The sequence below is a fragment of the Panthera onca genome, chromosome B1 (assembly GCF_046562875.1).
Source record: "Panthera onca isolate mPanOnc1 chromosome B1, mPanOnc1 haplotype 2, whole genome shotgun sequence".
Lineage (NCBI taxonomy): Eukaryota > Metazoa > Chordata > Mammalia > Carnivora > Felidae > Panthera > Panthera onca.
This window is the reverse complement of record NC_138342.1, coordinates 117,687,164-117,831,342: the sequence shown is the minus strand read 5'-3', so window position 1 is coordinate 117,831,342 and position 144,179 is coordinate 117,687,164.

The window sequence follows — 144,179 nt, the reverse complement described above, 5'->3', positions numbered from 1 at the left end:
GGATAACTGATATTTGTTGTATTAGCTGCCCAGCTGGTATTAATATTGGGATGCCCATTTCCATGAGCATCAGCAGGGCTTTTGAGAGGGAGGGAACTCCTGTTTGTTGCTGCATTAAGTGGGACTGATGAAGTCCTGGGCTCCCCAGGGCTGGCCTGGCTTGGTTCAGTCATTGGAGCTCAGGGATGTTGATTCTGATGATGAGTCTGGCTTGTTAGATTCCCTTTTTGCACTTCTTTCTCAGTTGGGGACATTTATTCAAGAATCATTGCTATGGCAGGCTGAGTGAATGGGGTCACCTTGGCGTATATGAAACAGCAGCACACATCTATCAATCCCAGATCTGGGCATGTTTAAGCCTGCTGCTTGAGAAGGGACAGACTCATTCCCTTGGTTGAGATTTATCTGATGCCTGATATCAATTGCACTTAAATCTCACTCCCCCACCTGGAGTTCCTGCTGATATCTAAGTCCTCTTTTGCACACTTCAAGTATGGTGGTTGCAGTTCCAGAAGGAGAAAAGGTTGAGTGGAGGTCAGGTCTATAAAAATATCAGAGGAAAGGTTGGGTAGGTCTAAGAATCACTGTAAATTTTTACCAGCTTCTCTATGTCCTGCAGGCTTACCAAAAAAATCACATTTCTCTAAACTAACTCCAAATTCAAATAAAAAAAGAAAATAAAGCCATCTCTTTTGTTTTGAGTTACATTCTCCATAACACCCTAACTACATATTTGATTGTACCCGTCTTAAACATTGATAAAAAGACAGAATTACTTTTTCTTTTTTTGAGTTGTGTTTTCTCCAGTGTTGTCACTTACAACAAAGAACTTTTTTTTTTTAAAGTTTATTTATTTACTTTGAGAGGGAGGGAGTGCTCAAGTGGGGAATGGGTAGAGAAACAGAGGGAGAAAGAGAATCCCAAGCAGGCTCCGCACTACCAGTGCAGAGCCCGATGCGGGGCTGGAACTCAGGAACCGCGAGTTCGTGACCAGAGTTGAAGTCCGATGCTTAACAACCTGAGCCACCCAGGCACCCCTATAACGAAGCACTTTTAACAGTCAGGGCATAAGAATATAAAAAGGGAAGAAAATCCCAGTCTCTGAGCTTCTCATTTGCAGCCCTGTATTTCTTAGACTACTAGATGCTTGAAGTCATGAAAGTCAGTTTGTTTGAAGAGTTGGCTGCTGTTTCCATTTCACAATATTCCAGAACCAAATGCTTTATGACCTCATTCGATATTTCTCTTGTTCACTTTGTTGATGAACATTTCTCTGTCGGCCACAGTGAAGCAGTGACGTGGTGTCTTTCCTCTTTCAGTGCTGGCAGACACTATTGTTAAGAATGGCTCATAGGCTTATCGGTGAGGACATGGTTTGATAACAATCAACTACAAACGTCTTACTGTCTTAAAAAGGGGAGGTCTATTCTTGCTCATGCTAAGTGTCCACTATAGGGTGCTGAGGGACTTTGTTCCGTGTCCTTTTTGCTCCTCCTTAAGCTACACATTCATTTGGCACATTGTGGCCTTCTGAGTTTTCACAGGTGAATATTTTACTAAATATTGTATCACTGTGTGATAGGGATGGGCTTCCTCAGAGCTTCTGGTAGCCATTTCCTCTCTGTCCACTCCCTGACCTCATGTTTTAGCTTTCTTCTGCTAGAGCAGATTGCCACTTGTTAGTACCAATTTCGGAGTCAGGATTGGATAGATTATGCTGCAGGAAAAGACAACTTCAAAAAGTGTGGTGGCTTACATGACAAAGTCTTATCTCTTACTCCTATTATTCATTTTAAGGAACTCTGATCTGTTCTCCTCACCCAGAATTCATGCTGAAAGAAAGAAGCTCAGTATCTGCTTCTACAGTCGCCCAGGGTGGTATCTTAATTACCTGTTGCTGGATAACAAACAACTCTCAAACTTAGTGCTTTAAAACAGCTAATTCTTGGGGCATCTGGGTGGCTCAGTTGGTTAAGAGTCTGACTTCAGCTCAGGTCATCATCTCCCTGTTTGTGAGTTCGAGTCCTGCGTCGGGCTCTGTGCCGACAGCTCAGAGCCTGGAGCCTGTTTCGGATTCTGTGTCTCCCTCCCTCTCTGCCCCTCCCCCGCTCACACTCTGTCTCTCTCTGTCTCTCAAAAATGAATAAATGTTAAAAAAAATTAAAACAATTTGTTCTCTGTTTTGCGCCTTGGGTTGGGCTTAGCTGGGCAGTTCTGCTGTTTTTGCCTGGGATCACTTATGCAGCTAGTTGGTGGGTTGGCTGGGGACTGGCTGGTGCTGAGTGGCCTCAATCATAGGTGTGGGCTCAACCGATATTGCTGGAACAGCTGGGATGGCTGGATTTCTCTAACCACTTGGATTTTCATCTTCAAGGAGCCTAGCCCGGGCTTGTTTACGTGGCGGCATCGTTCTAAGAAAGAATGAGAGGCAAAATTTTCAGGCTTTTTGAGGACAGTGATCACATTGTTACTTTCACCATATTCTGTTGGTCAAAGCAAGTCATAGAGGCAGCTCAGATTCAAAAGGAGGGAAAGACCCCACCTTTTGATTGAAGAAGCCACAGAGAATTTATGGCCATTTTAATCCACCAGAGCAGAAAAATGGGATTGTGGCAAATCAGGTACTTGTTCTGAAGTCTTTTGCCTGAACATGACAATTGTCATTTCTACTCACATTTCATAAACTAAAGCAACTCATATGGTCATGCCTAACTTCAAGAGGATGGAGAAATGGACTCCTACCCTTTATTAGGAAGGTAAAAAAGCTGAAAGTATTTGGTAGATGGAAATAATGAGGCTAATAGAAGTTTTCCAGTTGTGGAACATAAAGTCTTCTATTGTGAGGGATGATAAGTTTCTTGAAATGATTTTCAATAGTGTGCTGCTCAAGTAGAAGAATTAACCAATCAGATTCAAGACTCTTACATTATATATGGGTTGTTTCTAAGACTTTTATGGTGCTATTTTGTATATGGCCCAAGCCTTTCCTAATGTTTAATTCTTGTGTAACCCTGCATTGATCTTTGCTCTGTTTGTCATCAGTTTCTTTTTCAAGTGTAGCATCAACATACCAGACTTTGGATATTATTCTTAATGTCCTCTCCTAATGTTTATCACTTATTGATAAGATGGCTCATCAATGTGTCTTTTTATTTTTTTTTATTTAAAAAACAATAATCCAATGATATGGGTATGAAGATGATTATACAGAAATCCTACACATAATTGCAATCTCATATGTCACAAGTTTAAATTTAATGGTAGTAACATTTTGACATGGACTTTGAAGAGACAGCAATAATTTTGAATTCTTGTGGAAGTTGTACCATTCCAGTCAGAGGTGGTTTTTGTTTCTGGAAAGGCTGGTAAGAGATTAAGGTATACAAATAAAAGTCATAGAATGTTCTTGCTGTGTTTTTGATGAGATTAAATAAACCATCTCAGGTAAATGGTTATATACAACTAGATATATATAAAACTTAAAAAAACCTTTGTTTTTTAAGTATGAGTTTAGATTGAGTGAGTTAGCCTTACAATCTGTTGAGAAGTCAGCTGGCAGAGTGAGGCAGGGACATCTAAAAGGCTACTGCAGGGGCGCCTGGGTGGCTCAGTCGGTTAAACGTCCGACTTCAGCTCAGGTCATGATCTCACGGTCCGTGAGTTCGAGCCCTGCGTCGGGATCTGTGCTGACAGCTCAGAGCCTGGAGCCTGTTTCAGATTCTGTGTCTCCCTCTCTCTCTGACCCTCCCCCATTCATGCTCTGTCTCTCTCTGTCTCAAAAATAAATAAACATTAAAAAAAAAAAATAAAAGGCTACTGCCGATATGACTATAGTAGTGGGCAAGAGTAAGGGCTTTGGAGCCCAGGGGGTCTGGCTCAGGACCTAGTGTGTGAGGTTGAGCACACAGGTCGGCCACATTTCTAAGCCTTCTTTGCAGTTCAGTTGTGGCCATGTGACTAAATTCTGGCTACTAGAATGAGAGCAGGAGGGGCGGGGCATTGCCGCTTTTAGGCATGGGCCAAGGCGTGCACCCTTCCATATGTGCCCCACTCCCATTCCCCCTCAGTCAGCTGAGTGGAGAAGGTGGGGGTGGGAGGGATGGGCTGGTAGAGAACTGAGGTGACAGAAGTTGTCTGGGTCTTTGAATGACTTTGTGGCACAGCCCACTGGCCCTCCCACCCCTCCCACGCCTGCTGCATCAGACTGAGACATGAGCAACAAGGCTGTGCTTTGGCAAGCCACTGAGATTTGGGGGTTGGTTTGTTCTGACAGTGAGGGTTACTCTATTACATGTGTGGCTTTAGGTGAGGTAGACAGTCTTTATCAACTTCACTTTCCTTACCTATTAACTGGGGCAACTAATACCAACTTCATGGGATTTTTGCTAAGAATTGAAAGAGGTAAAGTTCATAAAGCGCTTGACATACTGCCTAGCCTACAGTAAATAATCAATAAATAGTAGATATGAATAATAATACTAGTAATAACAAATTGGAAAGTTCGAGTGTTTCCTTTTGGAAGTTGGAACAAACTATATTTTTTCTCTCCAGTTTGTTCTAATGAACTATGAGATTAGTTACGGTAAATCGCTTTGGAAAGACTGAGGCAGAATTAACAGTTTCTTAAACACTTAGTTGGATACCTGAGGCAAAGTGGAAAAGAAAAACAGAAGAATGCCCTACTTGATTTATTTCTTTGGTGATGAGTAGTAAATCCAACAGAACGGACCAGATAAGGAATATGAAACCAGGAGCTCCTAGTTCACCGTATTATTGGACATCAGCATTTGTTTGGTAAGACACAAGAGCTGATACCGGTTTATGCAAAGCACTGCCAAGGTCTTCACATGTATTAACTCCTTCATCTTTACAGGATCCATGTGCAGTAAGCACTACCATTATCCCCATTTTACAGAGAACGAGGTTGAGGCACAGATTGGTCAAGTATTAACTTGTCTAAGGCCACCCTGGCTAGCAAATGGCAGGGCCAGGATTTGAATCAGTCAGCGAGGCTCCGGGGTCCACCCTTTTTAAAACTATACTACACACTCTCAGAGACATCCTCAGGGTAGGTGCTCCGTAAATATTTGTTCAATAAATGAATGATGCCACTTGACATCTTTTCAGAGGCCCAAATCACCCATGTGGGAATTGGAACCTTATGGATAGCAATTAGATCCCCGATCCTTTCAAGCATTAAAATATGGTGAAGGGAGGCGGAAGGAGACGTCAGAGTGCCACGCTGGATGGGTCAGATGTTAACGTTAGCCTGACATTCAAGTCAAGTTCATGAGATGGACACAGCCTTGGCTGGTAAGGTGCGTGCTATCTGGTTTATAGATACTTGGACTCCACTCATATTGTAGGTTAGCCCATTGAGGCTTGAATTGGCAAACAAGCATAAATGCCCACCTCCAGCCCTTTGAGAAGCTTCAGACTTGGGCTACGTGTGCTCTGCACTGCGCCTTCTCCAGCACTGTTCTGTGATTGTGAGGCAAAAGAAATGTCACTTGAAAATGAAAGCACAATTTACACTTAACATTCCTCAAATCACTCTTCAAAGCTTATCTGCTTTTGCAGCAATTTTGTGATAGATATCATTGCTTATTTTGTGTTACAAGCTACCCACAATCAGCGTTTTTTTTTTCATAAGCGATCATAAGGTGAACGACAGTATAGTTGCCACTATCTGTCTCCAAAGGTGTTTGCACACATCTATCTATATATAGATCTATACGAGGAGAGGAAATAGACCAAGTTGACCTATGATTCCTTTCTTCCTAAAGTTTCCCTGTGTCTGTGTCATAGCTCTGATCTTAAATCTTATTTGGCAAGTCACAGAATGTGCTACTTTATCAAAGAGATAAAACATGGCCTATTTTTTGCCTTCTGAATTTCAATGAAAGAAGAGTATTTGTCTTCGCTATTGATCTATTCCATTGAGTAGTTCTTGTGATGATTACCACTTTTCTATATTTATAGAGAATCAGCACTTCATAAATGTCAAAAGGCACTTTGCTTTACATAAGTGTCAGTGTTCTAACATTTCACAAAGTTAGCAATTATCATGAGAACCACGTGTGGAAATGGGAAAATAAATAATTACTAAGGGAAGTAATTTTTTTCTGTGGGAGAACTGGATAAGGAGGAAAAGTCCTTTATAATCTGCCTTATTTTGATTGCCTGTCCTTGACCATGGAGTCACAGTGGTATGGGGACTTTCTCATCTCCCGTTTCCACTTGGTTCTGTGCATCAAAGGTCCTTCTCATGGGGCTTGAATATCAAGTGGGCTATAAAAATCTCCTGCAATGTGAGATGCTTGTACTGGGACAGAGAAAATTGCATTTCGATCAGAGGAATCAGAAAGGGCAACCTTTTGGGGTCCTGTGTAATTACTGTATTAAGGTTTATAAAGAAACTTCTATATACTTTCATGGCAATATAAGTGAAGATTTTTAAAATTGGGGGCGGAGGGTTTCTAAATAATGCTGAAGAGCTGTCCTGACCATTTACCCTTGACTGAATTGACCAGCTCTTTCATGTCCAGTAGGCATAATCTGTGCTTGGAGGGTTTTTTTTTTTTTTTTTTTCTGGTCCTCAATAAGGCTACTTTGAAAAGTTGTCATAGCAACACTGGTCACTGGTCACAGATAATATAACAGGGTGAGGAGGTGGCCTCCACTGGACTCCAGGTTTTGTTAGTTCATGCTGTTGTGTGCTGCAATGGCTTGTTCAGAGACAACATTTTGCTGCGGCAAAAGCGCTCTGTGCCAGAGACCCCTAGAAAAGCCGTGTCTTGTTCTCAGAATGGATACACCACCCAAACCTCCCCTGCTGCCCTCTGTAACTGCACTGCCTCTCCTGGTTAGCGGGCCTATGTCTAATCTATTGGCAGATGGATTGCCATTCTCCACCAGGGCATTTCCGATCACATGCTTATCAAATGATGCTAAGTTGGAGCTTGTCGTGTTTTCTCAGTAGCTTTAGATAAAACAGGCAGCTTCTCAGCATCATGGGGAAACCCCTTACAGTGTTTTGTTGTTGTCGTTCAGTCTGTCAGCAAAGTTCGAGATGTCCTGGGTATTTTTCAGTAGAATTATGTCACCAATACATGGTTGTTATACACGTTATGGCTCTTGCATTTAATGACTGTGCTAAATGATTTTAGTCTCATAGTTCAGGGGGATAGTTTGCAAAGCTCTGCGTATTTTAGGAAACTGAAAGGGGTGACGAATTCCATCTGTCTTCCTGGCACAGATTTTTGCTTCAGGTTTTCTGTGTTAAGGGTCCTGGACTGTCACATTTATGCGGATTGACTTTTCATGTTTGTTTGTTTTCCAATGGATGAAAAAATCTCTGCTCTCATATTTTGTGCTTGTCTGCTTTCTGGTATTTTGAGAAATCTTCAGGATTTCTTTCCGAGTTGTATCTTTTATAGTCCAGCTCTCTGAGGTCCTATCTGCCTCTGTCTCTTCTGTTTTCGTTTTGCCAGCTTTCCACCTTGACCCTATAGGAACATGATGAGCACCTAATACATTTTGATTGTGTTGAATTTCAGGAGGGACGGAGAGAAAGCACAATTTGGACGAACCTATTTTAGCAGAACATCTTTATGCTGATGTCTTTCAAAGGGTTATGGCCTTATGTCAGGAAGTAGAATGGAGTTGAGTTTCTCCTGCTGGTAACTGGCCATTCCCTGCTTGAAATCAAGCACAGATGTGTTAGCTGCAGGCAGAGTGTGTGAACTGACATGACTTTACAGGCTGATCTGATAATTGAGAATATTCATATACTGCAAAGATGTCTGTAAGTGCTGTGGAAAGCTAGCAGAAGAAAGAAGACAGTAATTCCTGCTCTGGAATAAGCCATTTCTACATTTGAGTATTTCCATCAGATTTATTGCCGTGATTATTTTAAATACTCTTATGTAGATTGAACAAAGAATGTATTTCGCCTTTCATCCCAATGACTCTGGTGATATGTGGTCCCTGATTTTGATCAGCTGAGGTAGTGCCATGTGAGAGAGCAATGCAATCATAAATGAGAAGGCAGCGAAGATAAACTGCCCTGTCCTGCCCACTCACCTCCATCCTTTAAACACACATTGACTCTGGAACATGAAAGGACTACCAAGTAGTTAACCCGCACAAACAGCAGTAGACTGCAAGGGATGAACTGCCCTTTGATGAGAGCATCTCAGTGCCTCCTTAATTACGTCCCCAAGGATCTGCATACCTTTAACAACCAGAATGGCCCCCTCGCAGTGGCCATGTGGAAAAGAAGGAAGGAGGAAAACAGTGGACTAACCCACTCAGGGTCTATGGTTCTCAGAATTCCCACAGAAGGTAGAGAGAGGGGACCTGAGCAGGGAAGAGAGCAAATCACAAAGCATCTTGCTATTGTTTCAGATTTCCCCCTTTCCTCTAAACCTGCAACGCCTCACACAACTCACGAATTGAATTCTCATAACTGAAAATGTTCTAGGACAAAATGTTCACATTTCCACTTTCTCAATGGGGGAAAAATGTCACATAGAAAGACTTCTTGGACTTGTCTATAGCACTGGCTTATAGCTCTAAATGGCAAAATTTAAAGATACCGAATGCCGTCATGTGTCCCGTTATAGGAGACCGTTATGATAGTATAACCAATGGGGTCTCATTTCTTATTTAAAAGATGTTGTAGAAAACCTAAATGCCACGAATGGTACTATGAAATATAATGTCATCTGACACACAGTTGGTGCTCAATAATTATTTCAATCAAAGATGACGTGCACTGTGCTGCCTTATCCTATAATTTCAGACACTATCCTTAGTATATTTCAGGTCAATTCAGCAACCATTTACTACCAATTATTTGCCAGGCGCTGTGTTAGGGGCTGTGGAGAATAGTAAGATAAATTGGTGTTGGTGGGCGTGGTGGAGGTAATCGACAACTGAAGACAAATGTAATATCTATAAAACAAGCAACATTAGCTTCACACGAGAGCTACCTAAAAAGCACCCCCAAAGGGCAGGGTGCAGAGGTATGAATATTACTTCTAGAGTACAGGTAGCAGATTCAGCCAAGTGGCTGTCACTGGAAGCCCTCATTCATTCAGTTAGGTACAATGAAGACGATACAAGATTGAATGCATATTTGTAGCCTGGAATGAGTATAGGATGGTTTTACTGAACTTTAACTTTACTGAGCTTTCGTGGGGGTGAGTTGGGTGAACACAGATATTTGTAGCCCAACTGACCCGTGTTCGTACCCTACTTTCACTAACGGTTAGCATTGCGAGGACTCTGTAAACCTCTGTAATTCTTAAGTCTTTTATCTGCCAAAATAGAAATAATATTCCCATTAATACTAATTTTCAGGGTTGTTGTAAGGATTAAAAGAGATAATACATATAATAGACTTAATACAGCATCTGGCACATGGAATAAATATCTCTTCTCCATCTTTTCCCCTTTTACCACAGAGTAAGTTTACCCAAGTCCGGCTATCAGTCTGATGTTTTTGCCTGTTCTGAACTGTTTAGTTTTCAGCAGCACTAAGGAAACTTAAGAAAACTAGGAATCTCCAACTAATGTGATGGCCATTTCCCACGATGGAGGGGACTCCGCATACTGAAGAGGATGTTGTCTGTGTTTGCAAAACCTAGCATTGATATTCAGGGGATTATCTCAAACCTCTTTCACACATGTGATCTAAAGTTCACCTCATTCACTGTTGAATTATATTCGAAAAGTAGCCAGCTTCTGATTATGAATTTGCTCGACTCATAAATATTTTATTCACAATATGGCATAGGCCTATTTTCATTCCCTTCAATATTTGGATTTTTTTTCTTTTTCTTTTTTGCTAAAATTGGATAGCAGGGTACCTATGACTGAAGATGGAGGCAGATTATGGTCTTTTTGTTCCTGAATTGAGGTTCTGTCAGATGTAAAGTTGCATTATGTTATGTAGTTTCCCCTTCTGGCATATCTTAGAAGGTTCCAGTTTTTCTTTCTTTCTTGAAGGTTTTCTTGAAACAGATTCCTTTTCATTTCCCTATTTTCCTTTCCTTTTCTTTTTTCACTTCCAAGATTCATATAGAAGGCAACCAGATTGCAAGCTCCCTGAAGGAAGTCTTCACATCTTAAATCTCTTTGCTCAAGAAATACTTACTCGTATGCTCAAAGCCCAGGAGAGTCTCTAGTAAATCATATTCTCCATTTGCAACACTCAGGGTTTTAGTCTAGTCACCAGAGCATTATCTTCATGGAGCATTGTTTCTAATTCTGCTGATGAGTCAGAAAACCACAAAGCACTGTCCCTGGAAAAGTCATGGTGAATGGATATTTTTATTCATTTTATATAGCAGATAGACATATTAATTTGTAGAAGATCTTTTTTTTTTTTAAGTTTATTCATTTATTTGAGAGAGATAAAGAGAGAGCAGGGGAGGGGTAGAGAGAGAGGGAGAGAGAAAGAATGCCAAGCAGGCTCTGCCCTGTCAGGGCCTGAGCCGAGATCAAGAGTCAGATGCTTAACCAGATGAACCACCCAGGTGCCTCCCCCAGTTTTTCCTCCATATTGTCTTCCATCGTATAGCTGTATCTCCTATTTAAATGGAGTCACAAACAAGTACAAAACATATGACAATTCACCTCACCTTTAAGCCATTCTCTCTCTTAAGAGGCATAATGTAAACTGATACTCTTCCCTTTATTACATAACAGATATTTATTGAGCATTCATTATATTCCAGGCCCCCGGCGAGTTGCTGGAAATACACAGTGAGCAGGAGACCTGGGAATGGGAGTTCATAGTTATAAAGCAAACATTCCCAGGCTCAGTGCAGTTCATGTTCAGTCAGGGTGTTTGAAGAAGTACATTCAGCTTCTTAGTCAGAAGGGTACAGATCAGGAATTCCGCTGGTTAAATACATCCTTGTTCATATTTTGCTCAACTATCAACGTTGAGGAGAACATTTTCTTTCCTGAAGTTCCAGCACGGATTGGCAACATTGTTTTAATCTTTTAAACTTAAGATTTTATCTTAATCATTTAAACTATCTTTTATTCAGACTGGCTTTCCTCATTTGTTAGAAAAACTGACCACACTGACTGTCCTTTGCTCAACACAACTTGGAGAGGTGCCTTAGGAGCTACATTAGAATCTGCAGACTCCCCTTGCTGAGAAGTTGGTGCGAATAGTTTGCGAACAGGCAGTCTTAATAAATGGTAAAAATAACCTTTTAGATACTTAAATCATTTTGCTGCCAAGGGCATATAATCAGGCCCATTGCCAAATGCTAATTAATGATACAAGTGGAGGATTTTATTTAAATTTGTTATACTAATATATTGAAATATAAATAGAAACTGCCAATTGAGAGAAACTTGTCAAAGGGTGGAATGTGTGAGGTGAAGGAATAAACACCAAACTTGAAAATAATAGCCCTGCTGTGCTGCAGAAGGTAATTGAAATAAAAACCTTGCAAAGAAGATAGCTTATTTGTAAAAAGCTGTGTGTGGTTTAAAGCACTCAAATTACTGAAAAATATATAGCATAATGAGGATTATTTTAGGCTCACACTTGTGAAATAAGATGAATTCAACCAAGTGGTGAGGGAGGTTGTGGCTAGCTGTATGGTATGAAGGCTATCTCTTTCAGGGAACATACTTGCTTATCCTAGTGTTTATGGTTGGTGTTAGTCCTGAGTTTGTTTCCAGCCCAGTCTATTTCATTTTGTAGGTCTTTAAAATTTGCAAGGAAAGTTCATGGTAGGGATATGGTATCATTGGTGGCTACTGGTTAACAACATTTCTTCCATGCTCAGCAGAACAATGACCTACTGCTCAATCCGGATATGTCAACCTGTGTTCCACTGGGAAGCCCCATGGCTTGGCTTATTTACCACTCGTGCTCCTGACATGCCCCAGTGGCTTCACTGTGGACTAAAACTATTAGGTTGGCTAAAGGCGGATGTTCTACCTAAAGCCAAGAGGGCATTGGAGGCCGCACGCTGTTCTGTTCTTACTGGATGTGAGCAAAAACGAGATCTGGTTTTTTTGTTGTTGTTGTTTTGTTTTGTTTTTTTTTTTCTTGGGTTAGTAGAAAGATTGGATCTGCAGATCTCTAGACTGTAGTCTGCCTAACCACTTAAATTAATAAATGAGTAAATCTGGTTAAAGAAACAAGCACTTGGTGCCAAGGACCTGTTTATAATAATTGATTTGATGGGATCCTTTTTGTGAGGCATAGAAATGGTGAGCAGGGACCTGTAGGTGCTTCCCACGTTGAACAACAGGGTAGGACTTACGTGCTTTGTTCTGGTGGCTTTGAGATTTCCCAGCTCAGTGCCTTTGTTTATGCTAATTTCCCTTGCTAGAGTGGCTTCCTCCAATTCATTCGTCTCTTTACATTCATCCTTTACATCCAGCTCAAATTCCACTTTCACTGGAAAAACCTTAGAGCATTCCATCTGGAATGGATGCCTCATTCGGCTGAAAAAAGACATCGAATAAATTTAAAATCCACTGGATAAATGGTACTCACTGCCTAGAATCATGAGACGCTTATGATACACTGTCTTGTTTTAGAATTGCTTGGATACCTCTTTCTTCCAACTAGATTTCACATTCAGGAAAGGCAAGAATAATACCTTTGCATTTCCCACATCTTTGCACAGTGCCTAGCTTAGGAAAGTCACATGGTCAATATTTGTTGACGAACTAATGAATGAACACAGAGGATTGAACTCAAATGGCCGGTGTCATCAATGAGCAGTGTCAGTGCCTACTGTGTGTCATTCTCACTGTGAGGATACACTGCTCCGTTCCTCCACGGTTTACTGTGGCTCTAATGCCAGAAAGGGGCCTGGATGCATCTCATTAAGTGAAACATTAACTTTTTAACACACATCCAAATGGTATAAACATCTGGGTATGCTCAAGATAGACACATTCAAATCTGCATTACCAAACGACTACAAAATGCTTGACGAGGCTTTTCAGTGTTTCTTTTTGCTTACAGAGTATCTCAGTCAACATTTGGATTCTTGTAAGTGTGGGGTGATGTAACTCCCTTGGCATCACAAGGAGATTGTATTTTTAGTTGCTCTTCTCCGGACCTGACATCTTCTACCTTGAACCCTGGGGACAAAATAGACCTTACAGACCACTTCCCTTTACAGAGAAAGGAAGTGAGGTTCACAGAGTTTAAAGGCGTTGTTCAAGGTCACTCAGCTTGTTATTGGCAGAGCAAACCCACAGAGTTTCCGTATTCTTTCTACTACCCATCTGAATCCAGTATAATTCACAGATGGCTGTGCTGTTTGACCATCAGGTATAGACCAAACCCTTACTTTCTGACTCTTTTATATGCTTTCTATATATCATCGTGAGTTATTTTTATCTTCGTATATTAAGCCTTGAGCATCTCCGTCAAGTAGACTGATTCACCGATGGGGAGATTGTACCATCTACATAGGTCACAATAGTTTGTTTGAGGCCAGTGACAACCAAGCCCATGCAGAGCTTAGTTGAGACTTACCACCATTTGAGCTTTGATTTTGACATTTAGTTCTGGCAAAGCAAAAACATTTGTTTCTCTCTGCTCTTGCTTGACTGGTCCCCCTTGGGACCAATAACAGGCATTTATGAAGAAAGCTGTTACTGTGACTATTCGCCCATCTGCGGTTGCAAAGCAAGGCAGGTGCTCTGGGCTCCTGCTCTAGGCCCTGATCTGCTCCCCCAGGGCATTGGGTTTCCCTGCAAAGACCTCTCCAGGTGTGTGAGGTTCCCAAGTGAGGTCGGGCGTGTACTGACAATTGAATTTTCAGCCAGAAATTAAGCAGTATTATTGAAGTTTTTCTTGCTTCCTGTGGCAACCCCCCAACCCACGGCCCTCGAAGCCATCCGAGGGGGGCCTCTCCATTGCCATCTGTAACGGCAGCAGCTGCGAGGCCACCGATTCTAGCGCCGAGTGCTGTGTTTTGGTTCTTCTCATGATACCTATCTTTAGGCTTTAGACTGTCAGTGGATTCTACCCAGAAGCGGAGAATGGCTCTCCCCCATTTCTTTGCCCTAAAACATCACCACTGGGGTATACAGTCACAAAAATCTCTTTGGAAAACAACTCTGTCAGACCATGTCCTCCCTGACGTGGGTACAATATGGAGTGGCAGGATAGGGACAGGTCCCTTCTTCCCTTCTCTGTGTTCTTCAGTTCTCCCTCCTCTTTCCCAGAGCCTCTCAAATGCTCTTAAAGCCAAGAATAATTCCTTATTCTCCTTGAGCAAAACACCAAAAGAGTCTTGTGTATCAACTCATGCAAATAATTGTTAGAAGGGTGACAAGCCCTGTTCCTTAGATGACTGGGCAACACACAGATGTGAAACCACTTGTTTCTACTGTTTTCAGATTTTTACTCTGTGTCAGAAATTTTGACATACATCATCATACTTAATTCTCACAACAATTTGGAAAGTAACATTTTATCCCAAATTTGCAGGGAGGTAACTAAAGCTCACAGAGATCAAAGCAAGGTGAAGGAACTTGCCCAAGAGAGGCAGTTAGAAGTAAATATCTCTGGGGGCGCCTGGGTGGCTCAGTTGGTTAGGCGTCTGACTTCGGCTCAGGTCATGATCTGCCAGTTCGTGAGTTCGAGCCCTGCGTCGGGGTCTGTGCTTGACAGCTCAGAGCCCAAAGCCTGCTTCGGATTCTGTGTCTCCCTCTCTCTCTGCTCCTGCCCTGTTCATACTCTGTCTCTGTCTCTCAAAAAGTGAATAAACATTAAAAAAAAATATAAAAAAAAAAAGAAGTAAATATCTTCGGGGCATCTGGGTGGTTCGGTCGGTGGAGCGTCCGACTTCAGCTCAGGTTGTGATCTCACGGTTCATTGTATTTTTGTATTTTTAGTTGCTCCTCTCAGGACCTGACATCTTCTACCTTGAACCCTAGGGACAAAATAGACCATACAGACCACTTCCCTTTACAGAGAAGGGAAGTGAGACTCACAGAGTTTAAAGGAGTTGTTCAAGGTCACTCTGCTTTTTATTGGCAGAGCAATAACAAACCCACTGAGTCCACATCATACTCACTGCTGTCAGCCTGTCAGCACGGAGCCCTCTTCGGATCCTCTGTCTCCCTCTCTCTGCCCCTCCCCTGCTTGCGTCCTCCCCAAAATACATAAATATTAAAAAATATGAAGTAAATGCGAAGTAATTGACGTGAAATATGTTGGATTTCAACCCAAGTCTGGCTGACTCCTCAGCCAATGCTCTTTTCCTGGGCATGCTTGCTTGGGTGTTATGTAGCATCTCAGCAAACTTTAGGGTGCGTAACATTTGCCTGGGATGCTTGTGAAAAAAAGCAAATCGCTGGACTCCATCCGAGGTCCCAGGGATTATCATGATCATCCCCGGTGATTCAAACCACAGGACACTATGGGATACTCTGGTGTGAAGGGTGTCTGTGGGGCCAGGAGCAGAACAGGGCCCATTAAAGTGAATGGAATGGGACCTTTATACCGTACTTGACCCATGGCACCATTTTTGCTTCCGCTCTCTCAACCGGGGCAAAGGTCACACCGATTGTTAACATCCGTGTTCAGGAGTGCCTGTGGATGAACACAGCATTTCCCGAGGTCCCCGGGATCATCTGCTTCAGAATGGGGCATTTATTTAAAGATTGCAGACACTCTGGTACGTCCACAGATCCACTGGTCTGTGTGCTTTGAAGCCCAGGAACCTGCATTTTTACTATGGTCTTAGCTGGATATTATGCACAATCAACACTAGATATAAAAACAAACAGACAAACATACCCAGAGACAGATTCAGTAATAGCTCTTTCTGGGCAGCTTCTGAAATTAGTCTGTGTTTCTGTGTTTCAATGTTAAGTAAATGGAAAAAATAATATGACCAAAGGCATCTCCAGGTTTGGTTTCAATTAAATTTGTCATCTGGGCTGTGCCTACCTGTTCAAATCAATACAACAGAGAGGACAGCAATGAGAACATTATGAGAAATGGACGAAATCAGAGCATATCAGATCAATCCTTTTCTTCCCCCGGGTCCTTGAAGTGTACATTTCCTACTTGCTTTTCCCCATGGGCTTTCAAAGGAGATGCTGGGACCGAAGTCCTGTGAGAAGGCAATTGATTGAAACTGCAGGAATATTGGAGCATAAGGGCTAGAATTAATTAGCATCCTTAAAACAGCAGCACTAGGCCCTTGAATTTTTGGAACATATGAATGGTAACTGTTGATTTCTCAACCCAAAGCAGAACATCTGTTCTTTTGCAGAGAGTCTAGCAAAGATTGCAATGCGGAGTCAGGTGGGGGTAGTGTTGTTAGGAAATGCAGTTCGTATCATAGCTGTCCATTTGGATTTATTATTAGACAGCACTCAGTATAATTGCTTTCTCAAGAATTTTTAGATGTCTGAAACATACACTGTACATCTTGTGGGGTTTTATGGGACCTTAATCCACTGTAAAGTTATTCTGATCACAAATGCACATGAGAAGTATCCATAAAATGTAACAATCTGTATTCAGAATTAATTTCTCATTAAACACAATTCATCAATTCCCATCAAGTCATACTCTTGTCATGTTGCCTGGATCTTTGGGAGATATAAACAAGTCAAAGAAGATGGGAGAGGATGAAGGGGAAGGAAGGGAAAGGAGTGGGTGCAGACGAACTTCTTGTTTCTTAAGAAGTAAGTGACCGTACCTAAGAATCAGATAACAGTAAGGTAAAGGCAGAGCAAAGTTAAAACTAAAAATAAGAAGAATTATTAAAAATATTAAGTACAGGCTCTCATTTAGCGTATAATTGTACATAAGGTGTCATAGTTTTTGTCATTCATTTATTTCCATCTTAAGTCAAGGTGCCAGAGAGACCTGGGATACCACCATCCCAGCGTTACCAAACACTTGTTCTGTGATCTTTGGGAAATTATTTAAATTTTCTATGTAAGGAGAGTTTATGTAAAATGGCAATAATAATTCCTTCCTCTCAGTGTTCTTGTGAGGATGAAAATAAAGCAATACAAGGGGCGCCTGGGTGGCTCGGTCGGTTAAGTGTCCGACTTCGGCTCAGGTCATGATCTCACGGGTCCGTGAGTTCGAGCCCCGCGTCGGGCTCTGTGCTGACAGCTCAGAGCCTGGAGCCTGTTTCGGATTCTGTGTGTCCCTCTCTCTCTGCTCCTCCCCTGTTCATGCTCTGTCTCTGTCTCAAAAATAAAAAATAAAAACGTTAAAAAAAATAAAAAAAAAATAAAGCAATACGTGCAAGGGCCTCACAAAGTGCCTGATGTAGAAGGTAGTTAAAAATGCTAGTTACTTGTCTTCCTTTTTCTGTTTCTACTAAGTGCGGTGTGGCTGATGTTTTTATGTTCAGACTTAAGAGAATTGGATTATTTGGTTGCTGCTTCACTAAATTAATTGGAAAGTGAACAGCCGACGACATTAATTTTCTGTCTCATGCTCCACAAACAAATACAGGTTCTTGTTAGAAGCTCAAGTGGGTGGAGATCCGTTCGGTTAGGACTGAGGAACGAGGTGACGTTTGGAAAGCAGATTCATTTTCAGTTTTATGAAATAGGTTAATTATGTTTTTTATTCCATTGTAATAGAAATGAAAAGTCAAAATATTGTGGCATTGGCTTTTGTTGCACTTTCTACCCTACTTTTGGACCCTCGAAGCATCCTTAGAGTCTGCGTAGGGGAGAGGGTTCAACAATGGGACGTGTCACCTGCAGGCAGGTGTTCATGCAGTCTTAGGTTCTGCCTCTTTGTTCTGGGACTCCTCCGTTCCCTTTTAATGGGTGACATTTTGGTAGGCTTTAAAAACATTAAAAATGTCTCTCCATTAGTATTTTCAAATTTTATAAACAACAGAGCTTATTATAAGGTATAAAGGGGCCTATTGAGTGGAAAATGAAAGGAGATCCATAACCAGATTTAGATCATTTGAGTCATTACAAACTTGGCTTTTTCCAATTTATACCTTAATGGCTTGATTTCTAGTTACCTTAAGTTGGCTCGATGATGAGTGATTAACACTGTTGTGGGTATAGCTAACACTTCTGGCTTGTCTAACAGGCTTCCAAATGATGCCATTTGTTAACTAAATTAATTCAGCCTGGCGATTTTATTTCTATAGCTTCCTTCAGTGGTGAGTGTTGTCTCTATGACAGGTAATGCCTGTAAGATTTCAGATTCCACCTGGTTGTTAGCTGCATTGTTCTTAGCTGCTTTGTCATGATTACTTTGTCACTAGGAATCGGAATTCCTATATACCAGAAAGAGAGATGAAATTAAAAAATAAAAGTTAAATAACATTGTACATGTTCAGCTTTCACAGAAGATTCCCAAAACTCTTTTCAAGGATTCCTCGTGCCTTAATCTCAGGCAAGAGAGGGCTATCTTTTTATAAGACAAAATAATACTCTATGTTAGCTGTGGACTTCGAACAGTAACTTTTTGCTTTAGTTCCCTTCCACAAGGGTGAATTAGAGGCATAAGGATGCTATAAACCGTGGTGCTTCCGGATTAAGTAATAGAAATGAAATTAGCACTGGGATTAGGAATTGACACTCTGGTCTGCCAGGGAAAATAGACCAGCGAGGTATGGAATGGTCAAGCCTGGGTTTTCCCTGTATCAGTACCTATCATCTGTCTAGCTGTCTATTTATCAACTATCTATCAGAGAGCCAAGATTTTGGTAAAGTCCATGCTGGTTGCTAGTGAAACTGTAATGGATATAGCATGGACTTAGAAGATATTGAAAAACAATCTAAATTTTAAAAAGAAATATAGGGGCACCTGGGTAGCTCAGTCAGTTAAGTGTCAGACTCTTGGTTTTGGATCAGGTCATGATCTCACAGTGGTGAGATCGAACCCCAATTTAGGCTCTGCACTGGGAGTGAAGACTGCTTAAGATTCTCTGTCTCCTTCTCTCTCTGTCCCTCTGCTCTCTCCATGCATGCACGCTCTCTCTCTCTCTCAAAAAAAAATATATATATATAGAGAGAGAGAGAGTGGCCGTATTGGTTCAGATAACCTGGCAACAAAAGCAAGTCCATACCCGTGATTCCTTTTCCTGTGCCCCTTTTGCACAAGGCATATCGTTCTCTTGACAGGTTTTTTTTTTTTTTCTTTTTTTGAGTCAGTGCCAGAAGGAAGACACACAGGTGTCACAAGTGTATTTTTTTCCGGAGCCTCAAAAGAAAATTTCAGGTAGATTTCGTTAGGAAATGGTATTCATTGCTGAACTGCAAATTAGATTGCTAGTGCTTTGGGCATTCTTAGTAAATTATATAGCTAAAACCTGGAGCTATACTAAACCCTTTGAATTTAATTTGACTGCTGGCAGCCATCAATGGTTAAAAGATTTTAGAAAACCTGAATGCTAATGCTTGAATGTGCTGGTAGGGGATGTTGTAGAAAAGACAGGTGGCTCAGGGAGCCAAATAAAACACTGGCCTTTTACAGACTATTCAAAAACTAATACAATAAAAAATGAATATACTGCATAATATCACAAGTAGCGCTAATGTAATCAAGGCCCACACAGCCTTACGAGGAACAAGTTCATTTTCCACCTTCTGAGTTATTACTAGTACAATTTACCTCTCCACTCTGCCGTCTCCATTCTGGGAAGGCTTGTCTCTCCCTGTATTGCTGGTATGTGTCCTTTTGCATGCAAATGCAATATCCTGTTCTAACCTGACCTTAACAGATGAACAAGTATCTCCCTTTCTTGCCTGGTGCGATTCCAGCTGAGCAGGGAACCTGACGTTTGTCTTAAACAGTCCTAAGCATTTTTCATATGAAATTCAATTAAACTATTTCCTAGTCTAAGTGTCTGTTCAGTTTTTTTTTCTTTTTTCTTTTTTTTTTTTTTACCTTTCAGCAAAATGAAGTTTTCCTTCCTGTGAAAATACTTAAAAGCAAGCAATTGGAGGAAGGAGGGAGAGGAGTGGGTGGGGGCGGGAGAGGGGGGCGAACCATGCTGTTTGGCGCAGTCAGCTAATTGTTTCAGCCTTTGTTTTTCTGTTCCCCTTGAAGATGAGCTGTATTTTAATTACCGCATAAAAGATTTGTCTTGATTAGATGGCTAGGAGGTGTCAGTGCTTCTGAAAGAGATGAAAATAGAGAAGGAGAAGAAGGCAGGAATGGTGGATTTATTTTGGAAACTTTCTAGGCTTCTGCTGTTCTCCCTCTCCCTAGCCACCATGCACTTCATTTCCGTTCAGGCTCCATTTCAGGTGCAAAAAGGAGTCGCGAGATGTTCAATGACACAGTGGTCTGAAATAGGATCCCGTTTGCTTGGGATGAGGAACGGGGGGATGGGACCTGTGCCTCGAAAGAGATTAGGCAAAACCTCTCTGTCTTAATGCCACGAGAGGTAACTACCACACAGTATCCAGGACTTGCCGCTCTACTTCCTGAGTGTGAGCACAGTTTGCCGGCCACTCTTTAGACACGGGGTAGGTGATGTGGTATGAAGACAAATAAGGCCAAAACCTTCTGCACTGGCATTGCTCATAATTGGTGGGGAGACAAACAAATGGGTACCTTGCTGCACAGATCCTCTAAGAACATACAAATGCACTCCAGGACCACAGATGATGGAAAGCCCCAAGGTCGCCGCTGGGGCACGGGTTGGGCAAGTCTTGGAGAAGGTCATACTTGTGCAGCCTCGTGGGACAAGTGCTGAGGGAAAGGCACAGCCCGTAAGGTGGTCAAAAATTTAGCAATCGGTTGGTGACTGGTGACATTAGGGAGAGCAGCTGAAGGGAGTGGTGGGGGCAGAAGCAGGTTGCCCGGCATGTAGGAGAGAAAGGGCAGCAAAGGAAATCCTTTGGATTTCTTTGTTTTTTGACAAGTTTACTTGTAGAGCAAAGGAGCAAGATGGATTCCTAAATAGAGTGTTCTCAGTGTAGGCTTGCATGGAAAGCAAAGCAAAAAGCTGATATCTAGGTATCTCAGGCCCCAAAGTATTGCTATTAAAGAAGAACCAGACTCCACTTAGTGTGCCTTTTTCAAATAGCTAACACAATTAATGACCGTTGCTCAATTCTCAGTTTTTCTTTCCCTCTGTGACACAGCCTTGCCAGGGGAATGTTCCTCACAGGGAATCTATGGAATCATCTTCTCTTTCCTCTGACTCTATTTTACTATGACTTCTACTTTGTTCTTTATTTTTTGGCTTTTTTGAATTAGCAGAGATAAAGATTGTACCTTAGTTTAATACATTGGTTTAAAATAAGTGTGTGTGATATAAATGAGTTTAGTTTCACATAATAGCTAAAGAAGCAGTAGACATTTAACCTCAGGTAACATTTAGTTGTATAAAGAGCATTTTTCTTAAACCTGCAAAACACATTTGATTCATTAATTTTTAAAAAATATTTATTTTTTGGGAGAGCGCCTGTGCGGGGAGAGGCAGAGAGAAGGGGACAGAGGATCTGAAGCAGGCTCTGTGCTGACCGGCTGACAGCAGTGAGCCTGTTGTGGGGCTTGAACTCAGGCACCGCGAGATCGTGACCTGAGCTGAAGTCAGACGCTCAACCGACTGAGACACCTTGGTGCCCCTGATTAATTTTTTAAAATGATAATTTCCGACTTCTTTATAAAAGTCAGTATGAGACCCACAAATACCATATTTTCCACTTGTTTTCTTTTTGTAACTAAACTGCATAACATTTTCAGTGCTCTTGATGAAAGGACTTTTCAAACACTTGTTGTGTTAGGGGAATAAACATGGCTGTCAGTTCTGCACCAAGTTAATTTTACGAGGTAAGGAAGGAATGTAAGGACTTGGGGACTTGGGCATCTTTACGTATGAGAGAGAATCAGCCCTTGGCCTGACACTGAGTTCAGGTTGATTCTGGGCTAAATTACATGTTCCCTTTGGAGTTTAAGCTTTCAATTTACAGGACCACTGCCAGCAAGTTGAAATGAGGTGAAAGAGTAAGGAAAGTGTTAAAAACAAAAAAAGAACGTTGCCAATTCTGGAAAAATTTGCGTCATAAAATGGCATCATATTTTTTTTATCATGGAATGCATAATTTTCCCTATCCTTGCCACTAGAATTTGTTTTACTAAAAGTAAGCAATTATTGAATGCCTGATGAATATGTGATCTATATATATTTAGGTGGAGGCTATTTTTTTTTTTCCCAATCCTACTTCTTCAAGTTTTTAGTTTTAGAAACTAACAGGGACATTTTGAGGTCCAGAAAGGTCTATCAGTGTTGACATTGAAGCTGAATTTTATGGGATGTTAAAATACTGCAATAAGTTTGATTGGATTGTTTCTAACTAGAAAATATATGTTTATCCTTTTAAAACATTTCATCAGATTTGGGAACAAATTACCCACAGAACAGGAAGTGAATGTTAGAAATCATTGTGCAATGTTTTAATGTGTTAGGTTCCCTTTCTTGGGCCTCATGTGGGAGATACTGTGCTAGTGACCATGAGGCTTGATTTAAAGTAGTCACAGACACAGAAGAAAGCCACTCTACCTCTGGAGTCTAGTGGGAAAGCCGAAGTATTTAAAGAAAGGAAGCCCGAGTCAGAAAGTAAATATATGGGACAAGAAAGATTTAAGTTAGGAATTTTTTTCTGAAATTTTATGCTAATAAATTAATTTTTACGAAGCTAGGAATCTTCTTGAACTTACAACAAACAGAGGAGGATTGCTGCTCAGGTTTGTCTTTTGGTGACAATGACTCACAGTATTCATCACAGAGGGAGTATAATTTGTTGAAAATCAGCAAATCATAAATCAGTTTCTCCTCAGAATGCCCAGTATTTTCTTAGGTTGTGGTGAAAATGGAATGTTTTCCTGGGAGGGGGACACAAATGAAGTATACACTAGGAGAAGAAAATCCCATCACTTTGCAAAAGGAAAGGCCAGAAAGTTCTTATTGAAAAGTCTAGAAGAAGCAATTTGAATCTCCTACTAAGGGGACAGATTTTAACCTGTTATCCAGTGCAATAGAAGATATTTAAAGCTATGCCATGCATCTGATATTAGAATCTGCTCTCTGAGCCTGCCTTATTACTGGCTGTTATTCAATAAAGCATAAAAGAGTTTTAGTTCAATTTATCTTACTCGTATTTGTTGTGGGGAAAAAAAAAGCCACGTGAACCACCAATCTAAATTTATAGTCATTTCACAAAAGACAGAGGCTTGAAAGAATCTTAAAAAGTTAATGCAGTTAACATCCCTGTCAGTCAATTTATGATACTCCTGCAAAGAAAAGCAGTTTTAGAGAAATGATATTTCTCATAAGGTCTGAAAAGGCCTGTCTTAACTTTCTTAATTTCAAATTTAAAATGAGATATGTGGACATATGGAGTGTCAGAGGCATCTGTTAAATCAAATCATGGACATTGCTAGGGTTTATGTATGTGTGTAAATATGCAGGAGTGTAGAATTTCTGTGGATTATACTGACTAAAGGAAGGTCACAGAAGGACACATTTCCCTTCCAAGCTTTAGAAAGCTAGTCATTTTGGGCTATTGAATTTTATGTTAATTGCATATCGCCTAAATAGATTGATCTGGTAAATGGAATTGTAATTACTACAAAATACATAGTTAGAAAATTTAATTTGATAGTTTAGTAGGACAGTATGACAAAGAGAGATGAGTTCATTGTTTATTCTGTGTGTGTAGGGTTCAGGTAGGGCCGACATGGGATATTACACAGATTGAGTTTTGTAAGTGAAATCAACTCTGGGAGACATGTTGTCAAATAAATGGAATTTTGTAGACGATGAATATTTAAAGAATATTTAGGATCCTTATCAGGAGATAGCTGCATACCCGTGCTCCAGTTTAGCCAGATCTTGATTAATCAGAAACCAATTCTCCAGACTAGGAATTACTCAGGGCTGCCTCTGCTGCTGGTCATTTCACTTCTTATTAGCATAATCCTCAAGCATATGGAAGGGAGTTGGGAGATAAAACTCAAATCAGCTTTGTTCCTTGCTAACAACTCTGGCAAACTGTTGACACTTCTGGCTGAAATGAAGTTTGGGTATTCTCTGTGGATTTTTATTATTTGTACTGTCCTTGTCTCCACAGATAATCAACAGCTCACTGCATAATATAGAGCAGATGCAACCTGGCTCATTCTTTTGAATGAGTAATCAGAGGTAATGCAAATTAACACCTTCACCTCAGGAAAAAAAAAAAATTAACTTTAGAATTCACCCAGTAAATAGAAGTAATCTTTTTTTTTTTAATTTTATTTTAACGTTTATTTATTTTTGGGACAGAGAGAGACAGAGCATGAATGGGGGAGGGGCAGAGAGAGAGGGAGACACAGAACTGGAAGCAGACTCCAGGCTCTGAGCCATCAGCCCAGAGCCCGACGCAGGGCTCGAACTCACGGACCGCGAGATCGTGAGCTGAGCTGAAGTCGGAGGCTTAACCGACTGTGCCACCCAGGCGCCCCAATAGAAGTAATCTTAATCATAGGGTTGTAATGATAATCGATTGAGAGAAAAAGCAAGGCATTTTCCTCCTGCTTTTTCAGTGTAAATATACATTCTAATTATATTCACGATAGCCACCAAAAGGGGGCAATGCAAGTTAGGTTGACCCTACATTTCGATGAAATTAAATAAGAAATAATACATGTAAAAACAGCTCATGTTAGTTCTCTCCTCCCTTCTTTCTTCTTTCCCAATAGCTGTGTTGATAATTAATATTGAGGAATACTTGTTTGAAATTTAGAAGTAGTGATTAAAAAACTTTATTTTGTGTTTTATTGTAAATAGTCCATTTTCGTTGTATAAACCTCATAAAGCACACCAAAATATAAACACGTTGGTGAGACCTTGGATTTTCTTAATTCTGTTTACTTACCTTTTTTATATGTTTCCCAAATGGAATCATATGGTTCATACTGTTTTATAATCTTTTTTTCAGTGAACGTATTATGTTATTAAATATCCTTCCACAATACTACTTTTAAATGGTGTTAGCATTTCGTACCAATATACTAGAGTTTATTTAGTCCCCTAATGCTAGCTAGACATTTGATTGTTTCCAATTTTTTACCATTTTAACAAATATAGGTTAAATATCTTTTATAGCTAGATCTTCGCATAAAGTGTGTGTGTGTGTGTGTGTGTGTGTGTGTATTACCATTTTTTTTTTTTTTCAGGATAAATTCCTAGATGGGAAATTGCCCAGTCCCAGAGAACATACACATATTAAAGGCTTTTGCCAAATTGTCCTACTATTGAGGACAGTTATACCTGTTGATATTTATGTTTGTGGTAATTTCAACATAAGCCTAAGTCATGGGGCCAAGTTTCTATCTGGGTTGTCATTTGAACTCAACAAATAAAACATAAACTTCTCCGTGTGTAGACACAACCCTGATGGCTGTGGTACTGAGTGACACTAGCCTCTTCCCTTAGATCTTTCCTCTAAGGGAAAGGTGTTTTGACACCTTGAGAATACACCCGTTTTCTTTTGGGGTTTGGCAGAATCTGTTTGGTATTTGGGGGAGGTACAAGGTCCCTGTGGAAATGGGTTACTCTAGGTCTGATACCTGTTCTCTACCTCCTCACTCCCCCAAGGTAGGAGTTTCTTGTCATTTCCTTGAAATAATAGGATTATTGGTGTAAGACCACACCCAACACTGATCTAGAGTTCCAGAGGTCTGTTAGGGCTGTGAGGGGGAAACCTGTCACTGCAGATGGGGTCAGATGGAGAGAGACACACGTTAGAGGTCATGCAGGTGTGGTTTTAACTACCACAAAGCCTGTCTAGTGGTTCAGGAATCCCCCACTTTGGTGCGCAGAGGTGGGAGTCTTTTCTACATCACGATAGCCCTTTGAGCAGAGAAAAATTTCCACTGCATACGGGGAAGCTGAAAGGTATAGAAAATCTTGATTGAAAAGAAAAATGATAAACATAAACTACATTCTGGGCATATAGAAGCATTGTGGCTTTAATCAATAACATTAATAGATACCAGAAACGTAGCCTCATTTTCACAGAGACAGCTTCTGGAAAGTCTTATTTAGAGCTCTGTGTCTTGTGTCACCACCACCCCCATCAACTGTAATAGCTTTTAGGCGTGCATTCTAAGGATAAAACAGACCGCCACCAAGGCCACAAGATGATAGAATTGCTACTTTAGGGTGCTTTGTTCATGAGGGCTTCCTATACTCAACCACCCATATTCCTTCCTATCACAAGGTAAGAAAAATTTACACTCTGTACACTTCCCACAACTCCTAACAGGGTCACTATTCAATACTCAGTTTAGGCTGCTAGTCCAAAGAGTATTGGAAAGCTGTGTTATGGCCCCCCAATTTTTCTTCTGACCGAGAACCTTATTTACAAAAACAGATGATGATTTGCTAATGTAATTAGTAACATAAGTATACGTTCTGATACCCACCTCCTCCCCTTCTTGGTTCTAAATTTAATAATTTAGGATTTAAAAAGTCTTTTTTATTAAGAGTTAAAAGATAAAGTCTGTTCTCTGACTCTATAGCTGTAGTAACCAAGGTCTTAGGGTTTTCAGTGTTAACTTCAAAAATGCTTTTCTCTCGGTCTCCATTGTATTAGTATAAAAATGTTTTTAGACCATAAATCATACTTTTTTTGTTTCAGAAAATTTGATCACCATATTCATGGTTAAAATACTGCTCATATCCCTTCTGTCTTCGCCCTGAGAGTATACTTACTGCTCCCTGTCTCTTTGGAATAGATAGACTTGGGCAAGCACCCCAAAAAGAGCAACATTGGATTCATAGGATGAGTACTTTAATATAGAACTTATTCTCAGCTTTCAAGTTTTGTTTTTTGGTGGCACATTGTAGACCCAGGTGAACAGTAAGAAAAGAAGACAACTCATGTGTGCCCTAACTGTTAGATGCCATCAGTAACGGGGTGAGTTAGTTTTCTACTTGTGTCCATCGGCCTCTGGACTCAGAGGGAAGTCATGTGTGAAGGATGCTCTCCAGCCCCATAGCTGCCCATGGGAATCATCGTAAAGCAGTCTGCCAGAAGGAATGTGTGAGCAAATGACAAACGGTACCTGACTCCAGGGGAAAATAGACTTTGGGAAGCTTTTAATGCCAAGCTTTATAATGTTTAGGATGAAATACTGCATCAGATTTCTCATGAGGATGGAAACGACCTCAGATCAGTTTAACAAAGCATTTTCCAGCAGAAGAGAACATGCTTGAATAGAAACAGAAAATAAGCTAGTACTTAGAGCGTACAGAGGGCCTCTCTCTCTACCTGTTGCTGGCTCTTCCTGATCTTTCTTCCTGACTCCCATTCTATAACTCCCAGCCATGCTCACTTAAAAATCAAACCAAACCTGTCTGCATGGATTTTCTGAGTTAGTTCTGAGAGCAAATATTCTGCCCCATTGAACTCAAAAGTACCCTCATGATGGGCCATGTGTCCCATTTTTATTTTGGTTCAGAAGACACGGACGTCACCTTTACATCTAACCAGTCATCAGGCTTTTTGTTTACTTTCTTTTAAAGTATATCTCATCTCTCCCCTGTTCTCTGTTGCCATCTTAGACTGGACCCTCATTTTCTGTCTGGATTAATGCTGTTCTTTCCCCCCCTATTTCCATCCAGATTGATCAGAATCAAAAAGGTGGAATGGATGCAAGAAATCTTTTCAAGGTAAAATTCACATGACTTGGAATTTGATATGGGGATGAAGGCATCAGTGATAATTCTTAAAGGATTCCAACCTCATCTGGGTGACCATCTGTCAGGGATATAAAGAAGAATCCTGCTTTTGATGGCTAAAGGCACTACACTACCATTTTAATTGCTTAATTTAATTTAATATCTTAATTTAATCTAAGACTCTGATTTTGAGGATCTTCCCACCAATGTGGTCTGCTCTGATGTCTGTCTGCAATGATCTTTTCTGGCATTCTTTTTTGTTTTGACACAAAAACACTTACAAAATGAGGAAATAGGACTAGTTGTATTTAAAGCATTTTCTAATTCCTAAATTCTACAGATTTCTGACGTGCATTGTTAGGAAATAGTTGCCTATCTATCCATTCATCTATCTTTTCTCTACTTCCTAATTATATTACCATTTCAGAATTGCCATCTCTTTATGTCTTTTGTTTTTTCCTGTGTCTCATGAATGCAATAGGATAAGATCAACAGAGCTATAATTAACTTTTTTTTTTTTTTTATCAGGATTCAATAATGAGGAAGGGGAAACACTGAGGATTCATGATTGATTGATTGATTTTTAAAGTTATCTCTGTGAATGAGTTGACTTAATGTTACTTTTCCCTGTTTGGGATTTTCTATTGGTGTGTAGATAAGAAGCTGTTGGATGTATTCAGTGAAAAAATGTGACTAGAGAAGGAAGAAATGTCCTGTCTTAAGGCTTCATTACGAGCAGTCCAGAATCTATCTTCTCCTGGTTATTTATGTGGCTGGGGTTGATGACCCTGAAATTAGAGCAGATTAGGTTTCATTGGCTTCAATCAATTTTTATATGATGAGAATGTCTTCAAAATAGCCCAATCTGAAGAAAACATGACAGAGAAGCCAGTTTATTTTAAGGTCTAAACCATACTGAGCTGCACTTTTAGAAAAGTTAATCATTTTTTATGGAGTTTACTTTTTTCATTGTAAAAGTAATACATGCCATTACAAAAAATGTAGAAAATATAAAATAGAAGGAGTGAAAAGTTTCGCCTGTATTCCAGCTACCCAAAGGTAATCAGAGCCAGCCTTTCAGTTGGGAGTTGGTATCTATCCAGCCCCCTTGAATATATATATTGTAATGATACTTTTAGTATGATTTTTGTACCTATTCTCTCTTTTTTTAATGTTTATTTATTTTGAGAGAGAAAGAGCAGGGGAGGGGCAGAAAGAGAGGAAGAGAGAATCCCAAGCAGGCTCTGCACTGTCAGTGTGGAGCCCAGTGTGGGGCTTGAACCCACGAACCGTGAGATCGTGACCTGAGCCAAAATCAAGGGTCAGACGCTTAACCAACTGTGTCACTCAGGAGCCCCTGTACCTATTATTTCTTAGGCAACTTTTGCTTGGCTTCATAATACTGTATTTAATGGCCACAAATAACCTCTACAACATATTTACTTTGGGGCATATAGGTGATATTCAATTTTTCATTATCATAGATAATGCTGTAATGAGTATCTTTGAGCTTTTCCAGTAATTAGGATTAATTTCTTAGGATAGATTATGCAAAGTGAATGTTCTTAAAGCTCATAATAAATTTTGCCAGATTAGTTTTAGAAGTTCTTCCATCAGTGTGTGTGTCTTTTTCATCTTACCCTTATCAGTATAGAATCTTCTTACTTAAAAAGATTTTATAGGCAAAAATTGTCTTTAACTTACTTCTCTTTGATTTCTACTGATGCTTACAATTTTCTAGTGCTCATTATTATTTGCTTTTGAGTGTTTTGTGAACTGTTTGCACATATATTTTGGCTACTTATCAATTATAAGCTCAGTGGTTTTCATTTTTTACAGAATTGATTTGGTAGACATCTCCTATGTTGAACATTAATTTTGTTATATGTTATTTTGAATTTTTATGTATGTTTTTCCTTTTTATTTGGGTTATTTTTTTCTTAACATGCAGTATTTTAAACTTTTATATGGTAAAATAGTAATTCCTCAGCTTTCTTGGCAACTAAAAAAAAAATCCAGGTTTAGCTTAGAAATTTATTTTCCTCCCCCAACACTGGCCCCTGCCAATCAGCTGAAGATTTAAAGAAGAGTGTCATTAATATTTTTAATAGGAAACAAAGCTTTTGGGAAATTTGAGGGGAAAAATATTTATGAATAGTTTGTTTCATGGTTAGAGTAAAATAATCCATAAAAAAGATTTATGATTTAACTTTTTATTTCCCCAACTGGGGTTAGGTTTCATGATGTTTTACATATTGGAATTATGCCCTAAAACAGTGGTTCTTAACCTGGGGCAGTTCTATCCCCAAGGGACATTTGGTAATGTCTTGAGACATTTTTGATTGTCACAACCTGGAGGGGGTCATGCTATTGGCATCTAGTAGGTAGAGCCCAGGGATGTTGCTAAGCATCCTACAGTGCACACAACAAATAATTATCCAGCTCAAAATGTCAGTAGTGTTGCTGTGGAGAAATCTTGCCACAGAGTCAGTGTTAGTTGAAATGATTATTTCTACTATGTGAGTGGGAGAGAAATTTAATGTCAAATAAGTTAAAATTCACCATTTCTTTTCCTCTTTTTTTATGAGTAGAGAGTCCATTATTTTCCACTTTGTTTTCCTCAAGTATTTAAAAAAAGGTTTTTTAATGTTTATTTATTTTTGAAGGAGACAGAGACAGAGTGTGAGCAGGGGAGGGGCAGAAGAGACGACACAGAATCTGAAGCAGGCTCCAGGCTCTGAGCTGTCAGCACAGAGACCGATGGGGGGCTCAAACCCAGGAGCTGTGAGATCATGACCTGAGTTGAAGTCTGATGCTTAACTGACTGAGCCACCTAGGCGTCCCATGTTTTCCTCAAGTATTTTAAGGACTTCCTTTACTCCCCTTCAGGAAGTTGTTCTGCGTAGGGAAGGGTGTGCATATGTGGGGATGGTTGTTGAGCCTCCTTTCTGTGTTAATTTTCCTGCAATGGGACCTTCTTGTGGACCAGCTCTGGGGCATACATGATCTCTACTTTCCCTTTTTCCATCGCTTTCTTGTTTGGAGTGGATAACCTGGAAAGCATGCTATTACTGTGGATATGATCTGTTTGCATGAGACTTGGGGACATGCCATCCCATCTCGGCAGTGCTGGTACTTCCAGGCTGCCTCAAGTCAGGTTGAGTGAAGGGAAAGGGGTAAGAAAGGAACCCTAGAGGCTCCTACAATCAAGTTTGGGAGAGTCAGTGCCAGTACAAAATCCAGAAATAGGAATGAACTAAATAGGAAATAGGAAATAGAGGTAGAAATGTGGAATTAAATAAAAGCAGAATTGTGATATAGAAGTTGTTACAAACTGTATGTAGGCAGGCTCTTCACTCAGAAAACAGGGTAACAGCCTTTATTTAAGTATATTTCTACTATACACGAGGCTCATTCATATTATGTAAAAACCAACTATCTAGCCACCAAACAAACAAGCAAACAAAACAAGTTCTTTTTGCAATTAAATCTGAGAAAAATTTAAATACATTTAAATAAAATTAAGTTGGATTCTTTGTTGTAGCACTTCCAGAGTCTTCGAGGTGACAGTTTGCACTGGGAATCTAGGAGAAGGGCTTCTAGACTACTGCCTTCTACACTTATCTTCCTTTAGAGCCCTCGTGTTTCATGGAGCATCTCACAGAGCTGGTGTCCCACGAGTGCTTTTCCTCCATGGCTGCAGATGTGAATAAAAATGGTTGTGTGGGTGGGACTTAAAATTCCCAGGCTCCACACCTTGCACGTTCGGACTGAATTGGTCTGGGTAGGGGCTGGTGTGTGCAGTCAGGGATGAAAACCCCTACATTAATGGAACAGGCTTTGAGAAGAGCCAATGGAGACTATGTAGAACAGTGTCTCCAAACCTGTCAATGCCTAAGGATCATCTGAATGCTCATTTAAAATTTATTCCCATGTCTCCCTTTTGGAGATTCTGATTCAGTCAGTGGGGTAGGTTCCAGAAATATGTATGTTCGGCAAACTTTTTGGGTGGTGCTGATGCTCAGGCAAGTCTAAGGAACAACCTGCTGTTCTACAGTCTTCAGTGGTGATGCCTTTAAGGCAAAAAGGGGTGAGTGTGGCTGGTGGCTGGGGAGCTGTCCAACAATGTACTATAGAGTCTCACCTTTTGTGCCTCTAAGGTCTATTTTTGGTTCCTTGCATGGCAGATATCTATATCTATATCTATATCTATATCTATATCTATATCTGTATCTGTATCTATATCTATATCTATATATCTATCTATATCATCTATATCTATATCATCTATATATCTATATCTATATCATCTATATATCTATATTTATCTATCTATCTATCTATATAATTTTTTTTTACAAATGAATGGATTCTTTCATAAAGGATTTTTGAGTGTTCAGCAGTCCTTCCTTCCTTTTAGTAACCCTAGGAGATTACTGGTTTCAGAGAAATCATGGAAATAAAATGGATGGCTCGTCTTGAGTATTGAAAGGCAAATGAGTGAGGAGGGGGAAGGGAAAGAGAAAAAATAGGGAAAGAGAAAAAATTGAGAGAGAGCAAAAAAGATCTCAAAGTGCAATAAAGGGTGAAATCCTGGATTGTGCAGCAAAGACCCAACTTAAGGGAGAGCCTCTCATATTTGCCAAAGTCAGAAGCCACACTCGGTGGCTTGTAAATCTGCAGAGTCTAGAGGTGAACTTCAAATTGGGCAGATCTGGAGGTGGTTGTTATTATACCAGTGCTAAAATATTGCAGTAATCCTGTTTATACTTTTTATCTGATTTCCTTCTAGTCTTCTAAAGCCCATGTTGGCAATTATTTTAAGAAGAGGTCAAACAAGCAGGCCAAAGCTACAAAAGAGTATTGCTGTTTTGGTTAAAGCTGCTAGCAGCAGTTATCAGCTAAGTGGTAGGTTGAACTTTAAGTGAAGTTAAGAGTCAGAAAACATTTATTATCTGGGCAATTCCCTTTAAGGAACAAAAGCTATCTTCTTGTTATATGGGGATCAAGAACTTGCTTCCCCTGCCCGGTTTGCCTGAAAAAGGATCTCCAAATGGGTCTTCTAGATACGGAGTTCTGATAAGTGTTCATCAGGCCATTACTCAGCAAACCCTTGTGTCTGACTCCCTGCTGGGCAGAGCTCAACAATGAAAGTTTGGCTACCTTCCAGGACATACAGTGCAACAGGGGTGGCCCAGACTTGTCTATTATTTAAGACTGTACCTCTAGGTAAATGCAGCCGCATTCTGTACCATGACACCCCACTGTCCTTGGGTAAGCTGATTAGACCTGAATCAAGGGCACTAACCCACCCAGATACATGTGGCACAGACCCACAAGACAAAAGGGACCAATCGTATTCTTCCTTTAGGAGCTTGGAATCAGAAAGCTGAGATCAGAAACCAGAAGATGAAAGGTGATGTTGAGAGCTAGGTAATGTAGCACAGGCTGGGGTGGGCTGGTGGGTTGAGCTGAGGTAGGGGAAGCTGGCTGGGAGAGAGAGAGGATGTGGAGTGATGAGCAGACAAACAATGATGTTGTGACCTTAGGATCTTTGAGCGGGAGATAGAAAGAAAAGCTGCAATTTCTAATGGCTTTTATGTTCCGGTTCCTATGAAGCTCATGTTCTCAGATGACTGTGAGGCCCCCTGCATCCTTGCAATAATCCCACTCAGCTTGGTCTAGCTTGAGGGCATCTCTACTCTTTGCGGAGAAAATGCAATGACAAGCAGAAAAACAGGCAGTTGCCAAATTGTGATAAGTGCTGAGATGGGGGAATGTATTGAGTGCTATGGGAGCATCTGGGGGACACTGTCAGGATTGGAGGAGGCAGGGAAAGATTCCTGGAGGAAATGATATCTAAGATGAGAACTGAGGGGTGCCTGGGTGGCTCATTCAGCTGAGCGTCTGACTCTTGATTTCGGCTCAGATCATGATCTCACAGTTGGTAGGTAGGTTGTAGGATCGAGCCCTGCGTCAGCTCGGTGCTGAACGTGGAGCCTGCTTAAGATTCCCTCTCTCCCTCTGCCCCTCTCCCCTTGCTCAAGCTTGCTCCTTAAAAACTAAAAAAAAAAAAAAAAAAAAAAAAAAAAGAGAGAGAGAGAGAACTGAATGACAAGGAAGAAAAAGCTGGACAAACGGGGCTGGAAAGAATTAAGGAACAGCAAAGGCCTGGTGATGAGAGGAAACACGACACACTCGAGGAGTCTGAAAAAAAAAATCTAGAATGACAACAGAGACAATGAGAGTTAAAATTGATGAGATTGGAGAGAGAGAGAGAGAGAGAGAGAGAAAGAGAGAGAGAGACAATGAAAGCCCTAGTAAATCATGTGAAGAAGTTGGGAATTATCCTAGGGAAAAGAGAGGAATATATAAGGATGTTAAAAAGAGGGCTTCGATAATATGATTTGCTTTTAAGAAGGATCACTGTGGCCACAGTGGGGAGAGACTAGGTTGGCAGCAGGAAGGGCAGGTGGGAAGGTGTTGTAGCTATACTGAGGCTACCAAAGCAGAGCTGTTAGAGCCCAGTCCTGAGAGTTGGAGACAGGGGTGGTATGGGTGTTAAGAATGAGTGCCAGGTTTCCAACTTGGGATATTTTCACCGAGATAGGTCTATAGCAAGGTGATTTAGCGAGGTGATATTAGATAAAGTAGTCCTATTGGAGAGATGTGCTCCACAAACCAGAATACAGCGGGGTGAGATATGAAGGGAGGTGAGGACGGACGAGGAAAGTGACCTGGAAGGGAGATTTGGCTAAGAAGGGAGAGGGAGGGAGTAGGATGAGGGAGGGATGGGCAAGGGGATGGCTGGGCTTCCAGAGAGGATCTACAATGTGCTAGGAAAACTTGCAGGAGTCCAGTCCTCAGGGTACCCAGAGGCTTGGGTCTGTGAAACTGGGGGACAAAGATGTAAGTTTCACGCAAGTACATAGGAAAAGCTAGGAACTCGGTTTCCTGGAGCGGGGCATTGCGTTGGGGCTAAGAATTAGTGAAACTTTGTGAATGGGGAAGGGGTAAGAAAGGGGAAGAAGATGTATCACACACGCAGAGAAAATGGAATTTGAAAGGATTTTGAGGAGGGAAAATTGTGGGCCTTGCGACAGCGACTTGGCGTACCTGGAGTGTGGGACCCCAGGAAACCAGGGCGGACGAGTCTTCCTAAACATCTATTTTCACTGTCCTGTCTGCAAGGATTTTAGCAAATGTGAAAACAGCCAATTCACTGAAAAATGACCTAAGAGGACTTGCGACAATGCACGCTTTTATGAATACGAAAGTGGTTTTCCTTAATATTTGATGTCCTGGGTGTCAAGGAAAGTTAGGCGTATAGACAACATACTTTTTTCCTCACTCACCCGCCTCTACCAGTTTTCTCCGCTTACAGCCTGTGGGTGGAAACCCAGTGCCCAAGCTTGTATATATCTTCTTGGTCTCGATGCTACCCTGATTTATTATTTAGGTTAGGTACCTAATGCTTTGCATAGAACCTTGCCCTCTCACTGGTTGTCGTTGAGTGGAATTTTTTTTTTTTTTTTGAGGCTGCAGCCAATTTACAGTAATTAATGTGCTAAGGACAGCAGCTGTAGCAGTCATTAATTCCTTAATCTTGGAGTAGAGAGAAATGGATTAGTTAGAGATAAATATAGCTTATGGCATTTTCTCCTGAGAACAAACCCTTTAAAAACAGTGTGTTTCTGCAGCAGTGTGTGTGGGGAGGGGGGGTGGTAGGAAAATGAGAGCCCTTTCTCTTTCCTTGGGGAATCATTTCTTGTGAGAAGGAAGAAATGGGGGTGAGGTGAGATGGAGGTTCATTTAAAATGAGACAAAAAGGCTGACCCTGGACACCACGGAGGTTTTTGTCTTCACTCCCAGGACCCCGAGACCTCTGGGTGAAGATTCGCTACTTGAGCTCGTACGTGCGTGCATCAGATCTCTGCTTAGGAAGCCAAGCTGGGGGAGGAGAGAGAGAAAAAACCAACCAGATTCTCTTCTGTGGAGTGAGCCATTTGTTTTAAAATGAGATGAGAGGTTGCTCAAAGATGTTAATGGAAATCTTTGCAAACACAAACTTAAAGTTTCTTCAATCCAAAGAGTCACTCAGCCATAAATATGTGTGGGTTATTTAGATGCTTCCAAAGGTTACCTGAAAATTGCCTATTTTTCCACAAAGAAGTGAGCTGTTTATTGCTTCGGAAACGTGCCTCAGAGTGAATGCTTTTCTTCTCCCGAGAAGGAAAAAAAATGCTGCAAATACATGCAAGGCTGGGAAAGGTTGATTGGAGAGCAGAGAGGTGTCTGGGGCTGTGGGTTTAGCATGGCTGCAGAAAGGGGAGGAAAAAGCAGGCGACTTTATCCCCTTGTGACATTAGCAAGTGCTGGTCTCTTTGCAGGTCAGATAAAAGGTCATGGTGAGGCAGGCTGTGGGGGCAGAGAAGGGGCTTTTGTAGGAGAGGTAGTTTCTGGAACAGAGACTGCTGGGGGCTGAAGAATAATGCCTCCGTGAGTGCCTCATGACCGATACTTGCCAGCAGAAGAGAGCTTTGCAAAGCTCTTGATCAAATCTTATTACTTCGTGGCTAGCTCTGTTGCACGGTCACAGAATAACAGGGCACCGTTTTTATTCTTCGGGAGACCCTATAGTAGAGGGTCTGATCACTTAGGTAGATTTACACTAGATCCCAATAAAGTGAAGGCTGATGTTCAGATACATCTCATTGTGGACTGCTGGTATGACCTGACCTAGGGACTGCATTGAAAATCAGGGTTGAGCTCCTATTAAGTGTGACTGTAATTCCTGAAGTGGTGGTAAGGGGAGTGTGAAGGGCCACCTTTTTTTTTTTTTTTTTTTTTTTTAATTTTTTTTTTTCAACGTTTTTTATTTATTTTTGGGACAGAGAGAGACAGAGCATGAACGGGGGAGGGGCAGAGAGAGAGGGAGACACAGAATCGGAAACAGGCTCCAGGCTCCGAGCCATCAGCCCAGAGCCTGACGCGGGGCTCGAACTCACAGACTGCGAGATCGTGACCTGGCTGAAGTCGGACGCTTAACCGACTGCGCCACCCAGGCGCCCCTGAAGGGCCACCTTTTCATGAGATTCTTTTCATGGGGAAATTTAAAGGAGGTTGAGAGATGACATTGGTTGAGGATCTACTGTAAGTAGCGCTACGAATTTTTCATGTAGTATTTTAATTTAACCTCAAAATATCCCTGCAGGGTATTTCCTCATTTTCACATATAAGAGAAGTAATTTGTGCAAGGTTGCAAGAGCGAGGGAGATTCACACACACACACACACACACACACAGTGTTGAACCTCCTCTTAGAGACCTTCAGATAAACATTGGCTAAGTCTCTCGGTTCCCTGCAATAGCCTTGATTTGGGAAAGTCAGTTGGAGTCATCTGGCTAAATGCCACCTGCTGCTTTGCTAATGTACCTAAGGCTTTACAACTGTGCACACGGCCCTTCCTCTACCCTCTTCCAGGGCTTCCCAGCAGGCTGTAGAAAGCACGGTCCAGGGGCGCCTGGGTGGCTCAGTCGGTTGGGCGGCCGACTTCGGCTCAGGTCATGATCTCGCGGTCCGTGGGTTCGAGCCCCGCGTCGGGCTCTGTGCTGACAGCTCGGAGCCTGGGTCCTGTTTCGGATTCTGTGTCTCCCTCTCTCTGACCCTCCCCCCGTTCATGTTCTGTCTCTCTCTGTCTCAAAAATAAATAAACGTTAAAAAAAAAATTAAAAAAAAAAAAAAAAAAGAAAGCACGGTCCACACTGTTGATCAAGACGATGGGGTTTTCCTTTTCCTCTCCTGAAGCCCTGAGGACTGAGACCAAATGGAATCACGTAGTGCTATTATTTGTACACTAACTGAAAAATTTATGACTCTTGTAAAAATATAGACGAATATGTTGTCTGCTGAGAACTGAAGATAAGAAATAAACCAAGTTATTGGCAACATTTCCCACGGGTTCCACTTGAGTGAGAATGAATCATTCATTGGATGTTCATGGCAACAACCACCACCAACCTCGCTGCTTTTAAAGACTAAAAAACAAAAAAGTCAGTTGTTTGTTGTACTGCCATTGCAGGAAATAATAAAGCAAATTAGCATTGAATTCACGCAATTCTCCTTTGCTATGGCTTAGAATCTTGAGTCTGTTTGAGGACAGAGCTTACTAACTTGTTGACTCTGATGCTTTGAACCTTTTGGAGGAAACTTCTGCCTGGCCAAGCTGATTTCAGGTTCTGTGTTTTATAATTTTTTTTTTTTTTTTTTTGCCCCCAAAGCCTGACTCCACTTGCAGGGCTTTATGCAGAGTAGTTTGTTACAACCCCATCTAATAAAGCTGGCTATAAATTTGGTCAATTTTCACCTTGTCAACAGCCAGTATAAGGGTTCCATTGGAATTCGGGTTTGATCGTTAAAATGGATAGAAGATAAACTGCTTAGCAGCTCCTCACAACCACATAAATTGGATGTCTAACACTGCAAAACTCCAAATTGCATCTTTGAAAAACCAGGGAAAAGAAGCACTAGAGGCAGAATTTAGAATTTGTTTCAATTGAGTTGACAGTAATCCCAGACACAAGGGAGTGTCCTAGGTGCTATTCATTTCTTTGAAAATTGATATGTTATGGCTAAAACCAGCCAATAGCTCTGAAAGAAAAGCTAACACACTCATGAATTATTCTTGAGTTTTTGTGCTTTAATTTAAAACTGTTAAAGTCATACTTGAGTCCACCGTGAGTGTTTTGACTACTTTGGCTACCTGTAAAAATTCAATGAAGTAAAATGTAAGTTACAAGCAGTTTTATACATTAATGCTAATTAATGATATTGATATGTATGGTTAAAAAAACAATTTCTTCCTTACTATGTAAATATATTTTATAAATTTGTAATTGTTGCTTCTTTGTTAGAGGTTGAAGTTCCCTTTGTGGTAAGAGTCAAACTTCCAGGCAATTTCCTGCTCAACGATCTACAGTAGTTAACTATACTCAAACTATGGGAAAATACCCAAATTCCCGGTCTAGCTCAAGGACATACCTTGCCAACCTCATCAGCAGGACTCCTTTGAGCTGATATTTTCTATGTGGACCCAGACTCTTCCAGTCTAGAATGTTATTGCTTTTCATCTCTAATTTTGTACCCATCTTCCAAACTTCCATCTCAGTTTGATCTCTTCCATGATGTTATTTTTTTCTCTCTCTGCTGGATGAATTCCTATTAGCAGATGTTTCTATCACTTCTGTGTCATACAGGATAAACTTCTATAGGGTGATATCAAATTAGTAAAGAACATAAAGAAACATTAAGCAGGACTCTCAAACTTCCCCTATGGCTGTGTCCAAATTAAACATAAGTACCCACTTGGTGGGTATTTGGGTAGGGAAGTTGAATAGACTCTCTATTTCTCTATACTGAAGGGTTTTCAGAGCCTGTCGTGAGATAAAGTTGCATTCATTCCCCCACATTCTCCTTTCCTGGCTGATAAGTGGGGTTGTTTCTGGGAGGGGAGGCAGGTACTCCAGTTCTGAAAATCCTCCTGAATGTCCTTCCCTCAGAGGTTTGGCTTTAAAGGAAAAATCCTGAAAGGAGTTTTAAAGGTGTCCTGGGTTCCTTCCACTGCAGTCTAAAGTACTGCTTCTTCTGTCTGCATCTAGAAGCTGGGTCATCTCTCCTGAAGTCTTGGCTGGCTGACATCCCCCTTGATCTGGTTATTTGGCCCGAGTGGCACGTAGTTACTTTAGAACTGCCTCTGTCTTCTTCCACCTACCATGCTGAGCTCAGCTAAGTTTCCAGAGATTTCCTGTGGACCCTGCAAACTCTTTGGTGCCTGTTGCTGCTGCCTATTTTGTTGTCACATCACTTTGGCCTAGATGGGACACTTAACCTTCCTAGTTGAGAGAGTTACCTAATAACCTGATAGGACTTGTGACTCTTCTTTACTTTGGTTGTAGGCTTGCAGGGGTGAGAGTTGGGAGGGGAAGGACTAGCCCCCAAGAACTATTTTCTTTTTCTTTGTTTTTAATTTTTAAAAATGTTTTTATTAGAGAGAGAGAGAGAGAGAGAGAGAGAGCACACAAGTTGGGGAGGGGCAGAGAGAGGGAGACCCAGAATCCGAAGCAGGCTCCAGGCTCTGAGCTGTCAGCACAGACACGATGCAGGGCTCGAACCCACAAACTGTGAGATCATGACCTGAGCTGAAGTCGGTCGCTTAACCACCTGAGCCACCCAGGAGCGCCTGCAAGAGCTGTTTTCTTATTGAGCAGATGGAATCCAGCAGCATCTCTGCCTTTTCCAACTTCTCTTCTCTTTTTGTGGGGATCCCAGCAGGGATCTGTCATACCTTAGGCTTCTGTGAATGCCCTCCAAATTGCCCAGTTGTGTGTATCCATGTAGACTCATGAGTGTGTGCACTGGAGTAATCTCATCTAGGTGCTTCAACTGGATTTGTTCCATAGTTCCAGCCACTCAGGTGCTCATATAACAATAACCCTAGGAGAGGTGCCTGGGTGGCTCAGTCAGTTAAGCATTCGACTTTTGATTTTGGCTCAGGTCACGATCTCATGGTTGTGAGAGCGAGCCCTACGTTGGGCTTTGCACTGACAGTGTGGAGCCTTCTTTGAATTCGCTCTCTCCCTCTTTCTCTGCCCCTCCCTACCCCCCGCTTGTGCTCTCTTTCTCTCAAAATAAGTAAAAATAAACTTTTATAAAAAAAAATCCCAGGACATTAGTGTGGTCTTTGGAAGCAAACCCAACTTGGGGTAGAATCCAATTCAATTACCTGCTAGTTATGTGTTCTTGGGCAAGTTCTTTAACCTTTTTTCTCTTCAGTACCTCATCTCTAAAAGAGGATTATGATTGTAGCCACCTCAGAAGTTTGTTATGGGATTAGATGGGAGAAGGCAGATTATAGCTCATTGCAGTTTCTAGGATATATTATTTATTTATTTATTTATTTATTTATTGACTCAGGTGTGTGTGTATGTGTTAATTCCTACAGATATTTGTCATGAGAGAGAGTCATCACACACTGGCCTGGTTTAGTCATTCAACAAATATTCATCAAATGCTTATCATATGATTTCTGTTCTAGGCCCTGGGACAATATTAAGCAAAATCAAATATGGTCTCTGTCTTCATGGAGCTTATAGTCTAGTAGGAGGCACAGACATTAATCAACTAATCACAAACATATGGTGTAACTAAAACTGTGATATATTCTAAGAAATAAAAGTATATGATACTGAGGGTATTTAACAGGAGCACTTGGCCTAGCTTGAAGGATGGTTAATAGCAAATGAAGTGAAGGCAGAGGGATCTATATGTGCAAAGGTCATGTGGCAGAGATAACTATAGCTTATTCAAGGAATAATAAGAGTATCAGTGGAGCTGGGACCCATAGGAAAGTAGGGGATAATTCTATGAAATAAGACTGGTAAGGTAGAAGTAGTAGGTAAAATAATTGCTCCCAGAGCTATCCATCTCTTAATACCTGTGAATAAGTCCCTTTGCGTGGCAAAGGGACTTTATGGAAGTAATTAGGGTTATGAATCTTGAGATGGGGAGATTATCTTGAATTGTCTGGGTGGACCCAGTGTGATCATAAGGGTCCTTGTAAGTGAAAGAGGGAGTCAGGAGTATCAGAATAAGGGAGAGAAAGGTAGAAAGAGAGAGAGGGAGAGAGGGAGAGGGAGAGAGAGAGAGAGAAAGAGAGAGAGAGATTGGAAGATGCTACACTGCTGGTTTTGAAGATGGAGGAAGGAAGCTGCAAGCCAAGAACTTCTAGAGCTGGAAAAGGCAAGGAAACAGATTATCTTCTAGAACCTCTAAAAGGGGTGCAGTTTTGCTGAAGCCTTCATTTTAGCCCCATGAGACCATATCAGACTTCTGACCTTTCTATATATTTGTGTCGTTTGAAGCTACTAAGTTTGTGCTAATTTGTTCTACAGCAATAGGAAACTAATGTAGTAGGTAAGGCCCAGACTTGTAGGTCAAAAGTACTTCCACTTAGAGTACCCTCGGGACAACCTAGAGGTAAAAGGATAGCTGGGTGAGTGTGGCAATCCTGAGATGTGGCTAGGGGTGGGTGACCCTGGGAACTGAGGAGAAGAGATGAATTTGAAAGGTTGTGAAGCATGGCAGGATCTAAAGCCCACCTGGTTGTGAAAGGCAGAGAAGCAGCTCCATCAGTAAAGATCTTCAGGGTTTTGAGGCTGGATGGTGAAAGGATAGTGATTCAATTCAACCAGAAAAGAAGATGAAAGGGAGCTAGAATGGACAACAGGTTGCACGAGAACAGGAAGGAGTGGTTGGGCTGGAATTAATGGTAAGCCTATTTTTATTGATGTTGAACTTAACGCATAGAAAAATCAAGCCCTGGGATTTGGGGAAACATGGAATGATAATAGAGGAACAGGTAATATAATTAGGTTAAGAGGATGGATAGTAGATGAAGAGTTGAGGTTGAAGATGTGCTTCTGGAAGATGACACTGAGATATGAGCTGAAGCAATGAATATAAGAGACTTCTCTGAAATAGTCTAAGGACAGCAGGCAAGAGGGAGGGTTGGTTAGCATTTACTGAGCACCTACTTGACCAGGCATTAGAGGACCTTTTATTTTTAAAATATATGTTAACTAGTTTAACCCTCATAACACCCCTCCATTTTGTCCCTCTATTATGACATCATGTTAGCACCATTTTTATAGATGATAAATATAGAATTAGAGAAGTTAAGCTTGCCCATAATCCATCAGCCAGTAATGGTCTTTCACATCATGTGCACAGCTAGGGGAAGGGTAGCTGCTCCTGAAGGCAAAAGACAGAGCAGAGAGAGAGAGAGAGAGAGAGAGAGAGAGAGAGTTTGTGTTATGTGGTATCATTGAAGCCAAGAAGCAGGAAAGATCTACAGTGTCAAATAGTCCTTGTAAAAGACTGGCCAATCAGAATTCAGAATTCAGAATCCTGATTGATGCTTTGTTGAAACCCAGCCTCTGGATGGCTGGGTATTAGGTAGCATTTTTGTTTGTTTGTTTGTTTTTTGTTTTGTTTTTTTTGTTTTTTTGAAGTACGTTTCCTTGTTGACTATCTCTTTAGTTATATAAAGGCTTTTAATGATGTGTCTGTTTGATATTCATCAATGATCAACCTGTGTTTGTGTGTGTGTGTGTGAGTGAGAGAGAGAGAGAGGGAGAGAGAGAGACAGGGAAAGAGAGACAGGGACAGAGAGAGCGAGCCCGAGTGAGCAGACAGAGGGAGGTATGGTCAGAGAAATCATGGATCGCTAATCTTACAGGCACAATTTGGTCTTCCCAACTAGAAAGTGTAAGGTTATAGAAGAAGCTTCTGGTTAAGATACCAGACCTTCCTAGAAGTATTGGTTATAATTTTAGTGACAACTATTGTGGGAAGTGTTTGACTTTTGGCTCGAAAGTTTCATGGTCCAGATGAATCAATAATATATGACACATCTTTTAAATTCCTCCCAATCATGTCTATAAAAGGCACTCTTTAAAATGGCCCACCCACATTCAGGCAGAATCAGATGGTCTATTAATTCAGATTTGAATTAAAAACTCTCACCTCTCTTGCCTTAGCTGTTCAGGATGCACTCTGTGTATAGTTATTAAAATGAACACTTACAGTGACCAGAGCCTTGAATCTAATACTCCATATGGCACCAGAGTGAGGACTCTCGACATGTGCACTTTTGTCTTTGGTCATTTCAGACTGAAAATACAATTAGACTTGGCTGTCAGACAGATGAAATCTGTCATATTTCCCCTATAGGACCTGCACTTGGTCCAGATCAATAAATACAAAGCCACTTGCACATAAATTGCAAACTAAGCTTGCAGCCTCAATACATGTGGGCTTAAATTCACTTGTATCTGGCATACACTGCTTCCTGGCCAAACAGTCTGTTTCTGTGATTAGTGCAATTTCATAGCTGGACCAGAAAAACAAGGCTGAAAACCATCACTATAAAGCAGCAGATGGCTTTGCCACACCTTCCCTGTAAGGGCAGTTCCCCCAGAAAATGGGGTTTTAGCTGCTTGCTGTATAGAATGGAACTTTAAAATTGGGATGAGTTCAAGTCATTTCCTGAGTATAACTCCATAAACCTGTTGTTATTTTTCTCCTATTCCTTCTCGAGATTTTAAACTGAATTTGTAATAAGCTTTGCCTGGACACGACTTGTCACGCGGAAGAGATGTGATTTATATACGCAGATACAAGATTCTCTGTATATGCTTTACAGAGCCAGCTTTTGCTTGATGATACATGCATGTTGGATTGGCTTCATGAAGAGTGAGATGTACTTAATGTTTTCTCCAGAGATTGTTAACCAAGATAACATTTATTTGGGGAACAGGTAAACTCTACCACATTACCTCCCCTCCATCCCTGGTTTGACGTTGGGGTCCAATTTCACACAAAGGGAATTTTTTTTTTTCTAGTGTAGCATTGAATTAGGCTGCAGAATATGCTGCTGTAGGATATTAAGAGAGACAATTAACCTCGGCTATTTAGAGGCAAGAATTAGACATTTGCTGTATCTGAATAAGAAGAACATCTCTATTTTCAGGAGCTGCTGTGGCACAGAAACCTCCAAACTTCCAAATATGGTGCTTGCTAAGCAAAGTGATTATAAAATCAGGTCAAGAAAAAAAATCCCCTGCAACACACAATATAAAATGACATGTCAAGCAAGGGAATGTAACTTCCTTGAAGGCCAGTGCTGTTGGAGTTAGAATGTAGTCCAAGCTTGGTGATATCCACCTGGCGGTGTGCCCTTCCCTTGCTCAGTCTGGCCATTCCTCTTTTGGGAATTCATGGAGGTTCAGTAACCTTGTCGGATGGTGCCTACTTAGAGGTGCTTACATTGTAACAGAAGCTTCCTGGGAAGGGTGAACAGACGGCTACTCTTTGAGGGCGCTTTAAAATCAGTAATTCAAAATGGGTGGAGTGAACAATACATATGATATCTTCAGGGCGTGTATTTGGGGGGAATTATATAATTTGGGTAAATTATTCCAAGTTCACGTTAGACTTTAGATGTGTTTTTAATTCTAGTAAGTGAAATTTGATCGAGGTTTGGATTGGTATAGACCAAGGCTCACAATCTTTCAGAGGTTGTAGGAGGGTGAAGGGTACCAGGCTGGTCCACGAATAGGCCAGAGACCAAGAATGAACTTTGATCTTAAAAAACCAACACAAAACTTTGCGCCACTTTTACTAACTAGAGATTAATTTACCTAAACAAGCTGGTTTTAAAACATTCCTTCCCCCTCCCTGCTCCTCCAAACCCAGCCATACCAGTCTATACATATCCGGGTCTTAACGGGAAACAGATGAAACACTCAAATTAGGGTAGTTCAAGAAAAAAAAATCTAAGGAGATTTATTAGCAAAGAGATAGGTCTGTGGAAACCAGAAAGGATAGGTTAGGAAACTAGAGTTACAAGAATTGAGCTCTTACCACCCCTGGGACTGAAAGGAGGTGAGGGAGGAGAGGTTACCCACCAGTTACCAAACCCTGTAAGAGGACACAGTTTTGGGGCGCCTGGGTGGCTCAGTCTGTCGAGTGTCTGACTCTTCATTTTGCCTCAGTTCATGATCCCAGGGTCACGCACACTCTCCCCCTCTCTCTCAAATAAAATTAAAAAATAAAATAAAATAAAATAAAATAAAATAAAATAAAATAAAATAAAAAAGAAGGGTTTCCTTAAGTGTGACCTTCAGTTATCAGGCATCTCCAGGAAACCTTTTAGAGAAGCAGCCAGAGAGATAGTACCCTGACCTACCCTGAAGGTAGATAGCTCTTCTTTCTACCTTCCCCCGATTTCCTATTAGGACTTCTCATTGGCCAGAAGGCACAGGAGCTCTGCTGATGTGGTCCCCAAAGGTAAGGATAGAGGGTAGAGAGTACATTTCCACCAAATGGGAGGCAGGCTGAACACTAACCTAATTTCCTGAGTGAGAAGAGAGTCAATCAAATAGACTTTCACTTTCCTCGTAACATTTAGCTGAGACCAGCTGCTCTGCAGGAAAAGGAGTTTGGAGCAGGTGGGCATTTCTGGAAGGAGAGGCTTATGTGTGAAGATTAGGTGCAATCGGAAGACAGCGTAAGGGGTCCAGGAAGACTTAGCACCCAGGAAAAATTCTTTGCCTGAATGGGTACAGGATAAAACTTGAGGTGGGAGAGCAGAAAGGATGCTGTCCTCAACATTTGTAGTTGGAAAAAGCACCACAGAGTTCACTCCCCTAATTGTACTATGGTAGACGGTTAGCTCAAGGTCAGAGGTGAGCCATTGCAGGGTCAGAGTGCAAATTTTAGTCCCTTAACTTGCCGTCCACTCAACTTTTCTCTGTTCCATGTTGTCTCCTGGGCAAATATCACCAACTTAACATTTTGCCAAGGCTCCTATGTACAGTGGCTACTCTTTGTGTAAGCCACATTTTGATTGCAATTTCCTGTGTTTCAGGCAGAAAAATATATGAAAGTGTACTTGGAGACTACTTAATGTTCGTTATATATAGTAGCTATTATCTATCTACCTATCTATTATCTATCTATCTATCTATCTATCTATCTATCCACCATCTATCGAACACCACTAGGTGTTAGGATAGTTATAAGGGAAATAATAGTCATGGGGTTTGCCCTCAAGTGATTTACCGACTAAACTGTTTGACACATGATCTTCATCATTACCCTCATTTTTTTTTTCTGTCGTGTTTCTCTTAGTTTTAGTGAGGACCTATTCCTTATTCTTTTCCTGGTCCTCTGTCATGTCTTGCTCATGGAACCCTGTCCTCCTTGGTTCTTTCCTTGGCTTCTGTGATGCCATTTCCTTATTTCTCCAGCTTTGCTTTTACTCTTGCTCACTGATCCTTTTCATTCCCTTTGTGGCTTTGAATGTTGGTGTTTCCTGACTCCTGTTCCCAGACCTTTTCTCTATGGGCTCATTGCACGAGAAGTGATTTTCCAGTAAGGAACGGAGCACGAAACCTCCAGTATGCTCAACTTACCACTGACTGATCTGTGATAGAAGAGATTGCCCATAGAAGAGTCAAGGATGCAGAGGAGTTAGACGTATATAAGTGATGTGTGCGCTTCTGCGATAACAACAGAAATCACAATAACATCAGGAGGCAAGAATATGTTGGGTGTTTTCCTCTAACTACCTGACAATTATTGCTGGAATGCACTGAAATCTCCCGTTGGATCAGAAATGCTCTCTTAAAAATATCATTATGGCCACAAAACCTTGGAACTCATGAAAGTTTGTACAGGAAATAGAGATATTGAAGAAATGAGCCAAGGTAAAGAAAACAGCTTAGACAAAGTTATAAATGAGGCATTACTGTAAGTTAAATATGAAATTGAAGTTCCACTGTATTCCACCCTGAGCTGTGGGCATATACCGATAAGCTCAATAATACATGAGGATGTGTTTTTGCTACACCGTTTCTGTCATAGAGGCACATGTTTCCTCCTTTTTGGCGTGTCAGAGTCCACACAGTGATCTGAATTCCAAGATATCTGATACAAGAAGGTTGGTGGTGAGATTCACACAAAGAATCAAGCTCTGCAAAACTGCAATCTCACAATAAACCCACATCATCATTAATAACGTCACTGGGATCTTTAATAAGCGTGCAACTGTATGTTCAGGGTGGGAAGATCCATGCAGACAACACCTCCCCCCAAGCCAGCTCCTTATGTTCATCTAGCTGGAACTGCACTTTTGTATCAGCCTCTTTGGGACCACAATTTTCCTGGATTTTACTTCTAAGAAAGGAGGCTGTCTCTGCCAAGCCATGAGACTTTAAAGAAGATTACAAAGCTTAGCTGCCATTTTAGGACTCAGACATTCATTCCATGCTCTATTACCTAGAGAGAGGGAAAAAGTGAGACAGACTTTTCATGTCCATAATGTACAACAGGCATTAAAGCTAATGGACAGAAGGGGAGATCTTGGCGGTGTACTCGCCTCCCGCAGGACGGACGCCACACCTTTTGGTTGTGTCTTTGCTAATGGAGAGGCAGGGACTAGCTAAATGCTCCCAGGGGAGGGGGCATGATTACCATCCACTGGCCTCATCTGGGGGTCAAGATATAAAAGTGGGTGCTTAGAAGAGTCAGCAGGTCTGATTAATATCCTCTAGGCAGTACTTATGAGGCATTTTTGGCCCATCAAATGGCTAATAATAAAGTACAGTGGTGCAATTTGTATTTTTACTGCAGGCCAATTAAGAAGGGGGAGAGAGAGTGGTAAGTAAAATGACATGTCCTTGCAAAGCAGAAACAACAGTCATAGCGGCAGGGGGGTGGGGTAGGGGAAGAAAGATACAAGGAAAGGAAATAGCCAGCCACTTAAAGCAGTTAAAAGGGTCAGGCATCTCATGTCTTGTTGCCCACCTCCTGCCAGAAAATTCCCTTTTCCTGCTGGTTTGTAGGACAGTGGAGATTTTCAAAGGGGAATAATTGTGCGGTAACATATGTTCATCCAGACAGGGATTGGCGAGTTTAAAATCAAAGAGCATTAAAAAAAAAAAGAGCACGTAAGGCTTGCATTCATGGGTTTAGACTTCTCTCCTGTCTCTGTTTCTATTTTGCCTTTATAAAGCCAGGGAAAAAGCTTTTGGAAAACTTTTATCATTTGATTATTATTTTTTCCAGTCTTCTTTGACGGCATGTTTTAGAGTGTGGGTTTATAAACCTCACTCTTTCTGTAATGTTGAGGTGTACTAATCACTCCATGAAATTCTCTTGGGGCATCTCCTCACCAGGATGCTTCTTAACTTACTATTATTTTCCTTGGGCCCCTGGGACTGCTTGAGAAGAGGAGTAAGCAGACAGAGATGGAGGAGGGGAGGAGAAAGTAAGAGCGAGGGAAGGAAAGAGGGTGCCTGGGGAAATAAATCAGGGATTACTTTATGAAGTGAAAGGAAGAGAGAGAGAGAGAGGAAGGAAGAAAGGCAGAAGCGGGAATCAATGGAAAATGTTAGTAATTTCAACAACCAAGAATAACATCTTGCCACTTAAAACAGATGATAGGAAATAAATCCATAAATACCGCTGACTGTCTGTGGGGGAGGAGAGGAGAGCTGTATGGGCTGAACACGAGGAGCTCAATGCCTATCCAGATGCATTTGGTCAGTAGGACATGACGATAGATCCTGAGAGAGGGAAAAGCAAGCAGAACACATTTTGTAGGTACGTCAGGCCCTAAATGCTACTATTGAAAGACGTAGGGGTGTAGTGTAGGCAGGAGTGGGGGTGAAGCGTCAATTCCCAGTTGACTCTAAGTTGATGGGCTTCCCTGGATATTTCTCACCCATCTCCTCTGCTTTGTATGTTCTATTTTGACTTCAGTTTTTACAAGATAATTTGAGCTTTGTGTTTTTGCTTAATTTGCAACCCAGTGTCAGTCTTTCCGATCCCAGTCCTGTGCTACCTGGGGAAGATGGTGTTTGTCTCACATCCCTTCCTGGGTCATCCCTCTGGGGGGACATGCACAACTCTGGGTGAAAAAGAGTAGCCCCGTGAAAAGTGAGATGGGTGAGTGTTGGCTGTTCCTCAAGATCTTGCTCTCAGGTTATCCATGAGAGTAAATCTCAGCTAGCTCTCCCGCATATGCAGACCTTCAACGAATAAACAATCATTAGCAGGCAAGAGCAAAATGACACAGTACATCTACCCTATTCCAGAAATTCACTGAAATTCTGTAATTTCTCCTCATAGGGGCTCCAAGCATAACTTCATGGAAAGGTTCACTTGAAACCTCTAGACAACTTTCTCTTATCCTTAGTGTCAGCAAAAGGCAACCAGAAATCTTTAAACTAGTGCATGGGTGCAGGACTGTTTAAGGATCCAGGCTCAGGGAACATCGCTGAAAATACAGCCCTCAGGCTTCTCTAGATTTTTTTTTTTTTTTTTTTTTTTTCCTCTCCTCATGCAAGGGGAGGGGTGTCTCTAAAACATTTTAGCCAACTCACATTTCTTGAATTCCACAAATTTCACCATTGATTGCCCATTTCTAATATCCATTATGCTCATTAACAATCCATTAATTTCCCCTATGAAAACCCATTTCTGAAATTCACTATGCTAATTAGCTAAAGGTTTCTTGTTGATTGAAGATGTGGATTACAGGAGGGCTTTTAGTAATGGCCTCTGGAGTGGCCTTTCTGATAAAAGGCTAGCTGACCATGCCGGGGTGTGGATTCCTGATTAGAACAATTGTCTCCTAGGGTGTAGCCTACACTATAAAGAAGGAAAAAAGCAAACCCATGCACATCTCTATTATACTATATTTCCTAGAGTCTTTAGTAAACTATGGATACCGTAGCACATGTGAATACACATCTTCATACTGTAAATTTAAATGGCCATAGAGTACTAATTGTGTGTGTGCCATAAAAACTAATTCCCTTCTGTAGGACACCTAGGTTGTTTCTAGCTTTTAAAATAGTAATTAATAACATGAGCATCCTTATTTTTACTCACCTGCCTGGTTCCTTCTTTAAAACAAATTCCTAGAAATGGAATTGCTGAGTCAGAGGTATACATGTTTAAATCTTGGTACATCTTGGTTAAATCTTGTCACTCACAGAGTTTATCCTGGTTTAGGGCATATGAGAATGTGCCTTTTCTTAGGCACCTGTCAATATTTGGTGTTGTCGATATTCTTTTTTTTTTAATGTTTATTTGTTTTTGAGAGAGAAAAAGAGAGAGTGAAAACAAGTGGGGGAGGGCAGAGAGAGAAGGAGACACAGAATCCAAAGCAGGCTGCAGGCTCTCAGCACAGAGCCCGACACGGGGCTGGAACTCATGGACCGTGAGACCATGACCTGAGCTCAAGTCGGACGCTTAACCGACTGAGCCACCCAGGCGTCCATGTGTTGTCATATTCTTAACCTTTGCCAGTCCCTTGGCGGTCTCATTCAGTCACATGGCCTTAAATTCCATGTATATGCTGATGGGTTCCAAGTATACGTCTTCAGATGGAAGAGGCCTGTGGAACTATTTGACGTCTCCATTTAGATTCTTAGTTGGTATCTTGAAACTAAATCCCTTAATCCCCACCTCCTAATTTGTTTCACTGGTGGCCTTTCCTTCACTGTTAATTGCTACTCCATCCTTCCAGTTGCTCAGGCCAAAGCCTCGGTGCCGTTTTGACTAGTCTTTCAGATATCAGTTGCATCCAATCCCTTGCTACCACATGGCCAGAGTCACTGTCATCCCTCACCTGGATTATTGGAATTGCCCATTAACACATCGTCTGTTTCCGGGGGAGTCTAGTCTCAACACGGAAGCCAGAGTGCTTTGGATAATTTGTAAGATAATTTAGAATTCTGAATTTGTGGTCCTATTACCCTCCTCCAACCTATTTCCACTGTTAACCGCGATTTCCTCTTCCTCTGGTCACATGGGTTTCCTTGCTGTTCCTGGAGGACATCACGAAGCTCCTGCTTGAGGACTTCACACTGGCTCACAGCTCTGCCTGGGTCACTAGCAGACCTTCCCTGATGACAATGTGTAATTTTTAAAAGGTTTGTTTATTATGAGAGAGAGAGAGAGAGTAAGCAGAGGAGGGGCAGAGAGAGAGAGGGAGACAGAGAATTCCAAGCAGGCTTTGCACTGTCAGTCCAGAGCCTGATGCAGGGCTTTAATTCAGACTGTGAGATAATGACTTGAGCGGAAACCAAGAGTCAGACGTTTAACCGAATGAACCGCCCAGGTGCCCCAGATGATGATCCTATTTAAAATGACTCCTGTCTCAAACGACAGTTGCTGGGGAGGATGTGGAGACAAGGGAACCCTCTTGCATTGTTGGTGGGAATGCAAACTGGTGCAGCCGTTCTGGAAAACAGTTTGGAGATTCTTCAAAAAATTAAAAATAGAACTACCCTAAGACCCAGCAATAGCACTACCAGGAATTTATCCAAAGGATATAGGAGTGCTGACTCATAGAGGCACACGTACCCCAATGTTTATAGCAGCACTTTCAACAATAGCCAAATTATGGAAAGAGCCCAAATGTCCATCAACAGTTGAATGGATGGAAGATTTGGTTTATATATACAATGCAATACTACTTGGCAACGAGAAAGAATGAAATCCTGCCATTTGCAACAACGGGGATAGAACTGGAGGGTATTATGCTGAGTGAAATAAGTCTGTCAGGAAAGGACAGATATCATATGTTTTTACTCATATGTGAAACTTGAGAAACTTAACAGAAAACTGTGGGGGAAGGGTTGGGGAAAAAATAGTTACAAACAGAGAGGCAGGCAAACCATAAGAGGCTCTTAAATAAATAGGGTTGATGGGGGGTGGCAGGGAGATGGGAAAATGGGTGATGGGCATCAAGGAGGGCACTTGCTGGGATGAGCTCTGGGTGTTGTATGTAAGCGATGAATCATGGGAATCTACCCCCAAAACCAAGAGCACACTTTACACACTGTATGTTAGCCAACTTGACAATAAATTATATTAAAAAAAAATTCTTCCTGTCCCACCTTCCGGCATCCCTTATCCCCTTTTCCAGCTTTATTTTATTTCATAGCACTTCTCTAGTATATTATGTAGTTTACTTATTTATCCTGCTTGTTGCTTTTCTGGACCCAAATGAATGTAAATGTCACAAGGAAAGAACTTTCCCCCCCCACCTTGCCCCCCGTTTTCTTTATTTCTGGATCTCCAGCTCTTAGTACAATGTTTGTCACATAACGGACATTTGACAAACATATGTTGAGGAAGTGAATGAATCTGATAGGTAAAAACTTAATCACCTTTTACTTGCATTTTTTTGATTTTCAGCAGGTGGAAATTTTAATGATCTTGGCGTAGAGAGGCCTTTCTGAGCTTAAAAATAAATTCACAAAGCATGAAGGAAAAAATGATAAATCTGACTGATTACAAATTTAAAACTTCGGCATAGAAAAAAATTACTATCGCAAACAAGATCGACAAATAGGAAATCTACTTGCAATACCTATTTCAGAGAAAAGGTTAATAGACCTAATACACAAAGAGTGCTTACAAATCAATAAAAAAGATGAACACTGTAATGGAAAAATGACTGGAGGAGAACTGGCCACTCACAAACAAGAAATACATGGATGTATCTGAAAATGTTTACCATCATTGTACTTTTTCTTAAATGTGCCTTCCTTAAATCAAAGAGAATTTTCATTTCCTCTTGCTTTCAATTTCATCCTCCCTGAATTTAATTTCCAAGAAATACTTTCTTATTTTCTCTAACAACCATGGTGTGTTTCCAGCTGCTTTTCCCTTAGCAAATAGAGCCCCATATCCTGTCTCCCTCGGTTTTATAATTGCTTCCCCCTCCTTCTCCCTCTTTGCCCTCCAAAATACTCTATTATCATGGGCAAAACTCCCCAGAGCTATACTGCTGGGTATGATGCTCTCCCTCACCATCGAAAAGGAATTGGGATGTGAGGACCAGTGCCATGCTTATATATTTAGTAGCAGTTCTAATACAAATATTTCAAATCACACAAAATGTGCAGATTTGCTATTTCAACAACGATAAAGACCTGCTTGACTTGCATAGCATTTAATGAGCAGTGTGCCAGGAATGCTGATTGACAGTATTTGGCTGTAGAATCTCTTAAGCTTGTTTTGCACGAAGTTTGTAAACGTACGCTCTAAAATTACTTTTCTTTTGTGCATGCCAAGTGCGGTACCCTCGTCTCATTTTGGAATGAGCATTGTGTCCTATGTGGAATCACTCCAAAGACAAGGAGAGATGAAATGGGAGAGAATCATTAAGCGGGAAACACAGGAGTGGAAATAAGTAGCAAGCAGAATGAACAGACACTACTAAGGCTGAGGATGTTTCTGAGACTTTGATAATGAGAGAACCCTCTGGCAGACACCCACTCTCCACTTTAATTGGACTACCCCAGTGTTCCCAGATGAAAAGTGTGATAAACAGAATAATCCCACCATCTCCCTCCCCCACGTGTCCACGTTTAATCCCCAGAACCAGTGGGCGTGTTGCTTTCGATGGCAAACGTGATTAAATTAAGGATTATCAGATGGGGGAGATTATCCTGGGCTATCCTGGTGGGCCCAATGTAATCACAAGGGCCCTTTTAAGTAAAAGAGAAAGGCAGGAGAGTCAGAATCAGAGAAGCAGAGATTGGTGTTGTGGTTGCTGGCTGGGGAACACCTGCCAAGGCACACAGCCAGCCTCTAGAAGCTGAAGAAGGCAAGGGAACAGATTCTCCCTTTGAGCCTCTGGAAGGGACACAGGTCTGCCAACACCTCGGCTTTGGTCCCATACGACCCATTTTGGACTTCTGACCTCCTGAACAATAAGATAATAAGTGTTTGTTGTTCCAAGCCACTAAGTTAGTTTGTTGTGCTTTGTTGCGGCAGGAAGAGGAAATTAACACAAAGAGAGTACATCCTGTTTTGTTACCTCACTGCTTTTGCTCATCTCTAATGTCAACTTGGAGAATCTGGAAGGTGCGATGGGAAGGGAAGCTCTTCTCAAACGTGCCTTCCGTTCGGGGTCACGCCCGAGACCCACAGGTGCCAAGTCTGGCTGCCCAGCAGAGGCACCTGTGGACGTTTTAGAAACTACCGTGCTCAGCTCTTCCCCATATCTGCGGAATCATCCTCTGGCACTGGGGGTTCTTGAATACTTTACTCTTAGGTTCCCGAGGTGACAGTGGGATTTGGAAACAGGGTTTCTGGTAGCGGTAGCCGCAGCTGCTGGTGCCCGAGCTGTCTTACCTGCAGGCAGAACTTCCCCGAAGGAGCGTCCTTTGGATGCACAGGAAATCCACTGTCCTCGCCCCCATCACATCTGCAGAGCAGCCCAGGTGAAGCAGCTGGAGAACTTCAAGCCTAAACATCCCTCCACAACCCACTCAGGTGAAGTGCACGTTGAGAGGGCTGCTGGTCTCACTGCCTTCAGGAAGATTCGAGGATGAAGTGTTTGTCCATCTCGGGTGCCTGGCTCTGCATTACATGTTTAGATTCTCTCCCTTCCTCCCTGCCTCCCTTCCTTCTTCCTTCCTTTTTAATTAGAAAGGACAGAAGAAAAGAGAGCGTGTAAGTACATAAAAATTATTATTTTATGTTATTATTTTGAGAGAGAGAGAGTGCTCACAAGCCGGGGAGAGACAGAGAAAATCTCAAGCAGGCTCCACACCGTCAGTGCAGAGCTCAATGTGGGGCATGAACTCACAAAGCGTGAGATCATGGCCTGAGCTGAAGTTGGATGCTTAGCCAACTAAGCCACCCCGGTGCCCTGTGGCAGTACCGTTATTTAAAAGGAGCAGGAGTTCTCTTCAGGGTTGTCACTGGTCAGGCTCAGTCCAGGACAATGCAAGGGAAGGGTGGTCAGGAATCTGGCTCCATGCATACTCCTGTGTAACATCACCATGCTAAAAGAACTTAGTGATAGGGAAGAAAAATGGAGAGTTGCACAGATTATATTAAAATAAGTCCTGGATAAATTGACCCCTCCCTGTTTCAAAGATGCTGAGGTCAGATCTGCATGAGAAGAGCTCCTTGCCCTCTCTGTGCATGAAAGCACAGGGCTTGGAAAGCACAGGGCAATTCTGTTGCTACTCCGTGGCTTCCAGGAGCACTGGGGAAATGAGAAGCCTTGTTTCCAGAGGGGAACCCAAGCACGTAGAGTGGAGGCGGCACTCAGTGCCTTCCAGGGAGGGGACAGGAAGAAGGGTTTCCAGGATGAGTATAAGGGCTAGTTTTAGTGCCTGGCCAGGGACCTGCAGGGCTTACCAGCTTTACAGAATTGACCCAATCAGTGTAGATATGTTTAAGGATAGTTTAGAAACAAGGCACTGGGAAATTTAGGATGAGGAAAAATATTCCTAGGATTGTCTTTGGTTCAGGAAAAAGGCCAACTGAAATCCTTCTAGATTTGTAACCTATGTTTTCATTACACTGAAAGCTTGCCTACTTTTCCTTTATCCGAAGGACAGCTTTACTTTTCCTTTATCCAAAACTTTAATTCTTGGGCAAGTCTTTGAAGAAGGATAGAAATGGGAAAAAAGTATGGATTTTATTGGAAGCTCCCTAGGTATGTTACTTATCAAAGTGGATGAACGTGTTATTATCATTTTCCACCTTGAGAACTATTTATTTGCAGGCGAGAAGGACACATTTGTTGGTTGATGGTTCTGTTACCATGGAAACATATAAATAAAAAATAAGAAAAATGTGTTAATCCATTAATTTTTAGGTCTCCTCCACCAACCTGCCATTCCCCCTGAGGTGTGGCACGGCAAAATGAAAACATAACCCTGACCCAGGTCATTGTTCCAAGCAGTGCTGTGTGGGGAGCAAGGCCAACCCCTCCTCTTCTCTCTCTTCTGCCTCACAGCTTGGCTGGATATGCATTTTAAATGCACACTTTTATTGTGAACAGGTTGCCCTGGGTACGTATGGAAAAAGCAAAGCCCATCGCCTGTGGGACTTGGATGAATAGACATGGGAAAGAGGCATCATTCGGGATGGAATTGGTGACCAGTCCACAGTCCAGATTTCCAAAGAGTTGCTTTATCCAACCCTTGAGATGTTATAATTAGCTATGCCCTGCCTTTCTTGTGGGTATAATGTGGTAGATATTGGGATGGCGGGAAGATACTTAAAAAGTTTCAAATAGTACCGATACCAGGATTATTTTTGTGCTATTTAATGTCCTACATAATTCACTTACTTGGAGACACTGTATTATGTGGAAGAGGGAGTTTACCGTGGTGCGTAGGATAGGAACAGGCTTTGGAGCCAGGCACACCTGGTTTTCTGTTCTTGTTCTACCTCTAACCAGTTAGGTGACTGCATCTCTGTAGGCCTTGACTTCACCGTCTGAAAAATGGGGATAATAATTCTTGCACCACTGTGATTTTGGGGCATTTAGTGAGATAATACTGCCTGTATGTCATGCTCAGCCTCTTGCTGGACTCTCAGCGAAGCCTTGGTGCAGTGTGGCTATGATTCTAATCATGACTGAAATAGACCAAATGTGTCATTCAGCTTGCAACACTTCACGTGGAAGGGAGGAGTCTCCTGCCACAGCAGCAGGATTCACGGGGCCTCCGTATTCCTCAGAGAAGGGCCCCCAAATCCATGCTCTTTTGTTTATAGCTTTATTGGAAGCCAGTTAAGCACCACCATATTTCACTTTAATGCCAATGTAAATTTGAAAATATTTCACTGAATTATCCTTGAATAAACGTTTGCTCTCTCTCTTTTTCATTCATTCAAGAAATATTTATTGCATACCTGTTATATGCCAGGCCCTGTGCTAGGTGCTGGGGATCAGACAGTGAATAAGGTAGAAATGGCCGTGCATTTATGAAGGTTACAATGTGGTGGGGACACACACACAAAAGACCAGCGGACAGGCAATTGCAAGGCAACACATTCAGTGCTGTGGCAGGAGTAAGGTGCTACCGGAGAATTTTGCTGGGGTGCTGAACCCAGGTTTTGGGGAGTTGACTCTGGAAGTGGGATCATTTTTAAAAATTTATTCTTGAGAGAGAGAGAGAGAGAGAGCAAGCAGGGGAGGGGCAGAGAGAGAGGGGGAGAGAGAGAGAATCCCAAGCGATCTCCACGCTGTCAGCGTGGAGCCTGATGCAGGGCTTGAACCCACAAACTGAGAGATCATGACCCGAACAGAAATCGATTCGGATGCTTCACCGACTGAGCCACCCAGGCGTCTCTGGGAGTGGGACCATCTTTAGAGCCATTTCGGGGCTGGAGGTCTATTCTGGGCTGCCTTGAAGTGCTAAGAATCCATTCATTTACACCTTTACTCATTCATTCATTCATTCATTCACTCACTCACTCACTCATTCAGTGTTTACTGAGTGCCTATTAGTTCCCATGTCTGTGCCAAGCACTGGTGAAACTAGAGTGAAACCGACACGCACGGTCCCTTCCTTTATAGAGTGTTCAGTGGGTGCTGTAGAAATGAAGAGAAGAATTACCCAGGATGGAGAAGTGAGGGAAGCTCTGAGATGGGCCAGCAGGAGGAAGTCACCCCTCTGGGGGAGGGGCTTGCGTCTGAGCCAGGACCTGCGGGAGAACAGGAATCAGGTGAGGGAAGAGAAGGGCAGAGTGCTCCGGTGGAGGGCCCCAGCACAGCGTGCAGTGAGCGAGAGCCTGGCCCTCACGAGGAAGGAGAAGGTCAGAATGGCTGGAGAGTAGAGGCAGACTAGGAGAGGCTAACCCTGGAATTAGCTAGAAGCCACAGGGCAGCCCTGGCTGGAGGGAGGCATGCCAATCCTTCTGACCTGTTGTAGGCAGGGTGGACTTGAGACCTGATTCGCCCGTCCCACCCCACCACTGCTTCAGGGTTTCTTTGGTTTTCAGTATGGTTGGGATTAAGTGAGGCTTTCTCCAGGGATTTAAGAGTTTCCTTTGTGCGGGATGCTACAATGTGTTGGCAGACCCCTCTTGGGGACTGAAGGTCTTGCTCCCCACTTTGTAGGTGCTGCTGATGGGAGAGCTCTTGCTTCTAGCTCGTCCTGGAGGTTGCATCAGTGGAAGAGAGCCACCCCAGCCCTTTCCCAGGGTGGTCCACAGCCACTGATGGAGGGGCCTAGGAGTGAGTACAAAGGTTCAACCACCTCACCCCGACTGCGCACAACTCTGCAGGGTCGTCCCAGCCCCCGCGCTCCCTGAGGGGTTGGCTGAGGTCTCCCCTGGCATTGCCTGGTTGCTCAGTGTCTCCCTCTGCTCACCCAGGCTGCCCTTCTGCAGGTGGTATGATCCCAAGGGCACCCCTTAACATATGTTCTATCTCAAAGTTAGCTTCCCAGAGAACCTAACCTGGGGCCCCCTTAAAATTCATCCCCTATGAGATCAGAGCACAGATATATGAACACCACTTAAAAAAGACAGACTGATTTCCAGGAAAGCCAGGATTTGGTTATGACCTGACAGAATTTGCCGGTGAGAAGAGGGATCATTCAGTCACAGAGAGAGCAAAGTGGGTCACAGAAATCGCCCCTCCTCAAAATCTTGTCTAAGGAAGACTCGGCCAGTTGAAATCCGGTCTGATTCACAAGGCCATCCGTCCCTGTTGTGGACCTAGATTCCTTGATAAGCCACCATCATGAGATGCTATTAAACCTGCATCTAAGAGCATATATTCTTATTTTTTTAATTTTTTTTAACATTTATTTATTTTTGAGACAGAGAGAGACAGAGCATGAACAGGGGAGGGGCAGAGAGAGAGGGAGACACAGAATCCGAAGCAGGCTCCAGGCTCTGAGCTGTCAGCACAGAGCCCGATGCGGGGCCCAAACTCACGGACCGCGAGATCGTGACCTGAGCCGAAGTCGGCCGCTTAACCGACCCAGCCACCCAGGCGCCCCTAAGAGCATATATTCTGATTTCCTGTTCACCAACCCCCTTCTGATTATGGGCTGACTTCGTCTGCAGGGCAGCCTAAGGGAAGATTTAGGTAGATAAGTTTCCACCATGGTTCACATAGCAGGGCTAATTTTTGTTCGGAATTAACACTTTGGGATTCCGGTTTTATAAATCATCGTTACTCTTCATCTGTCTCTGAGGTGGACTTGGGTCCAGTCTTGGTGTAGTGGAGAAATTGGGCCTCTGGCTGGAAGGATCTAGACTCTGTGGAGACAGGCAGTTGACCTTTCCCAGGAAGCAACACACTAAATCCCCATGCTCTGAAAAACCCCCTGCATTTTTTTTTTTTAAAGTCCACACCTATAGTTTTGAGTCTCTTTGGACTGATTTTTTTTTTTTTTTTTTTGCATTGTAGGCTTAAATTTAACTGACTGGCTTTTCTTCAGCTCATAAATGAAAGGTATTTTAACTGTTGTTTACATTCAGGGGCTGTGGCTGTTATAATCTCATGGATCTCTTCTAGTACGTATATATTTCTTAAAAAGAGGTTTAGAGCAAGAAACTGCATAGCAGAGTGATGGGTGAAGGGTTGGGGGCCAGTGGACAGGATTTGAATTCGGGATCTGCCGTTGAGGTGCCCTGTGGCTTGGGAAGGTTACTTGTCTGCCTGTGCTATACAATCTCCTTATCAAGTTGGTAGGGGGCAGTGAAAGTGAAGTGCTCACAACTGTGCCTGGCCCATGGAAAACACTCAGTAAGTGAAAGCTACTATTCTAAATTTATTTATTTTTTAATGTTTATTTAGTTTTGAGACAGAGAGAGACAGAGCATGAGCAGGGGAGGGGCAGAGAGAGGGAAATACAGACTCTGAAGCAGGCTCCAGGCTCTTAGCTGTCAGCACAGAGCCCGACGCGGGGCTCGAACCCACAGACTGTGAGATCATGACCTGAGCTGAAGTCGGAAGCTCAACTGACTGAGACACCCAGGTGCCCCTGAAAGCTACTATTCTAGAGAAGAGGTGTCACAATTATGCACGTAGCAGCCATTTCCACTGTGCTCCATAAGCTTTGCATCAGGGGTCTCGTATGCTTTTTAAGTGCTCCCATCCCAAATAGATTTCCAATTTCTCTTAATACAAAAGGCAGTACAACAGATTTCTCAGTTCGTCCCCACATCAGAGAGTCAGGTCAGACCCAAGGGCTGGAGCAGCAGAACCTGTGAGCGTCGGTCGCCAGCAGCTGGGAGAACTCTCCAGCAAATGTGCAAACGTGGTAAGTTTGTGGCATGTGACATCCTTTTCCCTCTCCATCTCTCCCCAATTGCATTTTTAAAAGTAATGCAGTTAATTTTCATGAGCATTTTAAGCTCAAATTAGATCTCATATTGTAAACACTGCAGAAGCTGGGAAAGATCTTGTTAACAAAAGCAAATTACTAAACTACCACAAATCTGAATCAGATCCATAGAATTCAAACTGAGACGAAGTACATGCCCACAAAATTCATGCCGGTTCATTTCTGCAGGATTAAAGTAAATGCTGGCGCTCTAAGCTGCCAGCAGATCTGTGACCATGGCATCTAATTGTAGCTTCCTTTAAACCTTGAACAGGTCAATGGAGGCACGATGATCTCAGGGATAATTTGTCTTTCATGTATTTCTGTGGTGTGATATATAATCCCTTGCTGAAAAGGGTCCTTGTGGGTGTCAGTTTCTGTTCCTACCTGTAATAGAATAAAGAACTGATAAATAGGTGATTCTTTATATCTATCCCTTTTGTCCTGCATAATGTGGGCTAAGAGATGAGTTCACCTCCATTAAAGGCAGCAATGGGGGCGTTCAACCCATAAATGATTCTGGGTTCCTCCATGTCGTGATTGGACTCCAAAGTGTGTGCAGATGCATTTGAAATCTTGCTATACTGTAACGACAGTGTTGACTAGCCAGAGAGCTGTTTTCCACTTTGCATCTTAAGCCCTGCTTTCTCTGTTTGCTCTTGAGGTACCTATGCACCTCCAAGGGGGTGGAGTAAAGGGATCTGAAAAAGCAATTATGCTCTCTTGAGATGCAAGAGCCAGGGAGGGGGAAGAGCTCATTTTGTCTGTGTCTGAACATGTTAGAAGTCCCGTGCTGAAGTGCGGACAGTCAGGCAGTCCTGTTTTCACAGGAAAACAGGTAGCATAGCAGGTACAGAGCAACACCCTTCCCTGCAAATTTCATGTGTGCTAAGAATGGACCCAGTTTCTGTCCTCTTGACTTTATAGCCTGTCTTTGCCCACCTCGGCCCCAGGCTGGTCGTAGATGTGAAGTCCTGAGGGACTGGGATGCTCCCAATAGCAAAAGTGTGGGGAACCTTAGTCAGGGGTTGTGGTCTGGTGTCGTTTAGGGGAAAATCTCCCCTTAAGCCAGGAACATCTCCCCGTGCCCCTGCCCAGTACCCAGGGCTCCATCTCTGCAGGGCACCCATGGCAACTATTTGCTGGGATGCAGCAGAACCAAGCTTCACGAGCCTCTGAGCGTGAATGTGCGTCTCTACGTGTCCTGGCTCCCTCCCCCGACAGGCAGGAGGCACTCTTTGGCTCTGGCTGCCTCCCCTCCTCAGCTCCCTATATCCCTCTCAAGGCCTCTCAAGGCCGCATGGCACAAATACCTTCCTCTGTTCGGAAATCCATTTACCTCCATTTTCTCTTTCCGACCTCCCTCCCTCCAGTTTTCTTCCTCTTCTGACCATTATATCATTGAGATAGACAAATAGCCCACATGTAAGCTATCATGTAGGTAAATATGAGAGACCACTGGAAAGGTTCAGCGATTGTGGAGAAATAATAAATAAAACTTCAAGGTGCCGGTGGCCCTTGACTTCTTTTAATAAAGTGGGAGGGGTGGGCTTGGCTGATGGAAGGAGAAGGGAGGTACTGTGTTGATGAAGATGGGTCCAGGGTTGGGAGTTGTGGTCCAAGAAGCGTGGGGTTGCATGCATGCCTCCAGGGTTATTTAGCCCTGTGACCTTGGGAAAGTCACGACAGCACTCTGGGACTCCAGCTTCTTACCTGTAAGATAGGGATAATCGTACCTGGCTTCCATGGTTGTTATAAGGATTATAATCAATGAACTCAACAGATATTGATTATTGTGTGCTGATCACTGTGCTAGGTGCCAGAATGAAACAGTCCTAGTCTTTGCCTTCTAGGAACTTCCAGGGAGAGAGAGAGACAAATAAGTGAAGAAGTATATAATGAAAGCTGTATAGGATTGTCTGGGTGGCTCAGTTGGTTAAGCATCCGACTTCTGCTCAGGTCGTGATCTCACAGTTTGTGAGTTCCAGCCCCATGTCGGGTTCTGTGCTAACAGCTCAGAGCCTGGAGCCTGCTTTGGATGCTGTGTCTTCCTCTCTCTCTGCTTGTCCCTTGCTCACATTCTGTCTGTCTCTCTCAAAAATAAATAAACATTAAAAAAAAGAAACCCTGTATTATGAGCCATGGAGAATGCAACGGAATAATTGCATGGGTGGTTTTTACAGAGGGGACTGAGAAACTTCCTGAGAATGTGGTAATGTTTGTGTGGCACTCATCGTAGCTCCCGGCACAGAGTAAAATGAGCTCTTTCTTGGTAGTTTATTGTATCTGGGGGACACCCACATGAGGACAGGAGAACTGGGCGGGGGGCTGTGTGGGGGCAGCAGGGATTGTTGTACCAGTGGACCTTCCTGCTTTCCCAGCATGCCCTTTTCTTTCTAAGCGGATAAGTTCACGTGCAAGCTTCGAGAGGAGAGATCCGCTCTGGAGTTGCTGGTTCACTATGTGTCTGTCCTTGACCAGAACACTCTCTCTCTCTGCCCTTAGCCTGTGGTCTGCCATTGTGATGAGGTGAAGCGGGTGCCAGTAAAACATCTCAAAACTTGGAAAGAATGCAGCAATTGTGGAGGAAATATTAATAACATGGTTACCGGGGTTTGAATTAGGGAGGGCTTTTTCTCAAGTGCTCTGAGGAGAGGTGGTAGTGGGGTTTGGCATTATTTTCTCTCAGGAGAGGGAAAAAAAGAACACAGAAGCATTGCAGGTATTTGCTGGAAATTTCGTGGATAGAATCAGCCCGGCCTTCCACGGAGGTCCTGGTCACCAGTTCAGAATGTTAACCACCAGGCCATCAGAACCATCCTCCGGGATGCCAATACCCAAATATCTTCTTCTGTGGCTCCTTCCTCCTTGAGACCTCCAGGCACAGCCAGCCTGTGCCTCTGGAGGAGGTCCTGTCCGGGTTTCTTGTCGCCTCCCTACCGGGGTTAGACAGGGCTGCACTCTCTTCCCGTGATAGTCAGAGGGCTGGAAAGAAAAACGGAGAGATTTTCTTGGCAGCCGTGACTTCTTAATCATGACATTAATTTAATATAAGGAGGTCAGAGGCCGAATGTTTTAAAAGGCCAGTCTCTGGTGTAGCCCGGATAATAACCAAGGTAGGGGATTTTTGTTGTTGTTGTTGTTTTGTTTTGTTTTAGGTTTAGGGGGACCAGGACAGGAAAGGGTGAATGGCCAGGGTTTTCTGTGGAATTTTCCTGAGAGACCTTGTAAGAGGTGGATTAATGCCTTGGTCAAAAGTGGGTGTGGCAGAGGCAGGCCTCGGGAGCCTCAGGTGAAAGGTGGTAGGACAGATCAAAGGCTCACTCGGGATGATTATTATTTTTACATTTGGTTCAGAATGGACAAACTGCTGAACCCATCGTCAGAAAGCTGGCAACCCATTAGGGATGATTGGAAGCAATCTCTCTCTATTATTCCTAATGAGATGGACACAGCCTCATCTTCTGTATTTATTGCTCAGAGAGAACTGAGGGTTGTCTCCCTCTCTCTCATGCGGAGCCAGAGAGCGTCTGCCACACTGGGCCCGCTCTGGGCTGCTGCACAGGATGCAGGGCTTTTCCCTCCTTCCCGACCTGAGCCCAGAAGACAGATGATTTGTTTGTCTGACTGCCCGAGTGAGTCCCTTGCTGCCTCTTCATTTTCCACCTTCTCTCCCTTCCAAACACCCTTCCTCCTCCTGGCCAGCTCCCAAGATATCATTAATCTAAAAAACAAGAAAACAAACTTGAATGGAAAAACAAAACCGAAACTCTTTGGGAAGTGCAACTTTTACGGAAAGCCGAAGCTTCCAGAAGTGTAGTCTTTCTGTGAGGCTTGGGGAAGACCGAAACATTCTTTACAAACCATTTGCAAAGCTTCCCCCTTTCAAATATCAGAGTAAGTGCTTGCGTTATCAGGGGCCCGCCCAGGATCTTGACGGTAAAAGAGAAAGATGTCTGATATCCCTTCACACTGGGGCATCGCACCCCCCTGTGCTCTTCCTGAGCTAGTCTGGAAAGAGTTGCTATTTACGAGTCCGGTTCAAAGGCAGGGTTTCCTGCAGTGTCAGGCCCCTAGGGTCCCGTCTCGGTGAGGGCCTGGACATGGACTTCCCTCTGTGTAGGGAGGTCTGTGCTCTGTGATGGCTCCCCCTCATGCTTATTTCCCCCACGGTCCTCCATGACTGGGAGGCACCTACCTCCTCCCATTTGAGAGGAATCCAAAGATCAGAGGAAATGATGAAACAGTTAAAATGGCTGCCAAGTCAGTTTATGTGAGCATTTTCCATCATTTCAGTGCGCTCGGTGATGAATCCTTAATAATTTTTCTATAAAAAAATACAATGTCCAACATTACTTGTTTTTGCTTTTGTTTTTGTTTTGCTGGTAATTGGCACCCATCGCTATAAAGTATGGGTCAGATTTTAATTATGCCCGGGCAAATCATCAACTTGGAGTGTTTGCCCCCATCTGGTGTATTGTCAGTCTTTGAGACATGGAAAATGGTAGACATAATTCCTCCCAGGAGGGACTTGGTGACTGTACTGGTGTCTTATTGCTGCTGTAGTAAATTATCACAACCTTAGTGGCTTGAAAAACCCACAAATTTATTATCGTAGAGTGTTGGAGGTCTGAGGTCCAAAATGGGTCTCATAGACTTAAAATCAAGGTGCGTTCCCTGGAGGCTTGAGAGGAGAAGCTGCTTCCCTGTCTTTCCAGCTGCTGGAGGCTTCCTCAGTGCCTTGGATGGAGGCCAGCGGTCTCTTCACTCTTGCTTCTGCTTCCACCAGGGCCTCTCCTCTGAGTGACTCTCCCGCCTCCCTCTTAGAGGGACCCCTGTGATTCTAACGAACCCACCAGATAATCTAGGATAATCTTCCTATCTCGAGGTCCTTGACTTAATCACATCTCCAAAAGTCCCTTTTACCATGGACGATAACATATTCACAGATTCCAGGGGTAAGGATATGGACATTTTAGGGGGAACTTTATTCTGCCTATCACAGGAACAAAGGGCAAAAGCGGCCTAGGAAATCAGTTTTTATAAATAAGCAATAACCAACACATTTTTGGATTCCCCTTTCCCTCTCTTTTCTTGAAACAATTGTTTTCGGTCCCATATGGGCTTGAAAATGGCAAAAGCATTAATTGAATTTCTGTTCAACTGTACCCTGTGATTTATTTCATGTGTATGCAAGTATAGTAGTTTTGTAGGATGAAAAATTTACTTTCTAATCTCCTTTTAAAGGTCAAGTGGCAAGGATAACTAGTTTTAAATGCAAGTTACCCACATGGAGCTATTGCAGAGAGCTATAAAGTGGTATGGATTTTCAGGTGTGACGTGGGCCAGATGCAAATGGAGGAGAATTGACTAAGATATTAGCTGATTTAGGAAAACTCAAATCCTACCTGTGGGAGAGCACTTACATTCATATATATTTATTGTAATTCATTAAAAGAACCCTTGTCTCCCAAACTGTTTTCTCATTAAGTTTGCAATTTGCTTCTCTTTGCAGCCAGACATAAATGCCGAGAGCCAACCTCTGTGGTAAATTCTGGTCCTGGGCTTCTCTTTGCTGTCAGTGGGCACTGGTGACTTAGAGCCCACTTTCCCAGATGTATTGAAATTCTATATTAAGTTAAAGGATGCTCTGTAATATCCGATCTCTCCCAGAACAAACAGACCTGACATGGTCCCGGTATCCCTCTTCAGAATAACCCAAAAGGTGCTTCTCTTGATGTCATTCAAGATTTTAGATCATCCTCTAGAGACGTTGCTCTTGGTTATCAGCTTGACCTGGCGGCATTTCTGGATTCCCACGTCAGTTTGCTCTTCCTGGGGTGTGGGCGTGAGGGAAATTTCTTTTCGTGACTGGTTTCTCTGGAGAGCCCAGCCTGATACAGCTGAGTCACGGTCTTCCCCATGGGTGGGCTGCGAAACGGAGATCTGCCTCCTTTGGCTCTTTCTGCAGGTGACCCAGTGATAGCTGAGTGGCTGGTCAGCAGAGCTGGTAGACCCTCTTTAAGCTTCCTGCTGATTCCTTGAGGCAAAAACAACCCTTTTCCAAGCCTTGCTGTGTCCTCTGGTGGCTTGGTCAAGCAATAATGGGAAACAATGAAATACAACCTGTTGGTGCTGGCACCCGCTCAGTCGCTTCAGCCTGTGTGGAGACCATCTGCTCTGGCACCTTAGCCCGGGCTTGGCAAGACCAGAAAACCCTTCATTGTCACCACGGCTGGGACAGACCTGATGACAAGTAGCCCTAACATGATGACAGAGAGAGGCAGAGAAGAATGGCTTAGGGAAAAGGGAGGGGGGGAAGCAGGAGGCAAGACCAGGAACAGCCGTGCGGTTCAGAAGGGGTAAAAAAAATAGGGAAGGGCCTTGGATTATTGGTTTTGTTTTTTATTTTTTGCTCACTTCTGTCAGATCCTTCTCTATGAGTGCAGAGAGCTCTGTGCTCTCAAGACCGTCAAATCTTCTGGTTTAGTGAATGTTTCTGTTTAGTGCATCATTCCATGCTACCGACTGACAGAGCTTTTTGAAAAAAAAAATGGCTTTGGGGTAAGAAGTCCAATTAGAAGTAATCGCCAGCAATGGCCAAGTGGTATTTATGATTTTGGTTGGCCATTATCACTGTTTACTGGTTGGAGAGGGCCTTGCGCTGCCTAATGCTATCCTTTAATTTTGTAGAAAATCAAGGAAATGTGTTAATTGGTAAATCGAAATTTTTTTGTGGTTCTGTAGCCTCACGATGTTTGAGAATGCCTGAGTAGGAAAATCTTCTACGTGCAAATTGAAATTTTTTAAAATTAAATTTGACTCAATGATTCTCAAAATTTAGTGTCCACAGGATTACCCAAGGCACGTGGTAAAATGCAGACTGCTAGGTCCTGTACTTGGAGTTTCAGATATGAAGGACCTGGATCGGGCCCCCAGATTTGCATTTTAAACAAACTCCCAGGTTATTCTGATGCAGGTGGTTGGGCTGATGGCTTGAAGAAAATGAGATCAGGCACTTGGCCTTAGCTAATCATGGCCTGATGAGTTCTCTCAGTCCTTCCTCGTGTGTTTTCATATGATATAATTTTCTCTAAGATAGCAGTTGTGTTTTTGTGCAACACAGGAAGGGGCTTCTGATAGTGCAGTGTATCACCTGCATTATTTTCAGAGCTTTTGGTCTCAGGTTTATTCCCGGTGCAAAGATTGAAGGATGATGTGAAATCAAATACATTTGTCTGGGAGTTGAATGTCTGTCAGACCCAGGCATTGATTTCCTGGAGCTTGAGTTCTCAGTAAATGTCTTTCCAGTGAGAATTCCAATCAGGATTCTAAAGGTTATATGCAATAGGCCTGATTTCTGAGCTTTCTCTGGGGAGATTGCTTAATTTATAAGCAAAAGGGGGAGAAATCCGCTCACTACCGACGCTTATTTTATAATCAGCACACAGTTCATATTTTAGAATAAAATGCTATGTTGATTAGTGGCGTGAACTAGGCTGAGTCATAAAATGTCTCTGTGCAGAGAATCTTTAAGGATGAAATATTTGCACTTTCGAGGATGAAAAGAGAGCAAAGTGAAATCCAGGCCGAAGTGTAAGGAAGAGAAGCTTGGAAAGAAGCTTGATTTCTGCAGGTGCTCTTCCATAATCCCATCACTAGGGGGCAGCATTGCACTTTGTTGGAAAATGCTCTCCGCGGCCGACAGCCCTTTAAAAGAAAATGCATCCAAGTGAGCACAACTAAAAACCAGAACATTAGCGAGAACCAGAAAACCAACAACACAGAACCCAAACTCTCTTTGTTATACTGTGCCATCTTTGCTTTTCTTGGTGCACCGAGTTTAATATTGTAGTGTTAAGACTCTCCAGGGCATACTTTATCGGTCCATTAATACACACTTAGGGGTGGTGGATAGTGCGGGGAGATTATTTTTCTTTTTTCCCACTTTTTGTTTGGCTCTCTGATCTCTTCTCACTGTTCTTGCCTTGCTGCCAAGCAGCTACTCTCCTGTCTACTTCCCTCCAGGAAGAGACAGATTGGCAGCTGGCCGTACCTAGGTAATGTTGGTCATTTTGGGAGGCCTGGGTGATGTGTATAGAGCTGGCTGGAAAGCCCCCTCCCTTCTTGCTCTCTGAAATCAGGCTCACAATGGGCATGATTCTGGGAGAGTCCTGGGGATTATAGTTACTTTTATGCACCCATACAAACACTTTCACAAGAGTCAAACCATCATTTTATGGAGAGTGATACAAAATGAATGGATGCTCAAGTTTTACATCTTGAAAATGCACTCGTATCGAGAAGGTGTGGGTGGGTTAAAAAGAAACGCAACCGTCAGCTTTAGGAATGTGAGTTCCGCCCGTGCAGGCATTGTGTGTTTGTTGACCAATGTATCCCAACTTCTTAGGATAGTACATGGTGTAGAAGGCCCTCAATAAATTTGTTGAGTGAATGAATGAATTTAAACACATGTGTGATGATGGGGCCCTCCCCCTGCCTTGGTTTTGCTTTTGAGCACTTATTCTCTCTCTGATCTTTTTGGGGGCTGAGGCAAGGCTGGACACCTGAAATGTCCTTATCTCAGTCTTTGTGTCATTTCTGGGCTTGTGAGATTATAACCGCCGATAGCTTCTCAAAGGAAAGTTCTAAAATTCAGCTTCCAAGATCAACTATAAGCCCCCAATATTCTTGTTTCTCTGAAATTTGCATTTAAAGTTGTATACAATTGCAGTGTTAATTACCCCATTTTTTTGGGGGGGGGGAACACATGAAGATCAGATCTGAAAATAGCTTCCTATTAATGTCCTTCTATAAGGAAGTCTTTCTATTTTGCTTCCTCCTCTCCTTTCTTCTCTTGGAAGAAACAGTCAGGTTGGGAAACTTGACTTTGAACAGCAGCAAAAGTATGCACAGGGCAGGGAATAACAGGCACGATGAAGATTAATTACCCTCATTGGAATCTAGCTTGACTGGGCAAGGTGAGACAGTTCAATTATTTAATCATGTTGGAGCTACCGGCTTCCGAGGCCTTGAGTGCTGGGATAAACCTCCCTTCTCACTCAATTTATATGAGGAATCGGTCCTCAACTCACTGCTCCCAGTTGGACCCTCAGGCAGAGGGAGAGGAGCTATCGACTTGGGAAGGAGATGTTCCCCTCTCTGCCTCCTCCCTGGCTGTGTCTGCAGCAAGGTCTCAGTGCTTTTGCTGGAGCCTTGCTACGAGGCTGCTCCCCTCTGTGCTTTTTCCTCCCCACACAGCTTTTTTGGCAAGAGATAGCTGCCCACTGAGCTGTACGACAGAGCCCGCCATCAGACCGGAATACACCAGAGCACTGAGTGCCATAGGACTTGCTGTGATGAAAGAGATGTTCTGTGTCTGTCCCATCCCATGTGGCAGGCATCACTGATCCAATGAGGCTGCTAGCACTTGAGATTCAAGAACTAATTTATTTATTATTTTATTATTTATTTATTAATTTAATAAAGTAAATTAAAATTTCAATTTAAAGTTAAATAGTTACCTATGGTGAGTGGATACTGTTCTGCACTGAAAGACTAGGCTGTACCCATAATACCAGGGGAGAGGTCTCTTTTTCATGAATTATTACTATTTTTAATGTTTTTATTTATTTTTGAGAGAGAGAGACAGAGACAGAGACAGAGTGTGAGTGGGGGGAGGGGCAGGCAGAGGGAGAGACACAGAATCCGAGGCAGGCTCCAGGCTCTGAGCTGTCAGCATAGAGCCCCATGCGGGGCTCAAACCGACGGACCGTGAGATCATGACCTGAGCCGAAGTCGGATGCTTACCCCACTGAGCCACCCAGGCGCCCCAATTATTATTTTTTTAATGGAGCTTACCATTGTATTATACAGAGAGGCTGGTCTGCATCACAGTCCCGCTGTTATTAATGTCGTGTTTTTCCTTTTTTTTCCCTTAATCTCATCTTACCATGCCCTCTTGTTTCTCCATGTGCCTCTGCTGCTTTTGCGTTGGTCATGTCACTCCTCATTAGCATCTGAGGAGGGACAGGAGAATGGAATGGGACATATTCTGCCTTGGTTCCTTGTTTCCTGGGGGTGGTGGGAGGTCTTAATCACAACGGAAACTACGTTCAAAACCAAATGACTTAGGTGGGCTCATCTTCTCCGGGCGCTTGAGTATTGTTTTCTCCATGGACTTGGCCATGGTGATGCCACCTCCTTAGCATTACACAGCATGGCACTCGAATGCTATTTCGTACAGATTGTCAAAGTTGTTCAGAGACCTGTTGAGAGTTTATTTATCAAAATGACCCCCTTAACTAACAAATGACCTTATGAACCAAAGGTCAACAGTCACAAGCAGACACAATAAGAAAGGGAGAGAACATGAACTGTCACATATGTAGCAATGAAAGACAATCCCTAAGCTATTCTCCCAGTCATCCAGGTTGCGTGATGGAATAATAATGACTTCCGATCTTCTCTATTCTCCCACCTCCAACCTGCCCCCAAGCTGATCAGCTCAATATTCTCCTGCTGCCTCCACCACGCTGACGCTTGGGCCTGTGTACCTCATGCCCTAGTTACTAAAACTATACAAATTAGAAGAAAAAAAAATGAGTCTGTGAAATCACTCTCTTGGTTCCTGCAGTTTACTCTCTTGGTTCCTAGCAGTCCGGCTAGTTAATTTGAGACTTAGCTTTGGTCTCTCAGAGTGACAGAAACAGCAGCCAGTCTGCTGTTGTACAAGCAAGTGCATATAGCCTCATTGCTAACACCCTTGAAAAATGTCCCCAGAAATGCAGCTCACGGAGAGAGTTCTTTAAATTAAGCGAGATTTGTAAAGAGCCCATTTACTGCCTGACTTAGAGTCAAATCCTGTGGCAGAATGGAATTTGAGGCTAGCTGCCAGTGAACAGAAAACAGCTTGGGTACCAAACCATGAGCCTGGGAGTGGCAGGGAAAGGAATGATGTTAGAACAGAAGGCATCCTGAAGTCTGAAAGGAAAGAAAAATCAAAACAGAAGGAAGTGTCTAGAAGCCAAGTACAGATAGATTGTCCAAGAAAGTTGTGATGCGGAGAACGAAGACAGAGAGAGAGGAAAAAAAGAATTAAGAAAGGAGAGTTCACGGAAGAAAAGATGGAGTTAGAGGAAGAGAAAGAGAAATTATCTGGGAAGAGAAGTTGTTTTCCTGCTTTATATCATTAAAGAGACATGGCTAAGAATCAGGTTGTTTCAGTAGGCAACCAGGCAGTAGTGAGTCACCAGGCAAAATTGCTTCCCTATGTCAAGTTCTGAGTTTATAAGTGCAAATAAGCAAGCCATCAAACAACCAAACAAACCCTATCCTTATACTCTGCTCTCTCGAGGTTACCGTTGCTTTTAATAGAATTTTTTGGATATTCCAATACAGTTGATTTTGAATCTCTTAGAGAAGAATTTAAATAGTGATGAGAATTTAAATTCTTAGAGAAGAATTTAAATAGTGATCGGTTTCTCTGTAGCCAGTTTACTTCTCATGGCCTCCTGTCCAAAAGCCATACCTCCTCATTTTCTCCATGAATGAAGACACCATGAAAAAAACCCAAAAAGACACCATGACTGATTGATATCCAACTGCAAAATGTTAACTTGCTTTACATCTCAGGACTCTTGAGTTGGGAGCTCTAAAACCTCCTGTGAAGCTTAGTGAGAATATAGTTGCCTGGACCCCATCCCCGGGGATTTGGATTCTCAAGAGAAGGCAACATCTCTAAGAGAGACTCAGGTTGGGGAAAGTTGGAACACGGGATCAAGCTGTAACACATAAAAATTTTAGGGCTTAGAGGATGAGGCAATCTGATTTGATGCCAGTTACAAATCCTCCCCAAAAGACAGTCTCATGGAGGGACATCGGTTTGATTGAAAATTAAGGATCAAGGAAATAGAGGATGGTCCATTTTTCTCCCACCGTAGTTCTTGGCTAGTACAGTCCTCTTTTTCTTTCCACTTAGTTACTGAAGCAAGAGCAAACCCCACACTTTGAACACGTTTTAGGGATGGTCCAGCTGGGACTATATCTGTGCTCCAGATCTCTGTGGAATCTGGCTTATGGTTCCATTGATCCTCTTAGCCAGGACCCTTTCTGAGTCCTGAAAGCCCCCTTGTCAGCTTCTGTGACACTCCATGTTTCTGGAGGGATGGTCTCTGCCCTGAGCCAATGTAGAAGGGGAGTAATATGTAATATGAGAGTGAGACAGACGTGTTTTCCATCCTGCTCAGCCGCTTACTCTATGGGAAAATGGCTCTCTGAGCTTCAGAGGCCTCTGCTGTGAAAATGGGTGCAATCATTATTCTTCACTGAGTTGTAATTCTTAAAGAATTAAAGTATAACAAATGCTTGGCAGAATAAGCATTCAGTAAATGTGACCACCACTTGGGGGTCTCTGTCCTCTTATCTAGCAGAGAATCATCTGCCCTCCACAATGCCCGAGTTTCCTCTGCACCTTCGATTGTGTTCTTAGCAGTAAGCCTTACCCTAAACCCTACCCCAGGTGGCTGTTCACGTTTGTAAGCCTTGATAGCCTTTAGATACTGAAAGTTTTGTTGTTCTTGTCATGTTTTCTGGCAAGACTTGAGAAACCACAAGGTGCTACCCCTATGAGCTGAGGCTGGGAGGTGGCAGGTCAGCCTGGCTATGTCACCACGTGCAGAGTTGTAAGTCCTGCTAGACAAAAGAACACCAGGAGCTCTCTGGATTGCTTTGGCGGGGAGGCACAATCACTTGCTGAGCGGTATTTATACCACAATTTCAAGGATTGACATGTAAAATTTTCAACTGCGCCTTGTCCTTGATCCCTCCTGGGCAATATACAAGATGGAGAGTCTGACACCCTTGTGGGAATTCAAACATGTCATAGTCAGTGACAGGCAATCATGATTCTAATGAGGGCAGAAGAATTTAATTCAATAAAAAACCTATCAGAATTGACAGTAGAAATGTAAACAGGTCCCCGATGAATAATTTTGCTGGGCCTTCTCCGCTGCTGTATTTGTTGACATAGACCATAACCAAATGTGTGAGGCAGATTCTCAAGCCTACTCCCACAGGCTGACGGGATGCCTCCACGTTAACCAGCGACATGGCAGAACTCAGCATTTGCACCCCACCTGCTGGGGGTGGTCTCATAAAAATGGCGTTGATGGGGTGGACAGGAGGTGTTGTTGGGGGGTGTTTATTTATTTATTTGTCATTTTCAAGGCATTCAGGCAGTAAAAAGGAGGCTTCAGTTAGCTGCTTTGGTTTTTCCCCAAGACTCTTAGCCTATCATGCCAAATAATTGTCTGAATGTCTGCAGTTTTTTCCTTCTGTTTTAACAACCGGATTTTAAAGACTTTTCATTCAGTGAGTTTATGAGCTCTTGCCTGTTATGGCAAATTTAAATTTCATCCAACAATACACAGCTCCATTTTTAACAGCTACAATTAATAATAAGAATTAATCAGCATTATTTCTCAAGAGGACTCTGAGACACAGCTATGTCACCGTACCAATAATTCCTTGTAAAAACTGGTTTTTTTTCCACTGTTGTTTTGTAGTGCTTCAAAGTAGAGATATTGGGATGTTTGATCTCTTCCTTAAAAAAAGACAAAGAGGGAAAAAAGAAGCCTTAGGCAAATATCCCTTACCTTCCCCCAAGTTAGGATATAGTGAAGGCACTGGTTATGAACTAGGAAGAGGGCTTCTCATTAGGCCATGCACCCTTCCGGCCTCCAAAACTGTGAGAAATAAATCTCAGTTGTTTATAAGCAACGTATTCATTAATTCAGTATTACATTAGGGATAAATCTACTCTCAATACTTGCTGTTCTCTCCAGCTTTCTATTTTTAAAAGTTGGCTTCAAAATTGACCAAATCATTATTCATCTTCAGCTTTTTTGATGGAGATTTATATAAAAGAAGCAAGAGGCTCAGTGCCCCGGGCAGGTAGTTCCTCATCTGTGGGCTTTGCACCCCCAGGAGGAGGGAGGTTGTGTATATTACACTGTTGCAATGCATCCAGAAAGCTGTATTCTCACTAAGTGTCCTCTGTTGTGGGATCAATGCTACTTTACACACAGGTGTCATGACTATTTTTCGATATATGTAGATACCATGGGGCTAAATCTAATGTACATTTAGAGTAGTTTTTTGAGATTATGGATTTTCTTAATTGACAGGAACTAAAAGGGAAGCTCTGGTCTGTGATATTCTGTTTTTAAAAAAATTTTTTTTTAATGTTTATTATTTATTTTTGAGAGAGAGAGAGAGAGCAAGAGCGAGCGCACGAGTGGGGGAGGGGCAGAGAGAGAGAGAGAGAGGGAGACACAGAATCTGAAGCAACCTCCAGGCTCTGAACTGTCTGCATGAGAGCCGGATGTGGGGCTCGAACTCACAAACTGTGAGATCATGCTCCGAGCTGAAGCCAGATGCTTAACTGACTGAGCCACCGAGGTGCCCCATGGTCTGTGACGTTTTGACATTGCAAAAGAGACTGTTTTCATATTTAATTTTTTGTAAAGTTTATTTTTTTATTTTGAGAGAGAGAGCAAGTGGGGTAGGAGAGAGAGAGAATCCAAAGCAGGCTCTGCACTGTCAGCACAGAGCCCGATGTGGGGCTCGAACTCACAAATGGTGAGCTCATGACCTGGGCTGAAATCAACAGTCGGTTGCTTAACCAACTGAGCCATCCAGGCTCTCCAGCTTTCATATTTTTAAATATTGGGAACTCCTGCCCTACAGTAGAGTTGGACGACCAAGTACGTGTTTGGAGAGGAAACCTAGAGTTATACCGTGAACTCTTTGGTTATGATGATGATGTCCCTGATTCAGTTTCTACACTGAAAGGAAAGATGATCTAGGTCAGTGGCTCTGGAGCCAAGGTGAGCAATGATGCCTCCTCAGAGGTCACTGGCCTTGCAAGGGCCCCCTTAGTAAGCTCTTAGTGCATCTATGGGCATTTGCTCTGCCCACAGTGAGAGGACAGAACTAAATATTTATTGTAATTTTGTAGTGACGGAGAACAAGTATCCATTTTTTGGGATTACTTTCCTGTTGCCTCATTTTTACTCATTAGTTCATTTCTCTTTTCTTGCTCCTGACTGCCTCTGACTCCACAAACTGAAGTTCAAGACCTTATAAAAAGAATTCAGTGTTGTTTCCCCAAAGCCATTCTGAAGGAAGAGGGGACAAACTCATATTTCCTCTGTGCTTGCTATATTCTAGGTTTAAACCTTTATGCCTCTTAGCTATTGTGGTCTCCGTGATCACAGAGAGGGACTTGGGGCTTGGGGAGGGGGAACAGAATGCTGGCGGCTGCTGCAAAGGAGGTGGCGGGTCCAGGAATGAGTCTGAGGTCTGGAGATTTCTAAGACCCATGCTTTCTTTCCCTTCCTCCCTCCCTCCCCTCCTTCCTGCCTTCTTATCTCCATGACACTTCAGTACTTATTAACCACTCTGGGTTTTTGGATGGATTTACATTTGTCATGGATACGTGAGCTTTATTTTCCACTCAGGATTTCATTTACATTCTCAAAAAGGTGCCAATCTCTTGTCTTTGATTTTTTTTTTCCTAGCTAGGAAAATCCAAATATAGGAACTGATATTGTCAGGTTTGTGTCTTAGAAATCTACTGATGAGCTGTACTACATATATTAAAAGGTAGTGTTCTTTGCTTTGTGTTCCTAGGAGAGCGCGTGCTCCTATGAACAAGAGAAATAAACCCCAAATGCAGACTCCATCAACCAACAACTCACCTTTTGCTGATAAAATTCATCTGTGCTTTTTAAAAAAAATTTTTTAGCGTTTATTTATTATTGAGAGAGAGAGAGAGAGAGCGAGCGAGCAAGCATGAGCAGGGGAGGGGCAGAGAGAAAGGGACACAGAATCTGAAGCAGGCTCCAGGCTCTGAGCTGTCAGCACAGAGCCCGACGTGGGGCTTGAACTCACAACCGGTGAGATCATGACCTGATCCAAATTCGGACACTTAACCGACTGAGCCACCCAGGCGCCCCCAAATTCACCTGTGTTTTAATATTATCATCCAAGGGACTAACGTGTTGGATGCATTTACCAGGGCACCTTTTCTCTGTTCTAATCCCCCTTCAGTCTTGGAGCCCCTCTGTATGGACAGCAATGAGCAGTATATCTAAACACACTGTCAACCCCTGCTTTTGTGTCATTTCCCCTTTGTTCTGTCTCCTGGTTCATCATTAATTCTGTCATTTTCCTATTCCTCGTCCACTTCTAGCCATGAACAGTAACGGACAGCTCACAAATCTGACCTTTTCTGTGTATCACATTCTTTTGCAGAAGCACTTAAAATAGTAAACAGCCACGTCCAGAATGCCCACTGGCAGCGGGGGGCTCTGTGGCTTCTTCTCACATGCCTGCGGGCCTGTTCACTGGCTGTGCGGCCTTGACTGCACATGCCCCTCACTGAGCCCCCTGCCTGGGAGGCACCCCAGCCACATCAGTGGCCTTGGTTTTGAGCGCCGTGCACCTGCGCTGCCTGTGTGTGGTGATTTCCTGTGACCTTGCCCTCTTAGCCACTTTGCAGAGGGCGAAACTTTTGTGCTTCATAGGACAAAAATCCAGTGTCTTCCAAAGAGAAGAAGTGCACCTAAGAGGAAGGACGTGGTGTGGAGGTCAAAGTTGGGAACACCGATGTCTTTTGGGTCTCTTTGTGAGAGTCAGCGGAGCCTCTGAAGGCTGAGGGCTTTCTCTGAATAAACACTCATGAGTGTAGAGTTACTGACCACAGATTCCCTAAAACCTCTGGCCCGGAAGCTCCATGGTCCCTACTCTGCACCTCCCAGGACATACCGTGTTTCCCTGCCCTGTGAGGGGCCTGTTGACCCTCTTCTCTCTGTGTTTTTCTGTTTCCTTGTCCTGGTGGCTTGGAGAAATTAGACCTTCAGCTGCCCAGGATCATTCTAGTAGCTCAGGAAAGTGAAAACTAGGAGGAAATTGGATGCCACATCTAGGAAATTGTGACCTGCCTCATTGGCTGCAGCTGTGGAGATGAGGCTGGCTGGCGCCTCGGGGCGGGAGTCAAGAGTTCATTGGAACCCAGAGAAGCTCTTGGATGTCTTGGACTAATTAGCCAACCATTTCCCCCCATTTTTACCAAGGTTATTCCCTTGGATTTGTCACTATAGGGTCCCATTCTCTTTGCCTTTGGGTTCTCCTCCAGGTCCTGAAGGAGGTAGAAGAACAAAGTTACGCAGGGCACCTGGGTGGCTCTGTCGGTTAAACGTCTGACTTAGTCTCAGGCCATGAGCTCATGTTTCGTGGGTTCGAGCGCCTCATCAGACTCTGTACTGACAGCTTGGAGCCTGGAGCCTGCTTCAGATTCTGTGCCTCCCTCTCTCTCTCTGCCCCTCCTCCATTCATGCTCTCCCTCCCTCCCTCTCTCTCTCTCTCTCTCTCTCTCTCTCTCTCTCTCTCTGAAAAATGAATAAACGTTAGAAAAAATTAAAAAAAAAAAGAACAAAGTTACTAAAGGAAAGAGAAACAGGATGGAACTGGCAGGAAGAACAAAGATGATGCACCTGCACCTGCTAGTATTATCTTTCTCTGGGTGCTTCTCTGGCTTGGGCTCCCCTTCATTGCTGACCCTCTTTTCTACCTACGTTTGCTGCACTGCCTGTCTGTGCTCTGGCTGGCCCCAAAGCACAAATACATTTTCTTCCTTCATTCCCCAAGGCTGCTATTGGGATATAGAGGGGAACAGATGACAGTGATATCTTAGAAGTCATTGTGAAAGAATTACAACATAGAAAAGGAAAGATAAGTGAGAGATTCGCATCACTGCTCCTAAAGCATGTCCTGCAGCTCTCTTGCTGTTGGGATCCACGGTCACCCATTTCGCTTTTCCTTTCCCTAGCCTCAGCCTCCTCACTGGGGAAGGACAGGGGGACTATTGTAGCAGCCAGGTAATGTCTCCCTAGGGGCTTACCGGACCACCCAAAGGCTGGATTTTAACAATGTTTGATTCCTTGTTGTCTTAGTCTCTGTTTTCATATCAGGCTTTGGGCATTTCCTTTGTAAATTAAAAAGGACACCACGATGTTCCCCAAAAAAACCCCCTCCAAATCTTCCCCAAAGAGAAACATGTTGCACCACCTGGAACGCAGACATAGCTATGGGCAGCTTTTAAGTAGCATTTGACAAGGCCCCTGCCTACACCCTGAGCATAGTAGGGGAGACAAGAATGAAGCAGCTTTGCAGCAGAACATTATGAGTGGTGTGTGTGTATGTGTGGGGTGGGGGGGCTGCTATGGGACCACACGGAAGGAAGCATTTAATTCCACCCATCGGTCCCTGGAAGGCTTTTTGGGCTCACTTGAGCTAGGAGTCTCCCAGGAAGATAATGGGAAGACAGCATTCCAAGCAGCTAGAAGAGGATGTGAAGATCGTAGAGGCGTGTAAAAACCTGGCAGGTTGGGGGGAACGATAGGTGTTGGCAGGACAGGACCATGGGATGGAAAGATGAGCAAGGACCACGTGGCCTGCTCAGGAGTTGATAAGTTCTCTTTCATTTGTGCTGTAAAGACTGTGGTGCGGCAGGGCAGAGGACGGACTGGGCAGAAGGGAGGCAGGGGCACAAATCTGGAGTCTGCTGGGCACTGAACTCCAGTGATGAAAGCCTGATCTCCAGCAGGGCATGGAGGTGAGACAAACAGGAAGCCAAGAGACTTCATCTCTAACGTGGGGAGCTGGGGCTACCCAGCACACGCACCCGTGCTTGCCAATTTGCCCAGAACAGTGTCTGTGTCCAGCACAGAGAAGTCACCAGCGAATATTGGCTGAGTGAACGGTGCAGGTGGACAGTGGTGTCCGAAGATGTCCCTAACGGAGGTCGTCTCCTGTGAATGTGGCTGAGGAGTCTTCGCTGTGCATGGTGTGAGTGTTTGCATAAACGTGACACCTTTTTTTCCCGTGCCCTTTTAAAGGGATGATGGGAAGGTGGTTTGAGACACAAGTGACAAAGGCGTGGGTAGAGCGTAGGGAAAGTTTACATGATAGTAAAAGGCTGAGTGGCTGTCATCCCTCTAAGCCCCGAGAGACGCAGGGGAGGTGGTGTTTCCGGGGCCCGAAAGGAGGGAGTTAGGTACGGTGGGCTGCTTCGGCAGGACCTATAACCTTCGTAGAAGCTTTGCAGTCAGCTGGAAGAAGCTGAGGGAATGCATGCCTTGCCGTTGCTTTCCTTTCTCCCATGGTCTTCTAGCAGGCCTTCCTCTGGGCTGAATTCAACCAGAAGCCGAAGGCTAGGGGGGCCTGTGGCCCCTCCCAGACAGAGGACAGAGCTTCCTTGCCACTTCCTACCATTCTGCCTTTTTTTTTTTACTTCAGGTCAGAATGCATGTGGAGGCAAATAGATTAGACGCCAGCCTGCCCTAATCTTCTGCTTCAGCTGCTGCCTCAAAGCTACCCAGGCTTCAAATAGACTTGAGACAGTTATGTGTCCCTTTTCTCTATAGTTGCAGCCCACTTTCTGACCTCTATATAACTGAGTGGTAACCACCTGACTGACAAGCCCAGATCAGTAGCCAAGAGAGAGTCAATTTAGTTGGGTGCTTTATTCATACAGTCACAAGGCAGAAGTATCTCCTTATTCGAAAGTTGGTCAGAAAACACCAAGTCTCTGACGTAACTAAGAGCTTTATATAAAAATCCGCATCATGGTTGAACAGAAGCCCACAGTGTGGTCAGCTTGAATGGCAAGGGAAGCGATATTTGTTGGATGTCCTCCATGTTCAGATTCCAGGTCAGGTGCTTTACAAGACTGAAGCTCCCAGGTAATTGAACTTGGGGGGTCCACGTCAGTCATTACCGGTTAGTCATAGTTTTGTAAAACTGACCTTGATAAAACTTCCCGTCTCTGTATATTACCTCTGGTAAAGTACAGCGGACTTGTAGAACTTTGAAAAATTAAACTAATGTAAAACCTCTGTGGCGATTGTTGCCACAGCTGGAGAGAACGCATCTACTCTTCAATAACAACACTTCATGGGGCAGCCACGCATAGAGCAGGGCTCATGTGTCCCACTTCAGTGTCCCACTGAAGCTACAGAGAAATCTAAATACAATGCAGAGGCTCAACAGGAGTTTGACTAGGCTAATAATATTTCCTGGATATATAAACCTGTAATTTAGCCTCAGGGTTTCTGCCCTTTGTTATCCCTCTCTGCTTGGTTTTCTCGGGTACTTTCTGACAAGGAAAATAAGGTTGTCATAAATCTTCCACCTTGGATGGTGGATTCATTGCAAACCGCACAGACTTTCACTACAAACCACAATTAGGCGACCACGGGGGTCAATGTTACAACAGGATTTTATGCAATTGAACTGGGCAGCCGTTTGATTTGTTGGAAGTCTCTTGATGTTCATGTGTCCCCTCTTCTGGGAATTTCGCTTTTCCAAATGAAGCCGACCAAAGAGAGTCTAACTTTGAGCACTTTTCTTCAATAAAAATCACAATAGTGTCGGTGAATGAAATAATGTGTCTCTTTGCTAGACTTTCCTAACCCTCAATTCCATTGCCCAAGTGAAGATGACAGCCTACCAGTGTTCGAAGAGAGAGAAGTGTGCATCTCTTTAACACGGTGTGATTGGAAGAACTATAATGACCAGATGCTAACATTCAATTATAACCTTTCTGACTTAGATAAGGCCAGATTGAAATTGAATTGCAATCAATCAGAAGCTCCTCTGTTAAAAATATCACTTTTCTAGAAATCCTTTCTTCAACTGTGATTTTGGAAGCTCTAGTTATCCAGTCAGGTGTGCATGCACGCACGCACGCACGCACACACATACACACACACACACACACTATCATTATTTTTTAAGGACAATTTGTATTTGCTAACTCTTGCTCTTACCTGCTATCATATGTACCCTGGCTCCTCATGAAATCACTCCCACCTCCCCCAGTAATGTCTGAACATTTCCATGATGTGACCTAAGCGTTGTCATGAACCAGGGCAGTCACCTACCGCTTGATATCTGCTGGGCACCATACTTCCTGCTCCTGCTTTTTCTGGGCATAATTCTATTTACCAGATGCTGCTACTTAGGTCACATCTAGTTGAGGTACTGGAGCACTTTGTCATCAAAGCTTTAATGCGTTTTCTGAGCGATCAGTGTACCCAGCTATGCTATTTTAGGCTGGGAAATAAGGATAATGTTATTCTCTACTAGCCTGGTAATAAGGCAGCATTGCTTATGCTACAAAAACTAAATACATTTAAAAAATAAAATCAGCTCCTTCAGTTTTAATTTGAAGTCTATCTTTTTCCCCGAGGGATATGAATTTACAGGGATCGGAAAGAATGTCCAGGTGACAGACACCGCGTTCTTTCCCGCTGGCCACTTGTCCTCCTGTCCTCTTCTGTGTCCATTTACTCTGCCAGGTTACTCAGTCTCTCAGGTGAAAATAAGCTCTTGGCAATTCTGCCTCATCAGACTTTTCAGACACACTCATATATGAGGCTTAGCAGTGGATACTGTTTGGATTTCCTCATTAGAGGAGTCAGGTTGAGTTGAAAATCACTGCTTTTAGACTCTCTCAAGTTCACACTAAGTAGACAGTGGGCATCTGTTATGAGTGTTATGTGCCCCCCACCCCTGCTGCCATTCATTTGTTGAGACCCTAATGTCTCAGTACCTTAGAATGTGACTGTATTTGAGATGGGGTCTTTACAGAGGTAATTAAATTACAATGTGGTCATTAATGTGGGCCCTAATCCAATACAACTGGTACCCTTATAGGAAGAGGAAATTTGGGCAAAGGGACACACAGAGGGGGAAAATGCTATGAAGATACAGGGGGAAGATGGCCATCTATAAACCATGGAAGAGAGGCTTGGAACAGATCCTTCCCTCATGGCCCTTAGAAGGAACCAATACTGGGGTATCTGGGTGGCTCAGTTGGTTAAGTGTTGGACTTCAGCTCACGTCATGATCTCATGGTTTGTGGGCTTGAGCCCCGCATTGGGCTCTGTGCTGACAGCTCGGAGCCTGGAGCCTGCTTCGGATTCTATGTCTCCCTCTCTCTCTGCCCCTCCCTTGCTCACACTCTGTCTCTCTCAAAAATAAATAATCAATAAAAAAATTAAAAAAAAAAAGGAACCAATACTGCCAACACCTTGATCTCAGACTTCAGCTTCTGGAACTACGAGACAGTGCATTTCTGCTGTGTAAGCCACCTGGTCTGTGGTACCTGGTTGTGGCAGCCCCAGCAGTCCTACAGTGTCCTCAGAACAGTTTATACCCTTGTGGTGGGACAGGTCCTGAGAGGCTGAGTCTGCCTGCAGGTGTAGGGGCAAACCACCATGCATGTTATATGTGGTTTCTGAAAAGTGTGGTGGCAGATTGGAGAAGTGCCAGTGTCAAGACGGGCCAGCAAGAGGTGACAGGTGGTATCCTTGCAAGGAAGTGGAGTCCAGCGGTGAGGAGTCTGGAAAAAGGCAAGACGCTTGGACTCAGGAAGGCATACATCATTTTAGGGAGACTGTCAGAGCCCAGGCTGAATGATGAAATGATGAGAAGGGCTCAGGTTTTGAGGAAACTGAGGACAAAGTAGAGAGCAGGCTGAGACTCAGTGGCTGGAAACAGGAGGAACGTGGGTGCCTGGTCATGGGAGAAGGGTCATGTCCAGTTACTAGAATCTGATCATGAAGTCAGACTGGGATGACCAAGGTCATTTTTCATCCCAGACACTCACATTTCTGACTCACATATGTCCCTAAATCACCCCTGACTGGGGACATATGGGGTCCTAGTGTCTAAAGCAAGCCCAAACCTCTAAGAAATAATGTCAAATGGCTTCAGCGGTGAGCAGTAGTAGCTCAGGGAGGCAGGGAGGTCATTACGCTGACAATACAATTCTGCTGAATGAACAAGAGGATACAGCTTCCACAGGAGCCATTTGCCTGGTATGCTTATTAATTTCCAATGTGCCATTCTGGGATCTTTCCCAAAATGTCATCTGTGACTCCTGGGAAGAATTTTTCCAAGCAGGTGTCACTGCTTTGCTGCTTACAGAGGGAACTTCTGAACGCAATAGGAGCTGCCTTTCAGGTACCAGGTATCCCAGGCAGAAGCAAAAATACCCAACATAGGAGAGATTGGGGAAAATGTAACTAGGGTTTTTCAGTCTAGTTTTGCCTGTGAATGGAAAACTACTTAAGCAGTTGTTCCACTGATTCGTGAAAACATTCGGAGCCACAAGCAGAGCACACAGCCTCAGATTTGCTGGGCCTAATACTCTAGAACAGCCCTTTTCAAATATTTCACAGCTATAGAATCCTTTGTTCAAAGAGATTCTTGAGGGGAACTCAGAATACAATAGCCGAGGGAAAAGGAGCAGCTGTAGTTGAAGCGGGGGCAAGAGGCCCACGTCCTTCTCAGTCTCACCCTCCAGCCAGAGAGAGTTTTTGGTGGAGTGCAGTTTGTATACCGCGAGAGCTTGTAATTCACTCCAGAAGAGTAGCCTGTTCATTAACTGACCAAGATGATACATTATGGATATTGAAACATCTAGGAAGCGTTTAGGATTTTAACATGTGGGACTTCTAATCTTAAAAGACAAAAAGGACATTAGCTAAGTGGTTGCGTAATGGCTTGATAAAGCAACACCCATCTCATTTGCTTGCGAATTGCAGTTGGGTGGCATTTATAAGGGGTGACTCTGTTCCACTGGCCTCAGGTCGGGGTGGCTCAACAAGGACCGGAGCTCTACTTCCAAGATGGTTTACTCATATGGTTGGCAAGTTGGTGCGACTGTCCACTGAGACCTGTCAGAGCCTTGATTCATTTTCGAATAGGCCTCTCTTTGGGCTTCTTGTACTTCCCCAGTGTGGCAACCAGAATTCGTGTTCCAGGATGGGCAGGGGAAGCTAGTCTTGTAAGAACTTGACTTGGAAGCTAGCACATTGCCATTTTTACTTGATTTAATTGGTCAAGCCTACCCACATTTAAGGGGAGGGAACATAGATCACACCTCTTTATAGGAGGAGTGTCAAAAAATCTGTGGCCGCTCTGTACCACTGTAATGGTCGTTTCTTTTTTATCTTCCCTGTCTTTTTTCATATCAATATCCTTTTCCTCAACGATGACGAATTATTACTATGCACCAGGCACTCTGTTCAGTGTTCCAGCAACACAAAAAGGAGAAGAGATAATCACATATTTATAAGAGAAGCTTCATTGCTTCTGTTACTTCTATTATCTATCACTGAAGAGAGAGTTGCTACAATTCCTTACATTTAACAAATACTTAAATATTGCATATTACATGTGCTGGATCCTAGAGGGAAAACAGGATCATTAAGACCCGGGACCTACCTTCAGTGAGTTTATAGTCAACAGCTATTGTGCAAGACAGAATTTAGCTGATTGTATTATGGGTCCATAAGCAGTGTGTCAGGAAAGCATACTGAAGAGGAGGTAGATTTTGGCTGGAGAGGGCTGGAGAAGGATTCATGGGGGAGGCAGCAGTTGAAGGAGTCCCAAATGAGGGCTGAGAATGAAGAACATTCCAAGACAGAGGAATCCGGTGAGCAGATGCTCAGAGGTTAGAAAATGCCAGGTTTGTTTAGGAAACAACTCTTTAGGGCACTTGGGTGGCTCAGCTGGTTAAGCATCAGACTCTTGATTTCGTCTCAGATCATGATCTCAGTCATGGGATGGAGCCCTGCACTGGGCTCTGTGCTGACAGCATGGAGTCTGCTTGGGATCCTCTCTCTCTCTCTCTCTCTCTCTCTCCCCCTACCCCACTCATTCCCCCCCCCCGCCCCTACCCCACTCATTCCCCCCCCCGCCCCTACCCCACTCATTCCCTCTCTCCCTGCCCTATCCCCAGCTTGCTCTCTCTCTCTCAACATAAATAAATAAACATAAAAAAAAGGGAAACAATGGGGGTGGGTGGGGGAGAGGGAACAATGGGTGATGGGCGTTGAGGAGGGCACTCATTGGGATGAGCACTGGTTGTTGTATGTAAGCCAATTAGACAATAAATTATATTCATAAAAAATTAAAAAAAGGGAAACAATGCTTCAGGTGTTTTGGCAGTTTTTATTTTTGTTTTTTAAACTTTTAAAAACTGTTTATTTTTAAAGAGAGGGCGAGACAAGCACGGGAGGAGTAGAGAGAGAGGGGGACAGAGGATCCGAAGTAGGCTCTGTGCTGACAGCAGCGAGCCCGATGCAGGGCTGGAACTCAAGAAATGTGAGATCATGACTTGAGCTGAAGTCAGATGCTCAACTGACTGAATCACCCAGGTGCCCCTGACAGGAGTTTTTATACACATGAAGGGGAGTTAAGGAAGATAATGTTGGAAGGATGGGTTGGGGCCTTGTCAGGAAGGTCCCAGAATTCTTTTCAAAATTTTAAAGCTCTGGTTTGGAATACTTACAATTTCTCATATTTTATTTGAGAAAAAAATTTTGTTCTGAGCTCACAGAGATGCAAAGTTCTGGAATGCCGTCCACAGCTACCAAGAAAGGCAATATTGCCTCACAGAGGAGGCTAGCTGGAGATGTGGGGCAGTTCTTCCTGAGTCTTTGTCCAATGCTGGTGTGGCTGAATGCTTTTGGAGATCTTCCATTTCCTGCTGAAAGCTTTGAGTGAGGATTATCGCCTTTTCCTATGCTTTTCTGTTAGAATCTCAAAGGCCTGCCTGCTGGCGTGGAAAAGGCTTCCAGAAGAGCTATTGCTCACTTTGGGTGAGATGCCTATGGTCAGCTGGAAAAAAGTGAGCGCCATATGGACCTGAGGATCTATGAAAGTGGCTGCTGTCAACTGCCAGCAGGATCTTGGAGAAGAACAAAGAAGCTGGGGACAAACTAAGAAAGTCTTTTTCACATTAGAGGTCAAGGTAGCTGGGGGTCCTTTGTGGCTTAGGGGCTGAGAGGAGGGCAAGAGTGTCAGTGATTCTTCTGAGTTAGAAGATACTACCATGGCCAGAAAAGCGGCCATAAGGATATAAGAAATCACCTCAAAGGGAAAGGAGAGGGTCAGCGTCAGGTGGTGAGTAGGCGATAGCAAGGCCTGCAAACATTTGGAAGGAAAAGAAAATGCCTCGAGAGCTCTAAAGGCATAGAGGACCAAGGAAAAAGGAAACAGTTCTTCCAAACTTCATTGATATTCTTAAATTTGGATAGAAAAATTGAGGTAGGTCTTTAGGAGCGAGGATAGAATCATGGAAGCCAGATGAATAATGCATTTTTTATTTTTATGACTTTCTTGGTCCATATGCTTGGGAGTGAACAGAAATGTAATTAGAATAATGCATTAAACCTCACTTTTCGGCATTTTACATACAAAGAGAGAGGTCATTTCATTTGCCAGGGGAACTTCCCACTCATTGGATGAATGTGATCACAAGAGGGCATCCCTCTGCCCATCAGAAGGGAACCCACTTAAAGTCACTTTTCAAGGAGCAGACCAGTCACTGCGGGGGACCATGGAATGTGTTACATGTGTGTTGCTGTTGCTCCTTCCCCAAAGTTGTGACCTATTTGGGGCTTACGTCACAAGTCTACATATAGGGATCATCACAGGGTGCAGTTACCTGGTTTATTTTCCTTTCCTTTTCTACTCTATTTCCCTCCTGTCCTCCCCTCAAATTAGGATGTAAATTGCCTAAGAGCAGGGACCTTGCCTGTGTCGTCCGCTGCTGAAGATCAAGTGCATCGCACGGTGACTGGCTCACAGCACCCACTCTGCAGAAAGTGGTTTAATGAATGAATGGAACTGCCTTCACACAGAGCTAATTTTTTCATAAATTTTGGAGGAAATACTCCCCCCCCCCCCGGCCCCGCTAGTGATGTGGTGTAACTTTCTAGACATTGTGTCTCAATTTAGAAACATACATAAGGCCAGAGAATGCAGAGGAAGGGGAATGTAGTTGTGGATGGCCACAGAGCCATAAACGTCCAGGATAAAATGGTAGTTGGACACCAGGGTGAAAGGTATTGTCTTCGTAAGGGGGACAAATCCGAGGGGATAAAAGGATTGGGAACCCCATACTTTTGCATGATGTTGCACACCTTTCAGAGTGCCTAGAAGGAAAACAGGACAGGACTAACACCAGTGCCAATCAGTACAGGAGAACAAGCTGCCCACAGTCAAGAGAGGCTTCTGGTGGAGCTTGAGTCCAGGCTCTCCCCTTCAATTATGATGTATGCGAGGGGCTGACATTCTTTCCTAGTATACGACACCCTTGTGTCTACAAGATGAACAGTGAGAATTTGAAGGAATTGCTTCATGGAAGATGGGAGGATATTCCTGCAGTCTGTGTGATGGGACAGTTAGTGGTTATCAAGGTAGAGTGCCAGAAGGGTGAATAAAGGTTTAAAGGCAATTCCTAGCGTTCAGACTTTCTGAGCTCAATTCAGACAGGTGAGTAGTTGCTCTGAATCAGTTTCTTTACGGCTTCCCCCCACCCCCCCCCTTTTTTTTTTAACTCTAAAAACTATGTCCACAGAGCTGAGTGTCTAGGAGGCATGGGGCCATTTTGTTTGTCGTCATTTAAGGCCATTTCCTTTCAAACATGTAAAACCCAGCCGAGGTGTATGTCTATCATATTCCTCTGTTGAAAGCTGTCCATTTCTCTGGGATTAAGAACCGAGGGTTTACTTGGTATTCCTTGTGCCTGGTAGATGAGTCTTCTCTCTAGGCTCTGAGCACGGGTGTGTGACCAGGCCTGGTGTGAAAAGCAGAGGAGAGCGAGGCACCTGGGTGGCTCAGTCAGTTATGTGTCCAACTCTTGGTTTCAGCTCAGGTCATGATCTCACGGCTTCCTGGGTTTGAGCCCTGCATCGGACCCCTGGCCATGCAGAGCCTGCTTGGGATTCTCTTTCTCTTTCCCTTTCTCTCTGCCCCTCCCCTACTTGCATTATCTCCGACTCTCTCTCAAAATAAATAAATAAACTTAAAAAAAATAAAAAAAAACAAAAGCAGAGGAAAGCTCTGTGTCTTTGCTGTCTGTGCAAAGGCCATACCTTTGCCCACTTGTAGAAGCCACTGTAAATATAAACACATAAACTGTGAGACCATGGTAATACAGTAGACTCAAGGTCATGGTGTTAGGGGACGTGGAGAAGTGTTCCTCTTGGTTCACACACACCCAGAAAATGTGTGTGAAGATGGTTTCTCTTCCCTACCACTAATAGCCTAGATGGATCCTTTGCAGGAACGTGAAAATAGCTTATTTATGCAAGGAAATGCGGTACAGTGGTAGCATGCTAACAAGTTGGACTTTTATTTTTAAAAGTTGTGTGGCATTTTAACTTATTAACAAAACAATTTCAGTCAAGATGAGGTCTTTTGAATTACTGTTGATTTGCATGGTTTCTTTTTGCCACGTTCTCATATGAAATATAGCAGGGCATTCTCTGTTCCACAGTTTAATTAATCTTTCAACTCTATTTATCTGTTAGAGAGCAGAGATTTTCAATTGCCTTAAATAGAAGACAACATTAAAACCCAGAGCAGGCCAGAAAAGTCCAAGCTAAGTGAGTATTTCACTTTGAATGAGGTTGTTTAGGATTTTAAAGTCCTCTAACTTCTGATCTTCAAATGTCTTTTGAAGATGAATTGTGGGCATGCCAGTATAATAGGGTCAGTCCTCAACTGACTGTGGGTAATTGAAGTGCACAGACAATAACACCGTCTCCTCTCCATCCAGCGGTTGTAATCCCTCCACACGCCCACCCCTCACCTACTATTTGTTGGAACTCTTAACAGGAAGCAAAATGACATTGTTCAAGTTTCCTGATTAAGTTGTCTTAGTCTGTTTAGGCTGCTATAACAGAACACCATGGACTGGGTGCCATGTAAACAACATAAATTTAATCTCTCGCAGTTCTGGAGGCTGGAAAGTTCAAGATCGAGGTGCCGGCAGATTTGGTTGTTGGTGAGGGCCCACTTTCCGGTTCATAGTGAAATTCTCGCTTCGACCTCAATGGTGGAAGGGACAAGGGGGCCCTGTGGACTCTCTTTTAAAGGCACTAAACCCATGTATAGCAGGCTCTGCCTTCATGACCTAATCCCCTCCCAAAGACCTCACCTCCAAATTCCCTCACTTTGGGGATCAGGTTTCAACATATGAATTTCGGGGGTGAAGAGACACAAATTCAGTCCAAAATTTGTTCTCTGATATGTGGTGAAGTAGAGGACTGGGTAAATAACAGGAAGGAAGAGAGAAAAGGAGGACAGTGAGACATAAAGTAGAAGGCTGAACTGTCTACACTGGCCCTGGTCACTACATTGTTCAATCCTGAATGGAGCTACCCAGACCCTACTTTTCCTGCCTGGCCCATAGGCTCATCAGCCGAGAGGGGCTTCTGCTTGTCCGGGCAGGAGCAAGCCCTGAGCACCCCAATCTGGCCGCTCAGTTGTCAAATGGACACACGCAAATATTGCTTGCTCTTTGGTATTCTGGAGACTCTTGGCTTTTGTCCCAGGTTTGGACCTTTTGTGGCATCTGAGGAATCAATCTACCTTCTCCCTGGTGCCTGCCAAGCCAACCTCTCCACCGCTCCTTTCTCTGGTAGGAAAGATAAACGAAAATCCCATTATTCAGCTCCTAGTATTGCGGTGGCAGTTTCCTTTGAGCTTCTTTGCAAAACCCTGCTCGCTTTAGAACTGTACATCATATTGGATCCATTGAGAGCCATTATTTATCTGACAGGATATTTATAAAAGCCAGCATTAGCTGCAGCTCCAAGTCAATATGTTTCTCTCTTGCTGACACACATCACACCAACAGGCTTGAAATATTTAAATACAATAGTCCCTTCAAGAAATCATTATTTTTTCTATCACCGCTAGAAGTGATAATTTGATGAAAATGGATTTAGTTGAAATAGTTGAGCTGACGGGAGTGGATACTTTCAAGCGTCTGGACTTCAGAGATGCCTGCGTGAGACCCAGCGAGGGTCCAGTGAGGACCAGAACCGGAGCCCCAGGCTCACCCCCCCCCCCCCGGTGCCATCCCACCCACTTCAGTCAGGAGACCCTGAGCTCTCGAGGAAAATGTTTAAATATCAAGGGGAGGAAATGAAACGGGGGACGAACCACCTCATTACTGCCCTGCCTGTCTCTTTCTGTCCCAGCCTGTCTCCCTCCTGCTTCTCTTCTCCCTCACTCTCCTTTGCCCTCCTCTCTCTTTTATCCCCCCTCTCTATTTTTGTCTGCCTCTTCCCCTGGCTTCGTCTTTTGCTCTTTGATCTTCCTCTTCCCTTATTCATGTACCCTGCTGTGTGTGGCTGCACTGAAATTGAGGGCAGTCTTAAGTGTCTGCCCCACTGTCACCACTCTGGAGAGGGGAGGAACCAGGGAACAGTGTGTGTGCATCTGGCCATTGGCTCAATCCTTCCCCAGGGTTCTTCATGCGTAATTAATGCAGAAAGTTTCCCTGACCCTTCACATCATGGGACAGGGAGTCAAACTTTGAAACCTTCTGGATGGATGAAGGACTTGGACTTTGACAAGATGTACAGTACCTTGTGTTCCTGGATATGTTTCCTGACCGGAGGAAAGAGGTCTGTGCAATCCTCAAGCTAGCATTATGTCCTCTACCAAACCAGCTTCATAGACTTTCTGTACCAGAAATTGCTCATCATTGCTTTGAAGGTGAGGCCAGCGATAAGATAGGAGACACGTTTTGCTGTAGTTCTTGATGACAAATCCTTATTGAAGCAGGAAAAGGAAAAAAAAACCCCAAACAATTCACCACAGAGTTAAATGATCATGTTGGGTCAGCCTTGGCATTTTTCTCTCGACCAAGTTTATAGTGAAGGAAACCAGAACCCCGGGGGAGCTGTTGGCAGGATGATGAGAAGGGCCCTCCATTTCCTTCCTCAACGGTGTCCACTCTCAGCAGTGCTCCCAGGACTACCAGCCCTGTTCCTCCCCTTTTGCTCCCTTATCAAAACAATCTTCTTCTGTATCCCATTCCTTATGTTCTTTCTTCTGACCTAGCGTCAACTATAGTTGTAATTAACTCTTAGCTCTAGGCCATTCAAGAAAAAAAAGAAAAAAAAGGCAGATAACTACTTAAATTCTGGGTTCAAACATTTTGCAACATACTTGGGATTTAGCTGGAGAGAGAGAAAAACACGAACAGCTACAAGCAATATATGATTAAAAGTGTAAAGAGTAAGCAAAGAGAGAAGTTCACACCCAGCTGTACTGGGAAAAGGTACAAGTAGGATGTAGGCATTTGAGTAGAACCTTGGAGGGTAAAAGTGAGTGGCAACTATAGTAAGTGGAGGGGAGAGAGGAGAGTATCTTGGGGGAAGGATAGAGAGGCAACAGAGCATCAGTAAGGGCTTGGCATTAGGATAGAAAATAGTTTTTGAAAATGTTACCCCTCTCCTGAGTATTTGCTCGCAAGGAAGAATTGGAAAGGGAATAATCAAACCATTGTTGGTATGGCCTTCAGGCTCCAGGACAGGTGGGTAGGAACTATGTGCATCGGCCAGTGGTCCTCATTTCAATGTGTAGACGGGTGATTGTGCACCCGTGCCTACAGTGAATTCTACAGAGGAGCCTATCTGTTTAGCCACTTACCATGGCTTCTTATCAATGAAGTCTGATAAATACAATGTTCCTCCGTCTCATTGTCTTGGGAAATATCATTGTTAAACTCCACGGGGCTTAGTTGGTGCTAGTTGTGAGATGTATCTCCTGTTATTCTTGCTGAGAAAGCCATTTAATCTCTTGTTTCAACCTCAGAGTCCATGAACAAAGAAGTGCTTTAAGGTTTAAGAGTGCCGATGGTAGCATTCAGGCGTCAAACCATCTTTCTGGGTTGACTTAGCTCAGTTCACTCAGAGGCATAGAACATCTGAACTGACAAGGACCTTAGAGATCATTTAAATCAGTTTCTCAAACTAGTCAGACGGTCTTGGAGATTTGTGAGTTATCCACAGAATTCTAAAGTTTTGGGTTTTGACTTAGACAATCTGAAAAATAATCAGGCGGTATTTTAAGTGACCACCTTATTACCAAGTCTTCCTCTTTCAGTGCCCGATGGTATGGATGACCAAGTTAGCAATAAGCATTCCAACTTTAATTATGCTGGCTGGTGAATGAAGAAGAGAAGTAGCCTTCATATAGAGAAAATACATTTGAACCAGTTGAAGGCCAGATGGTATTCTGAAGCTACATGTGAACAAAGATTTCATGACATTTCAATATGAATGCCTCTCCCCAGTATCCTCAGGTAAACTTTGGGGACACTTGTTTGATGTCACCCACACCTTGCCTTCCATTAGATAGATTAGGCTAGTCAGCTGGGGGTAGTGAACAATTTTGAAACGGAGGATTTGCCCCGGAGAGAGCCCCGATTGGTCTCACGAAGGGAAGGAAAGGGGACGAGGGTGGAAGGAACAGAGAAAGTAAATGAAGTCTTTGGAGCCTCCAAGAGGGTTGGGTAGGAAATTGAGGATGAAGAAGAGAAAAGCAGAGGATTTAGGCCAATTTTGACACGAGAAGTCTGGAAAATAAAAGGAAGAAAGGAAATGGGATTTTAAAGAGAGCTATTCACAGTGATAAATGGGATCTTCTTACATATTCTGGGACCCCAGAAGAATTAAAACTCTCAGCTAGAAGCTCAGCGCCACCAGGAATTAAGTGGTGATGGTGTGGGTTCACATCTTTCTCTTGTACTATCTGTGTGAAATTTTAATGAAGGTTGAGGGAGTTTTAAAGCTTTTGAGGGGCTCTGGATAGTTTCGTTGCATGGCAGACGAACAGAGGTGGGGTGAGGAGGGGTGAGGTAGAGGAGCAGGGCTGCACACCAGCAAAGTATGTGGCAGGGCACAACTCACGGACATTTATCCAAGGAAAAGATTAAGATATCGCTCAAATAGAAAGAAAAGTCTGTTTGGCTTGGGGGGATTTTGAACATGGATCGGGGCTCATTAAGCAGATGACCCTTAGATGGAAAAGTCTGCCATTTCAAGTTCATTTTGAAGCCGGTGCTTGTCATGTTCCTGCTGCTAGTGGCTAGTTCTTCATATAATGGCATTTTTCATTTTTAGGGGCTTTAAATAGAAGAGTGTTCAAAACCACCGAAACTGCTCCAGGAGGCTATAGAGCTTTCAAAGAATGGCTTTCTCCAAGGGGAGGGAATCAAAGAAAACCCTTCTTTCCTGGATTTTTTAAAAATTGGAGCCACTATGCTTTGTACTTTGGGGGACTCCGCAACTGTCCGTTGTTACATGATTGTTTTGTAATCAAGGCAGGTTGACAGGGCTAGTTCGATTCCACAAGCTATCTCAGAGTGATAAAATCCTTGGCCCTGATGCCTCTGCCAGTTCTGTTTACCACGGAATGGAAAGATGCTCTGCAACTGGGCAAGAACTCAGCAGCAATGCAACGCCATACATCTTGGAGAGCAAGATGGAAGCTGATCAAATTTCTCAGCCGGTTATGAAGTGCCTTTGAAATTGGTGATTTTTTTAAAACGGTGGTTTATAGTTCTGGTGAGTGCTTTTTCTGAAAAGCGACCGTAAGACTGTATTAAAAAGCTACAGAAGAAACCAGTTCTTGCTAGACACAGTTATGTGGCTATGCCCAGCGTTTCTTTTCTTTCTTTTCGCAAGCTTCTGGATTTTCATGTTTTTGGAACAGTAACCCACATTTGTTAATGAAATGCCTAAACTAGGTTATTGGTATTTTCTTTAAATGCGTGACTCTTCACTACCTGGATTCCAAACACTGGAAGCAATGAAGAAACTGTTTCAAACACCTCTTTGTCATTGCCTGGAAGTATACATTTTCAAGATATTGGCCAAAGGCAAAGCCTTATCTAATGGTGTTGTAGACTACTTTGTCTGCTTTTTCTAACATTACAGCATGCTGTGATGTCATTTGATCTTTTCCTTCTCCGAGCATATCATTTATGCACTGTCTGCCTCCTGTTTTCTTTTTTTCCCCCACTTTTCTCATTAGCCCATGACAAAGAGTAATGGAATTTGGCATCATTTCCATCATAAATACAGATTTGAACCTGGTCAACTAAGTCACAAACCACTTCTTGCTCAAATAGATATAATATGCCGTCTAGCTCAATATAGAGCCCTTGCAAACCATTGAAAATATATCTGTAAAACCCAATGTTAGCTGCTAACCCCATATCCATTCTACCCTTTTTCCTTGGAGATCTCAATTTTTAAAGATTCACCTACCCAGATTACTTTACCTCAAGGGGTGCATATTGGTATGGTTCTGACTACTGAGACTCAGGCAGAAAACTGTTAGAGATTTCAGGGAAAGTTTTGCATTTCTTTTTTCCTTCATTCCCTCTTTTCCTCTTGTCTGGAATCTGGATGTGATGACTGGAGGTGCAGTAGCCACCTTGCATCCACAAGGCAACAAGCGTGAGAAGGCCCGTGTGCTAGGATAGCAGAGTGGGAACATGGATGAGCTTGGTCCCTGATGACATCGTTGAGCCGCTTTATCAGCCCTGGATTGTCTACTCCTGGATTCTAGTTGTCAAGACATCTGGTTGTTTAAGTTAGTATAGCAGGGTTTTCCGTTATTTGCAGCAGAATACATTCCTAAGTGACATTCCCAGATTGTTGGAATTTATTCGCAGTTGTTTTTTCTTCAGTAAAGCAAGGAAATGATCGACAGCTTCTGTATTTGACCTTCCCATAAAGTTACTTATTAGAGAACCTCAGCACCACTTCTCTGAGTTAACTGATTCTAGTAGCCTTGTGGTTTCCTACTCTTTGGCCCAGGACCACATAATGTCTTCAGACTATGTGTAACGAGAGTCAGGATTCAGGTTAGGAGCTATGTGAAGCTAAGCATAATGGATGGTTCTAATTTCAACATGCTAACAGTGTAATTGGACACCTGGAGTCATTGTTATTTTATTAAAAGAAGCATTCTGTGGCTGATTGTACATAGCTAAATTATTTTATGGCATGTCCATATGTCATGCTCCATTTGATTTGCATATCATATTTTTTCTCCATTAGTATAGTCATTATTTATACGTTTAATATTTTATTAATATGTCCTCGAACCTGAATGGATGTAAATACTGACAAAAGTCACATAATAGCGATTTAATCTTAGTGATTTAGGATTATAGCTGTTCCATTGTGAATGAACTATGATTGTGTTCCTTTGGTTATATTAATTATTAGAAATATTAAGCATTCTTATGGCTATCACATGATAATTCTCTTATTTTTCCTGTTTTAAATTGCCTAAGAATTTGAGATAAACTTCTTGGAAGCGCATATCTTTAACCTACAACATATTTCATTTTAATACAAGATTTTGTTATTCAGCTAAAAACCCCCATAAAACTTAGAAGTCAAATCTGATGGTTGCCATTTCCCCTCCTTAAAAAAACCTTTTTTTTAAACATCTGTTTATTTTTGAGAAACAGATAGAGACAGAGTCCAAGCAGGGGAGGGGCAGAGAGAGAGGGAGGTGCAGCATCTGAAGCAGGCACCAGGCTCTGAGCTGTCAGCATAGAGCATAGAATCTGATGCGGGGCTCGAACCCATGCACCATGAGATCATGACCTGAGTGGAAGTCAGACGCTTAACTGACTGAGCCACCCAGGTGCCCCTGTCATTTCCCCTTTTGAAAAGGGAACATATCAATGACAGTTGGGGTCTAAGGATGGTTCCAGCAGAATGCTTATTTTGTCATTAGAGTACATGATAAGGAGGGACTTGGAACTGAGGCAGGGGGGCAGGAACTGGAGAAAGTGGATTTGCTCTCCATAAAAAAGCAAGGGGAATTATTTTCCTGTTGCTATGGGGGAAAAAGAAAGGGAAAGAATGAGGACTGCGCAAATTAGTGCATGTCTGGAGGGTAGCTTGTGAAAATATCTGAGAGCTTTTTTTTTTTTTTTAATAGAACAGCTTTATTGAGATATAATTCACATACTACAAAATCCACTCTTTTAAAGCATGCAATTCAGTGTTTTTACTATATTTATCGTGCTATGCAACCATCATCACTGTGTAATTTTAGAACATTTTCATTACCCTCAAAGGAAACGCTGTACCCATTGTGGTCACTCCCCACGCACTCTCCCTCCTGCCGCTGGCAACCATGCATTTCGCTTTTGTTTCTACGGATTTGCCTTTTCTGCACATCTCATATAAGAAGAATCATACAAATGTGGTCTTTTGTACCTGGCTTTTTTCGCTTAGCATCATGTTTCCAGGTTTGCTCATGTTGTTGCATGTATCAATACTTCATCCTTTCTTATTGTGGAATAATATTCTGTTGTATGAATAAATCATATTTTACTCATCCTCTCATCAGTTGATGGACATTTGGGTGTTTCTACTTTTTGGCTATTATGCATAATGCCGCTGCAGACACCTGTGTGCTAGTTTCTATTCAGACTGGCTCTTCTGAGTCCTCTTCTTGATTTGGCCTTGATCTTGGCTCTGTCCTTGACAAGCCTGCATAGCCCGGTGGTAGCAAGAATCCTGCTAGGTTACTGTGGCAAGAATCTCTCCACCTTTGACATCTAATTACCCCTGGTAACTGCTCAAATTCCTCAAATATTCCGCTTTCAGAATAACTCTGTTAAATTAGTTTAGCAAGAATCCCTCTACCCTTGATGTCTCCTCCTGATTTCCAACCACTGACTCCCTCACTCTGCTCATTGGCTGTAATCTCCCAGCCGTCCTTTCTGGGTTTGGAGTTGAGCCCCATCTCTCTCCCTGTTGCGACAGTTCTTGACAGTTATAGCAACAGTCCTGAATCAGGTCTTCCTCACCATTTTAGCAAGTGTCAGAATAATTTGTTCTTCAGTGGGACATATATTTGATTTCTCTTGGGAATACAAGCAGGCGTGGAATTGTTGGGTCATAGAGCAACTCTGTATTTAACATTCGAAACTTTCCAGACGGGCTGTATCATTTTACATTCTTGCCAGCAGTGTATGAAAGGTCCAGCTTCTCTACATCCATGCTAATGCCACTTATTATCTGCTGAGAAATGTTTTAAGGGAAGAAAAGTATAATAATTTATTTGGAATTTGGTTGCTTTTCTGTGATGCGATTTCCTCTGACCACGCGAAACTTCAGTGAAGTCATCTATATCATGGGTGGTATGTGCGGCGGGCTTAGGGAAAGTGTTGGCTGGTCAGATCCTGGTTCTGTGGAGACTGGGTCCCGGGAGAAGAAAATGAGGCTCCATCACGAACAGGCGCTCCGAGAACAGATCCCAGAGGAAGGGCGGTCAGAGACCAATGGAGAATTGGGATGGGCTGTTTCAGTTGGTATCTGGGCGGCACATTTAAGACCTGGGTAAGTACACATAGAAGAGTCGCTGTGAGTCCCAGCTGCCCAGTGATTCACTTCTTCCTTTTGCCTTTCTGTTACAAAGAAAAACATCGTATAATAACATCCTACTTGCAAAAAAACCCACATGTGCAATTATCCTTAAAACAAAGACCCTCTTCCTGAGAAAGGTACGGGGCACACATGTATTTTAAATAAAATGACTTCAATTTTGCTTTGGTAGGTTTTGTATATTTTGTTATATTGTTGGAATGATTAAATTTGCTACAGGAAGTAGCAAAACCGAGATTAAGAATGGCTGTTTTGCGCAATATTCGGGCACAATCTGCTCTCAATCCTGTTTACCTCCTAAGTCTCCAGTTGCCTGTTCTGTTCTCAAAGGACAGAGAAGGAAATAAGAGAGGAACAAAGCCCTGTAAGAATAGGAGTTAGTGTCTTCCCTTCCAAACATTTGCTTTACCAAATGTGCTTGTGTGTGTGTGTGTGTGTGTGTGTGTGTGTGTGTGCAGGCACTGAAATGTGCTCTCTAAGTACCGTGTGGGCAAGATTATAAAACCTCTTCACAACCTCCGCTATGCTCTCCACTGCTGTGGGGTTGGACACAACAAACACAGTTGATCGATTCTCCCAGCTTCTGCTCAGTCTGTTGTTAAAAAGCCTCGATACCTACACAGCTTTCTTTCTGTAATGTATGTTTTTTCATAAGTCAGATACGGAACATTTATTTTCTTTTGAAATAGGCTCTTTTATGGGCAAAATGTTGTAGATCAATTACTTCATTTAAAAAGATTTGTCTTTCCAGAAGTTGAAGAAGAGGAACAACAAAAGAACCTATAATCTTATTGATTAAAATTTTTAACTGAAGCGAATTTTTTGTAGCACGGAGACTCAGTGCCTTTGAAGTAGGAAGTAGATGGTTTTCCATGAAGACACAAAGCTTTTAATTAATATTCAGAACAATTGATATGTATAATTTTGGTCACTGGAGGACTACTACAGTTTCCCATTGATGCAATAGAAATATATTGAGGACAACGAAAAAGTAATTAACAACTGAATATGAGGGTCATAAAGTTAAATTATTCCCTAGTTCATAGTAAGCTCTACATGCATACAGAATTATTTTCTGGAAGTAAGACAATACCGAATGTCATGTTTTTCTTCTCTAAATTGTGTATTTAATGCTTTTCTTGAACACAGATGACTCTGGGTGCAATAAGGATAATTAAATGCTGAGCAGATCAAGCTTGAGTCTTGAGAGGCATTTAGGAATAATGATAAGAGATATAATAATAGATGAAAGAAAAACTCTGCTCTATTTAAACTTCCTACTTCTGAAATGTAGATAGTGTTATTTCAACTCAGAAATCTGGAGCATTTTAGTGTTCGAAAGAGTCACGTGGAAATCTCTGGTCCCATTCAAAGAAATCCGAAACCTCTGATCCTTTTTCTGTACCCGACGTAAGTGGTAAAAATCGATAAGCTATTTATGTGTTTGTAGGCCAGCAAATAAAAACTCATTCATTCCAATTTACTTCAGTTCAACATAGCCATAGAGCACCTTGTTTTGTTTGAGATTCCTGGTGGTATTAAAAGACTCCGTCCTTTTCCTCAAGAAGCTTGGGAAGAAGCCTGTGTATGTGACTGGGGAAAGCTCCGGTTTACGGTGCCAAAGAGTACTTGACATCTTTTCTCCTTTTGGTTTCCGTAATTTTAATGTTTTTCAGACTAGTTTTTGGGATAACAAGGATGACAGATAAAATAGAACTTGCGGCATATGACAACGCCCATTTGAGAACATGTTCTCTTTTTAGATGCAGTCCTAACTTTTCTGTCCCTGTGATTTGCTAATGACATAATCAAAAAAGCAAAAAGGCATGATTCTCCGAGGCACTAGATGCCCCTCTAGAGGCTGGCTAGGCAGAGATGTTCTTTCACAGACTGTAATGTGCTGAGAGTCAAACTACAGCTTTTGAAGCATAATACGGAAGAGAACTTACAAGAGTAGGGACTTGTGTTTTGCGGTGTGTTTTTTTCGTGATCCTAATCTCTCTCTCCAAGAGATGGCCTAAACTCTATGTCTGCTGCCTAAGTGAGTAGTAACGTAGGCTTTGAGTGAGAAGGGGAGGAGGAGACGTGGTACTGAAAGAAGTCTATATATTTTAATTTTGAAAACTCAGCATGCTTGTCGGGAGATGGGGCGGATTGCAGGGGGATGGTGATGGGTTGAAGTCGAAGGGGCAAAAACCACTCAAAAGACCAACATTTCTCACCTCCATCCCCATCAACTGCATGTTCTACTGATTAGAGTGTCAGTTTAGTTATTCAGCTTCCCTGACATGCTATTTATCCTAGGACAGCCAAAGCTAGTTATTCTAATAATCATGTAATCAAAAAAGGGCGATAAGAGACATATAGAGCATGAGTTTTAGAAATGAAAGATAGGTGATTGAGCCTTTCCAGGTGTGGAAAGTGGACAGTGAGCTTTGAACATGGAGAGAAGAGGGTGTTGGGTTGAGTGTCTTGGGGTTTGAGAGTGGGTATTATAATCTGAATTGTATTTCCCCCAAATTCATATATTGAAGTCCTAATCCCCCAGTACCTCAGAATGTGGCTAGATTTGGAGATAGGGCCTTTAGAGATGTAATCAAGGTAAAATGATGTCATATGGGTAAACCCCCATCCAATATGACTGGTGTCCTTATTAGAAGAGGCAATTAGGACACAGACATGCACAGAGAGAAGACCGTGTGAAGATAGAGGAAGAAAATGCCAAATGCAGGCCCAGGAGAGAGGCCTCTGGAGAAATCAAACCTACCAGCACCTAAGTCTTGCACTTCTAGCCTCCAAAACTGTGAGATAATAAAATTTCATTGTTTAAGCCATGCTGTCCGGGGTATTTTATAATGTCAGCCCTAGGAAACTAATACAATAGGGGACCAAGGAACGGAGACAAGTTCATAAGGAAAGCAATTCATCTAAGGCTTAGGTTAGGGTTAGGGTTAGGTGTGAACGCTGAGGCTGCCAGACTAATGTGGAAGGCTGTGGAAACTCATCCCTGACTTCTCAGGTGAGGCTACTCTAGCTGTGCTCTCCAGGAGAGCCTTGATTCTCCCTGTTCTATACCTGCTCTTTGTCTCTTAGAAGGAAGTGGGGAGAGGTTATAATACAATAGAAAAAGGGGGAAGGAGATATTTCCTATGGTCTCCATTGGGGCGGCAATAAAGAGATATATTTGGAGGCACTTGGGTGGCTCAGTCGGTTAAGTGACCAACTTCAGCCCAGGTCATGATCTCACGGTTAGTGAGTTGAAGCCCTGCATTGGGCTCTGTGCTGACAGTGTGTGAGTGTGGGCCCTGCATTGGGCTCCCTGGTGTCAGTGCAGAGCCTGCTTTGGATCCTCTGTCCCCCCCTGCACCACCGCCCCCCCTCCCCGACCCCTTCCCCCCTTGTGCTCTCTCTGTCTCTCAAAAAAATAAACATTAAAAAAAAAAAGGATGTATTGCCTATGGAGAATTTAAAACCAATAATAAAACTGGTTATGAGTTGGGCATACTTCTTATCGTCACCATGCCCTCGCCGTTTTAAACCATGTCAGTGGTAAAATATTGCCCCTTCCCCTAGAGTAAAATATTTGGTTGGTTGAAATACTCAACAATTGCTGCGGCTACTGTCAGTTTTATGAATGTGTATCTTGGCATCCAATTGAACATGTTTATATTACCTCTCTTTTAATAAAAATTGCATTCTCCATGGAAGTTAATTTGGAGAAGTCCCAGCTACTTGCAGGCCCTGACACAGGCTGAGTCAGCTGTAGGCGTCGTTCGGGGAGTAGGTTTGTTAGGATTTGGAACTGATTGACCTCCCTTGGAGCCCAGTTTTTGCCTCCCGGTCTGATGGTACTTCATATTCTTGCTTTTAAACAGTAGGTTAGAAAGTAAAAGGATAGCATACCATTGTGAAGATGAAGAAAAGGAACTTGAGTTACCTGAATTCTGTCATGCTTTGTGACCAGCTGGAACTTTTGTGTTTAATATTTTAAAGGGGAAACGGAGCGTGAATTGGGAGGTATAATATTTTTGTTTGGTAAGTGCACCTTTTCATTCACACGTGCAGTAATTTACTGAATGTGAATAGTATCACGGACATTAAAAAAATTATTCTTCATTTTAAGTTGGTAATTTCCTAAAGGTACAGAACGCTGTGAGAAAATAATGATTATTACAGAAGAGAATGTTCTTGTATGGAGAAAAAGGATATTAAGAAATGATCTGCTCCAAGTGTTAAATACACCGGCTGCCCCACTGGACCCTCCTTGCTTCTATTCCTTTCTAGCCTCTCTGAGGAGAGTAGAACATTGACATTGTGCCTGTGTTCGAGGTGATGTTTAGACCTCATGCCCTTGGAGCTTAGATGCTAGCCAACTAGAAGAATGTAAATCATATTTCTTCACATTAGCATTATACAGACATTCAAACAAAGGGTGTGCTAAGGCCCAAATTTATGTGAGATTAATTCACTCCTTCCGGCTCATTCAACAAACGCTGCTTGAGGTCTGACCGTGTGTCTGTCATTTTGCTTGGTACTGAGAATACAAAGATGATTGAACCTAATCCCTGTTTTGAGAACTCCTAGTCAAGTAAGGGAGACAGATACTTGAAGCAAATAATTGCAACACCAAGTATAAACAAAGAGTATAGGATAATGTGCAAGTAACTTGCCATGGCGGGCTGAGACTGGATGACGGTTTTTAAGCTGTTTTGTTTTGTTTTCGTTTTTGTTTTTAAGGAGTGAGTGTTTGCTAGTAAAGACAGGACAGAACGTTCCAAGGAGGAGGTAGAGATAGGGAGACAGGGAGGCATGGAAGCACACAGGGAGGTTGCAGGAGAGTGAGTAGTTCTCTGTTCTGTGGACAGTGCGTGAGCAGGCTCCAAAGGCAAGGCTGGATGGGGGGGTAGGGACTAGGTGCCATTCAGAAGTAGGAGAGGCCAGAGGAAGGGAGGCAAGTTCTCTGCCTGAAAACAAGGCCAGTCAGGCGGCAGGCACTGGGGCCACTCAGGAAGTTCCAGTGGATGGGCCCCAGAGTGACACCCTGTTTCTAAGACGTCTTTTCCACAGTGACAAGCCATCAAGTGAACTCTGTCAAGCACATGTGACTCTGCCCTCACTGGGCTGACTCAGCCTGAACGCTCTACGTTGCGTATGCCATGCTGAGTAAATTTTATTGTATTCCCCATCCGTTAAATTGATCTGGTTTAGCTAATAAATAAAAAGTGGGGGGCACATATTAACATATATTTTCTGTAATATAGTCTATTAGTCTATACTCCAGTTTCTTTGAAAAGCGAGTCTTTTTTTTTAAATTTTTTTTTTAACGTTTATTTATTTTTGAGACAGAGAGAGACACAGCATGAACGGGGGAGGGGCAGAGAGAGAGGGAGACACAGAATCGGAAGCAGGCTCCAGGCTCTGAGCCATCAGCCCAGAGCCCGACGCGGGGCTCGAACTCACGGACTGCGAGATCATGACCTGAGCTGAAGTCAGATGCTTAACCGACTGAGCCACCCAGGCGCCCCGAAAAGTGAGTCTTTAAAACAATTCATTTTTCTTTCAAAGCAACAATAGAAGTGATGCTTTAGTATTTTAAGGGTTTTTCTGATGATGTCGGAGCTCCCAGCCCCACGGGACAGCCACTTTTAATATTTTTGGCTGTTCTCCTGGCATCTACTGCCATATTTCTAAATCATCGAGGAGTACGCAAGCAGGGCTTGCTTCCTGTTTGTCTTCATGGTGTATGTCGGGCAGTCAGGACTTTTTGCTGTGGAGCGGGAGGGGAACCTCAGTGTTGGATATTTAGGCCGATGCGTGACTCTTGATTTCTATTCGGTGTGTGTTTATACTATGCCTGTGCAGAAGCTTCTGTGCACTGAGAGGAAAGGACTGCAGGAGGCCTAACTGTTCCTGCTTCTCAGCCTTCCCACTAATGCCCTGAGCCCCCCCCTTCCCTCCCCCCCCCCCCCCCCCGAGATAATGGATGTCTGAAGTTCTTTCCTGGTTTGGGGGTCTGAATTGATTTTGTCTCTGGGCACTCGGCACTCAGCTTTCTCCTCACTCTGCTTCCTTGACTAGCTTTACATGTTCCGAACACTCGCTGGTATTTCTCATTCCCTGCTGCTCCTTTGACTTTGTGATTTGGGGCTTTGTATCTGTTCAACGTTTGTTATTCTTACTTTGGTGTGGTTTTTAGGGAGCAGAGGGAAATGCGTGTAGTAATGCCACCACGGTGAACTGGAAAGCACCGAAAAGCAAATCTGCTAACAATCACAACAGCCACGACAATCAATTACTGGTGTAAAGTGTTGAAGGAACTTTCACATCGTTCCTTTTGCTCGATGCTTAAAAATCCCCGTGGGGATGTAGGAAGAGGGTAGCGTGCCTGTTTCATGGGTTCCGACAAATGGGTAAAATAACTGGTCCAATTTCACAGCATGAGTCGGTGGAAGAATTAGGACGGTAACCTGGTTTTCTGAGTCTCGGCCAAGGCTCCTTCCAGTAGCCTGGGAGGTTTCCTGGAGGTTTGTATTTTGAATAAGGCATGGTTTATCTCTTTTAGACATGAAACTGTAGATAATTTTTTTACAAGAAATAGGTCAGTTCTTTTCCTCCACGACTATTATAACTTTACATCATTGCATAGTTCTAAAGATAAGCATCTTTGCAGCATTTGTAATGTACTACTTGCTGAATAGATCCTAAAGGCACAAATTTTCCCTGTGGGCTTATGATCTAATGAGACAGAGAAGACCATAAAGGCAGAAAATGAATAAGGAGAAGTTGAGTAATTGTCCTCGGGTAGACGTATTTGGCATCTGGCATCATGTATGGAGGCATTTTGTGGTTGTTGAATCTTCAGGCCCTCCTCCACAGCCGTTAGTTATGGGGAAGACATTTAAGGGGAAGGAGGAAAGGACTTTTGAGGAGCAATTTAAAGGAGGGGAGAAAAAGGAATCGCTGTAGATTTGGGTATGAAGCAAGAGATTAGGCACAGGTTATGTGAAATAAAGCATACACCCTTCTCGGTTTACGTAAGACAGAATAACCCACCTAGAAAGGAAAGCTCAATTAGCACAAGGCAGGTGTTTCCAAATGTTTCATGAATGTTTGCTTCCAAACATTTCTTCTCTATTTATTCTCCCGAGTGTTATTCTGAAGACATCTCCCATACAGCACAGAAACGTTTTTAAACAAAGATGGAAAAACAGTGGGAAGCTGGTTGCCACTTTGAGAGATTCATGAAATAATCACACTAATTTTGCATCTGTTTTCCCATCCCTCATTTGAATGTGCACTTTAATATCAGGATAAAATTGCCACAATGGGTATAGGCTTCAATGCCTTTTTCAGGGCAGTGTTCAAGGTTTATTGAGGTAAGGGACCGAGGAAGAGGTTGGGGCTTAAACATGCCCCATGTTGAGGGGCATGCCCCATGTTGAGGCATGCTGGGTAGGAAGGGACAGATTTTATCACACAAGTATTCCAGACTGTCATAACTTTGCAAACTGCAATGGTTTTCTTGTACTACCAAATACTGGTTACATAATGGCTGTCCCAAAATTTCCCCTTGCCTTTACTCCCTATTTCTAATTAACATGCAATGTTTTTCTTGGAACATTCTGGGGCACAGCCTCTAGCGTCAGCCCATTCTGGTCTAGTTCCTTTTTCAGAGTCCTAGCCGCGTCATCATTGTTCTCCCTGGAAGCAGTTAATGAGGACACAGTGGGGCAGAGTTGAGTGAGTGTGATCTCAAGTATGAGACAAATTTGGCTTTGATGCCTGGAGGTTCCTCATAGCTCTATGATTTGTATGGTCTGGGGCTAATTACTTGGGGAAGACTCAGTTTCTTTATATGCAAAATGGTTATAAAATAGTATTTGTGGGGTGCCTGCGTGGCTCAGTCGGTTAGGCATCTGCCTCTTGATTTCCGCTCAGGTCATGATCCTGTGGTTTGTGGGATAGAGCCCTGTGTCAGGCTCTGCACTGACAGCGTGGAGCCTGCTTGGGATTCTCTCTCTCTCTGCCCCTCCCCTGCTCACATGCACGAACGCTCTTTCTCTCTGAAAAATAAATAAACTTAAAAAAATAAAGTAGTGTTTGCTGCACTGCACAGGTTTCTTTAGGCGATTAAATGATCTAATGAATGCCTAATGCTAAATCAGTGCCTGGCATATAGTAGCTACTCAACAAAAGGCAATTTTATTGTTAACATTAAACATGTCACTCCTAAGAGCCAAATTTATGGACAAAATTTTATTCTCCTTTTCCTCTTAAGTGAAAAACAAAGCTCAAAAATATGCTTAATTAAGGCTTTTAATTGTAACACTTTTGTGTAAGGCTTGAAAACTGAAACAGTTAAAACAGAAAACAGTGCTAAGTTCATATCAGGTACTAACTTCATTGCTGATGTGAGTTATTTTATCAAACTCACAATACACATTTACTCAACAGCTAGTATATGCCATATATTATGTATGTAGAAAGAATGTAAACATGAATAAAGTTAGTCTCTGCCTTTGACAAACTCATCTTGAGGACTGTAAGGCTTTATACGTAGCTATGCTATAGTGTGATAAGTTCAATATTTTGGAGAGAAGGTACCATTAGACTACAAAAGAGGAATGGCTTGGGGCTCCTGGGTGGCCCAGTCTATTAAATGTCCTACTCTTGGTTTCAGCTCAGGTCATAATCTCATGGTTTGTGAGATCCAAGCCCTGTGTGGGGGTCTGTGCTGACAGTGCAGGGCCTGCTTGGGATTCTCTGTCTCTCTCTCTGCCCCTCCCCTGCTCTCTGCACCCCCCACCTTTTAAAATAAACAAACAAACAGACATAAAAAAAAAACAAAGAAAGAATGGATCATTCTAATGAATGGCACGAGTGAAGCCTCATAAGGTGTAGGTGTGGTTTGGATGAGTAGGGTTTGGGTTTAGTCAGAGATGGAGGGTGAAGGGAATGCCAGCTCTAGGAAGAAGCACTAATGGAGAGTGGAAGTGACAGACGCTCAAGTTCAAAGGTGAGGCCTGGGCTGGCTACAGTGAAGTTCTACGGCGGGGATATACAGACATGAAAAGGCTGGAATAAAGGTGTTTAGGTCATGTTCTGAAGACTTCCAGTAACTTATGAGAAGTTCCTACTTTAGTTAGGAGGTAATGGAAAGCTACCGAAGGTACTTGAGCCTGATGATGACATCCAGTTAGAGTTTAGAAGAGACAGCTTTCTGGAAGTGTTGCAAAGTGCTGAAATAGGGTTAAGAAGTTCCATCAGTCAACAGTTAACATCTGAGAAGTCCTGACCAAGGGCAAGAGTGAGGACAGTAGTAGGGAATGGCTGGATTCGAACATCATTTTGGAAGTTGAATCCGTAATGTTGGATGGATATAGGTGAAGAATTGTTGACATTCAAAAATTCTTATTGTTTTTCTTAGAAAAGTCAGATATCCTGAATGGAAAGATTCAAGTATCATCAAATATAAAATGAGGGAGATGATAGTCCCTCAAAGATACCCCCTGGATCTTTGCACATATTTTGGGAGAGAAACCCTTGAAAAGGTATCTTTTTAAGATTGTAGGCCTATATGTTGTGTGAAGGTTGTATCTATACGGATTGTGAGCCTGTTGTGTGTATCTGGACTGTGGGCCTGTATGTTGTGTGAGAGTTGTTCTAAGGTACATTTTCAGAAATGAAATCACTGGACTAAAGACTTACTTGCATTTGGTGAAGAAGCAGGCTGAGAACAAGGAGGAGGAGAGAGGCAGCGCCGGGATAGTTTGGAAAAGAAAAATGGATGGACTGATGCCACCTGATCTTGGGTGAGCCGGGAAGGGCTAGGGCTGTGACACAGAGGACCCGGTCACCTGGGGAAGGAGTGGGGCCACTGCTTCCTCTAAAGCCAACAAGAAGGTGGCAGTGGTGGATGGAGGGATGGAAGCATTGTGAGGACCAAGAGATGCAAAGTGAGGGATTCAGATATTATCTATTCTTTCAGTGATTAATGGCCAAGGTGGTTGGCTAAGAATCAGTAGGGTCAGAAATGTGGTGGGGAGGGGAAAGGAAGGGCTTAAAAAACTCATTTTGGAGGCTAGAAAAGAGAATCTGTTGGGAGTGAAGTGAAATATTTTCAAGCAACAGTTAGTTGGGGCCCACCTGAGGTTGTAATGCGTGAATTTGTAGAACATCCGGTATGCATGTAAATTGGGAATAGAAATAGGCTATCATTTTCAATCCTAGCCCATAAAGCCTTGAAAAGTAATTCAGGCTTCTCCTGAAGATCTCTTGAGAAGGTAGAGAGGGAGAAATTATATCGTACAACAGACAGTAAAATTTTCTAAAAATAAATTTTAGGTGTTTTTTTTTTTCTTCTTCAGTGTTACTTATTATGGCAGCTGCTACCCCATGTCTCTTTTCTCTTATAAAACCCCACCTCGCTTTGCTCTTGTCCTCATTTTCTGCCGTCCCTTCTTTCCCACTGCCTCCTGGAGCCTCTTAGATTTTTTACTTTACTTTTGAGGATCATTCCATGGCCTATTTTATAGAAATCAATTTTATCTTTCTGGACTTTGTCCAGATCCCTTCTCTATTCATTACCTTGATCATTTCAGCAAATGCCCGGGATCTGGGCATCACAAGCAGAGAATTCTCCTGAGAAGGCAGGACAGAGAGAGATTGTGGACAGTTAGTTTGTTAATATTTTTGCCTGTCATACAGAAGTTCTCAGCAACTGTGGAGTAGCAACAGAAGCCTGGTGTTTGAGTTGATCCAATGGGACATGATCAAACAACACAACTATTAAGCACGCAATTATTTGAAGCTATAGAATCATATGTGATCACTATTCTATTCTAGTAATTATAATTGATGTATATGAATAAATAGGCTAAGGGTACAGCCTATAGGAACTACTTTATGTGACCTTTTTCTCGAATGTTTTCTTTACTGTGCTTTTATTTTATATCACCTTCTCTGGCACATCTCTAGGCATGTTACGGAATTTCCAGTATCTCAGACTGCTGAACTTTTACTTTACTCTCTAAACAGGTGTGCTTTGACCGATGGCCCTTGTTCCTTTGGTCTTTGGGATGTTGCCCTTGACCACCCTTTCCCTGAATTGCTGTTTTCCCAGATCACAACATAGCTGGATAATTCTTATCCTTTAGATTCTAATTCACATATCACCTTGCCAGAGGGCCTTCTCTGACTAGCTTATCTAAAAGAATACCAACCTTTCTCCCAATCTGTTTAGTTTGATGGTTTATTTGTTTGCTGGTTATCGCATGTCTTTTCACTGGAATACAAACTCCATGAGGAAAGGAATCTTTCTTGTCTCATTTACCGCTGTAATCCCCACACAGTCTAGCCCTGCGTGGAGGACAAACATATTACTATTTCACTGTGAATGTGATTTCAATTTGATGGATTCTTTATGGATGAGGTTGTTTATTTGGTAGTTGTGACTTTCCTCAGGTGAGTTTTGATACTTTCTATGTTAATATGCACATAAACTTATGTTCCTTTGGTTCCCCTCTTTAACTGAAAGCCAGTGGATAGATTTGTAGTTAATAACAACTTACAGTAACATTTGAAATTACTTTTTTTAAAAGTTTATTTATTTTGAGAGAGAGAGAGAGAGAGAGAGAGAGAGAGAGAGAGAGAAGAGAATAAGTGGGGGAGGGGCAGAAAGAGAAAGAGAGAGAAAATCCCAAGCAGGCTCTGTGCTGTCAGCCCAGAGCCCAACATGGGCCTCGATCCCACAAGCTGTGAAATCATGACCTGAGCTGACCAAGAGTCTGATGCTTAACCGACTGAGCCACCCAGGTGTCCTTGAAGTGACTTTTATACTACTGCTATTAAAAAAGTTTTCCTTGAATTCTATGATTCTGTGATAATAGTCTTTAATAAGGCAAAAAGCCTAGACATGATATCAACCAGGTAATTGTTTTGTAGGAGAAATATGACTCCAGAAGGGAAAACAGTTGAAGAGGGAAGGGCTCTAGAGAGGCAATTTGGAATGCCCACGTATGGAAAGTATGGGCACGCAAGCTGTCCTGTGACCACAGAGTTTAAAGGAGACCATATAGTAAAGAAGAGAAAAATATGCCAATGAGGCACAAATCACAGAAAATAACCACCAAGTCTTATGGGAGATGTGAAAGACAGCAAGGAGATTCTTTTGGAGTTATGATAACATGAAAATAAATAATGAAGAATTTCCTGCTTATTATAGATGGTATGATACAAACTGAAGAAAGGCAGAAGGGAGAGACCGTTCAAATTCTATTTTGATTTTCTTTTCTCTCTCAAGGAGAATGTGCTAGACTGGGAAAACTAGAGCAAAAATATTTAACAGGTAGTTGCAACCCGAGGTAGAAGAAAAATAATTTGATAGTCTCTGACTACTCAAAAATAGAACCTTGAGTTTTATTATTTATTATTATTTACTATCCCAGGCCACTTAAAAACCTAGCCCACGTAATAGTGGATTTTTGTTTTGGGTGATTATTTTAAAACCATGGAGAAATAAAGAAGATCCAAAAGATTAAACATGGGAAAATGACATCCGTATTTACAAAATGGGAAAACCCGTCAGAGATGTGGATGTTCAACACAGTTCTAGAAATACACCATGAAAGTAGGGAGATTCATGGCTAGTTGATATCTATTCCCAAAGAATTTTGTCTAATGAGTCACTCATTCACCTGGAAAGCAGTATTTAGAAACTTTCTAAAAGAGCTTTAGATCTGTTTAAATTTTGTTTAAAATCTGTCCTGAACATTAAAAAAAAAACCCAAAACCTCTATGACTTGTATTAAGACATAGAAGTTTTGCTTATCAAATTTATGGATGACAGAACCTGGGAGAGACAGATAATATGATGGATGAGAATCATCATTCAAAATGATTTTATCAGATTGGAAAGCTAGGCAGAACTCAACAAAGTAATATTTCAAGAGAATAAAAGGTTTTAAGGCTTAACACAAAAAGGAGTTTTGTAAGTATCGTTGGGCAAACACACATGATGAAAACACCTGGGACACTCAGTCCGCTCCAACAAAAGGCAACGGAAGTTTGCATTTCATGCAGTTATGTAATGTAGATCAAAGTTGACAGTAATACCTGTGATATCTGGAGTATTGTATCCACCTTAAGTGTGGCACTGACTAAACTGAGTGAAAAGACAGAAGATAAAAGTCTTTTAAATCGCATCCCGTGAGGAATAATTGGGGGAACTCTGCACATTTAGCCAAGAGAAGAGAAGGCCTACTAGAACCTGAAGACTCTTTCCCGATGTGTGAAAGGCTGTCCCGTGAAATATAGGGTAGTAGGTATGACTCCATAGACTGATAGCTTATGGCTATAATTAATGTAATATTTCAGTTCCCAGGAAAGACTCATTACTTATGACTCCCTCGGCACATTTGCACCCCATTTTTGCTTCTTACGCCTTTTTTAGTATATCATCATCATACTGCCTCACACTGTATAGGGTTTTATAGGTGCGGAGCACATTATATTCATTTGATTTTTATAACGAATGTGGGAGATAGTGAGGGCATAGTTATAATTCCCATTTTCACAGAGAGAAATTGAGTATAAAGAAGGTGATGGTGCATTTTCTCCAAGGAGAGATGGCTCTTGAGCGATGGAAGTCTGGCCAGAATTTGGGATTTCTGATTCCTAGGGTTAGTGCTATTTCCACCAACATTTACTTCTTCTAAAAATAAAACCTTTCCATTTAGTTAGGACTTAGAACAGTATTTTATTATTATTATTATTTTTTTTTACCAGAAAAATGATCAGTTCGTGCTCTTTCCAACAAGTCTTTCAGTTGGTTACTTTGGGCGTGTGGGATGGCAGACACCCTTAACAGTTATTGATGGAGGTGACGCAATGCCTTGGGTGAAATGTACAAGAAAACAATGAGATAGCATAGAATTAAAAAAAAAAAAAACAAAACGGGAAAGGCTCCCTCTTAAAAAAAAAAAAAAATCCAGGTCAGTTTTGAGAGCAAAAAGAACTTGTGAATGACTGAGTTAGCATGTTTTTCCTATTACGCACTTTTTGTTTCAGCCCCTTTCCCCTTCTTTCGGCAAATTGACCTCTTTTTAAAGATGAATCACTTTAGAGCATGGAAATCCTCTTAGAGCATGTAAACACTGTAGCAAAGATGGAGACGAATGTTCAAGTTGTTGCCAGTTGCCTAGGTTTTATAAATTGTAACTCATGCTATTGTCCAGTGTCCAAAATGTTCATAGTCACTTACACTATGGTGGTAAAGAGGGTGGTCTCTGACATTTTGTTGGGTGATTGATCCCTCCAGTTCCTACCTGTGCGACTGTGAGCAAGCCGCTTAACCCCTCCAAGTCACAGTTTCCTGATCTGTAGTATGGGTATGATAACGTTTCTAGAATAGAGATCTTGTGAAGATTAAATGAGATAACTCTTATAAGACGCCTGAACAGAGTAAGTGGTCTATACCTATTAGCTCTTTTTATTGCTTCCTAGTTCTTTGAAATAAAAAACAAAGTGTTTTAAAAGTTTATTGATTTTGAGAGAGCGAGAGAGTACAAGGAGGGGAGGCGCAGAGAGAGACCAGAGAGAATCCCAAGCAGGCTGTGCACTGTCAGCTTAAGACCTAAGAACTGTGAGATCATGAGGAGAGACGAACTCAAGAGTCTGATGCTTAACAAACTAAGCCACCCAGGTGCCCCTAAATTTTTTTTTTTTTTTTTTAATTTGAGTATAGTTGACACACAATGTTACATTAGTTTCAGGTGCACAGCAGAGTGATTTGACAAGTTTATACATTGTGTTACATTCACTACAAGTGTACTGTCCGTCCTACTGTTTACTAGTTCTTGATTCAGATTGGGGCAACAGAGAGGAAAAATAATGATGAAGGAGTTTGCTCATTTTTTGTATGTGGGGACTCCGAAGACCAGTGACACTAGAGAGGCACTCTGGACCTGTCAGTTGGTGTTTGTTTATTTCTCTGGCACAGGCAGAACACGTGCAAAGTTCACTTTGTGCATACTGTGGTTTGTGCGCTCTGCGGAAGGAGCCAGACCACCAACAGAAGTGCATATTCCTAATCCGTTTTGAAGCAGGGAGGGGTGGATTCCCCCGTTATGGGATTTCATAGCGACTTACTTTTCCAGAATGCCCTGATATTATTTATGACTTTATTTGTTCCTCATAAAAGGTAGGCTGGTACAATGACTTAGATTTAAATAAAGGCAAAGAGCTGAAGACAGCCCTCTGCTCACGGACTCGCTAGAAAATCCGTCTCCACAGCGTTACCCAGGAACTTTTTCAAGTTATGAGCATTCTCATCATAGAGGAAACTATGAAAAACAGAGCTACCCTGAGTGCCATTAGTGAAAGCAGAGCAAGAACCATCCTGAAATGTCAGGTATTAGTGATGAAAAATTGTTCTGTTTTGTTTTATGATAGAGTTATACTTTAGACATGGCCTTTGTAAATGAGCTCCCAGCGCCGGTGACTGGTGAAATATTGTTCCTCTGAATCGTGATTTTTCTGAGAGCAGACACTGATACCCAGGGATATGCTTGTTCTTTAGCTTCTGACACAGTGACATGGTATGGTTTAGTCTTGGACCGGATCTTCCTTTTCCATTTGCACGGGCCCACCGCCATTGCTCCTTGGTTGCCTATGATCCGTGGGTACTCGCCTCGTGGGACAGTGAAACATCATCCTCCAGAAGGCACCAGAGTTTAAAAGGTCGTAGCAATTTGTGATGGAGTTTGTGTCCACGTGCTCGCACACTTCCTTGCTTTCCTGAATAAAATATGCGGAACCCAATTTGAACACGTGCCAGGAAAGCCAGAATCCTTGGAAACCGAGTCAGCATGTGGCACGTGTGTGGAGGGTGGTCTTGGGGTTCATTGGTTGGCACCCGTGGCAAGCCTGTGGCACAACTGGCCCCGCTTTGCTGAGGTTTGCTTTGACCATCTGTCTGTCTCTTCCTTTTTCTGCTGCTGCCCAGTCCTGTTGCTCAGGTTGCTAACTGCGTGACTATCTTTAGCAGTTTCTCCTTTCTAATTTGCTCTTTTCAATCACCTGCGGGTTTTTGAAGACAAGCGAGTATTTTAGAGCATAAAATACAGGACGCTGGGCACCAAATGAAGGCGCAGGAGGCCCTTCTACCTGCAAAACACTCGAGTTTCAGCGTCCACAACTTTACATATCTTTTGATCATGAGGCTTATTTTCCCTTTTTCTGTTTCTCTTTCTAGCTCGTGAGTGTGTTTTGAATAACAGTTCCCTGGGTTTTTGAGAGGGGCCGTGTTCCTGTATTGCTGTCGCTTTGTGAGCTTTTGTTCACTGTCACTTTTTTTGTGGCTCTGTTAGAGAACTGGTGGTTCTGTCTTGCGTTATACTTAAGTGTGTGTCTGCTGTAAGCTATGGGTGCAGTATTGGTGGAATGAATGAACGTGTCTCCTATCCTGTGCCGTATTAGGTTGTGAATTCTTTCAACGGGGAGACCGTTTTATTCGTCCCTGCGTCTACTCGGCGCCATGTACACGTTCCAGGTTTGCTGAGCGGCTGACTGAATAAAATTGTTAGACTACACAGTACTGGTGGTCATACATAACTCCCAAAGATTCCCAAACATGTTTTTACTGTAGAACTTCATCACTAACGGTAGAAAGATATAGGAGATAGGAGTATGTGGAGAAGCATCACAAATGGGAGTGTTTATGGTAAAAAGAAAAATGTTAAATGCCTATTAAGTACTATTGAATATTCTAGGAATGTGTTTCTCTTCTCTTGAATCGGAAGGGTGGGGATGGGTGAGGCTGGAAATTTGGGGAGCAGAAGGAGTCTGGACTTGAGCTAAAAGGGAGTGTGAAGTGGAAGTAGATCTGGCAGGTGGAGCCGTCCCGGGACAGCGTAGACTCCAGGCCCAGAAGAGTCGCTGTTATGTCATTCCAGCCCATTTTTTTCTTACCATCTGTGGCTGCTAGAGAATCGGAGGGCTTTCACAAATCATTCTATGTGAGGACTCGCCCTTTTTGGGAGTAACAGCTCTGTCTCATTTCCTAGGGCGACTGTACCAAACAAATTACCACACATTTAGTGACTTAAAACAACGTAAATGTATTACCTTATAGACCTGTAGGTGAGAAGTATAATTTGAGTCTCGCTGGGCTCTAATCAAGGCGTTGGTTGGGCTCCATTCCTCTGTGGAGACTCTGAGGGCAAATCTGTTTCTTTGCCTTTTCTAGCGTTCCAGACTTGTAGTCTCCTTCCATTTTCAGAGGCAACAGTGGCGTATCAATTCTTTCACACATAGTATCATTTAGACACGAGTCTTCTACCTACCTCTTCCACATTTAAAGGACTCTTGTGTTTACACAAGGTGTCCCCACCTACACAACCGACATGATGCCTTTAGATCAAGGTGGGCGGACGAGCAACTTTAATTCCAGAGTGCCATTTTGCTATGTAATGTTACGTGTCATAGGTTCTGGGACTTAGGACACGAACAGCTTTGGGGAGCCAATATCCTATCTGCCACCATCACCAAACAAAATCCAAAGAGCTGGAGGTAAGGAGAATTGACATAATTATAGATTGTGAGGGTGGAGCAAGGGAGAGGACAGAGAGATTTGAGCATCTGTGTTTGGAATAGGGCTCAGAAGTAATGTGACCCATTGTTGGAAAGTCAGAGGGCCGGTGATTAGCAGGCATGAGACCAGCAGATCAGGCTTACATTCTTTTGTCTCTCAGAGGCTGTAAAGCTACCTGCTGGCCATCCAACCTCCCCTTCCTTCCTTCCTTCCTTCCTTCCTTCCTTCCTTTCCTTCCTTCCTTTCCTTCCTTCCTTCCTTCCTTCCTTCCTTCCTTCCTTCCTTCCTTTCCTTCCTTCCTTTTCTTTCTTTCTTTCTTTCTTTCTTTCTTTCTTTCTTTCTTTCTTCCTTTCTTTCTTCTTTCTTGTTTATTTCATTTTGAGGGAGAGAGAGACAGAGTGCAAGCAGAGGAGGAGCAGAGAGGGAGGGAGACACAGATTCTGAAGCAGGCTCCAGGCTCTGAGCTGTCAGCACAGGGCCCAACACTGGGCTCGAATTCATGAACTGCGAGATCATGACCTGAGCCGAAGTCAGACACTTACTCGACTGAACCACCCAGGCGTCCCCAGCCAAACTTTTCTAATGATTTGGGCGGAAAGAGTTCCAGTGAGACGCAGCAGCATCTTGAAGTGAGAAGTTGGCATATTTTCGAGCAGGAATTTGAAATGAAAAAACCAAGGGTTTCTTATCCATAAACAATACCATTTACTTTGTTAACATTAAGGAGAAACTGAGAATTTCCGACAGGAGCTAACCAAAAATGATTGGTGACGAATTGAGATACAGAACCTAAGAATCCTATCTCCCAGGATAGGAGCTGCTATCCAGGTATCATTCCATGATAAGTGGAAGAGAAGGAGTCACTTCCGCAGGCTTGATTCGAATAGAAGGATGAATTACAGTATAGATAGTGGCTGATGTAATGCCAGACCTCTCTCAGGAACTGTAGAGATTTCAGATCAATATGTAGTCAAAGAGTACATGGTGATGACTTTCTGAGAACTTGATCAATAAGTATACATCACCAAGATCAGAATTTATTTAAAATTATGAACAGCCTGGAAGACTGCCAGTGCCTGAGTAATAACTCCAGGCAGTCCAAATGCATGCCAGCTTCCTCTGTTCATATAAATTGCTGGGATCTCTCATGCCTGACCCCTCTGAAGTATCAGCTTTGTTATGTCAGTTTAGATATAGGTAAATTTCCTCTGGGCATTTATTAGCTTTATTAAAAAAGAGGCAATTGTCCAAAGGCCTCTGGGTGTATGCACCCAAAACATAAAATAAAAGAATGAAATTAAATACTCAGGCTGCCAAACACCTCATAAAATGGCCAGGCCAGTTCAGCCCACTGAGGCATGCCAGATTGGCAGGCCTGAGCTTGTGTTTTTCCCCCTGAAGGTTCACAAACCCTTCTGCAGTCTGGTTGGACCGAGAAATGAATTGCAAAGGCAAAGAACGTCAGTAACCTTGTTTTTGGGATTCGTATCTGGCATTCTTTATTAGAAGTAGAATGGCTGAAATTGATATATTTGAATGAACCAGTGGGTAGGAGAAACCCTCAGAGGGAATCTGTTTCTTTATTAAAATGCATCCACCCAACATTCTCGGACTTAACGTACCCCTTTATGATGCGCTTTCACCCCTAGACTTCTTCAAGCTGTCACTTTTACAAAGCCTGACACTATTCCCAGTCTGCCTTCTAAAACAAGTACGCAGAGACCATCCTGCTCTAAGTCAGTGACTTCCAGCCCAGAATGATTCTGCACCACCCTCCACCCCCTCGGGGGACATTTGGAAATATCTGGAGCCATTTTTGGTTGTCACAGTAGGGGGGGGGGGAAAGGGGAAATATGGGCATCTAGTAGATAGAGGCCAGTGGGCATTGCCATATTTACCAAACTTCAGGTACCAACTACCGCGTTCACAATTTTTGCCAAACCCATAGAGCACCTGCATTATTTTTCACTGAACAGTTTTCCCCCCTAAAAAAAAAAAATCTAAAAAAAATTAAATATAGTTAAAGAGAAACTTCGTATTGCTGTCATAACCAGAACGATAATCATAGCTACCATAAATGTAAAGCCACTGTGAAAGTACATACGATGAAGACAAAACAGGTTATTAAATTACAAGTTGATACCTGATGGCTGCTATCTTTTGATAAAATGAGAGATTAGCAAGTTTTAAAGAAGTATGAAAGAGAAGCCCCAAACTGAGACTCTGTTTTTTGTTTATTGAAGTTTTTTTTTTTAAAGTTCATTTATTTATTTTGAATGAGAGAGAGAGAGCACAAGCAGGTGAGGGGCTGAGAGGCCATTAGCGCAGAGCCCAAAGGGGGGCTTGACCTCACGAACTGTGAGATCATGACCTGAGCCGAGATCAAGAGTTGGATGCTTGACCTACTGGGCCACCCAGGTGCCCCGGACTCTGTCCTTTGTTACATACAATGGGTTCATGGATGGAAAACAAACAAACAAACAAAAAACCCCAACCCCCCCAAAACAAACAAAAAAAAACCAAACTAAACCAGCTTTCTCACTTTGTGATTCATTGATATTTATGTCCTTGTCTTACATCTATTTACTCCTGAAAACTATCTTCTACCTTAGTTAAGGCTATTGTGAATACATATCCTATATTTTAGGAAACACTCATACAAATGCTCTTCTGCCTAGATTCTTGATTTTCTGTTAGGATGCCACAGATTTGAACAACTGTTCCAGAGCTATTTTTAGGGTGTGGATTTCACAATGATGCATCCAGGTAATAGCTACCTATGCCCAGGGCTGTTCCTCTGAATCCAAGAAAATCAGAGAAATCTTAGATGGCAAAATAAAAACCTAGAGTCTGTTATTACCGAAGAATGACAGATGCTCTCAAGGAGCTTTATTGTCCACTCCCATCCCATTAACAAGACCATCTCAAATGTACTCATAATCCTTTTTCGTAGAAGTGAAGAGAGCCTGCTTCAGAATGTTTGTTAACGTAATTATTCTGGTTCATCAGATTCTAAAGAGAAGGACTAAATTCTTGGATATTTAACTGATTGCACATTAAGTGTTCCAGTGCACATTGATGAGTCACTATCATCATTCACAATATCTACTTTTGGTTCTATGTTGTTACATTGTGAACAATCCACAGGTAACATCGCCTTTGTAAAATGCAACATACACTGAAGGGGTCTGATACTTTTGCTGTCTATTTGCTGCTGGTGAATCTGCTGTACAATAAGGTATGCCACATCCTGGCTGCCTTGGCAAAAGGATGGAAAATTGTTAACAGGCACTTGAGGGTTTTGAGTTCCCACTTGCTGCCTGATGCCCTAAGTCGGAGTCTCTTAGTCCAGGAGACTGACATTGAGAATTTTCCCCCTCGGGGAAAAGCTGTTAATGTTTCACGTTAAGAGGGAGCCATGCCGCATTATGAAAACAGTCTGGGCTTGGCTGAATTTTTTTCTCTCCCTGGAATTGGTTTCTATCCCTATAATTATCTTCAAGCACCGCCATAAAAGCCCTCCAATCTTTACCTCATGTTGTACTTCCTTTGGGGCACTGATTCTGGACCCATGAACTTTTATACCAAGCCATAATTAGTAGAATTATATTTAATAATTCCCCCTCATTCTGAAGGGAGCAGAGGCAGCACTGAGCGAGTACAGCAGCAGATAATGAGGGCTACAGAGGTTCTCCCTGAATTGTATCATCACGGTTCAGCAAGCAATATGCTGCCACTGTCAGCCAGGATCAGCCTCAATGGCTCTGCCTTGGTGACAGTTAGAAGCAAGGGAGACACACACACTACCCCATGTTTTCCTCTCCTTTTGACTTGAAAAGCCACATACTTGAAGAACGTGCACACTGCCGCCCTGTCCCACGGCTGCAGGATTTTTCTAGGTGTGGAACATGGCATTTCCACATTTCCTTCCTTCAATCAGGTGTTGCATTATCGATTCACTTTATCGGTGGGATTCGGGGCTCAATAAAAGATACGAGGTTTAGAGTAAGATGAATTAAACAAGATCTCAGTCACCTGCGAGTTTATTATGTCGCTCTTAGTGTTAGCCATCGTGTCTGTTACTCTGAATGCTTGTTACAATCTATCTCTGTAGGAAATCAACAGTATGAAATAATTTCCCCAACAGTAAAAATTATATGTTTAAGAGAGCTGATACTTCCGTTTCTCCATTCTCATAGCAAAAGGAACATATTTAGGTACTTTTCTTCCTGTATTTGTTCTAAAAGGATTCCAACTAAAATGGCTTTGCTTTTAGATTTAGAGGGTGTCCCACCCGACAAAAGCTCGGATAAAGGAAGAACATTTATGCGTAATTTCTGGCAGATAGTGAAACTGGTTCCCACACAGAGCCATAAATTTGACTGCTGGAAAGGACCTTAAGGAACATTTAGTTCAGCCCCTTGTGGGTGGTAAATGGAGGCAACCACATGATGTCTCCAAGACTGAAGTTAAAATTACTTTCTGAGGACGTTGGGAGAAGCAAAACAAAACAAACAACCAAAACCTGTAATAAATGTGACCATTCATTTATAGGAGCACTTGACCAAAAGAGATAATGTGTAAATGGGCAGCTGAAGACCAGTCCTTAAATCCGATTCTTGGAGGCTTGGTATTATATGAAGCGTGTGTCGTGTGGAATATTAAACCTAACATGTTGTATCGTGTCACAGACTGGGGTAGCGCATGGGACCTGGGCAGCTTGTGACAGAGATAAAGAGGAGTTGAGGAATGTATCCACTATAGTTATAGCTGAAGTTAATAGGCCCACATAATGAGAAGACATAATACCACCTAGTGAGGGTCCAGAGGCAGAGCGGGCCTCAGACACAGGATCTCAGGCTCCAGGCCTCCTGTCTTCTCTTACCTTTCACTCTCTTCTCTAGGTGGCTTCATCCTGGGGCTAGACGCCAAGAAGGGTACAGCTGCCTCACATGATATCTTACGGCAATTTTGTTTGTTTTCGGTGAAAATCAGGAAAAGTTAACCGTGCCACAGGTTGGTGAGGTTATCCATAGAGCGCAGTAGATGTAAAAACTTGGAACCAAGATTTGCTGGGAAATGTCCCGAGATGTTGCGGCTAATCATAGGGAGGCTTCCTCTGAAGGAGTAATGTAGGCTCGAACCTAGTTTGTGGATTTTATTCTTATCCATGGGGTGCGGTGACGATCTGATGCTCCAAATGACATCTGGGATACAAGGGAAAATAAAATTCACCCAGTAGCTTTCTTTGGGGAATTAAGACAATGTCTTTTGCTATCCTGTGAACACTAGTCTTCCACTTTTTGTCTCAAGATGAGATGTACGTGATATTTGGTAGCAGGTGAGATACAGAGAGCTTGTAGAATATAAAGTGTGGCTTAGGGTCAAGGAGGGGATCTAAGTTTAAGTGAAGGATAATGACCTAGAACAAGTTCTTTAGAACATGATTTTCTCCAGATTCTCAGGTCAGGGACCTGCCCGAGCAGGATGAGAAATTCTGCGGAGCTTGTGTAAGAGCAGATTTGCAGCATGTGCTAATGGTTTACAAAAACTGAAATCTGTAGTGGCTGAGAAGATCAGTGGAGGGAGGTGCCTGATGCATGTTCGATACATTACCATTTTAGGCTTAGCAGAAGTATGCATGAAACATGCTGGAGTTACAGAAATAGGGGCTGACAGAACTGGAAAGGAGCATAGGAGGGATGCTTCCTTTAAAAGGACAATACAAAAGAGGGAAGGAAGGTTAATTAACCAACAACTAAAAAAAAAGTGTCAGGAAATGTAATGTTAGGAAAATGTAGTGTTAGGAAAGCTGAATTTCAGAAAGACAGAGAACAATTCCAAATAAAGTTTGTAGAATAGGTACAAATGAGAAGCCTGCTCCAAAGTAGCCTGAACCAAATGTTGAGTTAATCCAGACACACACACACACACACACACACACACACACACACACACACACTAGCAGACTGTTCCACTTTGCCCGGAGCAAGGACGGCGAGGTTGGGCAGTCACAACGCCTGGGGCAAATGGTTCAATGTTGATCTGATGACCAAATGGAATTCACAGGGCACAATTCTGAATTTTCTCCTCTCTATCCTATGAAGGTAATCAGTGTTGAAACTGAGAAGAGTGGGAAAATGCTGGGGGAAGAGGGAACTAAGAGACAGCAAGAGGATCTCTGTTTGTGCTAAATGAGTTTCAAGGTATTGACCCAGAGGACCCACATCCCACCATGCTGACCGTTCTTGAAGAAATGGTCATGGAGCATACTACTGGTGACCTCAGAGGAGGGGTTGCAGAAGAGGAAAAATGTGCTGACTTTTAGAAAGTGGGAAGACGTGGGCTCTCAGGGCATCAGTGGGTAAACTTGGTGTTAACCTCCAAACAGTTTTAGAGATGAACACATGGATGGGTGTCTCAGTTTGCCAAAAACAAGTGATGTTAAACTAACCTTGAATACCATTTGATAGAACTAAGGGAAGTAGATAAGAGAAATGCTACAGGCAAACCATTTTTTTATGTTCACTTATTTATTTTGAGAGAGAGAGAGAGAGAGAGAGAAGGGGAGGGGCATAGGGAGAGGGAGAGACAGAGAAGCCCAAGCAGGCTCCACACTATTAGCATGGAGCCCAATGTGGGGTTCAAACTTACGAAACGTGAGTTCATGACTTGAGCCAAAATCAAGAGTTGGACACTTAACCAGCTGAGCCACCCAGGCACCTCCAGGCAAACCATCTTAGAGGGTTTTTCAGGATACCCACTGCTAGTGGGCTGTAACCAGGAGATGAAAGAATTTTACCCCAAGAAATAGGATTAGTGGGTTAGCGTGTAAACCTGGAGGTAGTTATTTAGTGGCGTCCTTCAAGATTCTGTTTCTTGGTTTTGTTTTATTTTGTTTTTGTTTTCCTAACAACTTGGATTGGTACATAAAAAAAATGGTTGCCCAATATGCAAATGTCTTAACTTCGAGATTAGCAATACCAGATTCAGAATCTAAGATAGAATTATTGGTCTAAATGAGTAAGGTTTACTAATGGAATAAAAGTATCAAACGTAAAAAGAAAAAAAAAAAAGGTCATAAACAGGAGAGTGAAAAAAAATGGTGTTTATAAATTTATTACCAAGAATACAAACCAAATCAAAGAAAACCTGGGATTTTATTTGACAGTAAGATAAATGCAAGCCTTGTGTTGCAGATCTTGAATATTGACCCACAAAGGGTCAGCGAATGTGACTGGTTGGACTACTCTATAATGTTATGTTTAATCCTCAGCACACATTTTCATGGGGAGATGACATATCTCATAGGCTACAACAAGGAAGAGAAAGCCAGAGTGTGAAAACCATGTAGATGAAGAATAGTGTGTTTGTTTAGTCATTATCTTGGCAAGCATTTATCGAGTGTCTGATATGTGCCAGTTACTGTGCTAGGCATAAGTTAATACATATTGCTTGCGGGCTAAGGAAAGCATCAGGGCAGCTGACATGTAGGCCAACAACAAAGTATACAGGTCCCAAGGGGAGGGGACAGCACAGAGAAGAGGTTATCCCTTGGGTACATCCTTTTTTTTTTTTTTTTAAGTTTATTTATTTTGAGAAAGAGAGAGAGAGAGCATGAGTAGGGGAGGGGCAAAGAGAGAGGGAGAGAGAATTCCAAGCAAGTTCTGTGCTGTCAGCACAGAGCCTGACTCAGGACTCGATTCCACGAACCATGAGATCATGACCTGAGCTGAAATCAAGAGTCAGAGGCTCAACTGACTGAGCTACCCAGGCACCTGCCTTGGGTACATTCTTGGTGTACAATAATAAAAAAACCAGGTAGAAACAGAGAGAGGAGTGGCTTCCATGTAGAGGAAAAAGCTTGTGGGAAAACACAGAGGCCTAAGAGATCTTGGCTCACTCAGGAGTGGCAAGTAGTTTGGTGTGGCTGGAGTGTGGGGTGTGTGTGAGGATGACATGAGCTAATGCTAGAAGTGGACGGGGGCCACCATTCACCAAACTACAGGCTTTGCCTTCATCTTGAAGGCATGGACAACCAATAAAGATGTTTCAGTAGGTGATGAGATGAGTAATGTCATTTAGAAGGATCACTCTGGCTTCCGTAAGGAAGACAGACTGGAAATGGTGAGGCATGGAGACCGGTGAATGGATGACACAGTTGTTCGGGTGAACAAGGGTGATGGCCTGATGTAAGGTGGTGACAGTAAAGACAGGAAGGTGGGGTCAGATTCTCCACTTATTATGGAACTAGCACCAACAGAACTTTGGGATGGATGGAGAAAGAAGGAGGAATCCAGTCCCATTTCCAGATTGTTACCATTGTGACTTGGCAGATAATTCTTTGTCGAGAGAGGAAATTTAGGAGCAATAGATTTGAGAAACATGTTCCGTTTGAGCTTCCTTGGGAAGAAATCTATTGATGGCCAATGGGCCGTTGGATGTGTGGGTCCAAAGCCGCAGAAGGGGCCTGTGATACAGCTCTAAGAGTGAAAGTAGACTGTGTAGGTCATCCTGGGATGATGTCTGGAAGTTAGGAGAGAAGCAGTGAGACAGAATAGTGAAAACAACAGCATTGACATGATAGAGAAAGAGTAGCAATAAAAGGCTCGTAACAGCCAAAGGGAAGAGAAAGCAAAATTTCAAGAAAGTATAAGATGAGAAATTGCACTAGAAATATGAGAAATACAGGATATTGCCATAGTATGCCAAGTAGGTTCTTGCCATAGAATGTGAGAACCTGGAGGTCCCAGGGGCTCACTGAGAACAGATTGACTGTGTGGCTGGGCCTGAGTCTCTTCGGAAGGAGGAGAAGTGAAAGAGCTGAAGAAAGGGGCACCAGAGGCTGACCGCTCAGAAGCTGGAAATGAACCCAGAGCAGGGGTGGCTGGATTGGTTCGGGCTCTGCTCAGGCTGTTTCTTTCACTGCTCCCGCTCCTTGACCTGGCCATTTCTGCCTGTTCAACTCCCATTAAGTCTTTGAAGCTCAGATGACAGAGAAAAGTAAATTTTGGCTAGTGTGTCCATCTCAAGGTGTCCTTGAATGTTGCATTTTCTTTTATGTCTTACATTCGGAGACAGTCACAGACAAACCCAGAGTGTGAAAAGTGACCCTGAACAGATCCTTGCTCCGAACTCCTTCAGCGCTGTGCTGCCTGGGGCGAGCCCACCTCATTGCCTCAGTTTCTCTTCCTGTCTTTCTGCCTGAGGCCACTGGGAAGGTCTTGGGAGCCAAGGATCATGCTTTTATTGTTGTTGTTGTTGTTATTACTATTTACATGTTGAGCACCTTGTTTATTGGCCAGCCCCAATATTTCTCAAGTGCACCAATGTGTCTTTAAGCCATGTTATGTAAAGAACCGTTGAAGCAACTGCGATGTTTATTCTGGAAAATGCAAACACATGCGGTGCCACACCATGAATACATTCTTCCACTTTTTCAGATTATGAAACAGGAAGTGAGATGTGCACAGAAGACCATCTGAAAGTGGCATCTTTTTACTGAACTGGTCGATCTTGATTTCGCTCATGGCCTTTGCCTTACAGTATTTGATGTTACTACCCGAGCATGGTTTATACATCCTACATCCTATACAGTAAGCTTATTGGAGGCAGGGGCCACCTTCCACAGATTTGCAAATCTCTCTATTCTTCATAGTGCTTAGCAATTTACCCATATAGCATGTGGTTGATAAATAATTGTTGGGTTGAATCTGCATGGGCTGCAGTGTGTTTCGCTTTATTATAATTAGGAGCGAAATCACACTCTAGGATGAAAAAATAAAATACTGCAAGAATCCAAATATCTTGTTCTTGCTGTCAACAATTTGTATCTTACTTTTGATATTTATTTTCTCAGGGGACTCAGGCAGTCTCTTCGTGGTGCCCTGGCCAGGGCACATGGGAAATGGGGAGGCGATCTCTCCCAAGAGGAGTAGCTCAGGTGGCCCAGGGCCTGGCTCTGGCACCAACATGTTTTTTGACTTTGTAGAATGTGGAGATTAAGTTGATGCGTCCTCCTCCTCCTCCTCTTCTTCCTCCTCTTCTTCTGTTGTTTCACAGCAAAAGGATTTTTCACCAATAGGGAGCCTGATACACCTGAGTTGGCCAATTCTTTTTGTTGTTGTTGTTGTTGTTGTTTTTCAATATATGAAATTTATTGTCTAATTGGTTTCCATACAACACCCAGTGCTCATCCCAAAAGGTGCCCTCCTCAATACCCATCACCCACCCTCCCCTCCCTCCCACCCTCCATCACCCCTCAGTTTGTTCTCAGTTTTTAAGAGTCTCTTATGCTTTGGCTCTCTCCCACTCTAACCTCTTTTGTTTTTCCTTCCCCTCCCCCATGAGTTTCTGTTACGTTTCTCAGGATCCACAGAAGAGTGAAACCATATGGTATCTGTCTTTCTCTGTATGGCTTATTTCACTTAGCATGACACTCTCCAGTTCCATCCACGTTGCTACAAAGGGCCATATTTCATTCTTTCTCATTGCCATGTAGTCTGAGTTGGCCAATTTTTCAACTTTGGACCTCTTGACTGGATTTTTGAAGATGTACTGAAGGAATTTGGATTTGGAATTTGAAGGATTTAGATCAGTTTCTGGAGCTGTAAGTCCAGCTCTATAGTTAACGTAAGGCTTTGAAATGGTGTTGTTAACCATGCCTGGAGTCTGCACGGTAGCTTTATTATAATTAGGAGTAAAATCACACTCTAGGATGAAAAATGGCTGGAGTATTATTAGCAACTTAACTAGGAGCCTCAGTTTCTTTATCCATAAATGCACTGATAATGATGCCTGTTTCCAGCTGGGAGGATTAAGTGCGATGATACATTTACTAGGCTTATCAGAGATATAACATACAGTAAGCACCCAATAATACCATTTTTGTTATTATGAGGGGATGTCAAGGAATCTACCTCAGTCTGTAGACTTGCATGGACCAGCACGAGGATCTGACATATCTCAGGCGCAGCCTGTGGGAGCCAGATCTGCAGAGATAATTTCCGACTAATGAGTTTCCACGTTTCGCTGCCTCTCCTCCTGCATGCCTCACGTCCCACCTGCCCTTGCCTTTTCTTGCATGCTCTCGTGACCTCATCCAGCCCCTAATAACCCCTTGCCCTTAAGAGATTTTGTAACCGTGATTCCCTTCAGTCACTCCTTTCTGTCAGAGGAATCTTCCGCAAGCATAGATCCGATGTTTGCACTCCTTTGTCGGAAATCTCCAATGGCGTTCCATTATCTATTTAATCTCCATAAACAGTCATTTGAGGTGTTCAGGGCTTCTCTGTCTGTGGCTTACTGAGACAAATTTGGGCTTTGGTATTAGATGGGCTCTTGTTTAAACATGACTCTGGCACAAGTATTTGACCTTGGTCCTTATCTAAATTGCCCGAGCCTCTATTTTCTCATTAATAAAATGGGGATTATGATATTTGCCCTGCAGGTTGATGTAAGGCTCAGAGATGATGAAAGTACAGTTGTTAGTTCGATGCTCCAAAATGACAGTGATTATCCTGCCGAACTGCTTTTGGCCCTCCTGTCCCTTCTCACCCTGGTGTCTCTTCTCATGCTGCAAACGTAGATTCTCCCTCTTTACCTATTGTATGCTTTCCCCACTCCTGCCTTTTTTTTTCAATGTTTATTTATTTTTGAGAGAGAGAGAGAGAGAGAGAGAGAGAGAAAGAGAGACAGAGTGTGAGTGGGGTAGGGTAGAGAGAGAGGGAGAACAGAACCTGCAACAGGCTCCAGGCTCTGAGCTGTCAGCACAGGGCCCGACGTGGGGCTCGAACCCATGAACTGTGACATCATGACCAGAGCTAAAGTTGGACACTTAACTGGCTGAGCCACTCAGGTGCCCCTCCCCACTCCTGCCTTGTAAGCATCCCAAATTTTAAGAATTGAGCATAATTCTCCTTGATGATTTCTACCCAGATCAATATCAAATTTAAACATGACATAATGATAAAGTCATATTCTTAGGTTTTAAGGTAGTCAACAGCAAAATTTAACAGTTGTTTTCATTTGCTTTGATTTTAATGGGTGTACTCCTCATAACAGAGATCTGTAATAGGTTTGAAAACAGGGAGTATAATATACTGGATTTAGGAAAAGTAAACACAGACAGGGATTCCTCCTATAATGATTGCCAAGATGACAGAGGATCAATTTTTCTGTCTCTTTGGCTTGACTTTTCAGCCTACCAGGTGTTCTTTTAACTTAGTAAATATTAATATTTACTGATTCTACTGCACATTTGATCTCCCTCAGAATCATGTCCAGAATATATCTGAAGTGAATACATTATCAGCAAGAATGTTGGATTTAACAAAATACCTGAGGTGTAACAAATATACCTTAATTTAAAAAGTTTCAAATGGTTTGTTTTGACAACTGGAGAAGACATGAATTCATTCTAGAATTGAATGTCTGAATCCTCTCATTTAGTCTTTTCAATTATTGAGGGACTAAACTGTGTTTATAAAAAAGAGGGTAGAGGAGTGTTTGGGTTTAGGCTCTTTCTTTCTTTCTTTCTTTCTTTCTTTCTTTCTTTCTTTCCTTCTTCCTTCCTCCTCCCTCCCTCTTTCTTCCTTCCTTTCTTCTTCCTTCCTTCCTTCCTTTCTTTTTCTTTCTTTCTTTCTCTCTCTTTCTCTTTCTTTCTTTCTTTCTTTCTTTCTTTCTTTCTTTCTTTCTTTCTTTCTTCCTTTGTTTCTGAAAGTTTATTTATTTATTTTGAGAGAGAGGAGAGAGAGAACAAGTAGGGGAAGGGCAGAGAGGAGAGACAGATCCCAAGCAGGCATCGCACCATCAGTGCAGAGACTGAAGTGGGGCTCAAACTCATGGACTGTGAGATCATGACCTCAGCTGAGAGCAAGAGTCAGACACTTAAGCTTTTTCCTTCTGAGAGGTCCTGGCAGAACGAATGTGTCGATGTTTGGGTAGGCAATATTTCCATCTATAGAGTCAAATACAATTAAATGGCATTTAAGAAACCCAGAGGGCAGATGATTAGTTTCATATAACAATGGAACAGGCGATGGGTTTTTCCCCTTACTCACCTGTGTTCAATCCACAGGCAATGATTGAGCTGAGGTGTAACTGTAATGCTCAACTTACTTTTTAGCTCCACTGCTGGGTCAAGACTTGTCATCCAGCAGGTGATATGGCATTGATGATCAAAACGAAGGAATGAGAGTTTGTTCTGCTGTTAATTCAAAACTGGCATTTTGTCTGGGGAAGAATACAGGTGTTCCCAGGTCCTTAGGATACATTGGCCTTCTAGTATGTAGCTTCCTCTATATTTTCAACACGGGGATAATCATAACAATACAATGTCCAATTTTGTGGAATTTCAAACAACCCAAAATTTCTGTCCATGATGCACTTTCCTCCCAAATGCACACAGGATCATCGTGGTGTGGTGTGATGCTGCAAAACGTTCATCTTGAATGTTCAGATGATTCAATTATGTCTTACTCTACTAACATAGGGCCCTTGCACTCACTGTAGTCTATTTTGAAAATTGACAAGCTGCCTTTGTTACATACGGTAACACTATTCTCAACAAATCTGAGTTAGCTGTACCTGCTAATATTGGTAATGTATTTGGGGAGGCATCAAAGGAGATTTTCAAAATTTATTTTTCACTAGTGTTCCCCTGAATATATCCTTGGTGGCAGTGGTCTTTCTTTTAGTCTGCTGGTTTAGATGTTCACAAGGGCGAGTTACTTGTGCAGTATTCTTCTCAGGTTAGGAATCAGGATAAATAATTGCCGGGTCAAAACCAATCAGTTCTAGAGGGAACTAAAACTCTTCAGCTTACACTGGATATTAGTGGGACTGTGTTTATACAGATCATGAGGTTGATTTGAGAGCCTTTCAAGACAAACTGCAGCTCAAACTGATCTTCCATCCAAATTTATTCACTTCTTGCACTTTGTCTCCAAATCCTCCACTGAAATTTAGCATCCTCCTTTGTCTGGTTGTAGTAGACAGAATTAATAACAGTATGAATTCACTTAATAGACACATCATTCTCTCTTTTCCGTTTCTTATGGCTTGTATCTAAAGTTAAGATGCCCAAATTTATCTCCTGTTCCATCTCGACCAGATTCAGAACATGGGGATCTCATGCTTCCACTCTACCTTTGCCCCTAACCTGGACCATAGCTAGCTGCTGCTACTGTTTCATATCCTACCCTTGCCTTCACTCCCAATTTATTCAGTTTTAGATGGAACTATAGACGTTTGGATCATAAAACAGGAGGAAATAAACTGTATCTATATGAACCAGAGGTACTGCTTTTGAATATTTATGCATTTAACTTTTCTTGTGACACTTCACCCATGCACAGACTTTCCTCAAAACGTAACTTGACAAAAATCTTTGAATAAGCTAAGCGATATTCAGTAATCTAGCATGATAAAACGATGTAATTTGGTTAGCTGATAGTTCTTTATGAGAGAAATGGAGTGGCAAGGAAAATAGAATGAGCTTAAAATATTATTTTCCCTTAAATTTACCTTTGTAGCAATCTGTTTTTATACATACAGGCTTTTATTTGGAATACAGCTTGGAGTCACTGAAGCAAACATTGCTTTATATACACTATGATACCAGATCAATAATGCGACTGGTGCACTGAGCAAAAGGAGCTCCAGATTATGTTGCTGTTTTCTTTTACTGCTCAGTCAACAGAAAAATAGCCAAAAGAAAAGAAATAAAATATGAAGAAAGACATTTTCATTTTCCATTTGCAGAACTTCCATTCTCTTTTAACTCCCAGGGAACTAGTGTGCACCGATTGTGTAATTACCATTTAAAAAGGCAATTATAGAACTTAAAAAAAAAAGCATTCAAGATGTTATGCTTTCACATATGTAAATAAAAAGGGCTTCTTTAACAAAGTTTCAGTTAGGCTGTAAATAATATTTGACTCGCATTAGCATAGTATGTCTTTTTCCATTCTTTTAGACTGTGTTCTTTTTTTTTTTTTTTTAAGTTTATTTATTTTGAGAGAGACAGAGCTTGAGTGGAGGGAGGAAAAAGAGAGGGAGATTCCCAAGCAGATTCCACATGGTCAGGGCAGAGCCTGATGTGGGGAGAACTCATGAAAGCATGAGATCATGACCTGAGCCAAAATCAAGAGTTGCACGCTTAACCAACTGAGCCACCCAGGCGCCCCAATGTGTTCTTATTTTTAAACTGTGTTTCTTCTAATGATCATGTAGTTGAATTTTACTTCTTTTAATCCACTCTGAATACTTCTGCTTTTAAATTGGGGTCTTTACACCATTTACATTTAATGTGATTATTGATATACGTGACTGAAAATCAGCTATTTTGCTATTTGTTTTCTATATGTTCCATTTTTTCTTTTTTCTTTGCAGGCTTCTTTTGGATTGCTTTTAATTATTCCATTTCACTCTTTTGTTGGCTAGTATACTAGCTCTATTTTTTCTTCATTTTAAGTGGTCATTAAATGTGGTGGTCATAGTTTATAATATACATTTTTAGCTTCTCTTAGTCTATGTTTAAATGATATACCACTTCATGTGTATATAAGACCTTACAACAACATAATTCAATTTCCCACATCCTAGCCTTTGGATCATTATTGTTATACATTTTACTTTCACACATGTTATGAACTCCACAAAACATTGTTATTATTTCTGCTTTAACAAGTCACTCTTTTAAAGATATTTAAAAACTAAGAACAAAGGTTCTTTATATTTACCTACATATTTCCCATTTCTGACACTCTTCATTCCTTTGTGTACATCTGGATTTTCACCTGGTTTTCCTTCTGTCTGAATGACTTTCTTAAATATTTCATGTAGAACAGATCTTCTGGTGAAGAACTCTTTCAGGTCTTGTATGTCTGAAAAGTCTTTATTTTGACTTTATTTTTTAGTGGGGAATTCAAGGTTGACATTTTTTATCTCAGTGCTTTAAATATGTTGCTCTTCTGGCTTGCATTGTTTCCAAAGAGAGGTCTATTCTCATTCTCATTTTGTTTCTCTGTTCATAATGTTTCTTTTTACTCTGGCTGCTTTTAATATTTTTTTCTTTATTACTAGTTTTAAGCAATTCAATTATGAGAAATAAAAATGAGTGGCACTCATTTTTTTTTTTCTTTTGAAAGATTTTTTTTCCTTCTCAAAAATATCACTCATTTTTTTTCTTCTGCAATGTCTAGTCTGTTGTTAATGCCATCCAAGGTATTTTTTGTTTTGGTCTTTTATTTTATTTTATTTTTTCTCTCTAGAAGTTTGATTTAGTTTTTTAAAAAAATTCTTACATATCTTTATTTAACATGTTCAATTTTTCAGCTAGCTTTTTGAAAATACAGAATTATAATAAACATTTTTATATCTTTGTCCACTAATTCTACCAATTGTGTCATTTCTGGGTTAGTTTTGCTTGATTTATTTTAATCCTCATTATGGGTCATATTTTCCTACCTCTTTGTATGCCTGGTAATTTTTGATTAGATACAAGACATTGTGACCTTGCCTTGTTTTGTATTGGGTATTTTTGAAATCTTTGTAGCTATTCTTGAGCTTTGTTTTGGAATGCAGTTAAATAAGTTGTACAATTTAATCTTTCTGGGCCTGCTTTCAAGCCTTGTTAAGTAAGATCAGACTAGAATTTAGACCCTGTACCTGATATGAATTTGGTGATTTTCTACTTTCACTGGTGGGAACAGATACGATTTCTGATCTGTGTGAGCTCCAAAGATTGTTCTCTCTTCTTTTTTGGGAGTTGTGCTTCTTTCCTCAGTCTCAGGCAGTTCCCTTACACATATGTGGTGACCAATATTACTGTCAAATTTTAAGTGGGATCTTCTGTAGATTTCTTTTGTTGTCTATCTCTGTAGCTGTTTTCTCTCTGGTACTCTGTCCCCCAAACTCTAGAAGTCTTATCCTCCCTGGTCTCTAGTCAATTCTGTTTCTTCAACTCAGATATACCTCTCAGTTTCTCCTGGCTTTTTCTTCCACATGCTTCATCCTGGAAACTTTCTCTAGTCAGTTAGCTGGGGGTATTATAGGGCTTTCCTCATTTATTTTCCCTTTCTCAGTAGTCACTGTCCTGTGCTGCTTGATGTTCAATGTCTTACAACTGTTGGTTTCATATATTTGGCCTGTTCCTTTTAGTTGATTTAAGTGGGAGGATAAATCAGTTGTCTAATCTCCATCATGATTGATAGCAGAAATCTCTGTTAATCGTGTTTGATTTAAAGCTTATTGACCTACAAAAGTACATTTCTAGAACTGGAAAAGTTTCACCTGCTTTTTCAGGAAGCATTTTGAATCTGATTAAGTTTTTCCATTATCTGGGCTCACATCTGTTAATCTGTCATCTGTTTGCAAGAATGTATCAATAAGTATTCTATCATTAATTTATTAGTTTAAAAAATCTTTTTATAGTTTATTTTGAGAGAGACACAGAGAGCGTGAGGGGGGTAGGGGCAGAGAGAGAGGGAGAATCTCAAGCAGGCTACATGTTGTCAGAGCAGAGCCTGATGCGGGGCTGGCACTCATGGAACTGTGAGATAATGACCTGAGCCAAAATCAAGAGTTGGACACTTAACCAACTGAGCTACCCAGGCACCCAGTCAGGTTTTTTTAAATGTAAAATTGGTACAATTAGATCAGCCTTCAACTTTTATAAAGGTATACCACATATAAATAAACATCAGGCAGTGGTTTAAAAATCTTTGGAAATAAAACTTTATGAATGCAAGCTATAGTAGCATATGTTTCATGGCTCAAAATTGAAATAGTATTAGATCCTTCCATTGCTAGGATTCTATAATTTTGTTTTTATGATATCCTCAAAATGGGACAAACAAATTTAGAATTATTATCTTTTTAATGCTTGCTTAGAAAAGAAGTCTTCAAAAAAGAAGTCTAACATGTTCAGCATAAATGGTATATCAAAGGCTTTTGCTAAAATGAAATAAAAGATTTAGGAATATATTATTTCTTGAATAATTAGCTTTGAGAATAAAAAGCCAAGAAAAAGAACAAAAATTAAGTTCTTTAATTGTTCTCTTCTCTAAGGCACTGTTGGTTTTTGTGAATTCTTTCTCTCGGTCAGCACGTATGTTTGCATGTATGTATATCTATGTGTATGCATGTGTGGATATAATAATATTATAATTAGAAGAACTGTACAAATCATCTACTGCCACTCTGATCACTTAGAGAAACCTCTACTTAGTATGTTGTTCTGCAAGTTCCTGGCCAGAATAGGACTAGAAAGCATATTTCCTAACTTTAACTATGATAAAGTTTTCTCTCTGCTTGTTTCTGGATTTCTTCTTTTTACAATAGAGAGGTAGAGAAAAAAAATCCAGAAAGATTTTTTATGTCACACTGTAGCTCACTTTATCCCATTGAAATTATTTTATCCTACCTATTTAAAAAAATCTATATGAGAAACAGGTTATTTGACAGTTAGGTATGGCTAATTAGAGTTAATGTGGGTTCATTATATCATATATTCAATGTTGAATTACAAAACCGTTATATCTTAGAGTTACATTGGCATCATATTTGTTAATCCACCAACTTACAATAGTCATTAAAAATAGAGATAACAGGGGTGCCTGGGTGGCTCAGTCAATTAGGTGTTTGACTTCAGCTTAGGTCATGATTTTGCAGTTCGTGGGTTTGAGACCCCGCTTCAGGCTCTGTGCTGACAGCTCAGAGCCTGGATCCTGCTTTGGATTCTGTGTCTCCCTCTGTCTCTCTACCCCTCCCCCACATAAACATTAAAAAATTAAAAAAAATAGATATAACAGTTTCTTATACTTTTGGTACTTCTTACCAAAAAAGTTTACCTAATGGACACATAGTATATCAAACATTCCATCTGTCTTTCTGCCCCTCCTATTCCCAACAAAATACAATAGCTCAACAAACGGTTACAAACTACATTTATCCACTAATCACTCTTTGGTGTTCAGGTCAATAGTCTAAATGAGGTGTAGTCTCTTCTCTAAAAAAATAGTTTTGTGTTACATGAATTATAGTTTTGCAGAATATTATCTTTAGTAGATGAAAATGGCCACAAATATTTGGCAATTTCTTCCATCAAGAAGTAGAGTCCATTTTCACATTCTTTGTGTCTGGGCTCTCTTGTGACTTGCATTATCATAAGGCAGAGGTAATATGAGATCTGAGCCAACACTTTATAAAGTTTTGAAGGTTTTTTAATAGTCCTCTTGGAGCTCTGTCTCCTGGAGGCTGAGAGGGCATGTGGAGAGAGACCCAGATACCTCAGTCATCTTAGCCATTCTAATTGTCCCAGCAGAGATTACAGATGTGTGAGTGAGCCCAGTGGACATCACATGGAGAAAAGATGAAATTGTTCCCACTGAATCCATTCCCAACTTCTGACCCACAAGAATATAGTTACTTTAAGCTGCTAAATTTTGTGGTAGTTTCTTACACAGCAAGAAACAACTAGATATTGTACAGATGAATAGTCCCTCCATCTCTGCCTTTTTTTTTTTCCACTAAGTTTTGGAGTGGTTTTCTTTTCTTTTTTTTAAAAAAAAAATATTTTTTTAATTTACATCCAAATTAGCATATAGTGCAACAATGATTTCAGGAGTAGATTCCTTAGTGCTCCTTACTCATTTAGCACCCCCTCCCCCCCCCGCCATAACCCCTCCAGTAACCCTCTATTCTCCATATTTAAGAGTCTCTTTTGTTTTGTCCCCTTCCCGGTTTTTATATTATTTTTGCTTCCCTTCCCTTATGTTCATCTGTTCTGTGTCTTAAAGTCCTCATATGAGTGAAATCATATGATACTTGTCTTTCTCTGACTAATTTCGCTTAGCATAATACCCTCTAGTTTCATCCACGTAGTTGCAAATGGCAAAATTTCATTCTTTTTGATTGCTGAGTAATAGTCCATTGTATGTATATATGCCACATCTTCTTTATCCATTCATTCATCGATGGACATTTGGGCTCTTTGCATACTTTGGCTATTGTTGATAGTCCTGCTATAAACATTGGGGTGCATGTGTCCCTTCAAAACATCATACCTGTATCCCTTGGATAAATACCTAGTAGTGCAATTGCTGGGTCGTAGGGTAGTTCTATTTTTAGTTGTTTGAGGAACCTCCATACTGTTTTCCAGAGTGGCTGCACCAGCTTGCATTCCCACCAACAGTGCAAGAGGGTTCCTTTTTCTCCACATCCTCGCCAGCATCTATAGTCTCCTGATTTGTTCATTTGAGCCACTCTGACCAGTGTGAGGTGGTATCTGAGTATGGTTTTGAATTGTATTTCCCTGATGATGAGTAATGTTGAGCATCTTTTCATGTTGACTATCTGGAGGTCTTCCTTGGAGCAGTGTCTATTCATGTCTTTTGCCCATTTCTTCACCGGATTATTTGTTTTTTGGGTGTTGAGTTTGGTAAGTTCTTTATAGATTTTGGATACTAAGCCTTTATCTGCTATGTCATTTGCAAATATCTTCTCACATTCCGTCAGTTGTCTTTTTGCTGATTGTTTTCTTCACTGTGCAGAAGCTTTTTATTTTGATGAGGTCCCAATTGTTCATTTTTGCTTTTGTTTCCCTTGCCTCTGGAGACGTGTTGAGTAAGAAGTTGCTGCTGCCAAGATCAAAGAGGTTTTTGCCTGCTTTCTCCTTGAGGATTTTGATGGCTTCCTGTCTTACATTTAGGTTTTTCATCCATTTTGAGCTTGTTTCTGCTTTCCTTTTTCTTTCCTTTTAATCAGCCCTTCTAACAACTTCAGTTTCTCTTCTCTGGGCCCTTTGAAAGTGTTTTATTTGTTATAATATCCTTTATGCAATCATGTTCTATACAATCCATTTGCTATTAGCCACTTATAAAATATGTTATATAATATGAACAAAGTATTTTTTAAATCTCAGTTTACTTAATTCTTCTAGAGCTCTTATGAAATAAATATATGGCAAATAAATGGATACTCAATTTTAAGATGATGAAGCGATGCAGCAATATAATACCTTTCTTTGCATTAATATAATACCTTTCTTTTTAGAGAGGTTCGCTTTGCTTTGTAGACATCTCGGCATTCCTTTAATTGTGCAATCAGAGAGATAAAATGTGATGAGCAAACCTATCTTCATAGAATTTCTAGTACTGGTTGGACCTTGCTAATGTACTTCTTTTCCCTTGAATTATTATATTAGACATACTGGAGGGGGGCATGATGGAAATAGTCACCAAGAGAGAGCCAAAGGACAGGCAAAATTAGAGACTTCTGGGTTTATTTGAGGAAGATAAAAACATTTCACCCCCTTGTATTCCACTCCTAACATTTTCCTTTCTAAATTCCTGTACTTTAGCTCTTAAAATTATCTGCTTTGGCTATTTTTATGGATTGTATGAACTGGTTCACTGTTAAACTTTATTCTACCTTTGAAAGTTTGGAAGTGGTATGTTCACCATGTGTTTTATTTCCTGGAATCAGAAGACCTGTCTCTCATTTCAACAACATATTTAGTTATCACCAGCACCTCACCATAGAACATACTGTCTTTATATTCCTAAACTCAAAGGAAGATTTGTCCTTACTCTTGTCACCTAGTTTAGGATGGAAATCTCTATCCTAAGGTCTATGAAAGTAGTACAATGGAATAAAATTTGTGTGGATATGCCCTTTTTCTTGGAAAAGAGAGCATAGCTTTTCAACAAACCTGTCCCCCCCGCCCCCACCGCACCCCAAATTGTTTAACCAGTATCCTAGGAGCTTGGATTTTATGACATTTCTTTATTCCTGCTTCAGTTCCACCAAGAATTATGGTCCATAGCATCATTCAGATAATCTAAACTTGTAATTTTCTTCAAAAGAGCAGTCTTTTCAAGGGCACATAAAGATTAATAGTCAATCCCAGGAAATGACCAATGAAATTACGTCAGGGAGGAAATTTGTATATATACTATTGTCTTGGTTAGTTTGGTGACTGTAACAAAATACCATAGAGTGGCTAGTTTAAAGAGGCATTTTTTTTCTTAAAGTTTTAGAGTTTGGAAGTCCATGATTACGGTGCCAACATGGTTGGGTTCTTAGTGAAGGCCTTCTTTCTGGTTTGTATTTTAATATCTAAGCTAGCTCTCTTTTCTTTTCTTGTAAGAATGCTAATCCCATCATGGGGGATCTACATTCCTGACCCATTTACCTCCCAAAGACCCCACTTCCAAATACCATCACATTTAGGCTTCAAGATATAAATTTTGGGAGATGCAAACATTCAATCCATACCAGATATTAAGCCATGTAACGTTTCTCAAATCATGGTATAGGAAAATCAGAATTACCTGGACCCTTTACCAGACAACATGAATAGGAATTTTGAAGAACAATGCTTAGGAATCTGTATTTAGTCAAATTTCTTTGGTGGTTTTAACATACACTGAAGTTTGAGAACTACCAATACTATTTTAGAAAACTACAATCTGTTTTTTTTTTCTTTTATTGACAAGTGAAATCCAATATACAAAGAATGTAGAACTTTTTCAAAATATAGCAAGAGTTATGACCAGCTAATCACGTGATCAATTAAATGTAATTAATTTCATGCTGGATTTGGTTATGGTTATTATTAAGTTTTGGTTTTTGTTTTTTGTTTTTTCTTTTGAAAAGTGACGTTGTGCTTGCACCGTAAAGGGAAAACTGACATCCCTTTGTTGAGAATGTTTATGAGATGCTATCTTTTGAGAGAACACTTAGATGGCACTGTGTCTGTCTGGTGGGAAAAGGTTTTCAGCTCTTGTCTGTTGATCTTGAGGTTTGGTTGCACTAGGGAATGAAACACTCAGTGTGTTATATCCACAGAAGCAGAAAGTGCTTTCTTTTCCCCTAGCCCCTTCTTCCTAAGATGTCATATCTTGAAGAAAAACAAAACAGAAAAGGAACAAATTTATTCTCAGGGAGCTTGGAGGAGCATGAATTATTTATTCTCAGAAATCCTCTACTATCTCTGCATGAAAGAGAGCCCTATTATTAAAAGTGAATGTTTCTTTTTCTGCATGTCAATAGCTGGGAGATCAGAACGGACTGGCTGTTAGATAGCTTCCTCCTTGGAGACCGAGCTCCCCAAGGCAGCCTCTGCAGCAGCTAAGTTATTTTTAAGACAATAAAATCATTGGAATTGATATATTAACACCCAAAATTGATGTGACAGGGGTCTGCCACTGAGGCAGTCTAAAAGGAAGAAAGGCCATTAAAATGATCCCAATTACCTTTTAATTATGAATTAACACATTTGCATAAATCACGGCACAGAGAATTTCTGGGTGCATGTGCATGTGTGTGTTTAAATTGCCTGGGTTTATGAGGCTCCTTATTTTCTTCCAGCTAGGTTGAGCAGTAAATTCTCCACTACCTTCATCCTGGGGCACAGGAAGTCAATTCTTCTTGCCTGGGGAAAAATTTAAATTTTCCCTTGATGCCAGTAATCTCATTTTCTTTCCAAGCAGTTGTGCAAATGAGAACAATCGTTTTGTCTTTTTCCAGTTCGTACTGGGCTTCTCTAGAGCTGAAAGAACATGGTGCTTTCTTGATAAAATAAATTTTTGTTAGGAAGAGGCAGCTGGGCATTTCAATCCTGGAGGGATAGAAAATAAAGGAGAATTACAAATTGGGCTTGTCATTCTGCTGGACAGTGACTTTGGGAGTCACAGCCTTTGGGGGCCCACCTAGCAACCGGATTCTCTTTGCTCTAGGGTAAATGGTAAGCTGGAGACTGTTGGCATTTTATTCCTGGAAATAAAATCCTAGCTGTTTGAAAACAGCTCATTTTGTCCTTTTCAGAGTTGCGGGAGACCCCAGTATTTGACTCATTGTTATACAGACCCCTCTATGTCCCATATATGCATATTATCCAGCCTTACTAGAGAAAAGGCAGTGTTTGTTGACTTCCCGTTGTTAGAATAGGTTACCTTTTAAAGAATAATATCAAGACTGGAGGAAGGCAAAACGCTAAAGGAAAAGAGTCGAACTGTGGTGTCACCGCTACCCACCCCCGTCTTCAACATTTCCATCCCCACGCGTGTTCAAGGGCCCTTGTGTAGCTGACAACCCTTTCCCACTCTAATTGCCATGCCTCTTTCCTTTCTCCCTTCCTGCCTTTTTCTTATTATTATCTAGGAGCCTGATATATTTCTATGAGGTAAAAGATTAGAAACAACCCAAATGCCCATCAATAGAGAGGGCTGGCTAAATAAAGTGTGGCACATCCATTTAATGAAATACAATGGAGCTGTAATAAAGAATGGGGGAGCTCCATGTACTGATAAGAAGAGATCTCCAAGATTCATTGTTAAGAGAAAAATAAAAGACTCTAGGACAGTGTGTATATCGTATCTTTTATGCTTTCCTTTTGTGCAAAAAAAAGTGGTGGGGGACTACGAGTCTGTATCCTTATTTACCTGTATATGCTTGAAAAAGCCCATCTGGAATGATACATTAAAACAACAACAACAGATGAATAACAGTGGCTAGTGCTGAGGTAGGAGGTGGTCAGCTGGGGAGAGAGATGTCATTGTTTACCTTTTGGCTATTTATTTAATTGTATCTTTTTAAATTTAAATTGAACTTTTCATTTAAGTATGACGTATATTCAGAAAACTGCAAAGAGCCTTCTACAGCTCGAAGTGTTCATCTGTGCAGTCAGCAACCATATCTAGAAATAGAACATGCTACCACGTCAACAGCCCCATTGATTCCAGGAAGCTTATTTGCCTCAGGTGCCCTCCAGTCATTATCTGCTCCCACTATCACTCCTGTTAAAAATTCATCTTTAAAAAGAAGTAAAATCATGACTCTCCCACAAATATAAAATGCATATGGGCCAATGGTTTTAACTCATTAATTAATGAGGACACTGGCAAAATATATTAAAAAAAAACCCAGAAAACTAAAAATCAAAAACCCCAGAACAGTTCAAAGACAATCTGAAGAACAGACACATGTATAGGTAATTAGGAATGTTGAAATGAATTAGCTAATAGATGCAAAATTAGCCAATATCCACAGGGCCATAATCAATTACATCTTCACTTGACAAAATTGGTGTATGATTAAACTAGAATAATTTGCATTACTATCCATTGCCTACAACTTACATTGCTGTAAAGTAGCTCAAAGACAATGAAAGGTACAGGCCCGTAGAGTCAGATAACTCAGAAGGGTGTGTTGGACAATGTACATTCTTTCATGTATATTACTTTCAAAAGACACTCAGTAATCTTATTTGCCTATTTCAAAATCTTTCATTATTTTTTCTGACACATCATGCATTAATTTTGTCTGTTTTTGAGTATTGTATAAATAGACTCATACATAAAAATTCTGACCTCTTCCTCTCAATATTGTGTTTATTAGATTCATTTATTTAATCATATGCAGTTTTTGTAAATTCATTTTCATTGTGTGGCTATACCACAACATATTTATTAATTCCATTGTTCATGGGCATTCAGATTGTTTTCTGTTTTGAGTTGAGAAACTAAACCAGGGGTCAGCAAAATTTTTCTATAAAGGGACAGATAATAAATATTCTTGACTTTATAGGCCTGTAAGTTTTAGTTGCAACCTCTCAAGTCTCCTATTGTGTCAGGAAAGCAGCCTTAGTCTACCTGTAGTTGAATGGATGTAACTGTGTTCCAATAAATCTTAATTTACAAAGACATATAGAGGACTGGATTTGGCCAACAGACTATAGTTTGCTGACCTCCGATCTAACATATGTACAATTTCCCATCCATTTTAGCATAACTTAACTATTTCAGGAAATGTTTGACCACGTAAGTATAAGTTGCAAATAACAGTATGGTTTAAGGAACTTAACAGAAGTCCCATTGAAATAAAAATCAGCAAATAGCACCAAAAGGTGGTTTACTTTTCAAGACTCTGAAAACTTCACCTCAAAGTACTTGCCTTCCTGTGTCCATCAGTCCTGAACTATTATACCTGATACTTAACAAATCCTAATCAAGCTTCTTGCATTGAAAGATCCACCTTAGGGGCGCCTGGGTGGCTCAGTCGGTTAAGCCTCCGACTTCAGCTCAGGTCACGATCTCACGGTCCGTGAGTTCGAGCCCTGCGTCGGGCTCTGGGCTGATGGCTCAGAGCCTGGAGCCTGCTTCCGATTCTGTGTCTCCCTCTCTCTCTGCCCCTCCCCTGTTCATGCTCTGTCTCTCTCTGTCTCAAAAATAAGTAAACGTTAAAAAAAAATTAAAAAAAAAAAAAGAAAGATCCACCTTAAATCTAAGCAAAAGCATCATAAATATCCCTCTCCCGAATGAAGTGCTAGTAAGACTCTGGCAAGATAATGCTCTCCTTTACTGTGGATAAGCAATAGACTCAACTTGGTTCAATCAATAGATTGTGTGGAGGTATTTTCGGGGAGCCAGCATCTGACGGGGCTCTTATGAGTAGTGCTGTGATAAACATCCTTGTGGGTGTCTTTTGGTAACATATGCAGACATTCCTGCTGGGAATGTATCTAGGAGAGGAACTGCTGTTGGATCATAGGATATGTGTATGTTCAGGTTCAGTAGATACTGCTAAACAGTTTTCTAAAACAGCTGTTGTTAGACTTTTTGATCTTTGAGTGCATCACCTATTAAAAAAATAACGAAAAATGCAAGAAACAAGGATACAAAAAAAAAAAAAAAAGTGGATTCAGTATAGCCAAGGTGTGTGATGATCTAGAAATCAATAAAGAAAAAAAAACTTATTTTATGGGCAAAAATATCCTGGTCTTTAGAAATACATATGCTACGCCGAAGCAAATCTGATTCTTCAAGGTCTGTTGAAGCTAGGACCAAATATACCACAAGACGTTTCGGGTCTTTCTGCTCTAATTCTACATTCACTGAACACACTTCCAATAATGAACTGGTTTCCTGAGACACCTTGTGTGCCTGATACCCCTTGCATTTTGCCTCACATCCTTTTGCACTCACTTCTGATTTTAACTATAGCTAAAGGAATGAGCTATGATCTATATAGGCTTTGACTCATATTGTGCTGACAGTATCATGCCCTAAGCACGCATTGTGTGACTTTTGCTTTTGGCCCGAGGGCTTCTCCAATGACACAGCATGAGAGCTGAAGGGAGCCCTGAAGTGGGAGTTTTGGGAGTTAGCATTTCCTGGGGCAATGCTCAACCAATGGGGAATAATGGCAAATACCTCTCCAAAGTGAGGGATCAGTGCCTGAGCTGACCCCCATCCTAGCTCCTGAATTAATTCCAGGAGGATTTGTCTTAAACAGTGTAAAAGTTGAGTTCTTTTATCATTTAACCACAGCACAAATATGGTATCTGTGGTCCATACTAAGTTGCATGCATATAAATTCTGGGAAAATGTTGTGCATTCTGTGTGAAGTTTGGAACCAGAGGGCTGGGCCATTGAGAACTGAGTCTATAGTCTTTCTGATTATATCATAAGTAAAAGTGACTGCAAGTCCTCTCTAGAGTTTGGAAGGTCCTATGGGAAATGCTGCAGTCTAAGCCCACATATTATCCCTGAACACTAGCCCCTGGCCAGTAGTCATGAAGAATAACCGTATACTAGTGCAATAACACAGATGCCCTCCTTTCTATTTTCAGGGCAATGAGGTTGTTGACCTCCATGGGACTCCATCCTCTAATACCAGCTTATTTCTCAAACCTTCACACAAAGTAAGCACCTCATACAGTTGTAGTTTTAATTTCCACAGTGGCCCCATGTTATTTAATGGACATTTCCCCACATTAGCTGACCCCGGCCTCAAAGACTTCCATATCCTGCCCTGTGTGGGGCAGAACAAAGCCAGCTGTAGAGCCATGGCTTGGAAACAGCACACTGTGGGGAAGGGATCTAGGTGGAAGATGGGTTTGGTTCCTCTCATGCCATAGCCATACTCTGAGCGTAAAGCTGAGAAGGTTCCTGGAAACTTCTCAAATATTTCAGGTCATAAACAGGGAGATATCCCTTCTCTTGGTTCCCTCTTGCAGATGTGCATTGGAAGATCCCATGTGGACCCTGCCTTCTACCCCATTCAGCATGCCCTTCTCAAGGGTTACCAAGAGTGCAGCATCTGGTGGGATATGAGGTCTGTGCACTGAACACAGAGCCTCAAAGCCCATGTTTAGTCTTAAGCATACAAATGTGATGTAGAAGAAGCCACACCCATATGTAGAATAGAATTCTACGTTTCAAATGCTTAAACACAATGGGGGCAGCTTTGACTGTAATATAGTTTGTGGGACATTTTTTCCACCATATGAAAGTGTGTGCTCCTGGCTAGGCAGCTCCGTGGTCTTAGGGGAAGTGAGTTTTGTTGTGGGCAGAACAAAATCACCTGGGAATAAGCTCATTCAGTAGGAGGGTTCTGATCCCATCACTGCTACTCCTATTGCCAGAACGCTACTTTTCTTAGTGTGACAGGTGGAAACTGTCCCGTTACTTTAGGGTTGTATCAGTGTCCCAGGAGGATAAAGATGGCACACTGGAAATAGGTTTATTCAACGAGGGTTCTAATTAGAAAGGTCTGGTATAGAAGAATCACAAGGAATGGTGGTGAAACCCAGTGCTAGAAGAAGCAGAGGTGTTACTACCCTCAGGCCTGAAGAACTTGGAGAGAGTGGTGTTGCTTTAGCTTCCTGGGGGAAAAGCAGCAACTTTTGGGGGTGCATATCCAGCTTGACGTGACCTTGCTGGGATTGGGAGCCTCTAGTCTCCTTCACAGATCTGGTTAACTATTAATCAGACTCCGTTTCAAGCC